This window comes from Phaethon aethereus (genome assembly GCF_964289735.1).
Source record: "Phaethon aethereus genome assembly, chromosome: 18".
In the NCBI taxonomy this organism is placed as follows: Eukaryota; Metazoa; Chordata; class Aves; order Phaethontiformes; family Phaethontidae; genus Phaethon; species Phaethon aethereus.
Window position 1 is genome coordinate 12,204,462 of NC_138594.1, and position 144,179 is coordinate 12,348,640.

Genomic DNA, 144,179 nt, shown 5'->3' on the forward strand with positions numbered 1-144,179 from the left:
CCAAGTAGTTCAGAGGAGCCAAAAGTTTCATCTCTCATCTGACTCTGAGACTGTCATGCAAAGCCAGCATGATTTCTAAATCTTTTACAAGCCCTACCACAGAATCGCAGAATCACAGAATCATTAAGGTTGGGAAGGACCTTTGAGATCATCAAGTCCAACCATTAACCCAACACCACCATGCCCACTAAACCATGTCCCACCCCTAAGTATAAGATTTTCTACTCTACAGATTTCACCAGAAACCTGTTTCAAGGCTTCTCTGCTATTATTTTTATCAGCTCCTGGGGACATTATCAGAAGGGCTCAATCCAGCAGACATCTTTCCGTATGAGCATAGTAAACCAGAGCTTCAACTTGTGTAAGTCAAGATGGTTTCTGCTGAAGTCCCAATATCTGGCATATTAGCATTCTTCACATAAGTAGACAGCACAGGGGCTACTCACATGAAGAAAGTTACTCATGTATGTGTTTGCAGGACCTCATTCCTAATGATCTAAGACACCATATTATTAAAAAATAGTGCAAATTATGCTTTCAGTTACACTAGTGCCAATGTGATATAACTCCTTTGACAACTCATTGTATTTACTTTGGCTTTCCACTGGACCAAGCTGAGTGAAATCACTGGAGTTTCTCCAGATTTACAATGGCATAACAAAAATTGGGGCTCTGAATGTGGACAACCCATGGTCAGCTGAAGACATAATAGGTCTCAAGAACTGCTGTGCTCACCCTCCGTGAGAGGCTGCCGCAGGAAAGTTATATGCACAGCAATTTGAGTGCATGTATATTCTAATTGGAAATGAAAATGTTGTAGTGAAATGAAATAGTCTAGTGCAGACATTAAAGTTACAAGATCTTTCAGCCTTTGGCTGAATTCCAGGTGTTAAATTCCTCTGTCCCTTCTGATGGAAAAGCCAGAGGATCTTTCTTGATACAGTGAATTTAATTTCATTTTTTTACTGTGCGTGGAGAGGACTCAAGCTCTGTGTTTTGCTGTCCTCAAGGCCATTGTAAAGCAATTTTGAGTCATGTCCTCTTTCCTCCATGTAGTTCCTCTGACCCATCCTGTTGCCTTTTTCCTAAGCTTGGAGGCAGAAGGGTGTCCCAAGAGGAAGGCTATGAGCCTGGCTGGAGTGAGGGAGCTCTGTTGGCTCCTCTGTTGGCTCCTCTCTGGCCAGGTCATGCCACAGGGTGGGGGTATGGATCTGTAAACGAGGGAAAATACTTTCCTGAGAGACTCCCATACACCATGTCCTATAAGCAACCAGCAGCATGTCCAGCCTGTGGGACTCGGAAACCACAACCTAGGGAGTCACTGAAGAGCTCTTTTAAGAAAAATGGGAGGGACGTTGCTTTGAAATGTTGCACAGCAGTTTCCTACCTGAGGAAATGTGTGAAAAACTCAGCTCAGCTCCCACAAGGACTTAGCCCTGTTATCAAGTATATTTGGTTTCAGTCAACGTGCAAGAAAACAACATTTAAATTCCTTGCTTTATTTAGTGGCTTCTGCTCAACTCCAGCTCCACGCAGCTCAACAGAAAGGCTGAAGAGGCAGTTTGCTAGTTCTCCTCTTGAATTTCTCTTTCTCGGCAACGTTTGAGTGTGTATCTAATGAAATCTTCCAGAATCACATCTACTTGTTGCCGGCCAGGTACAAATTATACAATTCTACCCATGCTGCTCTGTATATTTGGGTCTGTAGGAACTCCATCTCCTATGCAGACTGTGTGTGTGTGAACTGCTTGCTGCATCCCAAGCTACACCTTTTGGACTGAAATTTTACGGAACTATAATGGAAACAGGAAGATTCCTCCTGTTCATACCCTTCTTTGTCTGTGACTTTCCTGATGCTCAGTTAGACGCAACCCTCATGAAGAAATTGGCTGAAATTGGGGCTCAGAAGAAAGGGAGGTTTTGTGCGTAGGTGTGGGTATGTGGAAGGAGGTAGAAAGGGTAGCCTACCTACATTCTTAATAGTTTCTTTATGAGTGTGATACAGGTATTTTCCTATAATAAAACAGTAATGTTCCCAACCAGCAAGTGCTGTTCTTGGCATCTCATTTTATTCCAATTTGCTTTTCTTGCAACTGTGGGCAAGATTCATGAAAGGACCATGCCTAACAGGTAGGTAAGAGAAGGCACTATTTTTTATACAAATAAATGTCGTTCCTAAATTATCTACTTGTAGAGTACACCATATGGTTCTGGCCTATCCATGCCTCTCTCCCACCTTCTAACTGGCAGCTGCCATGAAATACAGAAAGGTGATTAAATAGTGACTTGTTCCACTGAATCTGCAGCTAACCTATTGCCAAGATTGAAGACAAATGAGTGCTTGCAAATATAAATAAGTAGAACTGATTTAGAAGTTTCCTTCAAAATGAATTAAACCATAGGTTTAATTTTTAACAATAAACGATGAGTGGTAATGTTTCCCAACAGTTTCTCAATAAATGCCTGAAGATTTCCCATGTTTTTCAGGGAGTAAGCTCTCTTCTTGTTTCAGAAGTCTTTTTTGTTTTTGTTTTTCTTAGAGAAAACGGACCAGACAATCCATGGAATAAGAAAAGACCTATGAGTTGGAAGTCAGGGAATAGAAATCTGCTGTATTCTGCCGTTTACCTTCAGCTGACCGCAGTAATCTCATGTCATTTGCTGTGTGTATGTCTGTAAAAACCATGATCATCCTACTCACTTCCACAAACCATGTAGGAAAACATCTGTAAAGGAAATCCAGCTGGGTCTGTACAGAGCAATGCAATGTCCTGATTTGAGAGATACCCGAGTGAGCTCTGGGCTCCCTGTATGTATCTTGAGTTTTGTTACTTAACTAGAGTCCTTTATATTAATTAATTATATTCTCCACTTATCTCTTCTTGTCAGTTAGACCATTTCTGATGAGGCTTTTAATACTCCTACTGAGACCAGGACATGTAGCTCAAATACTAGTTTAGGCTCCAAAACTCATCCTTAATTAGAGTTTAATTCTGAATTGGTTATTGCTGTTAGCAATTGAGTTAGACCAGTTTTTACTAAGTTTCTAAATGAATGGTAACACTCAGAACTGAGTGTGAAGCAAGACTTCCCTCATCAAAATGATGTGTATGTTTTCTTATCAGAGTAATAAGTATGACAGTAATGAACAAAATTAAGTGAAATAGCAGAAATTACTCAAGAGTCACTGTCAAACTTCACCTCAAGAAGCTAAGAAGGAAGCATTCTTCCATTAAGACAGTTTCAGGGGAAAAAAGTATCATTTAGTGAAACTTGAGCTTTGAGGTTTCTTCAGCCTGTTTGCAGATAACTGCTGCTGAGCAAGCTTTTGCTGTTCTCCATAATCTCTGGGAGTTTTATTACCTGGGCAAAAATTTTCTTCTTTACCTGTTTGCAAGCACCTCATTTGAACCTTCCACTGCTCTATTCTGCCTTCGAAAGAAATGGGACTGTTCCTAGCTCCTCTGGTTCTAAACCTTTGGAAAAACTGTGTATCAGTGCTGGATAACACTTCAACCTTCTGTTTTTTCTGCCACAGGCTCAAAACCACTTTACAAATTAAAATCATATTGTGAAAGAAGGGATCAGCTCTCACATTTCAGAATGCAAGGAAAGGGCCTCTGGCTGGAAGTCAAAGGTTGAGGGACATCCCGGCTCCCCTTACTTTGGAGGAAGCTTGGTCCTCAAGGGACACTTTCTCAGGTGTGTGCTTTTTCTCCAGCGAATCTGTGGATTGGAATACCTGATCCAAAGCCATCTGTGCTTTGAATCTGATCTGCAAACCTCAGTGTTAATTCTGGAGATAATACTGAACACAGACCGTTTATTTGGCCACGCTGCCAAAGGTGCGCTTTTCTATGGGAGATTTCTCTGTTTTCTGAACCAAATGCAAACTTTACTAATATTCCTGAAAGCCCTCCTTAGACTGATGGTAACAGTAAACTTCCCACCTTGCAATTCCAGGAATAGAGCTGCTGAGGTTTTCCTGTCCCAGCTCCAGAGGGCCAAGACAAACCCTAGTGTTGGTGGTTCCTCCAAAACACTTCAGTAAGAATAGGATGTTTCCATCCACCACTGTATATTGACTCTTGCTATGCTTCTGACCTTAAATCATTTGATGACATCACATTGTTACTTTGAATCCATGTACAAATAAGCTGTATTTCCATTAGGGAACATAAAATGGTCCATTTTGACTCACTCTGCAAACTGTTTATGGGTTACTTGCAGCTTTCAGGATTTTTACAAGAGAACATCCACTGTTCATTTCCTGGCTCGGCTCCAACTGGACATGTTAACTTTGCCTAATTTCCAAGACATTTGGTGGGAAGGCTTCATAATAGAAGCATGTTTTTCCACCAGGGAACTTATACCACTTTTTTAAAGTCTATTTTTCCCAGACAAATTAAACCTACTTTTTATGAGCTTCTTCTAAAGGGCAGAACAGTAGCTCGCCTTGTTAGATATTAGGGCTTCTGTTCGGAAGGGTGATCGTGTAACTGCAGGGCCTCAGTATTTTACACTTTCTGGAGTTCATTAACCAGAGGCTTCTGTATTTGAACCTGTAACGTTTTAGCTGGATGAGACCCAGAAAGCGAAATCGATCCAGTCCCGTAGCACAGAACTAATTGTCATCATATCCAAATGTGCAAATATACAAGAAGTATATAGGAACAGAGGCAGGGGAAAATTGAGGGCTTTAGTTTTGAGGGTATTATGTTGCTGAAAAGTTTTTACATGCTTCCTCACTGACATAAAATACAAAATTGAAAATATGTTTCCTATATCAAAATATCGATAGCAAATTGAATGGGTTTATATACCTACATTCATCTAATCAAATGCTTTACGCTTAAATCATATATTTGACCGCATATTGGGCTGGGTAGGAGTTGGAGGAGATTTCTTGGTTTGTCAAAGCTTGGAATGTCACCAGATCATTCAAGAAGAGGAGAGGCACCTTTTCCCAGCACCTTTTTCCAGCGCAGGCTCGTGAGGAGAAGGCGGCACCGTGACCCAGCTCCTCCTCACTGCCTTGGAGAAATGAGAGACTCTCTACATATTAATATTAAACACCCCCCGATGAACTTATTAAGGAATATGGTAGTATCTGGCCAGAAGGGACATCTGCATGCGTTGGTGAGGTCCCTGAGCCCACTCGTGCTCCACCTCTCTGGTCCTGTGTCCCGAATGTGACTTTTTGGAAGGAGCTTTAATGCCTGAGGGGCTCCGAGGTCTCCTGCCTCCTGCTCGTGCCGCCTGCCCGAAGGCAAAGGGAAGCTCAAAGCCAGTGTCAGTACTGATTTGCAGAGCACTAGCTAGTATCTATCAGAACTTCTAAACTTCGTATAAAGTCTTCTGTAGTCTTTCAAACGACAGCGAAGAGTGGAATCTCCTTCCAGTGACAATACTATTATACCAATTAGCTGGCACGGTGGAGGAAAGCTCTCATCCTCTAATCAATGCCCTAATTTAACAGTCTTCACAAAAGCTGAGCTTAGCCAGAATGAAATACATTACTCAACTTTTAATTGAGCCCATTAATAGAAATGCAATCATTTGTGACTTTGTGACTTACGGCAGTAGCATATTGGCAGTTTAATTCTTGGAGCAGAAATGAGGGGTCTATGTCTCATCCGAACAGATCCTTTCTAAATAAATAATGACTATGTTTAATTCATATACATTTTGAAAACTCCAAGGATGCTTCCAGAGAAGGGCTTTTTTTTTTAAGGTGTTGCCATATGGTTTTAATTTCTCAGAAACATATAGACTAGCTTGTTCACTGAGAAAGCCGTGCCAAATACGGCATGTCAAGATAGCTGAAAATGTAATTTAACATCTAGTCTTTTCCTATAGTGACTCTTTACTAAGGCAGTGGTAATGCTTCCAACTGGAAAGTCAAATGAACAGTTAAAGGATGAAATCTAAAATATTTATTATTTACTCGACACGGAAAAGAAAATATTTTTAATTTCCTATATTCATTACACTCATCTGATATCTAATAATTTTGACAACCCTTTTAAAAATGGTGAATAGTATTTGCTACTGCAGTTAGAAATTTAGCAGAGTTAGAAAATAAACCACACAGATTTAAGGGCATGAAATATTCTCTGGAAAGATAAAAGCCTAAAACCCAAAATTACTACACTGGCAATGAAAAGCTATGGCCACACTGCCTTAGTTAAATTAATAAAATACATCATTTAGGTTTTCCAGTCAATGATTTTATGACCACCGACATTCATATCCTTCTCTCTATCTCTGTTATGTGTTTATTTTTTTGACTCAGATATGAGTGTATTGGGTAATTAAAAGTGAATCTTACATTAGGGACCACCACTTCAGCAAAACATTTTCTGTGTAACTATAAACTAAAAAGTTGATCCATATATTTGCCATCACTGCGGTTGGTCCATTTTCACACTATTATTATTTTGTCTCAGAACTCCTGTGTTTATAAAATAGGGACAGAAACACAGACTAAATATAAATCCAATCGGCTTTGCACCAGAGAAGCTAAAAAAAAGAAGCCTGAATTCAGAATATTCCCAAATATCCTGTAAGGTGCCTAAAGGTTTCTCAGACATAAACTTGAAATAGTTTTTGTCCTCGGAAGGGGCCGGGGAGAATTACATATGTTATATGTTTTATATATAAATATGTATATGTATGTGTGTCTATATATATACGTAAAAACATCCTTATGTTAAAAGCATGATAGAATTATTTATGGGTTAATCTGGTGGTTTATCCTTGTGGGATTCTTTAAAGGGGGCATCATCCTTCAGGGGTGGATGGAGGGAAATCTCACCGGTGCGCACGTCATGGGCCAGTACACCCAAGGGTGCCCTCACCAAACGATGCCATGCTCTTGCTGCTGTTTTCTGCTAAGCTTCCCAGGCTGTACCTGAATCTGTCTGCCAACTTACTGTGAAATTGAGAGAGGGATTTGAGCCCGTCATTTCTACTTCTCTATGTCATCTACCCCCGGCCAGTGGATTGTGGGTGACGTAGAACAACATAAAAAGAAATGCAGCGTGATAAAACCCATAAGAAGATACCAGCTTCTTCAAGCATCATAACCAATAATCGAACAAAAGAAGTGAGTCCTGTTTAAAAGGAAGAGAGGAAAGAAGGAAAGCCAAAAGGGGGAAATAATAAGTATAGGCACACCAGTGACAGCCTTCACAGTTTAAAGAAAATGGTTCACGGTATTTTGAAGGGCTGAAGAATGCAACAAGACAAATTTAAAGGGAAGATTGGGCATTTCACACTGTAAATTCTCACAGACATGAAGAAAACAAAACCATCCAGGATTTTTTCCTTATTGCCTAAATTAGATAGATATATTGGTGTGGATTAAGTTGTAGATTCAAACCCCAGCACCATTATAGTCATGATAAAACTCTGTCAGCTTTATTCATATGAGGGTCTGAGAGCACTGAGGTCTTGGATGGCTCTTCCTGTAACAGTAAAACAGATGATAACCTATTGTGAAAAAAATAGTAACAAGCTCTATTTTTTTTACATTTCCCTTCGCTCTCGGTATCTTGACCCATCCAAGCTTTTCCTGCTGAAGTCCTGGATTTTCGTAATGGTTCTAGAGTCTGGGCTGCCTATTGCAATTCACCACGGAGTCCAGAAGAGATGAATGGGGTTTTGAATGAATATTGTAAGACATGTCTAATCCATCACTTCAGTGATTTGTTCTTCCTCTAGACAGTCATTAAGAAAATAGCCCATTACAGCAAAACCTGTATCTGTAAAACACTTGGATATAGCAAATCTATTCTGAAACCTGCATTTCCTTTACATAAAGCAAGCGTACCAATTGCCTAGATCACTGTATATGCTAGATTATTAGCCGTTGGAATAAGATGCTATGAAGGAAAGTTTTGTTTTAAAATATGATTTTATTTATATAAAATTGAGACATTGTTAATTTCTACACATTTCCACTGAACAATTAACTTAGTGTTATATTTTAATATCGAAAATGCACTTATATTTAGAAAGCTAACCTATTTTCTCTCTGATACACCCACATAATGCCCAGGAGCTGAAGTTTTCCCTGCTGAGTGCCTCTTTACCCTTCCACTGAGTGCACTGGCATTGCTGTCTGTCTCTCAGGTGAGCAAAACGTCGTGTACATTTTCCACACTTTTTTACTTTAACTTTGTATTTCAGGCTGGGGGGCGTGTGGTGTATTTTGTGCAGTTTTGTTCGAAAAGGGGAGATGTGAGCACCCATCCTTGTGGCTAGCTAACACAAACCCCAGTAGCTTCTCACTGGACCCCGCAGCTTATTGCTCCGTCTCTGTGCTGGGCGGAACGAAGCCCATGGGAGCCAAAAACTACTTTCTGTTCCAGTGCAGCACATACTTTCCCAACTTCACTTTTTCTAGCATGAACACAGGACAGTATGTACATGACCTGCATGCAGCCCGTGTCCCTGAAGTGCAGAAAGCACAGGGCTGCACTCACGGTCCGCCCTGCCAAAAACGGGGGCAGGAAGAATGAACCTCCTATGAGTCGCATTCCTTAAGGTATTTCTAGACAATCCTCAGGCACGATCATAATGCAGAAGGTAAAGGAACTGGAATGAAATATTAACATTTTCTCTTAACGCTTTGCAAGAATTAGAAAGTCAGGCGATTTGCAAACCTATGGAATGAAAAGGTTTTGGAAAACTCTTTTCATAAACCTCTTTCTGTGTCAGGGTTATTATCTCATTATCGGTCTGTCCGTGTTGCACTGCCAATGTGAAAAAGGTACGGGATGTGTTAGTGCACAAACCTGGACGGAGTACTGCTGTCCGGGGGAAAAAAGTGACGCTGAGCAAACTATTTTCAATAGCCAAAGAGTCTGGAATGCAGACTTTTAAAAGCTTTAGCAGGATACATTAAAGATAAATAGCAAAATTTTAAATGTTTCTTTCTTTGTAATGGTTCATTAATAAGTGGGTACATACAAAGCATAAATTAAAATATATTTTCTGCTGTAAGTCTCCACATTCCACATGTCTTGCAATCTACCTGAAAATGCAGAGGGCAATCATTATGATCTGGAATAATTGCATTTGCAAGGATTGTTTGCTTCTAAGAGGTGTTTTGGAAAAAACGCTGCCTTGCAGAATGCAGTGCTGAAGAGGAGGGGAAAAAGGAAAAGGAAGGAGGAAAAATTTGCAAGGGCGTGGATGTGAGCGCCTGTGCGTGCACCTATGCACGTATAATGCCATTGCGGAGCTGCTTGGGCTGTTTTCCGTTTCACGTCTCAAGCATTGCTTGTTCCGCAGTGCTCCGGGGAGCAATGAGGAATACCGCTTGGGCTTAATGCTTATGGTTCCACCAAGCTGTCGGATACACGCCTGAAAAATACGTGGCATGCAAAGTTTGCCTCTGATATTTAGCCACACAACCAGTTTGCGAGGACAGGTTTAATGCTGCAAGGCCAAACTGGAACATGTCGGCAACTCGACCCCAGTTTTGGTTTGTTTGTTGGGTTATTGGGAAGAAAGGGCAAGTTTTGTTTAATGCAAAAAAATAAATAAATCTGAAGAGGTATTTTCACCACCCTTCTGTTGACTTCGAATCCTGCTGTTTAAAGTATAGTGTCAACAAATTAACTCTCCTGTCCGCTTTTGCGAAAACACCCATCTATTCTGGGACTGTGGGCACAATTTGAGTACAATAGCCTTCCCTTTTTGAAACTGGTTTCCTACCGACTATATATATGTACAAGACTTTTTGCACTTTCAGTCCTGTCAGCTCAGCCACCACAGGGTGGGTCACAGCCCGGGAGCCTGATTCGGACCGGGGAGAGGATTTCTGCGACCAGGACCAGGGCACGGCTTTGGGAGCGCAGCTTTGGCCTGGCTTTGTTCCGTATCTCATGAGGTATCTGCGGCGCAGTGTGCTATAAAGTAATAAAATCTAGCAAAGCATCAGCAAAACATTCATGTAATTACTGAGTCATTTGTTGGAGTAAACATGCAATTAATCACAAGCGAGTACTAATCATCCTTGCGTGTTTGCACAGTCCTATATATATTGTCTGTGATCTTGTTACGAGTGTAGGAAGAAGCAGCTGAAGAAAGTCGGCATTCATTGCCCGTCGCTGCCACTCGGTCTGCGCCTTCCCTGGGAGTTGGGGTACGTGGGACCGCCGAGGCCAGGGCGGCTGCTGGGGAACTATTTTTCTGAACGCTCTATATCGGATTAAAATTTATCTCACATCGAGGTTGGGATCTAATCCTCATTGTGGCTCTTTCTCTGGATGCCAATGGGCTTTCGTACCCTGTCCCGCATATTTTGTAACCCTGACCGATGTATTTTAGCCTCACGCTTTCTGATTCCTGTGGCTGCGCTGACGAACGCGCTCGGCCGGCGCGTGCGCGTTGAATAATGTGCTCATCATGTTCTGGAGGCCAACGGGAGGAAGACAGAATTTTTGCCGTCGACGTTACAGTCTTCGTCACGAAGCACATCGTGCCAAGCTTGCACCTTGTACTGAAACCCAGTTTTCTGTTCTTTCCGCCCGCCGTGGCTGCTGATGGCCAAACCCCCGTCGCTTCGCTTCCCAGCCTCCGAGGAAAGCAAAACCACGGCAGCAAACTGAGACAACGCTGTTTGCATCTGCCTGCAGCCTCCCACGGCGCCTGCAATTGGAGAGCGGCCGCGGAACATAAGGGTCTTTCTGCAAAGCAAAGCCAGCGGAAATCGCCACCGATGTTAATTCGAAACAGAATGGGACAGCCACAGCGCGGGGCCGTCGGAGCGCGCACAAAGGAGGCCTTTTCTTGTTCGCAGGGTGCTGACAGTGCGGGCGAGAGTCCATCCTGTGCGGCTGATGTGAGGAACAGCACATCCTTCAATCTCAACACCTGGGCACAACTCGGGAGACCTCGGGAGAAACTTAGAAGGAAGGTTTCTGCGAGTGACACCGGGGAGGTCCCGGGAGGCTTCTGCAGCTGGCTGGCTAAAGGGCTACTGAAAAAGGGGGTTTAAATGAACTTTGGGATGTCTAGAAGGGCTCGTTTATCAATGTAAACAAAGTTTAGCTGCTTAATAAATCTGTTTTCTTTCCTCCTTTTCATCAGGCGTTGCTCTTATGGCCGATGGCTTCCATAATGTGATCAGCTGCTATGTTAATAACCGCTGTGTGCAATCGGTCAGATAAAGATGAGGGAAGGGTTTTTTTGATTATTTCAATGAAATAGTAGCTCAGTTTGGCCTGTGTGTGCTTAGCATTCTTCTTTTTATTCCATTTCAGAGCCGCGTCTCTTCTAGGGATGGGTAAATTGCTATGGAAAAATAAGAACTGGCCAAACCAAACCTCAGCCCAAACACTGACATCAACCCAAACATTTTTGAAGGTCAGTGTTAGTTTGGATAAGTAACCCATCTACCCCGCCGTAAGTAGGGCTGGTTAGAAAATGCATTTTCCACCTTCTAAAAAATTTGGAGATTAGATCTCTGTTTGTAGTCACAGTTTTTGAAAAGTTAAAATTTTGATACTCTTTTCCAAAACTAAGACAAATCGATTTAAGTGGCAATGTTATTAGTATTGTATCACCTCTTTTTTTTTTTTTTTTTTGTAAATTTTAATACAGAGAAGAAAAAGTACTCACAAAATACAGGCAAGGCAGTGGTTGATTTAGTAAATCCACCTCCTCCAAGCCAGCTGATCTCTCCATATTTTGCACAATTGCTATAGCGTATAGAACTGCATCTCTTGTGGTTTTGGCCACAGACTGGGACAGGTAGGACCTTGCAGCCCCTCAGTCCTGTGCTTGCTTGGTTCAAGCGGTCTTGCCTCAATGCAGCGGCCAGGCTAGGAAGGGCTGACGGCATGGCCAAGCCCTGTGCTTGGTGTGACACCATTGCTCTGAGATCCAGGAGGTTAGCATGAGCTGGAGAAGAGGTGCATGAGGGAAGTGATGGCCAAGTGCTATCCCAACAAGCCAGGAGAGTCTGTTGTAACAGCTGATATGTAGAACCCCAAAAGTGGAGCCGTAAAAGAGAGAACAAGGATAGCAGACATGAGGCAATTTAAAAAAAAAAATAATGGAGGTATATTCCTATGTGCGGCCCAACTTCTGGGGCTTGTTCAGGCAGAACCTCCCAGCGCTCAGGTGGGCGCCTTCTCCCCAGTGGCATGGCCATGACTGGCAGGGTGACGGGGAGCTGCCAGGAGGCACAGCAGACAGAGACCGAAGGAAATCTCAAATATTTTCAGCTGGGATAAGCTTGACTGTGGGATTGGTTTCATTTCCATAGTGTGTTTGCTGTGAAAACTAGAGCCATTTGAGCAAAAAGTGATTCCACTGTGAAAAATTGTTATAATTTCATGTGTTTTTATGAGCGTGGTGGTTGTCATCCTAAAACACACGGCATGCTAGGGAAGGTTGACTTTGGGCAAAAGTGAATTGCAGAAAATTTGGTAAGAAAAATATTGGCATTTTTTTAGTATGTTTGAAATAATAATATGAAAGAATGTTCTTCAGGAGGTCTCTTTTTCACTCACAAATTGAATATGAGACCAAAATAATCATGAAAGCAGATTCAGACACTTCTCTGTCTTTTTCCAGAGTGTTAATTTTTTTTTTCATGAGCATTTAATTAGATACTGGGGGGAAAAATAAGGCAAACAAACGAGACCCCAGCAACTCAATACTGAGCTTTGTGTATAAAGGAAACTTCATGAAACGTGAATCAGGTTAAATAGTTCAATTATTGTCCATTGGTTACATGTTTGAGAAGGAGTGCAACTGTTTGAAATTGTTTAAGTAGTTAGTAAGGTGATCGTAACATTTACCAGCAAATGACATAAATCCAGAATTAATTATAATGGCTTAAATGGTTAAAAAGAAAGGGGATCATTGGTCCCATGGTTTATTGTGAACTGTCAGGATAATGGAATTTTAATCAGTCTGTTTATTTTAGGAAGGATTAATTGCATGGCGTGATGCAGAAAATACAGTGACTAACTTTGTAAACTGAGCCGACTGCATAATTTTATTAAAGCAGATCAGTTGTAGCATCTTAATTTCCTTAGACATGTTTATGGGGAGCCATTTGTTTTGTCAAGATTCTTTCCTGACTGTTGGAGTTGCTGAAAATGAATGTGTTTTCTGAGACCATCGCCTGGGCGTCAGTCCTGATCCCACCTTCCCTGGCCCTGGATGTGGGGTTCATATGGAAAAGTACGTCAGGCAGCTCCTCAGGGCTGGGATATGGACCCGTATAAAGATTATCTGGAGGCTTTCACTGGAAGAAAGGGGCAGACCCCAAAAGTCTCATGGTTTCCCAGGATCTTCCAGAGATTTCAAATGGTCTGTTCCTATAAACACATTGTGATTTGGCCTGAAGTTGCACAAGCTGTGACCTCCCTGACTGACTCACATGACAAAGGAGAGAATGTGAAAAATAGTTCAAGTATTGTTGAAGGAAAAAAACCAACAATTTGGGAGTGAGAAAACAACTTTTTTTCTCTGTAAAAGATGGAGATTAAGACACACAAGCAGATCCTTGAAACATCTTGCAACTCCGCTTTGGTTTTTGGCAAAATGTTTTGGTCAAGGGAAAAAAAAGCCAAGAAAGAAAATTATTTACCTCAAAAGTGAAAACATTTCAAGTTGGCATTATAAGATGAAACCCTAACAGTTTATGCTAGGGGGGAAATTTCACTGGAAATTCTCTGCAATTTTAATGCAAATACCTTTGAACACTAAGAAGTTCCAAACCAAAAAAGAAGTTTTGTTTCACCTGAACATATTATTTGCTAAGTAATCATTGCCATTCAGGTTCATTCTCTCTCTCTCCATCTTAGCGTTGGGTTTGGAAGAGGATTGGGGATGCAAGTTGTAGCTACAGCATGTATCATTTCTGATACTGCACTGGGACAAGGTCCAATAGCAATTGTACCCATTGTCCCCACTTGTCACCCAGATACCCCTGTATTGAGAGAAAACAGGGGAAATCAGCTCCAGAAGTCCCCCGGCGCATCCTTCACCCATCAGCCTTTCTTCAGCACTAGCTTAGAATAAATGCGTGGGTTTTAGGTGTTTTTTAGGTGGCTGCAGATGACCTTCCCTGTGCACGTCCAAGCCTCCTCTTTGGCATTGAAACTCAGAAGAGCTGTGAGATGGTTTTGATTTTGTAAAACTTTGGTCAGCTTATTTGCCTTATAAAACAAAAGCTCTGGGAGGCTACGCATGGAAATTTTGGCTAGTTGCTAAAGGTTGTGCTACACTTTCACTTTGTTTTCAGTTGCTTTCTTTTTATAATTAGAGGGAAAGGAGTTATTTTAAATTGTTTAATATCAAGACAGGCTGTCCTTTCTGAAGTTATTTGTTGTGAAGCTATTATTAGGCTGTATTCGTCAGCTGGTCTAAATTAAAAGTTGGTTATGTGGTGGAGTTTTGCTGGTGTGCTAAAATAAAGTGACACAAAACAAGCAAGATGGAAAGAAGGTTTACCGGTAGCATCACTTCTCCTTCCTTCTTCCTTTGAGGAGCACGGAAAGTGTGATGGTGTACCTGGCAAATGGGACTGCACCAATATTGTAAAACAAAAAATAGAGAAAAGCGGATGTTACTGTAGTGTCGAGCTACAGAGGGAAGATATTTCTACCAAAAGTGCATCGAGAGTGAGCTCAGACTGGGAGACGGCACTCGCCGGGCCACCCGTGCAGCCTCCAGCCCCCGCAGGGTGCTCGGGGTGGCCCTGGCGCATCAGTCAGCCTGCGTGGGTGGCTCCTCGTCCCTTCCAAACCTGCCTGATGGACGGGGCCGTTGCTTTAGTTCCTGCCCGACACCTTCACGGTCTTCCCAATTGCTAGAAATGCCTCCTAATTCTGCTTATAGAAGTTGAGAGAAAGGAAGTTTTGCTTGATTCTACTCTTAAGAATGTGTTTATCTATTTTTAGTTTGGTGCCCGTGCCACTTCTAGATGCACTTGCAGCTTAAATTCTCTTAAACCTACTCACAGCAGGTACATTGTCAATTCAAAGACTTTTAATTGAAAGATTTATATTCTCCAAAATGCACTTACAGAGAATCAAACCCCCCTATGCATTTCCATCTATAAATATTATTTTCAGATATGCAGTGAAAATTAATGCAGTTTCTGATCATTTACTAGAGCTTCAGAACTTGGAACTGTGTTTGGAGAACTTGGAACTGTTTGAAAGGGGGACAATTATTTTTCTAGAAATCGTATGTCATTTTCTGATATCAATTGTAGAAATCATCTCATCAGTTAAAATGTTCACCGTGCAAACAAGAACACACAACTGAAAATTTCTGGACAATCTGAAAAAGCAGAAGTCTCTTTTTTTAAGGATGAGGCTGGTTTGTCAGTTTTATTATCCATGCTTTATAGTTGAAGAAACTGAGAAACAAAGAGGACAAGATTAGGATAAAGGAGCAAAGAAGGATGCAGGATTAAAACTCCATGGCTTTTAGTTCTTCAATAAATCTCCCGATCCGTGCTGCATCATGTTGTACAGTGGTCCGCGACAGTGCTTGCTTGCGATTAATATGAATAGAGCTTTGTCCCACATTTTTGGAGTTTCCTTCTCGCCACAAATGTTTTGAAAAGCAATTAAACTATTTAAAAAGCAGCCAACATGCCTACCAGTTAACAGTAGTTAACATTTAAAGTGAATAACTATAACGTGTTATTTTTTGAAAGATCAGACCTTAATCAATGGATACTGATACTTGCATACCGTGAAACTGTGTTTTTATTTTAATATTGCTCTGGCATTTGAAAGGTCTCTACCCTGGCTCAAATTAGCTATTTGCCGTTTTTAAAAGCAAGAGAGAAAGAGTCAAAATTGAAATCCTATTGGAACTTGAAGATTAGCTTTATATACTTGTAATTTCACTGCGATAAAGTATGAACCGGTAAACCCAGAACTAATAATCAACTATCAGTGTAATTTTTGTTCTTCTGAGCAATGATTTCTTAACACATCCACATATATTATCACACGCATATGCATATACATGTATATTTAGCATCTGGGGACTTAAACTTGGCAGTATCTGTCTCTGACTTGGCAGGATCTGGACGATCTTGTTGCCCCGGTCTCCACACTGGCTTTCTCTCTGGCATCCTGTGCTTTCTCACGGACTGCTGGCCTCTGCCGCGACACGGTGCTGGAAGGTGGACGTTGTTCTGATCCAGTCTGGGGATTTCTATCACCCTCATCAGAATTAGTTCCAATTAAGTCACCTTTGCAATATAGTGAGTAGCAGCCTGTCTATCATGGTTCCCCAGAAAAAAGGCAGATTTAAATTAATATTCATGAGTTGCTGTTGTTTTTTTTTTTTTTTAATCACGTTATTTTTTTAAAATGTAGCTTTTTAGTAAGGGATGATCTATTGTTATTGCCAGAGAACAAACTCGGGCAGTTGCATGTACAGAACACATAACCACTGCCACATTTATCACAAAAGCCAGCGAAAACAGAGCTGTGGGCAGTTGGGGCGGTAGGCTGACATTTTCTTCTTCTCTCTCTCTCTCTCTTTTAAATAAAATTATTTGTTTAGTTTGAAAGACAATACCCGGCTGGGCTACAGGGAGTGCGCTCGGTGAGCTAATGCAGGCAGCTGGCATAACCACAATGAGCGGAGCTGCACCCTTCCAAGAGGAAAAAAGGCTCAGATGACAATATAAGTTACTCAAAACAAATAGCGATGAAATGGAGTGGAAGAGAGTTCTCCACTTGAGTTACTATAATGTTCCATTTATAGTTTCAGGCTTCTCATAGATTGTGATTATAAGATGTTGGCTGGCATCTACAAAAAGGAAAGAAAATATTCTCCTGGAGGTAAAGAATCTGGATTATCAAGTGGATTTTTATTTGATATCAATAATAAATCACTACTGGGCTAATTTCACTGCAGCCAGAATGTAAAATACACCCATTAGCAGGGTTGTAGGGTGTGCTAAACTTAGACGGCAAACCCCCTTCTCTGTACAGCACGTTACACCACCAGGTCCGTGCTTGCCATGATCTTTTGGGAGCCCTTCAGTCAATGGTAGTGTTTGGCATCGGTTCGGATTCAAAACAGAATGCTGCTTCAGACCAGAAAACAGGACCCTTTTTTTTGTATTAAGATGATGAAATGGGGCATTTTGACACTTTTGAAATACTGCTTCACCTCAGATGTAATTTGAATGAGGAACCTCGCCACAAACAAAACTCCTGCAAATAGGTTGGACTTCAGTGAAGCGGTATTTTCCCATTGAGGAACACTGACTTTTGACTGTCCTCGTTAGTTTTGATCTATTCTGCCTTGGAGGGAGCCTCAGTGAGCCCCCGCGCTGCCAAGCCCTGTCCTCTGGGCCACTGTACAGAATGGCGTAAGGAGGCACAGAGCTCCTGGGGTGATTATTTTTTCAACAAAAGAAAACACTCGAAAGGTAAATGTTTGAAAGCAGTAGTCATCTGAAGAGAAATGACAAAGTGGTTGCTTTGGTTAAAAACAAAACAAAACGCAACTGCCACATTTTTTATTTTTGTCAGAAATTATGTCCAAGGGGGAGAAGTCAATTGTGTGGAAGCAAAAGAAAATAGAAATCAAAGACAAGGAGAAAAAGAAGGATGAGAAATCATCTGAGGATAGATGATAATAAATGAGTAGGAAGGCCACTCTGTCATGAAGAGCTGCTTTAATGTGCTTTCTTCCTGCCTCTGTATATAAAAGCATTTTTGTCAGACATGCTTGACTAAAATCGCATGGAAATATCCTTAGCAACAAGTCACAGGACTACCACTGATTCCCATCATGCAAGAGCCTGACCCGGACGCCATGTGCTGGTTCATGGCACGACAGCCCCATCCCCACATGCCTGGGTGCATCGGTGCAGCCCTGGTCCCTCTGCTCCACCTGCAGCGCCCGGTCCCTGACTCGGCTCCTGTGAGCACTGGAAACGTGTGATGAAGCCTCTAAAACTCCATCAATCCCTTAGACTCCCTTACTATGGCCCAAGGCGAGGACCAGGAGGTGGTGAAGGCAGCCTTCCCTTCGCCTTTCACCCTATGGGAAGGGCTGACAATTTGTTACTGACCCCATCTACCATGTGTTTTACTATTCCTTGCCCAAAGAAGGGGACGCCCACCAGCGTACGTTCATCCATATGAATGTACGTAGCCTTTGTGCGGTGTTCACTGAGACTCAACAAAAATCCCTCCATTCATCTTGGCAGATTTGGGATCTGAGCCTTTGGATGGGATACAGGGAACGCGGGAGCCCACGCAGTGCAGCTTCACCCTTCTCCTGGATGGAGTGGGGAACAAGACAGGAGAGAAGGGAGAAAAATGCAAATTTGATAATGTTTACTTGAAGTCTGCAAACCAGTTAGACGGAGAGGACAATTTAATGCGACAGAAATATCCCCAGCTGCTCGCTGTGGATGCTGGGAGGGTTGTCCCCCAAGCTCGGTAGTACTTGGAAACGATGCATCCCCTTCCTGCAGCGTGATCAGCAGTTAATCTCTGTCAGATAAATAGTGTGGCTTCTCAGCTGGAAAATCCAACATTAAAGGGAGAGAAATACACGGATGATACATATGGAAGCTACGTGCAGTGGCTGGTGGCTGACGGGAGCCATCCCTTTCCCTGCGCCGAGGACGGGCTTGTTGGCGGTGCTGCCAGCCCCAAGGACCCCAGCAGTGCCCACGAGGGGCTGAGCTTTCCTCCCCACGTGCAATCTGTGGCTTTCTCTCCTTGGCCCCGTTCCCCACCATGCTTGCCGTTACCTGCGGAAACCGAAAAGCACCGCTCTAGGCAGGCGGCTGTCTCCATAGTCCCTGTGTAGACAAGCGGAGCCAGAGGGCTGATCCCCCGGCCCCAGCACACAGCCTTCCTTTCAGCACCTTCCCCTTACACAAAGACTAACTTATCCCACCTTTTTTTTTCCCCCCTCTCTCTCCCTCTGTCTCTGCTCCCCGTAGCCCTCGCAATGAAAAGCCCTCCACGCGCGGGCTAATAAAAAGTCCTGTGCCACCTCCTCTCCCCCTCCCTTCCCATCCAGCACAGTGCTGCCAAAAAGGAAAAAAAAAGGGGGGAAAAAAAAAAAAGGGAAGGCTGGGAAGGCTGGGGGGAGTTAAACCTGGAACTCATTTAGCAAAAGGGACTTTAGTTAACAAGAAAGTTACCCATCATGAACTGCCGGTAACACCTCGAGTGATCCTAAATCCATTACCCAGAGACTTAGCCCTGGCTGAGTTTGATTTTATGAACTGTGAGGCTGCTATGTTGAAAGTCTGCAAATTGGACATAAATTGGGCTGCAGAAGGCTGGGGAACTGAAAAGGGTTGGGTTTTTTCTGGCTGTGGTGACGTAACGGGCTTTGGCCGCAGACTCGCACGCTCCGGCGAAGAAGCTGTTGATGAGACTCTCCAAGACAGCGACTGGACAGTGCGTGAGCACTCAGGAGACCTCGAGCCTGTGATTTTGGGCTCTGCTGCTGCATCACCTGTATGAGGATGGGCGAGTTGCTGCACTTGCTGTGCCTCAAATCCTCCCCTCGTGTATCTTGTGAGCTTTCGCCCTCCTTACTAGTGTGCCGTCTTCATCACTCCGCTTAGCTTTGTTTTCATTACGGTCTAGGCTCCAAAATACTGCGATAGGGATCAAACTCTAATAAAAGAAACTAGATTGGGCAAAATACTAGAACCTGTTCCAGGTACTTCCAGAACTGGGTACGAAGACGCTGCTCCACTGTCAGAGCAGCAGGGCGGGTCGGTGCCTCGATGGGATGCTGCAGCTTTTGCTGCTCCACGCGGAACGAAGGGCGGCTCCGCGCGCGGCTTGGCTGCCGGCGCAGCCTTGGCGTATCGGATGTTGTCCGGTGTCGTCTGAGTCCCAGGTAACTCGTGCAACTTTCAAAATACAGAAGCCTCAAACTAAATCTTGGGTAACCTTATGTCCTCAGATACCTTACGCAGACCCAGAAGATGAGGTGGGGTACCACAGGGCACATCAGAGGCAGGTGAACTTTGGTGGGAAAGAGAGCAGGTTTCGGGCAGTTGGAGGCACAGGCAAGAGACAGGGCTGTCCTGATGTTACCATACTTTGCATCACCTTTGCTATTCCTGAAATTTAGAGTTTTGATAGTTTTTCAGTTCATTATTCTGGTTTTGTTATTGTAGAAAACTCTCGGGTTCATATGCATAAATTGTATTTGCTGGTGGTGTAATTTAGGTAGCCTAAGGAAAATAATGATGGCCTTAGAAGCAAAATTTGGATCTGACTTTGAGGCCTGTTCCCAAGCAGAGTTTCTGTTGCCATCACGTTCCAAAGGATGATGACTCGGCTGCGGCAGGAGGCAAATGGGGTTTGGTGCCTGCGCCGATAACTCGGGAAGCCAGTGGACAGCAAACATCCTCCTCTACCATTCCCGCCGGCCGGGCTGCTGCTGGCTTCGCATTTGCCTTCTGCTGGCTTTAGACCGAAAAGAATTTACCCTTAGGGAATAGATGCAACGATCATCAGCTTTCATTAACTGTGGCAGAAGAAATATTTTGTACACATAAAGTTGTATGAATATTTGATTTTTCAGCTCAATGGCTGAACTAATTTTTTTTTGCTATTATTATGGCTTGGGTTGAACTGAAGCCAATGCCTTTGGATTCCTTAATGAGATAGAAAATAGAAACAGGAGTCAGAAAAAAATCCTTTCTTTTTCTGTGATTGAACCTTTCATTTTGCTGTTGATGCTTTAAAATGTAGGCAGATTTTGAGACAGAGTTTTTTAACAATCAAAAATCAAGACACGTTCTTTTAAAAAATCATTATATTAAAGAAAGATCACTGCAAAACTGCATCTTTCAATCAAATAAACTATTTCTTGAACCCATTTCAGCATTAAAGCTTCAGGACAATTGAGTAAAGACCTGAGTTGGCAAAGCCATAAAATCATTAGGTTCTTTCTAACTTAGAACTACTTTTTATCTTTAAATTAAGCATGCATTTGGATGATTTTTCTGTATGGGGAAAGCATACCCACCACGTTTCGGCACAGACCTCTGAAAATTTGGTTTAAAAGATTAGTTAATAAAATTCTGCAAGATACCTTTCCCTCTCTTAAGTCATCAAGCGCCGGTCGGTACCAATTTTGGGTAGTCTTTTGACCCAACATAGTGTAGCACAGCACCTTCTCTGTTATTTGATAAGTAAAGGTAACGCTGTGAAACACGTGGCTAATTTTACCAGCAAGGTGGCAACAATTCAGTATGTGATATGTGAGGGCAAAGCACAGGCAGTTCATTTGGGTAATTTCTTAGCCTTCTGGCTTCTGCAATGTTTCTTTAGGGGGCACTGAATATGAGTGATTGAGTGAGAGAGAGTACGACAGAATTAGCACACACTGGATCTTTTGACCAAGGGGAAAAAAAACCCCAAAACAAAACAGTCTAATGTTGGTCTAGGGGCACGTTCCCTTAGGATTTGGGAAAGAAAAACACCAAACCACGTTAGTTTGGTGCACCTCAAGCAGAGCAGCTCGTTCAATTAAAATCCATTTCAACAAAATAAAAAGATACTTAATCTTGGATCAAAAATAACTACAAAATAGCAGGCAGCACCGCCCAGCCGAGCAGCGGTGGCATTTCCAAGGCAAATTCGACTTGCTGATACTGTACCGTGAAATGCGCTTCTAAGAAGCTGCTGGCAATTCCCTCGTTGAGTTTCCAGCGCTGCCTGCGAAAGGCACATCTCAGCGAAAGCACACGGGTGCCTCCTCAGAGTCACCCCAAGGTGCCACAGAGAACTTTCCAGTTAGCAAAGGGCGTGTTCATGTTTGCCGTATAACCTAAATGCAGGTAAAATTGCTCTGCTCTTTTACTGTTTTTCCCTTTTCTTTCCTTTTCCTTTTTTTCTTTTTTTTTTTTTTTAAATTAATTCTTGTTTCTGAATCAATGTGTTCCACTGTCTGTATGGAAAAGTCCACTTTTTTCTCTGACCTAATCAGTGCAAGGAGAAAGGATATCTAATTTTAACACCAATGTCTTGCAGAATCTTTGTCTTGCAAACCTTCATGTGCCTTAATACGATCTGATTGCTGTGCTGGGAAAATTAAAGCCCTGATTTTCAGCTCATCCTTTCTCTTTGCACATGCCCTTCTGTGAGCTCATCCAGTATTATCGAAGATATCCAGTGATATCTAATTACTAAGCTGTCCTTCAAGCAGTTACATTTCCAAGGCTATGGTTTCCATCCAGTGACAGCGGGCACATCCACATCGCCCCTGGAGCAGCTCGCTTGGGTCTCAGCAGTGGGAAGAGAAGTCGTGCGTAGAGCGCAGCTTCCCACCACATTCCCGGACAACGTGCTCTCCATGCCCTTGACTTGACGTGATCATGTTGCCCTGGTGTCCTTCATCCCCAGCAGGCCTGCACGGACCCCTGGGGTACCCGGCAGTTGGAGGAGCCTCTGGGCTTGTCAGATGTTAGGGTTAGTCAGACCCAAACACAGTACTTCTTGGGTTGCAACTCTGGATTTAGTCCACAGAGGTCCTCTCTGAGCTGCTAAACTCTTCACTGAATCCATCCCAAAATGTTTTCTTTGTTATGTGCAATACAGCCTGTGGGCTTTTACGGGCTTAACTTCCAGAAAGACCGAGCATCCATGGTTCCTGCTCACCTTAGATTGAAACCACACAAATCATCTGTAAATGTGGCCCTAGCACCAGCTCCACTGATCTCTGGAGCATGCGATGGAGCTCGGAGGAGCAGAATCACCGCAATGCAGCCTCACTGCTCAAAGCTGCATACTTTATTTTAACAAGGATGATCCACAGCCAGGGTCCTGCTCTCATGCAAGCTTGAGTTCCTGACTAGCTACCGGGAGGGCATAAAAAAGTATTTAAAGATAATTTATTCTTGCTGAGCAACAATAGCAATAGTTAATCGCTTACATTAAAACCTTTAATGACTTGGGGGACTTATGAAACCATCAGAGCCTGTTTAATGAGTGCCTGCTCTGGCCCACACTTTTCGAAGTTTAAATCTTTAATAGAGCAGAAAAGAAATTCACAACAATTTTGGGGGGGACTGTACTAAAATTTATGGAGCTGTTTGGTTTCCAGGACTCCTGTTCCTGCTGGGCAGTGCTCTGATGATGTATTACGGTAACATGTCATCGAGGCAATGGAGCTTCATGATACATTGCAGCAATAAGTCGTTTGTAATACATCATCGCAGCAGCTGCTGCCCCAGATTGGGAGTCTCAAACAAAGATTAGGCAAGCAATTCAACGTGCAGCAAAGATGCTTTCTTCCTTTCTCTCTTTCCTTCCCTTTCTCCGGGTCCTTCTCTCCTTGCTCCTGATCTCACCCTGCCAATAGCAATTTGCTGGTAATTTATTCATTCTGGCTCTCCCATGAAAATTCCTTTCTGGTGGAACCAATCGAGCACAATGCTCTGCACCCCAGGAACCTACTGCGAGGAAGATGAGGATGACTGTAATGAATTAGATTTGTAATCCCCTCAGACTGGTAGCCCGGGTCTGACAGCGTCTGGCACCAGATGTTTAAGGGGAGACAGCTCACGACGGCGAGTTGTAGGGTGTACGGCAATGTAGGTCCTATTTCGCTATTACTAATTAAGAGTTAATAGTTAAGCCCCCCTTTTGTTGCGCCCTGTTTTTAGTTCTCATTTTTGTTCTGGTAACAGTATTAAGGATTGACATTAATCAATGGAAATACCTAAAATAACTTAATAGTCTGGGGTAAGCTCTCAGCTAATGTAATGACTTATCTCAGGAGTCTTTAGCAAAAGGCTCCATCAGTTTTCTCACCTTTTCTTGAAAGCCGAACAGGTTGTGCTGCCAGAGCACAGGTTAGGAAATAAGTCACTGGAAGTGTCCAGGTAGCAGTGCCAGCCTGGTGGCATCCCAAGCCCCATAATCTTGCAGTTGCCTTTCCAAGCTTCTCCCATCTATTGTGCTTGACTTGGCCTTTTACACATGTGGCAAACAGACCTCTGGAAACTCATCAAATACACTGAAACCCTTTTTTTTTTTTTTTTCAGCCTTGAAAACTCATTTTGCTCCGTTCCTCTTCTGCTGTTTTCTTTAGAGAGGGGGCCCAGGTGAAATGTTTCAGACCTGACTCTCACTGTTTCCCAAGCTCGAAGGTACTGGGACTTGGCAGCGCAGCCAGGGTGGTGTTTCAGTAGATGACAGAGGGGAAGAACAATTGGGACCAGATGTAGCCCCTGATAGGGTGCCTGGGTATTGGAGCTAGGATTAGGACCTTGCTCTAGAGCTATCTGCTGTTCTCTTCAGTGGAGGTTAGCTCAGGAGATAATATAATGTTCAGTGGGGAACCACTGGATATACTGTCCATATGCACACACTGCAGAGTTTGTTGTGTTTCAAGGGATTGTTTTGATTTTTTTTTTTTTTTTTAGTACTCCTTTAGCATCTAATGCCCTGCACTTATTAAATCATGCAGCACAGCGGAAAGAAAGAGAGGAAAATCACATCCATGGGTTGTTACAATGCATGAGGCATAACCAAGTGCTTCAAATCCCTGAGGGGATTACTTCGAAATCACCAGGCCACCTGGAGTTTCATTATGGCTCTTACAAACAGGCTTTTAGCAAGAAGGATGAGGTGGGGGGAGAAGGGGTCTTCTATTTAAGCACTGAAAAGAGATAAAGTTCAGAGAGCTGAACAATGGCTTCCAATGGGCTCAGCCGAGTCAGCTGAGACCAGGGACTGGAAAGGATTAATCAGAGCGAAAAATGTCAGCTTACAACAAAATCTTTAGCAAAGTGTCCAAGCCACAGAGCTCAGCGGAGACCAGAGTTAGTCATTCTGTAATCACGTACTACTTTTTCCCTTGCTTAGTCTGTGAGTCAAGAGTTTGTGTTTGAATCCAAGTCATCTTTGCTATATCTGTGTCACAAGCTGTTCCTTGGCCCTTAAGTCTCATCGGTAGGAGACTCCCTGTCTTGCTCCCATGTATTTTCTGGCCCATTGGTTACCCCGTGCATTCTCCTCTGTCACATCTTGTGCTTGTGGTTAATTACATAGTACGTATGTCTATAGAAGCATATTGCACCGTTGGAGCAGTCTGCACTAGGAAGGAGGAGTGTGTTGCTTTAGTCTTTATGAAAATGTTCAAAAGCTCCACTGCAAACTCTAGGTGATAAATTATAACCAAGATGCAGTGTCGGGAAGCTGACCCTGCTCACTTGGAGGAAAGCCACTGTTCAGCACAGAGCGTTGCGGGACGCGAGCACTCCAGAGTTTTTGGGCTGATGCAGAGCAAATGTTCCATCACTTGAATCGATCATAGACAGAATTTACTTTAACATACTGTCCTGCTGCAATTTATTTTATTCCAGAAACAACTACAATCCATGCGATGAACAAGAACCTCATTCTTCTTTATGCTCTAAAATAGAGAAAGAAAACACAACAGTCTTTGTTACAAAAAAAGAAAATTTCATTCCAAATGCAAGACACGAGTTGAAGACAGTATGGCGAGGTGCAGGCAGGAGTGAGGCAGATTGCTAGCCATGGTCAGGCAGATAACAGCAGGTTCACTGCTCGTCTCCCTGTGGTCTTAGTACTTCGTATTTGCATTATGGTTTACGACATTTGTAAGACATCACTGCAGTAATATGCACGATATCCTTAATGCTGAGCCTATTCTTTATGTCCTGAAATTTGCTGTCACTCTGAGTTCGATAAAACACTTTTGTTTGAAAGCAGCTTTTTGCGTAGATCAAAACCTGTCCTCGTTCTAGGTCAAGTATTTCTTTTCATTAACAATGGGATGATCCTATTAATATCCAAGTGCTTTGTTCTGCCTTTACCTAGAGAAGACTTAAATTCCCTGTGTTTTCCTTAAAAGCTCAGTTATGAATGGGACACAAAAAGCCTGCTCAATAAACAGTGGAGAGGTCCTTTTCATAGCTCAGCTGTCCTGTGCAACAGGGAGCCAATGTTCCTGTAGTTGGTTAACGAGAAGCTTAGTGACTATAGAATGCTTTCTGCAGGATTGTTTTCTGTGATATACTGAACTATGAAAGGGGAGATTTGGAGTCCTTAATTCATTTATACTCCATTAGATACGTAAAGGACTCCATTAAATGCATAGGGGACTCCATTAAATATGTAGGAGTTTGGACAATCAAATATTGTCAGGTTTTGATTTTACACCTCGAGGCAACTATCACTATGATTGCCGTCTGGTGGATTTGTGCAACATCTGCAATTAGGCATGAAAACATAGCTGGTCACCTGCACACAATTGCCGGGATTGCCTGTGGAATTATAGTCATTAAGGAAGATATCTTAGCTTCTCTGAAGTTGGCAGGATTTCTGTGCTCCACTTATAGGGGCCCAGGATTTCAAGAATGCCATGGTGAAAGCTGTACTTTTTGTCTGTAAGAGGTCTTCCCAAAATCAAATTCCCTGAATTCACAACTGGGTATCAGTTCTTTTAGCCTGAGACTACAAAAGTGCAGCAGTTGCTCAAGTGATGTAAATCCATGCAACGTACACTTTTTTTAAGAGACATCCTCTGTACTTCTCCAGATAGATGCATATAGAGGTTTTTTTATTTCTTAAAGTGTGTGTGGAGGTATTTCTTGAAGTTAGGGGAGTGAGTAGAGCTGAGGCTGTTAAGAGTACCGGGGGTGAACAGAGCTGTTAGAAGTACTGGCACCCAGGTGCCTAGATGACAAAAGTTGAGGGTTGATTAGATCTGAATGACAACCAGCAGTTTTGACTGGATCTTCTGCCCCTTTGAAACAGTTTTGTCACCTTTGTAAATTTATTTTATTCGTGCTCCAAAAATTTCTAACATATATCTTCAGAGGAAAAAATGAATGTATTAAACCTCTTCACCCTTGAACTCCTCCAGTACCTCTCCACTCATTACTCTTTCACATAAAGACATAATGGTAGGACTCTTGGAAGAACATAAGGTACTTTTCTGTAATATTTTGCAAAATTGCCATAAGGAAACGGCAGGTAAAATCTTCTGGCCTACATTAAGAAAACAAATAACTGGCTACGAGGATTGTCTTGAACGTCACTTTCGATTAGAGTTAATCCTAAGTGGTGAAAGAATGGATGACGCATCTGTAAGATATGCTGGCACTGTTCTCAGGCTTTGCGAGAATAATTCAGGGCTTCCAGCTTAGGAGTATCTCTGTAGGGATCTATTATATATTAGCCTTATAAATATGACTTATAAATATATACAGTGCCTCTTATGTACTCTTTTAAATAACCTGTCACTTTTATAAAAAGTTTGCTTGCAGACCTAGACAAGAAATCCTAAAAGGATAAAAGGCATTGCATGTCATATCTTCAGCTAGCATATGACAGCATGATTGTGCAGGTGAAAATATGTACAGAAGCTGAGGATCTAGAGCTGGAGAGTGCATTTCTTCTCTCTCTGGATTGTTCCTTCATAACCATTGAGGATTTTTATTCCTCTGTACTTTTAGTAGCGTTGGTTGAAGTGGGGATTGTCGAACACTGCCCTGGGAATGCTGGAGTCCTGTTATGCCTTTAATCTGCAGCATTTCACCTCCTTGGAAATGAGCGTCAGAAGTGTGAAACAGCACATACTAGTCCGTGCTGACTAATTACACAGATGGAGGAGTGAGGCCAGGCAGGAGTTTAGGAATTCAAATTCAGGGAACCCTAAGGTGACTAGAGTATCGGTTTTTTCTCCGTTTCAACCTTTATCATGTTATCGAGGATAAAAAATATGTCATCAAATGCCTTTACTATGGGTACTGGAGTTAAAATCCCTTGTCACAAGCTTTCAACTGGATGCCAATTTGAAACTGTTAGAAAAAAACCTAACCTAAAAATCTACTTACGCATATGTTCTGTCACTCTGTTAAAAAAGAACAGCTGAACAAATTATCAACATTTTGTGAGGATTAGGAAAATTGATACAGGCTGACTCACTGCATGCCCGTATAACCCAAAGTAATGTTAAAACCCAGGAAATGAGACTGGGACTGGAAAGGTTGAGAGAATTATTGTATTATTGTAGCATCCTATAATGCCAGATTATTGGACTCGGTTTTCCACTGCCTACTTACGCCCTTGTAAATGTTGGAACATTCTTGCTCCAACCCGATCACCATTTATTCTTGCGATGCATTGATGTTTCCCTCCAAGAGCTTTGTTAGTCTGTGAAAGCACAACTTTCATGAAATAACGAATTCCATTTAATCTGCATATGCTAAATATCAGAAACGCATTATAAAATTAAACCATCATTATACACTGAGTGGTACTAAACTATATTTAATACAAAGCAATGGATAATAAGATCTTTCAGCCTTGTCAGGAAGAGCTGGAGCTAGTAAATGTGATCTTTACATTGGAGAACTTCAAGAAGGGAGAAAAAAATTACAAAATATGTGCAAAAAAATTTATTTAACACTAAGAAGAGAGCAGGTATTTTCCATATATTTGCATCTGAAGGAAAGAAAATGTGTGCAGTTCCCAACCCTCAGTGTTAACTTCCAGTGTTCGAAGGGATGGTATTTATATTTGTATCTTGTTCAAAGTAGGAACTTCTGGCCCAGAATTTTCTTTTGCCTTTGTTTCCACTACCCTGTATACGTTCCTATATTTGAAGGAATACCGCAGCCTTCAGCAAGCTTCTTCCCGGTAAGAGGGTAACATGGGATTCAGCACAACCCAAGCTGCTGGAAAAGTCTCGCCTCAATGCCAGTCTTTAATATCAGAGACATTATTATAATTAGAGAGGAATCTGACCTGCAGAGGTCACTTTGGAGGCTGTGAATTCTGCCAGCTGTTTTTACATCTGGGATGTTTGCCCCAGCTCACTAAAATCCCAGCCTGCCTTCGCCGCCTCAGAGGAAGGACCAGACTCCGCACCCCTCCCGCCCTGTTCCCGGAGGCCAGCACTTTCATTTCAGCGCCAGTGCGGGGTGAATAATCAATAAAACCGTGCTACATCTCGCTGGGAGAGAGGAAGGACGGTGCAGCCAGTCTGCGATCAGCCGTTTCCCCGGCTTTGATCCTCCGCCGGGACCGCCGGCGGCCGCAGACCCTGCAGCCGGTGGCTCCACCGAGCCCTTTGTGGGCATCGTGCCTGGGGAAGGGATCACCTGTCAGAACGGACGGCTGCAGCCTTCCCCGACCGTGGGAGGCCTTTTGATGCAGCGGGTGTTGATAATTAGGGCCTAATTGAGTGATTAACAGCCCCGGCAGCTCAGTCTTTAAGGGTATGTGGGGAGGGTGGGCAGTGTTTCCCCCTGGTCCCCGCCTCTGAGGATGCGTTCTTCCAGCCCCGTCTTCCCCAGCCGGATCGCCGGCCGTGGCTCCGGGTTGGGCTCCTCCTCACGTCGGGCTGCGCACAATCTTCATCAGAAACGTGCGGAGCCAGCAAAATCACAGAAGGTGATTACATTTTCTCACGAGTGCTGTAATCGCTTTCTCTGAAGCTCTATTGATAATAACTGTTGCAGGAATAGGCTCCCGTTTGCCAAGACACACGGTCTCCGCAGGCACTGAAAATCTGTCTGGGTATACTGAACTTAATTAACTGAGTTTGAAGAGCCTATTAAGGCAATATTAAAAGAAGCCTATCTCAGCAGGCCCTCACAGTGGGGAGACGCAGCAGAGCTTTCAATTTAAGACTTATTGCAAAGATATCCTGCTGCCCAGCTCCGTGGTCTGCCTGGGAGCTGTTTAATAGATGGCTTGGGAGCAGGGTAAAGGACTTACAAAGAGAGCTGGGTAAGTGGGGAAATCAAAGGAAATCAACCTGTGAGATATTAAATGCTCACTTTGTGGATAGGGGGAAGAAGGTGTGTAAATGGGGAGGTTATTCAGCACTGAATGAAACGAATGACAGTGTGGACATGTGGAAAAATTTTAAAATAGGACTTGGGGAATCGAAAGAGAAGCTTTTCCTGAATAGCTTTGGCATACCGCAGTGCAGTAGTAGTAAGTAGCTTCTTGGTAAAAAGTGCAAACTGCTCACATAAAATCAAAGAAATGCCTCCTGCATCTCCTACTTTCCTCCACTCTTCCTCCCTCATACGTAAGTTAGTGACTAGTTTTGGATACCTCTTTACTTCTCAAGAAAAATAAGTGTTGTCACCAAGCTGGACGTCGTTAGTGGATTATGGTCCTGACTCTAGGATAATAAAGCAAAGGTGAAAATTTGTCTATAGCCTGACTGATGAGTAAGGAACTCTGTCCTGCAAACAGAGGTTCCCTCAAGCCACTATTTACTATAAGCTGCTGAATTGCAAAACTACAGTAAAAATAACAACAACAACAAAAAAAACCCACATAAAAATATGTTCATTTCCCCCTAGTTCAATCTGCAAAGGGAATGGTATGAAAGTTTAATAACATTGCTAGCAATAATTCCTATTTCGTATAGAGCTTTTTCTCAATTTAGAGGGCTGCCCAACCAGTACATGCAGCACTGTGAAACCAGTATTTGCATTAAATTGAATGGTATGGAGTTGAGGTCAATGTGAGCTAAAACATTTAGACCCAGGGGAATGCTGCTGACCAGCGCAAGGCCCAGCTCTTGACATCAATGGACTATATTCAAGTGTTTATTGAGATGGGAAGCTTGGTCTTGGTTCCGATGGTGGTAGAAAGAAGCTTGAAAATATGACCTGAGTTGACTTAATAAGGGGGTGAGTGGGAGGGGAAACTCCATATTGTTCTGATATAAAATCCCAGGGGTTTTAACTGAAACAAATGGTCTGTTTCGGTGGTTTGGTGTGGTAATGGAAGATTTCTATCTCCACCTGGGGCTGAATAGTCCTACACGTCCACTGGTAGGTAGGTGGATGCTTAAAGTTTGAACTGATGTTCACTAGAGCATCTGCCATGAGACTGCTCAGGACATGTGCTGAGCCTAAAAGACATGGCTCATTTCATGCTCGCATGACTATGGGGACCCTGTAAGAAAGGTCTGAGAAGTGCTATTCTCTTTAGAAACTTGTAAACCTAATTCTTCTAGTTCACTGAAGTCATCTTGTGATGGTAGTGATGAGTGGTAACTTCTGCTTCAGGCCCATCAGCCACTACAGCTCTGCAGTTTTTGCTGGAGCAGCAGCTGCCTGGGCAGAAGGGAATAAGTGCCCCCATTTGCCCTGCAAATAAGAGGGAAGAAATTCAGCTTCCCAGATTAGATTGCTTAGGCTGACAAATTATTTTTTTATTCTGCATAAGAGGGAAATAAAAAGGCAGTCTTCTCCATGTGCCAAACTCTACCACCTTTGCCTACGACGCATTTAGGAACACCAAGTGCACGGGGCTTTCTCGGGGGAAGCTGTGGTGTGAGCAACACCAGCAAAAGCTGCACAGGCTGGACTGGTGGAGAGCCAGGGCTTCCAGAGTGCCCTAATGCTTATATTCCCAATTAGAGCAAAACCAAAAATTGTTATTTGCATGAATAATGTACCATGCATGTGTTTACACTGCAGTTGTTCCTAATGTTTTATTTTTATACAAAATAACAAGGGGCTGTAAAGCCCAGAATCCTTAGCCAGTTTATTGCAGTAGCTGAATTAAAAATAGAAGATCCTACTGAAGAATGTCTATTCAGTGCAGCCGAAGTATAATTGTGTGTGGCTTCAGTTTGTTTGGCATAGGAAAACCCGGTGTAACTTGAGAATTCATTACGAGAAAAGTACAGGACTCCTGCCATCGTCTAATGGCCTTCTTACAGCTTTAAATGCAAAATTTACAAGGAAAGTCTTAAAGAAATGACAGGAAACTCTGAGAAGATAACAGAACTGGACAGGGAAATTAATAGAAGCCTTGGGGTCTCTAATCCATAGTGATTAATATCTTTTAGTTCCATGATCCTTGGTTTCCACTGGAATTGATAAACTACCAAATGCGCCTTCTCTGCTTTCAATCAATACAGAAAAATCTTAGTTGGCCTAGCTGTCGTCTTGTTTCTAGCTGAAGGTTAGACATAATACTTATTAGCTGCAACAGTAAGATAGACTATTTTTTCCAGTTGCATTTGAATTTCTGTTTTATTTTCATTCTGTTATGCCCAGAAGAAGATGGTGTGAGCGGCATTTGAGATGCTAATCATTTTCAGCACGTTGCCAAAATCAAGAGGTTTAATGACATCTTGCCAAACTTTTAAGAATATCCACCCCTTAAGTATCAGTTGTCTTTAAGGTATCTTGGGTCCGGCACCACAAATTAGTTACTGCTTTAGAAACTCTTGGCCATCTGCTGGAGTTCAGGCAGTTCGTATAAGCCACGCAGGCGTGTGGAGAGGGATGCACGTTGCTGGGTTCATTCCCTGCAGATGTGGAAACCGAACCACGGAGAAGGGGAACCCCCTCTTCAGCGGGGGACGGACCTCTTCCAGGCACAAGTGTGCTGATGAAGATGCTCCTGGGCGCTGCCTCCAGGCTGGCCCTCATCGTCCCCAGCACAACGGCTTGCGTGAGCGCTCCCCAGCCTCTCCCAGCAAAAATCCCCCTGAGGATACCAGTGAAAGAAGGGCATATTTCTATGAGCCGCTTCTGTGACGGAACATGGTAACTGTTGGCAGGGGAAGGAGGAGGTAGCTGGGAGACGTAATCCGTTCCCCTGGCACATGGGGATCCGGAAGATGCCTCTCTTGGTAAAAGAAGGGGAGAGGCTTAGAGGATGCAGGAGCTAGAGGCTGTTTGATTGCGACACCATGCTGCATTTTGGCTGGGTCTAAGTTGTATTTTATCAGCGTGGCCTTCTCTAGGAAGAAAAATAACTGCTCTGCTGGCTGATTTAGACGTTGAGGCAGGGCTTACTAGAGCTGTGTAGCCATTTAGAACAGACTAGAATCATTTAGGTTGGAAAAGACCTTTAAGGTCATCAAGTCCAACCGTTAACCTAGCGCTGCCAAGTCCACCCCTAAACCGCGTCCCTAAGCACCACGTCTACACGTAAAAGGGGGCACCTGGCAGGGACTTGATAAAGCTGGAAAATGACGGGAAGAGGATAGTCCTGCCCTTTGGGTGGGCGTATTCCGCTCTGAGTCAGGACACAACTCCATCCTGAAATCGGGTCGGGGTCGTCGGCTGCACGGTCCTTGGGGCAAAGCCTTTCGCTGCTTACGTTCACACAAAACCTCAGAGCTGACCCTTCTAATCTGTGTGGTTTCTTGGTGTCTTATCTTTTTTTTGGGCGGGGGGGTTTGGTGACCGGAGAACCTAGTCTGAGATTAGCAGGGCCCAAAGCATTCCCAGGATTAGATTATTTGGGAAGTCCTCTCCTTTTAGAGGAGATGGCTTGTTTATGTTCTCAGAGCAGAGAATTAGTTGGGGCTTTCTTTGCAGTGTTATCCTTTTCTTTTGACTCTGACATCTGCAGCACTGGATTATAAATATTATTGCTTCCCTAATGCTAAATAGCAATGCACAGGCTCTGAACTTTACTAGAAGTCCATCACTTTTTTAATTAAAAAAAAAAAGTTAAAAAACTTGTGGGAAAATCAAATAGGGAAACGGAAATTACGTTGCATTGCTGCTTAGCTGTACAACAGCAACAAAATAGTATAGGCGTGAAACAATTTAAATGTGTTGCACTGCAAACATAATTCTGTGATCTTTCAGAATTCTAATTTGCTGCACAAATTATTATTGATGAGTTGTCTTTAAATGCAGTTTGTAGGATAGAGGTATTTCCAGACCTGAAATACAAATACCCTGACATTTCTTTTGCTGTATTATTTACCGTAATGCACCCTTACCTTGCTTCAACCGTCAGTGCTAGATGCGTGCAACTATAACGTAGTATGAAATGTGGTGGGCTTGCAGGGCTGCTTTTAAGTAGAATCTCTGAGCAGTCGTCGTTGCAAGCTGAGTTTCTCTTTCAATTCGTCTTTTAAATGTGCCGCCTCCTTCTTTGGGGAAAGGAAAAAAAACCTGACTGTGCCTTCCTGTGTTTTCGCTCCGTGCTCCTGTCCTCCATTTAGCTGCAGTCTATTTTCCTTCACACTTACTTGACATCATGGAAATTCAATTGATGCCAATAATTTATTATGGTATACGTGGGAGACGTAGGTGTTTCTGTCGTTAGAGCATTAGATCGCTTTCCCAGCTCCGCACTCGGAAGCAGCACTGCGGCAGACCCGGCGTGTCTGCCAGCTCCTTTGCCGTCCACGCTCGCTGCGGAGCAAGACTTACAAAGCCACCCTCAAACTCGCGTCTCGCATAGCTGGCATGGCTTAACGCTGTTATCGCTTCTTGAAGGGCTGACACTCATTAATATTTAGATCTCTGTTCCGTAGTAATTATTCCTCCCGAATCCCTTCACAGGAGGAGGACTTTCTAGTTTGGAGAATGAACGTGTCATGATGAGCTACCCTTGTGTAAATATATCTTTTTTTGTATGAAATAAGCCCATAATTCAGACATGCGTTGTGTTTATTTTTGAACATGGGTTTTTGTCAGGCAAATGTGCAGCTCAACCTTATGCTCAACAGGAAAATGTTTATCCAAAGAGTTAATGCAGATGAGTAATGCGGGACGCTCCTGCCAGTTCTCGGGTGGTGGGATTCCCGTAAACAGCTAGACACTTTGAACTTATGGGTTTTACTTTATGTCATACTCCAACCACTAAAACAACACGCCACCATGGAGTTCTTCCCTGTTAAACCAAAACACAGATTAAGCCATGGAAACTTAGGCTGAGAATATCATTTTGGAGGACCTTCTGTTCATCATCACGTCCTCTTTAATTCACTCTGTCTCAAGATAGACAGTGAAGTGTCATTTTTGTAATATGGTGGTTTATTACACCACTAGTAAAGCTGTTCTGGGTCTATGTAATACATGTAGACATGGAGATGTAGAAGGCATAATTGAAGACGTGAAAAAAGAGGGGGAATTGATCTTGGGGCTAACATTTGGGTGCATAAATTTCCTCCTGGTTCCTTTTGCTGGAAATTTAATCTTGAGCTGGTTATTCCTTATCATCTCCCTGCTTTCAGTTGCCACCCTCCCTCTGAAATGCCTGCTCTGAGGCACCAGGTACTGGGCTGGTGGGATCACTGCTCTGACTCTAGACAGTCATTTCAACGTCCACACAGATCAGCCTTCACCATCTTTTATCTGTTCGTATCAATTATCTGTACTGCCAGAAAATCTCTCTTAAAACTTGATTTAATGAAAACATGTTCATTCGTTGCAGGATATATTTACATTTGCAATAAATGCTTTCTCTTATATCTCATTTTCGAGGTGGTCCTAAAAGCTCAGTTCTGCCCAGTTGTTAGTGCTAATCATGGACACGGACTTGATATGGGAACTGTATCAATAAGACTCTTGCAGATTTTCTGTGGATGTTACGCAGCTCAAATACTCTTGGATCATTGCTCAATATTAATACCATGCGGATTTATTAGACTGAAGTATCCAAGAAATAATCAGAATAATATGCATCACATGTTAAGGACATTACATAATCATACTATTACACTGGCATGAGTCACTGTTAAAGTGCCCCGTATATCTTTCAGGGTGGATTAAGGATACAAGCCACTGGATATCATGAAGGCTGCTACAATGCTCCATTAACATCTCTGAAATGTGCAACGTCTTTTGAAAACAACTATGAAAAATAGCCATTTGTCAGATGCAGTAAATAACTTGGTCACTGGGGAGGACAACAGCTAAAGGCTCACATCCAGGTCATGGATTAATGACTTGCAAAATACCAGTTTAAAAATAGGCTCTTCGTCCACTTAAAGACATGCTATAATGAAGCATCTCCTACCATTCCTTAGCCAAGTTTCAGACAGAAAAATGGGGTTTACACTGGATGCACAGAGCTGAGTTAAGCAGTGATATAATGAACACTATGTAAATCAAGGGCTAGTGGCACTACACCCTGTTTCTTATGTTGTCAGGATGTGGCACGCAGGACCAGAAACATCCAGGAGTCGTTCTTTATGTCAGAAACGATTGTGAGTGAAAAGGTTAAGATGTGCGTGCTTGTTCATGATGTCTTTACGTTGGTCCAACATTTGATGACAAGTCGTAAATGTCCCTACAGTGGACAAATTTCCATTGCAGAAAGGGAATATTTATTATGAGATTAAAAGGTATAGAATGGTGAAAGGGAAGGCAGAAAACCAACCTGTCCTGCACTGGGAGGATCGATGAGGTGACTTAGTCCTTCATGCTTTGTGTTGTAATGTCCTTGTATGTACGCCCACAACTAATGGACTGGGCAGGGCTGCTTAGAGTAATTTTTCAGAGAATTTGGTGTCTTCAAGTTTGCCAAGATGGTTTTGCAATATGTTAGGAGGCCCTGAATTAAAAAAAAACAAAACAAAAAACCCAAAACAAAAAACAACCAAACCTGTTCTAGTTCTGCTTCTTTTGCATGTCTTTTTAATGAGGCTAGAAGCCATGATCAAAGGGACTATTTCATGCCACAAATAGGTAAAAGGGGAGGTAAACTGAGCAAAGCTCTAAAGAGATCTCCTTTAATACAAAGTGACTAAAGGATGAAGCATATTCTGCCTTACATGGCCCTGCAGAAATATTTCTACAACCTAATTGGGCTGATAGCTCTGGGAATCTTAATACAACAAAACATGGCTCAAGACCCTTCAGTAGCTGTGAGCTGGTATCAGATATTTTGATCTCATTATCATCTGTAGAAACAAGAGTTCCTGTGTGTTGACTATCCAGAATCACAGCATTTTCTTCAAATGGAGCAATGGAGCTTGTCCTTCAACAAGGTTGCTTTCTCCTTCTTTTTGCCTTGTGTTCCTGTTTCCTTCAAACCAAGCAAAAAAAAAATTAAGATGGGGAACTAACTGTCTAGCAGACCAAGCTCAGCTACTTTCTTATCCCGCATAGTACAGGACAGACGCTCCGAGTTTCAGTCTGCAAAGAACAAAGCTTCCTCCTGGCTTCTTTATTTTAAACAGGAGAGGCCACCCACAGCTCCAAACATGCCTACCGGGAGGAAAAATAAATGGCTAACTCCTCGCCAGACACGTATGCACAGAGCGTATCTGTGAGGAGGAACTGTTTGGAAAGAAACATTCCCATCCCACCCAGGTGCTGCCATCGGATGGGTCTGGGGGCATCAGCACCTACCAGCAGCAGAGGATGGCACGGAGGGTGTGCTAGGTTGGTAGGTAACCATAAATCACCCCTGCCCAAGCAGGGCCGAGGGAGCAGTCAGCAAGCCAGAGCTGTACAGATGCTAAAGAAGGTAATTTGGGCAGCTTTCAACATGGGGATGCCAGCTGCCTTGCTTCACAGGAAGGCAAAAGTAAGCAGGGCTTTACTGACTGGCCACAATACCCAGAAAAGGTCCCACCACCATCCCGAACCAGCAGGAGATTTTTCTTCTAAACAGCAGCAGAAAAGGCTGGTTGGACCTTTTGCAGGGATCAGAAAGTTTGGCTTGTAGTGGTGACCACCTTCAGGGTGCATGTGGGTGGGTACGGGGTTGGCACAGGCGTCGTGGGGAGGTGTACGAAGCGTTGTCCCAGCATCGCTCCGGCACGGGAGGTGTCTCCTCTCCCAGACCCGTGGAAACCACCCGTCCATGAAACAGAAGAAGGAATGAAAATGGAGTGAGGAGCCAAATGTTTATTATTTCCACTCAGTTAGCTCTTTTTTGAATGTCCCCTTCTCAGCTAGAGCAGCGGTAATCCACGAGCTCTGCGTGTCTGTAATGCAGTTTGTCATTTTGAGGCTAATTGCCACTATGAGTGGTTTGGGTTTTTTATTTTACATAATCGTTTTAAAACATGTAGAATACATGAGGTGGATGTTGGATTTGGAGGTTTCCCATGCCTGTTCGTGGAAAGTGCCTTCCTAATACAGCAAGGAACAAGAATCAGAGCAGGCTCCCTCTGAGGATGGCGTTGGCTTCGCAAGTCAGCTGAAATTTGAGAATCATGTTCAAAATTGTGAAACACTCTCATTTTTTAAAAACTGTGTTTTCATGCCTTGCTTCTCTATACAGAGTAAAAAATTGTTTTTCCTTTTAATGGAAAGTTGACAGCCAGCTACAAAATGTCATTAAACTTGGGATGAAGTCAATAGAGCTGTCAGCACAGACAACCTATCGCTGCCTCTACCATCACATTTTTTAATTTCAGTAAATGTTCAACCGTGAGTAAAGTTGGTATCTGAGATTTGAGAGCAAAATTGCAACACATATATATTAGCCTAACTGCAGGGAGGAATTACTTAACCTCAGGTTTTTTACTTATTAGATGTGCGTATCACACTCTGTGTGATATTTGTAGTGATTTTAATCTACCTGTTGTTTAAGGCTTCCTCTAAAACCAAGGCACTAGGTTAAACCGGTGTCGATCTGAGGAGGGCGGCGGAGCAATGTCAGGGCAGGTCAGCTGCAGACAGACCCAGGAACGCTGCAGATGTGTACATTTTGCATTGAAGCAGGGTACATTTTGCATTGAACCAAACAGGTTAACAGCAATGGGCAAAGGAAGAAAATGAGAGCACAATCTCCTTAATTAACCTGGCAAATAATGTGCACAAAACTAAGTCTTGGAGAAGGGGCTGAGCGAGTTCCCAGCGGAGCGAGTGGGTCTGGGGAGCGGGTGCGCAGGCGCGGGGGATGACCGGCAGGCACAGAAACGGCAGCTCGTCGCGTTGGGCTCTGCCGCCGCTGCCAACACCCCTGTCCCCAGACTGTTTGTTTTTCCTTTCATTCCTCTCTCTGTATATCCCAGGAGAAGTGCGTGCTGTATTTCAGTGTTTCATCCCTATCACGAGCTACCGTGTAGTTAACTGGCAGCCTGATAGCAGCTCGGTGCCAGAGATCAATAGGTTGCTCCCCGTTTTCAAAAAGCTCCTTTTGTTTTACCATCACGGGTAATGACTAATATGAACGCAGCTAATGTTGTCCATTACAGTTCAGAAATAAAAAAAAAAAAATTAAATTCTTGATTAAGGATCGTGCCTCAATAGGTTTAATAAGTTATAATTAAAGCCACATGAAAGTGTGGGAGAGTGAAGCTAAATGAAATGTGGCACTCGGAGGTCCGTGAACGAGCTCTGTATTTATTCATACTCGCATGAGGCTGTAAGCCAGTGTTCAGCTGCGCATTTCAAGTTCAAACTAATGAAAACCTTAATGCAAACCTTGAGCTGAAGTGGCTTAGTTTCATCAAAACCATATTTTGTGTGCATGTTTTCCACCGTAAGTTAGACAAAATTCACATGAAGCCTTGTCCAGCCTGGTTTGAATGTGAACCCCAGTGAGTCTTTTCTAAGTCAAGCTAGGGACGTTGTGCATTAGGAAAAAAACAACTCATCGTTGCAATAGAAATAGGAAAAAAAGAGCTCATGTGCATGGAAGTTGTTACATGCATTTCTGTATCAGCATTTCACCGAGTCTGTAGTGGAGAAGAAAAAAAATCCATTTGGATCATTTGGATTTTGGGTATGTTTCTGCAAGTTCCTGTTTACAGAATGTTTTCTAAAATCCCGCTCCCTTTAGCATGGAAAATATTCATATAGGAAATAATTTTATTTGTTTTCATTTTATTTGCTTGTTTATGTTCCACTAACCACATATGTTCAAACTCTTTGAGATACTTGAAAAAAACAGGATGTTTCTTTCTCCAGAGTTGCCCCTGCTAATACATTTTCTTTCTCAGGTGATGTCAGAATCTCTGTTTATGGCGTAAGGGAGATCGCTACAGCCAACTGGTAAACATGAAAATGTAGGTTTAAATCTTGTCCAAATTTTTCTCAGCTAATATTACTTCAAAGGAATTGGATGCAAGTCTCCTCAGAAATACTTCTCTTCTTTTTTTTGTCTTGGAGGTGGTCGTGACAGCCCTGCTCGAGGCTGTCCCAGTGAGAGTCTCCCTCATGGAGCTACGTTTAAGTTTTTTCTTGACTTTTTTTTAAATTTTTAATAGAACGTGAATATGCGAGAAGGTTTGCAGAATGAGACTACTGGATTTCTGGAGGTAAAAGGACTAAGGAAAAAGTTCATTTAAAAAAAAAGAAGTTGCGAAATATATAGGCTGCAAAGTAAAAACAAGAAAGAGGTTGATAAACTTAGCAAAAATCAGCATATGGAAATGCTGTTTTATTTTTGGAACCTACATACAGCTTCATTTCATTTGAGAGTTATTCACAGATCCTGTTCCTGAAACCGCTCTGGCTTTGAAAAATGCGAAGCCGAGGCGGCATCAGAGTGACCTCTCTCTCAGGGCACGTTGGACACATCGCGCTCTGTGGGTGAGCGCGCCAGGGACGGCACCGGCCCCGCGCCGCGGGAAGGCTGCGCCTCTGCGACCGGAGAGGAGCGACGGGAGACCGCCGGGCTCGCGTAAACCCCAGATAAAAATACGTCGATTTGCACTTGAATGCGCTTATTACAACTTTTCGAGTAATGTAATTTTAGAAGCGCCTTGGGTCCAAAAATACGACAATGCTTTAGGCGCAAAATCAAACTGTGGAGGTTCATTTTATTTCCATTAAATTCCACCGTGAATATTGCAGAAGTTTTGGTTTTATTATTCCTAATTCCAAGTACAATAAATAGACTTCAGGATCTAGCCTGATTTATTATCATTTTAAAGAGTATGATATTTGCAGCTTTTCATAAATTTATGAAATAATATGTCCAATTTCAGCCTTTCTTTTCATTTGACTGGAGAGACACCATCGGTATTCAAATCAGGTATTAAAAATATAATAATTACTTTCCCTGCATCATTAGATATATCTTAATTTACTCAAACTGAGGGAATGTGAGAAAGATTTGGTTTTTCTCGTCACCTTGTCAATCTGAAGATCTTTTCCAAAGGCAGTTAAAAATCATTGAACTGAAGCATTGAGTTTTATTCAGGTTTCAGAACCCTTTCCCTTTTTATTGTTTGCACTGTTTTGTAAGTTCAGATAATGAAACTAGGTGTTTTTTTCAAGATCACTTGCACTTTTTGTTTGTAGTTTGTACATATCTACCACATTTTCTTCCTGTTAATAATAATCGATAAGTTGGCAAATTAGAAATGGTATCAACATCTAACTGAACCAAATGTAACCTTTTTTAATCTGTCTTTATGCTATCAATCATATCAAAACTAAATGGTCATTTTAGATTTTATGCCAACTTCTTCGACTGATGTGAGGCCATTTTCTATGCAAATACATCCCCGTCTTAAATGCTGCATAAAGGACTCCTCCTTTTTTGGGGGGTAGAAAAACATATGTTGATATTTAACAAAGGCGTGTTCACCCAAAGGCTACTAAAGAAGAGAAATTCCCACAAGTCTATTTAGAAAATGTGTGGCTTTTCTTTTAATCAAGCTAGTCATAATGATGTGAAATCTGAACTTAATGGCTTGGCCCAGAAAATCCCCAACACGGCTCACAAAATTCAGGCTAACACCCAGACAAGTTTTGATAGCAGGTTACTGAAAGACTGTTTGCTATTTCACACTAATCGGTTCAGTCCGAAAAACAAACAAAGGGTTGGTCACTCAGAGCGGTCCCCAAACCTCTGACCCTCCGGTCTGGAGAAACGCACCCAGTGAACCGGTGCTCGACCCCTTAGCTCAGGTCTTGGGGTTGACGTCGCTGCACTTGCAGAAGGGGCTCGGCTGCTCGTGCTCCCGCACGCTGACCTCAGCATCTGTGGCACAGGCTTTTGTTGTTGTTAATAGGAATATTTTCGTCACGTAGCTCGTATACGACCTGATCCCCACACCGTTCATCCGCTCTGAAACGCGGTAAGGACTGAGCCTCAGCGTTCCGGGAGGAGCCTGACAGCCCGAGGAATTAATGGAGCAAAACGAGATAATACAGTAACCTGCGGCTTTTAGTTCCTACGTGATCCAAGGGGCCAGCTGGAGTTTAAATACAGGATAAAACATTAAATCTTCAGGGGCTATTAACTGTGTCATTTACTGAGAGACTCGTCTGATCGCCGCTTGCGTTGGTTTCTATTCCTGCATATTTGTCTTTGACTTGATTTCATGGCCTTTGTGACTTGCCTGTTGCGTGGAAGTTGTGTATGGAGATACCGAGGGTGGCATGGCTGCGCCGGGCCGCGCTCCTGGCGAGCAGCGCAGCTGGGTTTCTCCAGAATTATGGGACTGTCTCCTATATACTCCAAACTTTCAGCATACCCTGAATTTTACCAGTCATAGGGGGCTTGGATGAGCTGGGGCAGGAATTAAATCTTCCTCTCAGTAACGACTATTAAAAACTGAATATAAATCTCTCAGAGGGCAGCGACAGGAGAGCAATGCGGGCATTTCCCTTCAGTGTTAAAAGCACTTAGCATTAGATTACAGTCCTGCCCTAAATAATTTTTACCCCTGATTTATTCCTTGTAGTGATTACGGCCTATGGGAAAACAATCCTCCTGCAAATTCCCGTGTCCATCTCTCTTCAGCTTACTTTGGAAATGAAGATCTGAATTGTCTTCTCTCTTCCAGTTCAACAACTCATGGAGGTTTTACTTAACTTCTGTATATTGATTTCAAACCCTTCCTTTATCAGAGCTTATTTGTCCAGAGTGGTTGGATAGATGATTTACTTTGGTGCTAGGCCAACATGGAATTTTGAAAGTTGCTATGTTAATATATAAAATGAAATTATTCTCCCATTACTGAAAGTAGAGAGATAGGTTTCTCTTCCTTATTGTCACACTGGAGGGCATCATGCCTTTTATATTTTATTTTCGTTGGAGAGCTGCAGCAGTTCATAAGATGAGTCTTTATGACGTTGGCTGCTTAGCTATTTTTTTTTTATGAGAGTCTTTCAAGATTTTACTATTAGTAGTTAAAGCTTCCTAGAGAGCCATTTGCCTCTTGAAAATTTAGCAACATACCACACTGAGGTAAGTGGCAGTGCCTCAGTCAAAGGAGGGATCAGACCTATGAAGAAACACAAGAAGAATCATGCACGTACAATTAAACACACAGAAATGTATATAAGGACGTAAGTTTTTAACACCAGATATAAGGATAGGATATTCTTCAGGACATTAAATGTGACTGATTACGTAGGCATGAGCCTGGTTTGTCACCTACGCACGTGTCTGCAGAAAACCTTCCCACTCGCATGTACAACATTGACGCAGGGGTTTGAAATCCTTCTTTGCAGTATGTTTTGTTGAACCTCCTTTCTGTCAAGAATGCTGGTATAATCCTCTTAGACAGTAGTTTTGCTCTTTATTTGCTAACTTTTATTCTGACCCTTTAATTTCATTTATTTTAATGTTTAAATTAAATTGTCTCCCACTGGATTGAATCCTGGTGCTGCGCTTTGCATCCCAAGGACTACCCGAAGGCCCGCGGTACAAAATGGTGTACAGACACTCCAGGAGTTTGGCCTACATCTCTTTGGTCAAGGAGTCATTGATCATAATGTCTACTTGAATCAGAGCAAGTGCCTTCAGGAAGGCAAGGAGGGATGATCAAACTTAAGGGTAATGCTCCGACTTGGCACCAAATTCTGACCAAACTAAGACTTAAAAACAGGAGAAGGTGAAATAAATACCTTCTGAGAAATCTGTCCTCTAAACTGGCCTCATAATACTGGTTATGGATCAGCACCTCTGTGGGGCAGAGTACAGGTGGGGTGTTTTAAACTTACATCTCTGTCTCCCAACGCATTTTGAATCTTTGCAGGCTCGCGCTGATTCCGAGTCTCCTCTCTGCGTGTAATGTTTTTACCGTCCAGTTACCGGTTTGGGTTCTCCGTTTTTTTGCGGTGCTCTGCGGGGAGCCCCGTGGACGTGCTCAGCTGCCGTGACCGCCCGCCAGCACCGACGTCCCCCGGACCTCGGGATGCCCGGGCGCTCGCGGGCGCGCGCAGAGGTGGGAGGCGAGGTAGGATTTGGCTTTTAGAGGGTCTGAGCTGTCGTTTGCGTTTGTGAAACACAATTTCTGCTGGGCTCCACCCCTTCTCCCTCCAAACCAGATGAAATATTTATTGGGTTGCAGTGTGAGGGCTCAGTGTTTCGTCTGCAGAGGAACAGGGGAGTCCTGGTTCTGACCAGAAATTTCTAAGACTTCTTTGTGGCTACTAAACGTTGGAGGAAAAACCACAAATTACCATTGCAGTGGGGCTGGGCCCTGTGTCCTGGCTCCAGCGCTTCCCTGTTCCCTTCCCCCCCTCCTGGTTTAAAGTGCGCTGCATCTGTGTCAATAAGTACCCCGTGTACACGGCAAGGTAATATTTAATGTGCACACAGTGTGTGCAAAATTAACCGCTGACAGGGTGGGGGAGCGAGGGAAGAGCAGAGTTGTAATTACACACAAAATTAAGCTATTACTGTGATTAAGATATTTCTTTAACACGAAGCTGAGGAACCTCCTCTCCCCCAAACTAGTCACAATTCATCCCCTGTATGTAATTTTCTGGCTGCTCCTTTTTTTTTTTTCCTTCCCTTGCCACACCTAATCCCTCTGTTACCTGGGGTAGTCCCACCTCGCTCTGCCCATGGGTGAGGTGCTTCTGCCCCAGGATGGCTGTGGCCCAGCTGGAGAGCCACCTCCCCGCATGGCCCCGGGGGACACCAGCGCATTCCCCATCGCTTTGACCAGGTTTCTGGGGTCTTGGAAACACCGAGCTCTTCCTAGGCTATCCATCCCCATGTGTCTCGGGGTCGGTAGGTCTCGTGCTGTCTTCTTAGCCTTCCCATGAGATTCATTTGGAGGTAGTTTTATGAATGTAATTAGTCCCTCGGTGGAGTTCAACATCCATAAGATAACAGAAAAAAGATGGAAACAGGGAAATTTTGGCATATTCAATGCCATTCTGTGTTGGAAATGGGAAAGTGAGGAAAACAGATGCGATTCATTATTTTGGTGGGATGGGAAAGAGGAGTCCATCCACCCAACATCTCCAAGAGGGAGGGTAGCAAGGAGGGCAGAGCAGGAGTGCACAGATGCCCATTCGAAATAAAGCTTTGCTGAGCAGCCTTCCGCTGCTCGTCAGCACATACTTGAGTCGCAATACTGTGGATTTTGGGGATGATTATTAAAACCACTCAAAACTTTAAAACATGAACTATTGTACTCCTGCAAGCAACATTACTTGTATTTCTTTGTATTACAGGCGGCCCTGTTGTACACTTCTTTCCAACATATTCTGTAAAGTAAAAATGCTATATACGTGATTAGCTGACAAAGATTTGGTAATATTTCCAGGAAAATTTTCAACAAACTTTGCTTAAAAAAAGTCAATTGTTTATAGAAAAAGGAGTATTTCAACAATATATCATCATGTTCAGAAAAATTATTTTCAGGAAAATGTCTTTTTTTAATGAAAATATTTTTCTTAGAAATAACATTGGTCAGCTCTATTAATGATATTGGGAGGGTTTGAGGTGACAATGAGCAAACCATGAAAAATGGGCAGAAAACAAACACAGAAACACTCCAGTTCTGGACTGCTTTTTAATTATATTGGAGACTTTCCAGGGCTTCCATTTTTCCACCAGTGTTTAATGGGCTCTGTGTTTGCCTTTATGTTTTCCTGATCTTTCAGTCTGCAGAAATGGCTGCTTCTGGCAGGACTCTCTTAGCATCAGTCCCTTCATCCCCTGTTTTGAGCGTGTGTGCGCCTCTTTTTTTCCTGAAGCGATAGGAAGGAAACAGCCCGATATGAATGTGTAAAGTGTAAATATGAAAAAAGTTTGGAAATCAGGGGTTTCAGAGACTGTATGAGACTCCATTGGTGGATTTAGCTTGTACACGCACTCCCTGGAAAAAGTCCCTGCCCCAGAGGGTTTATGCCAATTAAAATTTTAAAAATGACATCAGTGAAATTAACCTAAATTTTGCTTGACCTGGATTTTAGGTCAGTTTAGATCATCGTCTTACCAGGGCTGTCTAAGATTCAAAGCCATGCGGAGAGCTATAGAAACAGAAAAGTGCTTCAAAGCAGGGGTGGTTCCTGCAAAGCCAGCACAGAGGCAGCTACAGGGCTGTATGTGGGATGGTCACCAGTACTCCTCTTGCTACCCATGCACATGCCGATACGAGAAGCTGCCCAAAGCACGGCTAAAGAGTGCACAGTCAGTACCCGAGGGCACCAGCGACAGAATGGCGGCTCAGCCAATGGACATGGTGTATCTTGTTCCAGGATCGCAGGACCCCAGACGGGCAGTGTTGGTCTGAGTGCGTCTGGGGGAGGGCAAAGCCCCATTAGGTCGGCACAACACAAACACGACTCCTTGGCACCATACCCCAATGCTTGGTGGGAACTTTTGGTGGCTCCTAAGCCTGCTGAAGTTTGCTGTCTCTGACCTCGTCTAGTATCTGAAAAGGTAAAGGACGGTACGTTCACTGTGTACTGATCTGCTTTGAATTCATTGACAAAGCTCCCACAGGCTTCGCACGCTCGGTGCTCTTGTACCACCTTGAACAGGCTTTAAGTGCCAAGAGGGCTTTTTCCAGGTACGTAGGCACATTGTGCCTACCTCTAGGCATGCTTTACTGGGAATGCAATGGCCTCCCTTACTCCAGCTGCACTGTTTCCTGAGAGGACGATGTTTCCATAGCTTGCTCATTGGATGGTTCCAGCATTGAAAACAATAAAAAGATAAAAGAAAAGGGACCGTTGGCTGCCCACTCCTTTCAACGTTTTCCACCTTGCAGTACAGCCTCTGTAGTATTCTGGTTGCCGTTCTTGTAGCAGTTTGTGCTGTGTTTGTCCTTGTGCATAACTCTTGGCAATCATCGGAATAGAAAAAAAGCTCGTTAAAATAATGGAGGCGTCTGGTCAGCACGTGCATGTTGGGTGTCGTGTACATGGGATATTTTAGGGACTGCATTTGCAGTCTGGCCATATTTGCTAATTCTTCCTTCCTTGAGCTCCCAGGATGGACACAGGTCCAGGTTTATAGTCACAGTGGATTTAACCAGTAGCATAACGCTTCTTTCTTCATAGAGTACTGCAGGCTTGCATACAATTGTTTTCCACATCCCTGATGAAGGCAAATGGCCCTTGCAAGCGAGCTCACTACTTTGTCCTGCAAAGCTTGTTCTGATCAAATGGTGGCAGTAGGTTGCTTTGTTAGAATAATTCCTCCATGGATTTACATGCCCCACCCTCATGTAAATAGAGTTGGGATTTAGAAGGTGTGAGCTGGCATGGCAATGAAGTCTGCAAAATGTAAGCTGCAGTAGCCCTTTTTCCGAAGTCTTGACAGTAAGCAGAGTTAAATAGGAGACTGGGATCTCATTCAGTATCTGTGAGTGGGAGAAGTGTTGGGGAAAATAGAGTCATGCACTGCTCTAATCCATTCCTCCCTTCAAGCTCGCTGTGGTTTTAGTTGTTTTTGTTTGTTTTAATGTGAGGGGTTTTTTTGTGCTGTTGGACGTGTTCCACAGGCATAGCTGTGAATTATCATGGTATCAGCGTAAGGGTGTGGGTGGCAGAGACTGAAAGCTATCTCGGCATGCGTTTCCTAAAGTTGGAGTGATGCGAGGTAACCTTTTCAGAGCATCTGTGTGCTGACCAGAGATGAGGGCTTCCAAGGACTTAAGTCACTAATGGTCCAGAATACGCAGCACCACACTTGGAAATGTTACAGACTAATGTAGCTATATGTTCTTGTTCTTCAGGACTCAGTCCAAACTCCGACTCGATGAACATTGAAAGAAATCTCTCTTAGCGTTAGGTTATCCCATATCTGGCTGCTGTACGGTGTCTGCTGCAGCAGCTGGTACCAGTCATTGCTGGCGTACCGGGAGCACTGCAGGCAGTTTTGTAGTTCCTGCTGTCTGCTGAAAGCACTCGGCTCCGCAGCCCTCACGGTGAGCTATGACCATGTAGCTTGGCAAAGAAGCAAGGAGAGAAGTTCTGATTGCCTATTTGTGTAATAGACTGAATGACGATGCTTTTTGTTTCTCAATGTCCGTCTTCCCTTCATGAAGCGGAAATCTTGGGTGCTCCTTTCGCCCAGGAAATGCCTAGCACAACATATCTGCCATTGTCACGTTACAGCTATAACACCATGAATAATACAAATTAAATTTGTTCAGTAACTTTAGATAGTGATAAGGACACTGCCCCACCCTTCTGCTTTAATAGGGGGACAAATCTGCCCGGATTATGCCATTCCTTGGCAAGCACCGGAGATCTGTATGTGCAGCTGCCTGGTATTAAGAGATTAATTATTAATTTCTATAGACCCTCCCGTTAGGTGACTTTTCTTATTGTGTTTGACGGCTACCCCGTAGCTCTTTCCCAAGTGGCATCTTTTTTTGCGGTACTTTAAAGTGATGTGCTGACATCTTTCCAAGAAAATAAAAGCCCATGTGAATTGTTCCCAGGCTTTGCATATTTCCTGAGCTCGGTTCAAAGCATTGATTGCCCCAGGGCAAAGAAAGGACAAGGACCATGAGCACTGCCAAACTGGCGCTGTGTTCAAAAGAGGACTTCTTTGCATCTGAGTGAGGTTTGGATCAAACTCTTGCAGAAGAAAAACTACGGCACTGAAAGGTACTCAGTCTGGGACGGTTTCCTACCTGCGCTGCAGGATGTTACACAACAGTGGGCAAATGGGTGAGATGGGGTTCATCTAACCTCACCCTAGTCATCCAAGTTACGCAGACTCCCTTGATAATCAACAGGCGGATGAATCATCCCTCTGTTAGACAGCTGTCCAAGATGAGTGGGCTGAAGTATTTTCTGGATATGTCTGTCTCCTCCATTAATTACAGAGAGTTTAGGTAACTAGTTTGGACTAGATGCCTAATTTCTAGATGGCCAAAGTGCAGGAAAACAAGTCCACCCTAAATCTCTCTCTGCCTCAGCCGTCCACCTGTAAAATGCAGACCATTTGCGTGCTTGAATTTTGATGGTGAACTCTTCGTGGTACGGTCTGTCTGCAGCTAATGCTAGGTGCACTGTTCACTAAAAAAGGGGATTTCAGTTGGTTCCTATATTCCTCACAGTAATGGATATCACAAAATCACAGAATCACAGAATCACTAGGTTGGAAAGGACCTTCAAGATCATCAAGTCCAACCATTAATCCAGCGCCACCATGTCCCCTAAACCATGTCCTGAAGCGCCACATCCACACGTTTTTTGAACACTTCCGGAGATGGCGACTCCACCACCTCCCTGGGCAGCCTGTTCCAATGCCTGACCACTCTCTCAGTGAAGAAATTTTTCCTAATATCCAATCTAAACCTCCCCTGGCACAGCTTGAGGCCATTTCCTCTCATCCTATCGCTGGTTACTTGGGAGAAGAGACCAACCCCCACCTCACCACAACCCCCTTTCAGGCAGTTGTAGAGAGCGATGAGGGCTCCCCTCAGCCTCCTCTTCTCCAGACTGAACAACCCCAGATCCCTCAGCCACTCCTCATAAGACTTGTGCTCCAGACCCCTCACCAGCTTCGTTGCCCTTCTCTGGACACGCTCCAGCACCTCAACGTCCTTCTTGTAGTGAGGGGCCCAAAACTGAACACAGTATTCAAGGTGCAGCCTCACCAGTGCCGAGTACAGGGGCACAATCACTTCCCTACTCCTGCTGGCCACACTATTGCTGACACAGGCCAGGACGCTGTTGGCCTTCTTGACCTGGGCACACTGCCGGCTCATGTTCAGCCGGCTGTCAACCAGCACCCCCAGGTCCCTTTCCGCCGGGCAGCTCTCCAGCCACTCCTCCCCAAGCCTGTAGCGTTGTATGGGGTTGTTGTGGCCGAAGTGCAGGACCCTGCACTTGGCCTTATTAAACCTCATACAGTTGGCCTCTGCCCATCGATCCAGCCTGTCCAGATCTCTCTGCAGAGCCCTCCTACCCTCCAGCAGATCAACACTCCCACCCAGCTTGGTGTCATAATGAGTAAAAATGAGTAATATGAAAAAATTAGTAAAAACGAGAAAAAAAAAAGAGTAAAAATGAGTAATATGAGTACCCATATGAGTAAAAAGCTTGGGAGCTGCAGGTGATAGATCTATTGAACTTCAGATTGTGCATGTGTGGTGGTTTATTGTTTTCATGGGAATAAAGGGGAAGGCAGTTTCTTGTGAGGAAATAACATTACAGCTGAGATAACCGTATTTCACATATTCTGTTGTCCTTGAAAGCTTGTTCCTCAGCCTCTGGAAGTTCTGGAGGGCAAGTATTGTACTGATATATTGCATTAAAGGATCAGCAAAATTTACCTGAGGATGCTAGCTTTAAAGTTTTCAGATCAAAAATCATGACTGGAGAAGCAGGCTTCCAAATTTATTATTTGGTTTAGTTGAAAAACTTGTTTTCAAGTACCAAGGCAACATGGAAACCCACATTCATTTAAGACTTTACCCATTTTTCTTCTTTAAAATGTAAGCAGTAATTATCAAGAGTTACAAGAAGAAGCCTTATTTACTTGCTTTGGTTTCCACATGTGGCCTTCTTAAATTTGTTACACAAACCAGTAGTTTATTTTTGTTGTGAGTAATCTCTCAAAAAATTTACAAATACGCACAATGTTATTCAGACATCAGTAGGAGGCGTGGGGAAGTCGCCAGTCCAGTTTGGCTTCCAAACACAAAGACAACTAATACGGAAACCCTCTTGCCCCACAGCTTTTTAAGAGGAACAAAGCTTTGGTTCAGGACAGTCAAAGTCCTCCTTTGGAAACAAATGCTGTTTAGGTGTTATCACCTAGATCTGAGCCCTGTACCATTCACGCTAGGAATTTCCATTTCCAGTTTCCATTTCCCCTCCTGCCGATACTCACAGGAGTCCTGATAATCTCCACAACAGCAATACCATGCTTTTTTCTTCAGAAAAAAACAAATGCCGTCACTGGTGGGTCGAGCCACCGAGAGGTTCTGGTCCTCAAAGAAAACCTGGCAATGACCTCGCACTCCATCTAACCTCACCTCCATTCCGTGGGCAGAGGCTCCCCTCGGCTCCGTGTAAGATACAATCACGTTTTGTTTGTTCATTTGCCAGGGTCTTGCTGGTTTAAAGACATGACTCCATTAGGCTACTCTGGGTCTAGCACGGCGTCTCCCAGCTTGGGCGGCTGCCTGGGCTTAGGTGATGGATTGGAGCTTTGATCGTGAGAGTCACTGCAAGTCTGCAAAGGGTAGCCGTGTTCTGCAGTCTCTCCATGTCGAGCCTGACTGTATGATTTGTGTGAGTATATGTTGCCATATACTTCTAGATTAATGTGCTGCGCTCCCATGTGAAATAACCCCACTTCCTGCTGAATGAGAAGACTTGCAGGTATCTTTACACAGTTACCTAGCATGTTTAGTGGGAAAGACTGAAACAAGCAGTTACCCAAATTCTTTGAGAGAAGGATAGCAGATACAATAATGTATTTTTCTCTTTTAACTTGTAAGACAACATGAAAAACACAGTTCGCAGGTCAAATTGGCAACTCGCAGGAACTCCTCATTCTTCAGCCAGCTTCACCTATGGTTGGAAGCAAAAAAACACTGTTTCTAAAATATGTCTGTTCCTAAAAAAAGCCCCTGTTCTTCCCACCTCTTTTTCCCCAGATCAACAAGTCTGAACAACAGAAAATGAAGGCATCACAGCCACAAGAATGTCCTTATTGTTTTGTACGCATCACTGCGTTTCCATATATACCAGCCCAACTGCTGTTGAAATAATCTTCAGGTTCCTGAGTCTATTCTATTCTGCTCATGGGTCCATATTAAATGGGTTGTTTTCATAAGGCCGAAATACGTCTTTCCAATGAACTGAATTTAGCATTCAGCAAATGCTGCTCAGCCATCCCTCAGACCATTACGTTTGTAAGTTATTTTGGGGGTTTGGCAAAGCCATTAGCATCAGCCTCAGAACAGCCCTTCAAAATGTGTGCTCAGCTAAATTCACTTAATATAAAAAAATATTTAGAAGTCCAACCAAGTCGCCCACCTTCCTTTTTGCTTCCCATTCTATGGGATTGTTTTCAACTAAAATACCATGTAGGCGTATATATTCTACTGCCTCATCCAAATGGATGTGGATATGGATTATTATGATTAATTTGCATGCATTTACATTCTCCTGAAGAACGTTTTGGGAAAGGGAATGCGTACCTTACATTTCACATAGAAACCTTTATATGTTTAAAAAATCCAAAGTATCCTCTGCTTTTTAGGAATCTAGGGTTATTGGATTGGAGGGCATCAGCTGAGTCAGCAAGTTTGTAATCCCCTGCAGTCTGAAACGGTCACATAATCCATAGTTAGTCCAGTAAGATCCAAGGAAACATCCAGTCCAGGAACAACTACATACCGCAAGTTTTAAAACACCTATTAAAAAACCCAAGTAACTACTTACTGTCCTGTATGAAGTTGAAAGACAATCAGTAGAAATACCTGAAGTGGCTGGTGTTTTTAAAATACCTCAAGAAGTGTTGCTCTTCTGTCTTTAGAAACCCCAGAAAGTTGCCCAAATTACCGCAAGATATGGCATTTAAAAAATTATCTGTGATTTGACCTTCATGTGGTGACCTTTTCAGATGTATGGACTTGCAGTAGGGAGTATGATGTTTCTACAACTTGATAATACAATTTTATTGTAATTTTTAATGTTTTATCCTAAAGTCAGAAGTGTTTATCCTAAAGTCAGAAGTGTCTAGTTGATTCATAAGATTAGGGCTTAAGGCTGATTTCAGTTGTAATTTCCGTACCTATTTCCTGTTTGCAGTTCAGGAAGGAATACCAAATATCCTTATACTTAAAACATGATAGCAGAAAAGCTCTGAACTTGGGATCAACAAAAAGATTTCACTGAATCATAAATAACTTGCATCTAGGCATAGGATTTGATTCAGACTCAAAGGAGCACTTCTGGAAATAGAAACAAAATTCTGAGAGCTTTATTTGGGTTTTTATTTACACTTCCATTCCCCACCCCTCTTCCTCTCCTTCCTTCATCTTTAAGTTTCATCGTGATGTTTTCCTGGTATTTCCTTCTCAAACAAAACACTTCCCATGTTTCCTATGGCTGTTAGTCCCCTTTTAGGCAAAAACTTCAGGCAGCATATGATTTTGTCTTATCTGCCCTGTGCAAGATTGGGGACGGGATTGTGGGAGCTTTGCTGGAGCTGGGGCTGGATGTCTCGGCGCAGTTGGTACGAGCATCCAGCAGCCCGGTGCTCACCTTGCAAGCGTTCTCATCCCACGCAAGCTGGTGCCTCCTGCTTTGAAGAACGCAGGAGAGGGAGCCGAGAGACTCAGCAGACTCCAAGTGTCTACTTCATTTCATAATCGAAGTTCCTCTCAGTTTCTGTGTTATGTGGAATCAGTCTTTAACTTCTGTGTTCCCATCCCGGAGATGATGATGATGATGTTTCTCCCGCCAGCTCGTTCACGTTTGCTGACGTACCCTCTGTGTGATGTCCAAGGCTAATCGAGTCACTGCGAAACACTGCCGCAGGGTGAGAATTGTTGGCACCTGCCAACAACAGCAAAATCAGATTTTCAAATTTATGTTCCCAACTCTGTGCACAAGACTGACATTTCTTCAGCCGACGCTCTCTTCCCGGTCTCCACGCGTACCCGAGGTGCCTGTAGAAGAGGCCCAGTATTTGAGCTGTAAAATCCAGGGGTTGTTATCTTGTTCTACAGAGACTGGCTTCTTTGTGTCACCACTGTGTTCCTGGCCAGGAAAGCCGTGTGCTGAAACTGCCCTCATGATACCTAAATAGTGGATAAACAGAAACTTTTAATTTTCACTGCGAGTATCATTCTCCAGGCTCTCTAAACAAGAACTGCTCACCAAATATCATGAACTCTTGATGGATGGATGAACGCTGCCTAATCGAAAGTGCAGAAAGAGGGTTTTGTTGGGATTTTTTTCTCTCTCTCTTTCAGTTATTAAGTAGATTAAATAAATAAAAATAATTCCTTTTCACTTGTGGTCCAGTGTAAGCAACTTTATGACGTTTGTTGCCTTGGGATTTGTACATTAGAATATCTTTTGGTTCCAACATTTTCTAAAGATTTGCCAGCAACCATTGCTCTCTAATTTGTCTTAATCTGCACATCATGGAGGATGGGAATGTGAAAGACCAGGAATGCTTCTGCATTGCTCGTAGTAGTCTACCTTACTCATTTAAAATCAAGCTGGGATTAATGTAAGCCAGGACTGAATTTGCAGTTAAAACCAGTGTATTTTCATCTAACATCACCTGAGAGGTTTCCTTGGTAGACGAACTTCTGGCGAATTCCTCCTGTACCCCTGTTCGCATCTTCGCTGTGGCGATGTACAAGGAAATTGAGCTGCCAGGTTTGGCTGATGGTTTAAGTCTTCCCCAGACATCTGGCAGATTCAGTGTTGGATCAAACATTTTTAAAGAAACTTTTCAAGTAGATATGATCTGAGCCACAAGTTTCAGATCATCAGATGAACTTTGGGGGTGTTCAGGATCTGTGGTTTGGACCTATCTTATTTTTTAATGTCATGGTTGACAAGTCCTCCTTGTTCCAACGTGCAGATTGGCTCTGAAAAAAATAAACAGTGGAAAAAAACTTTTCATATGGACAAAACATAAAACCATTCCCATATTCTGTCTGAATTTTTCCAGGGGAATTGGAACCTTCTGAATAGCCCCGTGAAAGACCCCAAAGACTGAAGTTTTACTTTGACCATTTACCCCAGATTTCCAGGAGAGATTCACTGCCGGGGTAAGCAGATGGGATTCTCCTGACTATAATGGCTGTCTTGAAGGTAAGCTTGCAAATCTATTGGTTCTATTTTCAGTGAAACATTTTTTTTCACACTGTCCAGAGCAATCTCTTATGTCTGTAGCTGGCAGAAACAAGAGCATAATCTTGTCACTCATTGCCTTTGTTCTTTTCCCTTTCTGCTTTTAGTTTATTGCTCTTGCCTTTCGGGAATGTTTTCTTTTTTTGGATTCTAAGTAAATCAAGACAAGAGTAATGTGTCATCAATCTTTCTCTTCCAAAAGTTGCATTATATGCTTTTCTGCTTGGCGTGTGGGTGGAAGTGCAAGCTGGAGTTTTTTCATGGATAATCTCTATGCCAACAAGCAAACACTGTATTATGTATAATAACAAATAATGATTCACTGAGATGGTGTTAGCAAGGTCCGGAAGTGCTAATGAAACTCATACAAGTTCACATCTCATACAACTGCTTCTGAATCTCCACTCTCCAGTTCTCTGGAGGGAACAAAATAACACAAAACACAGAGACAAACTATGCGTTGAGGAGGAGAGGGGAATATTTAAATTCCCTGGAGGTCATCATCAAAAAACATGATGCCTGAGATCAATATAATGTAAGCATGGTGTAGAAACATAAGATAAAGAGCAATAAAACTCCTTTTAAACTTAAAACAGGTATAAATATTTCTATTAATTTTTCATCAGCAATGTTGCCTTGATAGAGGTCTTGTTATATATTCAGATACGTATCACTTAATTTTAGAGCATCTAGGCTTTCTGTCTGGTAAATGGAGCGATCTGTGTATCTTCAGATGGTGATTCAACCCACCTGTCTTAGCTTAGGATGGGATAATTTATCGTTTGGTAGAACACTCTCTCTTCTTTGATTCCAGCTGGATAGGAGTCCTATCTTTGATTACAAATTTAAATATTTGATCGATAGATTTGGATGAAATATATCTAGAATATTTAATTCTAGAAAATGGAAAGTAGGGGTCTTTTGTTTGTTTTGCACGTCTTTTCTTTTTTTCAGTTGGGTTGTTGTTTGTTTTTGGTTTTTTTGTAGTTTATAACAACTTTGTTCCAGATCTAGCAAGACATATCCATTGTTTCACTTGGGGAAAAAAAAAAAGAAACTTTCCTAAATCCAAAACCCTCATCTGGATCTATGTCCTCCAGCATATTTATCAGTCATGATGAAGTGGTATTCTCCTGAAGCCTTTGAGTGGATAAGTTAGCGTGAATCCCAGAGTGACAAACAAAAATAAACAAAATCAGAATCAAATAATCATTTCAGTTGTGTATTAGAAACTTTCTGGGCATTCTACTAAATTCTCCACAAGGTGCACAGGTAGTTTCATGCTGGTGGAAGTGAAGTGAAATTCTGTAGTTGATTTTCTTTGTGGTGAATTTATACTTAATAATGATAGACTAATGCTGATTTCCACACGGTTGTTTTCAACATAAGCCAACAGAGCTGTCTTACAAATCCCTGCCTTTCTGATGATAGGACAGCGAGATGGCAAGGCCATAGGTATAAATTACACTTAGTTTACTTAAGAAATAAACCTGCATCATCAACATAGGAAAGACATCTAGCATCACTTCTACCATGAGTCTGCAGTCCAAGGAAAGCAAATAACTAGCAACAAAAATCTCAGAAGGAGCCTTCCTAGGGCATTCACAGGTCCTCTTGGAAGGATAAAAATGATCCATGATCCATCATTCATAAGTTCACTGATTATATCAGGCTGTTTATAAGAAAACTTGGTTTCATGTGGTGCCAGACAAAGATGTAAACACTGGCTGGTGCCAGCAAGGAACATCACAACCCATATTGTGCTGTGTTGCACTCAGACAGAATAAGTGGGAATGAGAAGGTTTTTTTATTTTGGGAATAAATAATAGTCTAAATCACTGAAAATCATTGTTTCGATACAATATTGGGAGAGGCACGCTACACAGGCTGGGCTGATTTTTCAGTAATTGCTTCTGCAAGTCTGTAGCTGACTAAAACTGTCAGCAATAAAAAAGCATGTGTTTGGAAATGGACCTGCAATTTCCAAGGATTTCCAGCTCCTGGGACTGCTGCCCTAGGTGAGGGGAAACAACTGCTGTCTTAAAGGCAGGAAAAACACAGCCAACGGCCATCAAATTGTTTATAGTAGAAACTATTGATACCCTCATACTGTGCACAAGGTACAGAAAAGCAACTTGGAATGGGGTAAAAGGGACAAATTCGTACTAACATTAATAAATGCTTCCACCAACAATAGCGTGTAGGCACCAGGGATTAATAACGGTATTAACCTTACCCATGTTTTCTTAAACTTAATATTTGATAAAACTGATAGTCTGTATTTCTAAATCATTTAATAGCTAAAAGATATGTCCATCACTGTTTGATAAGACTGCAGGGTTTTAAAAGCTTTCCCCATGTCGCGATGGTTCATGTGTAGCCCCTGAGCCCAGTGTAATACGGCAGTCATGTCTGGCTCTACTATTCACACCAAACTGTTAGATTCGTAGAGCCATGTCTTTCGCTGAAATAAGTTGTGAGTCCGCAGTGACTATAGCCTGAGCTAAACATAGGAGTTAGCCTGCCCTGAGCATTGGTTTGTCCAGCTGGCTTTGCGCAGTAGTGACTTTCGACAATACCAAAATGAAACAACTAAAGCAACTGCCCGCTCGATTCCCAGGGGACAAACCCAGCTTTGCCTCCTCCTCCCTGCCCAGGTAACGGAGCTCGATGTCAAGTCACTCTGCAGCGTTTCAAGGCAAATACTTCATACAGCTGACCCGTAACAAGAGGTCCAGATAGCTGAATTCTGGTCAATAAATCATGGTGTGGGAGAACATTAATTTTTTTCCCCACTCTCTGAGAAAGCCATGACAGTGCCTGGTCAGTTAAATGTCTATGGGTTTATCTCTCTCTGCCTGTGTGCGCCTGGAATCAAATAAAAAATTAAAAATTTAATTCTCTATTTTAGTTAGGTGGCAACGCGCTGCTCCCCTTTATAATAGCACACACTTTTTAATCAGCAGGATTTTTTCAGTAAGCACATTGCCATTTATTTACTCTAAGAGCGAGTTTACGGCAAGGTTGGTTGGTTGTTTTTTTCCTAAGCAACACTAAAGTTTGTTATAGGCACTTTAATCTCAGCCCCAGCTTTGTCAATATTTGGTCTTATCTTAAAGAACTCCAAAGCGGGGTCGAAAGAAAGCAAACTCTCCCTCCAGAAAGCAAATACCAATTATTTCACTACCTCAGCCATAAAGCACTCTTTGGACAAGTTCAGAATAGGAACGGCAAGAAAGCCGCGTTCTCCAGACAGACCGGTGTTGTGGTTTAAACCCCCAGCGGCCGTTGACACGGAACAAACGTGCCTTTCGGGCACGTGGCTGCGCCGCGAGCTCACCAGGCAGCGCGGACGGTGGCAGAGCATCACCCGCCGGGCAGTCCCTGGAGGGGAAATCGTGGCCGTATTAAAACCTATGTTTCCTTTACTATTGGGTACAACAAGAACAAATTGTCAGCTCTACCTTTCAGAGTCTGAAAGCATGATTCAAACGGGCCTTATTAATGACTCTTTGCTGGAAGTACATTAGGACTAAATTGCGGAGTGGGAGGCAAGCTATTAGAACTGAAGGGTGGTTTTAGAACAAGAACTACTGGGTGTAAATTGACAGTGAATGTATCTTGGCTCAGAAATGAGCATTTCTGACCATCAAAACAAAGAGGTTCTAGAACAATGTTTGAGCATGAGCAGCGGCTGACAATCTATTTTTTTTTTAAATTAAAAAAAAAACAGAATGGGTTGCATTTTAAGACAACTTCTCATTTATTGTGCTAGTTTCGTGGTGATAGAGTACCTATTAAAGGTGCAATATTCATTTGTTTCCATTGCACACTTCTGCTATGTATCACATGGATATTCATTATCATGCATGTGCAAATTGAACTTCAGTCTGTTAAACTCTCCCATAACTTTGAATAGGCAGTTTAGTGGCAAGGGGAGATACAGAAATAACTAGCACAGGCACGACACATCAAATGCACATTTATACTTGCCTTACAAAAATGCTTGTATGGAATTATCCCATTATAGATGAAAAATCAGAAGGTTCGTGAGCACGTCATGTCACTGGGGACTTCTCATACAACGCAGTTTCCCTCTTGTTAACCCACTCTTCTCTTTAAAGCAAATTACTGGGCTGTGCAGGGAACACCAGAACGCTTTGTGTGTGAAAGCAGATACTATTCACATGCCTCTTACTAGATCCTTTAAAAAAAAAGAATCAGTCAGAAATTCATTTAGTTTAATACACTGTACCAGTGGTAATTTTAGTTCTTGCAAAACACTTCCAACTGCATTTTAGAAGTGGAGGCTCAGAGCATCAGTGTCAACCTGGTTTTCCAGAATGCATCCTTAGAAGCAAATTTACCAAGCAGCTGCAGATAAATTCCCTGTAATTTCTGTAATTTCTTTACAATACAATGATGGCCATCGCTAGAGCCAGGCTCTCCCAGATGACTTCCACAAAAGAAAGAATAGGAATGGGAAAAGAGAGTAAATGATACTCTAATGTGACTGTAGGAACTATGCAAGGTTGAACCCTAAATTTCAATCATGATGATAAGAATGAATCTAGTAGAAACTAGTGGCTAATTCACACATACAAATACCATGATAAATTTTAAAATAGGTCCCTGAAGCAGAAGGCTATAAAGGGTTTATAAACTCCTTTGTGTAGTAGGAGCACTAAAGAATCACATTGAGTTAAAGGAGCCTATGTGTGAATACCTCACACGTTTATAATCCCCCTTCCCACCTTTTTTATATCAATAGTCTGCAGAATGTTCAATTTGTGAATATTCCCTGTCTGAGCTTTCTGTCTTGGCATTACATTGCTTACCACGTAGTAGCATTTAAACGCTCTGATTAGAAGACACATTCAATTACCTGCTGGTAAGGCTTTACAGATATTAGGACGCTATGAAATTACCCGAAGTTTACAGAATTTAAGAGAGCAGATCATTTTAATATGCCCTCTCAGCAATGCTGTATAGCAGAATTAGTCTTTTGAGAATGGTTTCACTTAATTAAATGGAATTTACATTTTTTAGGAATAACCTCTGTAGTATCTGAAAAAGTTTCCACAGAGCACTGTTGGATTTATCAGTCTTAAACCGCGAAGGGCTCAGCTCCCATTGACTCTCATGGAAGAACTGGGTTGCAAAGTTTATGCGTTGCAGAGCTCTAAGACACTGGTTTTGCACTGGCGTTCAAGGAGCAACGCTTGGCGATGTGTTTGCTTGCTCGGTGGTATCTCTTTCCAGTGAAGTCTGAGGCAAGGCGAGAAGATGAAGGGTCAGAAGGCATGAGTCAGGAAATGTTTTCCTTTTACTATAGTCCCCCCAGAGTGGGAACTTTGGAGGAATCCCTTCTCTAAGATAATATTGGTTGTAATTTATTACGTACTATGTTTCAACTAGCTAAAAAGAAAAGAATACATCCAGTGTTCAGCCATGGAGATCTGCCTGGTAAAAAAAAAAAAAAAAAAAAAAAGATGCTTACACACACGAGGTGTGTAAAAGTAGGGAGTGAATCACTGGCAATGGGAACTCTGTCAGAATTAGGAAATTAAGTTCATTAAAGGTGTGGTAACTTAATTTTCTATGCAAGCATGTAATGATGATGGTTGGGCAGAAAAAAATGTTCAGACATCCAATTTAACACAAACCCACCCAAACTTGGCAAGGTGGAGTGTCCTCAGCTCAGCCCAGCCTCCTGGCTCCCTATTTAGATTACATTTGCTCTAAATAGTCCGAATTAGTCCTGGACTGCGTACCCTCCTTGTCTCCTTCATCATCGCCCCGTTGTGTCAGCAGCATGAGACCAGATGGGCGCTGTGGGCTGCCGCCAGCGTTCGTGTGGGGCAACTCCCCAGAGCCCCCCCGGAGGAGCCCCCCATACAGCTCTCACGTCTGAAAGCGGGGGGAAGATGCATCCCAGATGGAGACGTGGCCCCACCTTCCCTCCGCATGAGGCATCTCCCAAGGTGCAGCCCCCTTCTCCCCTCGGGCTGCTGCTCAGGAGGGAAGACAGGCTCCTCTTTCCATGTCTTTTACTCATTTGTGTTTCTGAGTAGTCGTGTTTGTGGCATCGGTCGTTCTCCGACCCTTCTCCATCATCCGCAGGACCATGACGATCGCTTTTCTCCAGCTGGGTTCAGGCTCTTTGCCTGCTAACTTCCTTAAATATCTTCTGTACACTAATAACACAAATCTCTGGAATCATATAATCCTCTTATTAAGCAGCAGCGTTCCCTGCTCTTGTTTCTATAAGGCATACTGATGCATGTGTGTGGTAGATGAACAAGTCTTCCCCCTGCTTATTGAGAGAAAATCCAGAGATAAAACCTCTTTTTTACTCAGATTGACTCCTTATATTCGCTACTTCTTGATTCAAAACACAGGCGTAAATCCAAAACAACATCTGCTTCGACCTCATCATATTGTCCTTCTTACAACAAACTTTACAATTGGCTTCAAAATCACTCTCACTGCCTCACTTATCCTTAAAATGCTTAAAATCAAATGAAACAAATTTTGTTTCCCAAATAAATCCCAAGATTTGTCTTTTCTAGTCTTATTGAGGGTCATGTCGTTGCCTAGCCCGAATTGAGATCCTGGATTAATGTACCAAAGCCAATGAAATCACATACCTGTATACCTAAAATGGGAATCCTCTCCACATTCTTTAATTCTCTATGCTAGGTTTATTACTATAGCCAAAATTTCTGGTGGCCTATTAGCATTATATAAAACTGTAAAGATTTCCTGTTTCAGCAAGCAGCAGGTTTTATAGAAAATCTGAACTGGATTATTTTGGGGAAAGTCAGTCAAAAGTCTGACTTTCAGTGACCTTCAGTGAGAGGCACCACTGAGATGCCCCCAAAGGTTCCTGCTGCCCACGTGGAGGGTCCTCTCCCTCCACTCCCACCCCAGCCATCCACGGCATGGTCCTCCCTTCCTTCTTGTACTTGGGAATACCAGGTTTTAAGAAAGCACCTCCTGAGGTGAACAGTTATTTCGTAGATGGTGCAGCCACACGTCAGCTGAGATCCTGGGGGATATATAACGTGGAGCTGCAGTGCTTTACATTGATAAGAACAATGAACAGGGACTGAGATTTCACCATCCCATAGAATCATGGAATCATGGAATCACGGAATCACAGAATCATAGAATGGTGTGGGTTGGAAGGGACCTTAAAGACCATCTAGTTCCTCCTGCCATGGGCAGGGACACCTTCCACTAGACCAGGAAAGACACCTTCTTTCCGACCGCCGATCGTGCCTCTCCATTTGGATTCATAACAGGCTCTTACTAATGCTGGCCTGACTGCCCGTGCCCAAATGCAGTGATTAATCTAGTTCCAATTAACATTCGTTTCCACACCACCTAAATCAAATCCTGAGCTATGGCCTCCTAAGTAGGAGACGAGCCCTGAGCGACCCGCCAGAAACCGCGGCTCCATCCTCATCATCGTCAGCCGATGGAGCTGCCGGGGGGGCACAAGGGAGTGCCCGCCGCCGCAGCGAGCAGCGAGGCAGGTGACTTGTTATAACACGGATTTTCGACACCGCACATTTCACTGCGGATTTGCTGTGTTTTTATTCCGCCTTCTGAAAGCTGTGAGAGTGAACATTATTAAAATTTAAAAAAAAAAAAAAAAGGCCAAAAAGAAAACAGTGAAAAGCAACAAGGAAGGTTTCTGTCCAAAAAAAAGTCCGAAACTGTCTCCAATTGGACCTCAGTACGGAAATGCTGGAACCTGTACCCTCCAGTGGCAAAATAAAACAGGCTACCATTATTAGAAATTTTCTACAGCTAAAGATGTAACATCATAGCTAAATTCAGTCAGAGACAGGTCGAGCAACAAAAACCAGGAGCCAAGGCAGTCTAGTCTGGTCTGAAACTTGATTCAGGCACCAGATTATGAATAGATTTAACTAGTTTGCCAAACGAAAATGTAGATTTTGGCAGTGTTTAGACTTTTTTTTTTTTTTTTTTTTTGGTGTTCTATATGTGGAGTCCTATTGCACACTGTGGGGATACGAGAAAAGAGCCTTTTTATATTATATAACTACTTGACGCGCATGTGTGTGTATATATAATATAAAAAACACAATTAACCCCATAAATGCTAAAAAACCTGAAGGGCCACCGCCTGATGTCCCTTAGTAAGGAACACACTTTGCCATGGAGGTCATATGCAGCATCATCTAAAACACCCCTGAAAGAGATAAAGGGTATTTCAAAGTAAAAAAAAAAAAAAAAAGGTTTAAAATACCCACAATGCTGCAGCCCACATATGTACAGCAAGAAAAACAAACAGGCGGTCTCTGGAGGTATATTTTGATGACAGATGCCAGTTCTTCTGTGGTCAGATTTCGCTCTGATTCCACTCAGGTATGTGATCTAGGAAGTCGTAAAAAAGGCAGAGGTTTAAAAAAGAAAATACAATCAAGGTGGGGAGGAGGAGATTGTCGAAGGAGAAAGGAGCAGATGCCTTTCTGTGACTGCTCTTTGGCTGTGGGCATTTTTGGAGTGTTTCATGAAGAAGGAAAGTACACATCAGCCTGAGCATGTGTGTATTTGCCAGATGTCAGAGCTGAGTCTTAGCATAAATATCTCTATTACCCTTAGAGCTCCAGAACTACTGCCACCAAGACAAAGGACACCAACTCTCATTTGTACAGCACAAGGCGTCAGCGGCTCATTGCGTCACAGAGCACTTAAGTCAACAGTTGGAACTGAAGTGTCCGTGCATTAATTATTTGTAGTAGAGTTGTCATGCAACAGTGAATGGGGTTTTGAGATTTATATAAATACATATACACGAGAGAGAACATGACTGTCAAGCTGAGATTCTTAGGAGAACCCAAATTTTTGTCCCTCTTATATGTAGTGTGTTGCACAGCCGCTTATTTTGTAAGTTGTAATGCTAAGGATTTAATATGAAATTGTATTATACGTTTGGAATAACTTGGAATTAACCTCTTCAACCACTGCATGCATCCCTAAGTTCACTTACTGATTGTAACCTTTTATTTTATGAAGTCACTCTGCACACACTAAATCACTGGAAATAGCACTGGTATGGCAGTATACGATGTTTTACCCTTCTTTACTGTGGAAGTGTTGATTAACTAGGTCCTATGCCTGCTGGTGTTTGTGCCAGCTCCAGGATCAGCTTCGTCACCACGGTGTTGTGCCTCTATCAGAACAGGTTTTGCCACCCACGCTACTAACATCGCATGGTATTGTTTTCTCCTTGGGGAAGAACCAGCTCAGGTCAACGCAAGGTTGGGTGTCATTGCACCTCTGCTGCTATCGGCATATTCAAATGGTTCCGGCTGCTTAAAACAGTTTCATTTGCAGTGAACCCAAATTATTCCCCCCAAAAGTGCATCCAGGACATAAAGTGTTACTACATGCCCCAAGATACCACGGTGCTCCTCCGTACTTACCATCATCACTCCTAATTCAAGTGCTTGTCCCATTGCTTGTTGGTGGGTTTGCAGTAGGGCCCCTTTCCATAAAGCTGTCCTCAGGGATGCGGACCTGGTAGAGGTCAGACTAAACTTAAAGGAGACATTTCTCACCTCAACACCTATTTCTAGACCTCAGTGTTTTCTCTTAGGTATTGTATTAAAAAAAAAAAAAGAGACCTGAAAAGATACTGTGGTTAGAAACCACCTTTCTCAGTGATCCCCACATCTGCAAAGGAGACACTCCGCAACGCAAACAGCAGAGACAGCTCTTGCGGAGGCAGATTTCACACTGGGCTGAAGCATCACAGAGGAGAATCCACATGCGGGTTTTGATATTCATTAATCATCCAGCTAATTTGTTTTTACACAGGAGCGCTGACAGCAAACGAATGTTATTATAGCAACAGCGCGCTGCATAATCCAGACTATTATGGTATTAGCATCGATGAAAACGGCTGCTCTGTGTTCGCTTATGCTCAATTCTGTATCCAACTGCAATTGTAAATATATCTATTTTTATTCACATCTGCTGAAAGAAATAGGCCTACCATATGTGGCCAGAAGGATAAAAGGATTGCTGCTGTCTCTTTCTTCCTCCTCCCTCTGGTCCTTATCTCAGGAACACGAGTTGAAATCTGGCCCAGAATTTACTGACTGTTCAGAGACGTTTTATGAGGCAACGCTTTCTCAGGCTGATATTGAGAATATATATATTTATATATATGTACACACATGCACACATGTATTATTGTGCCTAAGGTTATTTCGCCAGTAAATCTCTTTCATATTTGTATACAGTATGCATAGGCAGTATTCACACAAGAGAGAAAAAATAATCCAGTGGTAAAGGTTAACTTGGGATTTGAGAGACCTGTTTTTAATTCTTCCCTCTGCCACAGGCCTCCTTTTTAATACATATATATATATATACACACATATACATGCACTATGGAAAAGGCACGTAGAGCATTGTCTATGCTGTCCTTCAGATGCAGACCTGAACCCCCTCTGATCTGCAGGATCAGTCTAAATCTGCACTGCTTTTGCACTTTCAGGTTTCGGTGAGCTTTGACCCACACGGGACAGGGACAGACTTGGGCCACATCCTTCAGGACAAGAAGAAACCCACTCAGCGATCCCTTTCTGTCCAGATGCACAAAAAGCTGTAAGATCTAGATCTTGACCCTGCCCTCCGCTCTATCCCGCAGGGAGATCACAGGGCTAGAGAGTGCAAAGGAAAAAGGTGAACCCATATGATGATCAACCCTGTCAGAGGACCCTTAGGAAAAGCCAATTAATTAGTTTTTCCCTTCTCATTCTGTTGTTCTCCTGGATCCTTTATAGAGCCAATGCTCAGGTCACCTTTTGTGTCAAACTGCTTTGCCACCACAGCAAAGTGGAGGGCAGGGAGCAAAACTGGGTATACCTGTCAAAAGCTCAGTGTGTTATGGAGGGCTTCTCCTCCTCTTGGGGTTAGAGGATGGAGGAGGAACCTCTCATGGCTGCGGACGAGGAGGCACAGGAATTGTGTGGATTATCCAGGAGGACTGTGTCAGCACAGTTGCTCATATGTTATCACACGGAATAATGGATTTGCTTATATTCAACACCACATGATTTTAAAGCATTTAAAGCTTGACTATAGCTATACGAGTTATTTTGAAACAGACGGGCTCCTGGTCTTTCACAACATGGGAACTTCCTGCACTCCCTTATTTTAAGCAATACACTCATAAAAAACAAGGGTGCCAATAAAGAGAGGAGAAGAGGGTATTCAGTTGTTTAGTGGCTGCAAAATTATTAATACCAGTTTCAAATACGTGATTGTGTTGTGTTATTAGATAGTACAGTATAAAAAAATTCACAACAATATAAAAAAATTGAAAGCTGTTTGTTGCAATAGTTTCAGGAGTCGTGCACATGGCCTTTATTATACTGAGATTTTAAGCATTTGGGTTGCTACAAATTTATAAAGGAGTCCTGCTTTACGTGGCTGCAGAACGATTTACAAGAGTTCGCTTTCGCCCCCCATCAAACGCAGGCTAAGTCCTCTACAAAATGGACCGAAACCCCAAATCCAGCTTCAGTCTGCTTTAAGGAAGACCTGAAGAGATATGAGACCGAATCATAAATACATTGACACCCAGTTCTACCTGGAAAACTTAATGGGCATGGAAAATTAATTGCTCCTTCTCGCATCTGTTTGTCTTCCATTATTTGTGGTCTCTCACACAGTAGGAAAGTTGTGGTTCCCCTGATTTGCTCACTCATTCTGTTATTAGAGGAGATCTTGCCCTGCACCACGGGGACCCATTTTTCTGTCCTCACTCTTTAGCCAGCGCGGGGATCCCCGTTCATCAAAACCGTTTGTCAGAAAGTTAAAACACGTCTCTGCTTCTTCCTTCCCATTTTCTGTTGTTCAAATACTGACAGCCAAAAATGTGTTCATAAGCTTTATGCATGAGGAAAGGTGACTATTGATGCTAGCAAATGTGTGGTCATTTTTTTTCTTGTCAAAAATCAGTCTCTGGAATCACTGATGCCTTGTGAAATTACAGTCTAATGTAACCAACTGGAGTATAATGTAACCAATTTCTTTACTTTTTAAGAAAATTGTTCTCCTGGAGGTTGAAACACAAAACCAAGAAATATATGAAGTTATTTTTGTCCCCAGTCAGGGGAAATTAATGAAATAGCACCTCCCATTCTGTTGACATTGGCCAAGATTGCCAAAGTCCTTAGTAATATTGGGGTTCCCATTATGGGGAATACTCGTAATCACAGAAGGGATTCGGAATATTATACTGGTGGGAATGTCCATGTAAGCACCAACGCAGCCGAGTACTTAAGCTCATGCTTAACTTTAAGCAAATAATCAGCTGGACTCGATAGTTACAGAGCTGTGATAAAAGATCAAATGGTATAATGAGAAATATGTGCACTGAAAGTCTGACTTGAAACATCAAGAAACCATCAGTAAACATTGTCTGAAAAAAGATTTACTCAATATATATTCAGGAGTATGTATCCATATTTAAAATGCAACATTTTTCTGAATTTTTCTGTAATTGGCTTAATTATTTCTAATAAACATGACATTTTCAATCCAGTTTTCCAATTTGCAGTATTTTGGTGTCTAAGCCAAATAAACAGGAGCCATTCTTCCCTTCCAGCTCCAGCGTGAAAATTTTGCTCAGGATCTTTGAACAATTTATCCGTGCTTTCAACTTCTTGACACTAGAGTCATTCCTTTATCAGATATTGTATTGCCACCTCTATGTGATAAATTGGTGAGGGAAATGTCACAGGGAGGCCAAATACGCACAGTGAAATAAGGAACCCCAGTAAGAGGAAAACATATTGTTCTTGGCTAAACAAGCCATTAGTCAGCATCTATTTTGATAACAATCTTTGAAAATACAGGTTTTTCTTTGCATGGATATGTCAGTTTACTGCAGCTCTCCCTGGAGTTCAGCATTCTCCAGTACTTTTAAACTGCTCGTTTTGCACTACATCAAAAACTCTATCTCAAATACATTAAATAATAGTAGTTGCACATATTAATAAAATTTACTTGAAAAGTTAAATATATGAACCGGATATTTTTTTAACTAAATACATTTTTGGAAGCTGTAATTGACATTTAATCTCATTTGTGCTAAAAAAAGTATTTAATTACTATGTAAGTGTATAATTAGATGCCTTGATATAATTGGTTTGAAGACATTATTCTCTTTTCATATAAAGAAGAGGTTTTGTATGAAGTTTTATTTGGGCTCCAAAGACACGGTTTCCTCACAGTAATTCCAGTATCATTTTTTTTTCTTTCAATCTCTGTTTATAGAAAGCATACATAATGAAGAGCTAACGAATATAGCATAATAATGAAATACCTAATGAATAGTTATCAGATGAGGACTAATTCCAGTCCAGTTTCCACCAGTTTACCATGGAATAAATCCCATCCGTTACAGTGGAGTGGCTGCTGACGGATGCCGCTGTGTGCGTGAGGATGAGGATGGGCGGACGAGGTAGCTGGCGGCAGCCCAGCCGCCTCCCCCACCTCAGCACTTGCAGTGCCACAGAGCTGGTGGAGACCCTGTGCAGGAGGAGGAGGGGGTGTCGCAGCAATCCCCCTCTCCCTCCCCATGTTTGCGTCTTCTTTGGTTTCCCTTCCCTCGTTGGATCCTCTTTGCGAGGAGAGCGGCGGTACCCAAACAGTGATGCTGGACCTGAGCCTCACCGTGCTCCGCAAGTCCCAAAACCAACGCCCAGGGCTTAATGGGGTGTAGAGAACCCCAACAGCATGGCAGGATCAGGCCCGGTGACAAGGGGAACCTGTACTCGAAACTAGAAGAGAAAGAAATCCACGGAAGTTGTTACGGCATCAGGTAGCTCCTTCTCCTCTTCAGAGAAAGACCCCCATCAACATTCCCCTTCTAACCCTCCCCATACCAAGCGTAGCGAATTGTCAGCAGAGGTAGGAAACACGAAACCCGGTCCATGAGCGTTCAGTTAGGAGCAGACCTTGGCCAAGGACCCCCCCGCCTCATACCCTCTCCTGGTGTGCCCTCCCCCTCTCCCCCACCCCCTCCCTTCCACCCATTGTATGGCTTCCAAGATTTCTCATGGAAATAACCCCATGGCTTGTTTTCCATTGCAGGTTAATACCGGATTTAAGGCTGTTATTTTCTTTTTCCTGACATGTCTCCCATCACATTACGATTATTAGAGTTTTCTTTTGAAGAGTTACCTGAGGTGAAGTCTAATTGGACCCGAGGCTGCCGAGGAAGGACGCCAGGGCTCGGGCGCGCTGCCAGCCGCTGGTGTGGCTCCCGCACAGGCAGCAGTCACGGCAACGAGCTCGGTTTCATGCCATGATTTAAGATACAGTCCGTAAGGGTGTACCGATGACACAGCCTCAGCGCGTGCCAGAGAGCCGAAAGCAGGAACAGTGCCGCTTCGATGCAGAGACCGATCAGCATCTAATATAGTATTTAATGGCAAAAGAGCTGTGTATCAAATGACAGAAAGCAACAAAGGAGAGGTTTAATGGCTGCTAGCCCCAACCCTCTGAGAGTTTCCAGGCTCGCTCGCTAGCTTTGGGAATCCAGTAGTGGCTAACAGATACTGCAAAGCCTATCTACTAATGGCTTAAATAAATTGTCTCGCATATCCTGCCTTATTCTGCAAGGCTGGGTTCTGCCCCCCGAAATTGCACGAGATCTGCCTCAGGGACTGTGGTACTAATCCGCCTTTGCATTAGTGCTGGCGTTGACTTCAGCAGCATTGCTCACGCAAGGGAGGGCTGCGCAGCGCATACACCCGTGAGAATCGCTTGGAAGGGCTTGAAAGTCTGGCTTATCATTTTCTGTCAGTGTATTTAGTAATAATTGAATGAAAATTAGCAGCAGGACACTGAGCATCTCTGGTCACACTCTGTTGGTTTCACTCCTTCAATTCATAGATGTTTTCCCTTCAGTTTATACCTGCTTTCATCCGTTTCTAGCTAAGACCTGGCTGTGTTGATAATAAATAAAATGTCAGGTTCAGAGATGTGGCTCTTCCTGGTAGATTCAATCGACTTTAGATGCTGCTGGAGAAACCACCTCATTTTCTTTCTTGTCTACCAATGTACCTACTATGTTTTTTTAACTAATAACATAAAAACACAAGGGAGGGAAAAGGACTCAAATGCCATCACAACTCACTTTCTGGACCTCAAGGACTCCGCCAAGCAGTCATTAACGGAGGTATTAGCAACAAGCGTTTTGTCTGTCTTGGCATTTTGGAGCACAAACTCCAGCTAAACGACCCAGTCAGTTTATTTTCTTGAGGTGTTTTAAATAGAACCATTTTCTCAGCAGCTGAATGGGAGGACAGTGGGGCAAGTAGATGGTGGGGGAAAAAAAAAATGAAAAAAAGAAATTGAAACGTAGCAGAGAAGGAAGAGAAGTAAACTGTTGAAACAAGTTTGATTTTTCTCTCTCACGGCTTCTTTTCTTTTTGCTTTAAATAAGCTCTAGAAAACATTTTGATGTGGTCTATGGGATTGTTCCCTCAGAGATGATTAAAAAAAAATCCCATCAGCCGTTGGGCCCTTCTGACACGATCATGTTTTTCCATCTAGTTTTATCAGCCCAAATGACAACTTCAGTGGGAACAAGCGCCAGTTGACCAAATCTCCCAAAGCATTTTCCTAAGCAAAGGTGGCAAAGGATCCCTTAATGAATTCTGAATTTGCATTTATAAAAATGTCCAGCAAGCATGGGCATGCATGCACATACACAAGCACACACAGGAGGGAGAAACTAAAACCTCTATTTACTATTTCTGTACAATCAGATGTTTTAGATATTAGTAGAAAAGGAGAAGGGGGAGAGGAGGAGGGTAAAGTCACATGGGAGGGAAGAAAAAAAGAAAGCCACATTTTCTATCTCTTCCTACTTTTTTTGTTGGGTTGTTGGGTTTTTTTCAGTTTCCAGCCCCATGTTGTGACTTTGACAAATGATGATGCGTAGAGAAAATTTATGCCAGGTCTCGGAGCATTAGCACATTATCACGAGCAAAACAGAGCCCTTGGTCAACATCATTGGGGACCCATTGAAAAATTTTTTGAAAGTGATATATGGGCCAAGGCCCATCTCAGAAAGAGCTGTGGTGCTGTCCTGCTGGATGAAGTCTGAGTAAATGCCCAGAGAGCGCCAGGTGAAGACACTGAGCATTAGATGAGGAATGGTTAGTAAAAACCCATTTTGGAAAGGAAAGAGGAACCTCTCTGCTCTCGAGGGGCCAGCGTGTTGAATGATTTAATGGCTACCTTTAGGAAATGCCTTTTGCTTTATTGCTCTCTTTCTGCTGCTTTTTTTTTTTTTTTAAGGAAAAGAAATACAATGCAGGCTCTTCCCCTCATTTTCACCTCAGTGTCCCAACCCAGCACTCCTGCAAGGCCGCAGCTTGAGACCAGTCGTCTTTGCAGATGACTCCCAAACTGCCTGCAGAGGGTCTTACCGATCAGGACATTCTGAATTGACTAGTTGTGGAAGCAAACAACCGAAAAAAGCTATACCTATCTGCTACAAATGCAAACGGATTACGGAATTCACTACAGACGGTTCTCCCTTCTCTTAACTTCATTCTAAAGTCCTTTCCAACACAGCTCAAGAGCAGGGTTGTAGCTCCCAGGATTAAGCTACGCAGACTTCCACAGAGTCAGAAATTGCATGGAAAACTGGTGGGATTTTCAGAGCTACTTGAGGCATTGGCCCAATCGTCTTTATCTGCTTCACCGCCAAAACTTCTTTAAAATTCTTGCTATTCCCCCCCACAAGAAACTGCGCAAAACTTAATTTGCATGTAAGTTGAGTTGCTGACAACATTTATTGTGCTTCTAATACCAAATGTTGGATTTTTAGTGTTTCTCTAGAATTAAAATTTTCTTAAATTTGGGGAATGAACATTAGAATTTCAATTATAAGGTCTTATTCTCAAATTTGCTTTGAGACTCAAGAAAATCACACAGAGTTTGGAAGTCTGTATTTTAGGTCTTTTTCATCTGTGACTCAAGATGCTGTTTCATTTTCCAGATTTTTATTATCTTGGGCCTGAAATTTCAAGGAAGGATTATGATCTCAGAACTGTTTAGCTTCAAACAACCAAGGTAGAGACACTTTACAATTCAGAGGAATTTTGACTGTTATTTTATGAACTTGTGTTTGCTTGCTAGAACTGCATAAGCTTTAGAAGCCACAATAAACTTACAGAAGTTATTGAGAAACTTTGGGGTACAGTATGCCTATGAGATTAATGTACATAAAATTTTTTACAGGGACAAGACAGTGTAGAAATCGTACATGTGGTCCCTTACAATTGGATTGGTTTAATTTGTCTCACTAAAATCTCCGTTTTTCCAGAGATGGCTAAATATTAGTAATATATGTGTCATAGTTGAAGAATTCAGCCATTTATTTCTTATCTACAGTACTCTGAACGATCTGTGCCTCTTAGAATGCCACAGTTTAGCTAGACATCTAAAATAAATAAATAAACAAACAAACAAAAGACTGGAATTAGCAGAAAATATTTAAAGATTAAAGGAGTAAAGTTAACACAAGTAGGTTCTTTATCACTCAGAAACATGCTGCACATCTATGTTTTGAATAAAAGTGCCACTGAGTGAAGAAAGACTCAGTCATTCTCGTTTCATATACAAACTACAAAAGTTAAACACATCTTGTAAGCAATGAATAGGGAGCGCAAAGATTTCAGTGCTCTTATGGAAGATTTTAAGGGTGCACACAGATAAACAAAACATTTTTGAGTAAATGCCTTGTATCTTTTCAGCACCGTTTCAAGTACAGCGTGTCAAGATGATTGATGATATAAGCCCATAGCAGCTCCATGACAAATTAGTGATTTTGACATATGTTTGATGCTCTAAGCATTTTTCACTTGAAAGTCAGTCGACTTGCTTTTCAGGTGCTGCCTTTGCTCAGAAGTTTGCAATTGAGTCTGGGAATTCAGTTATCTGGAGGACAGCAGTATTTCTGGAAACATCATCAGAGCACCCAACAATCAGTGTTTTCCCAGTGCTACTGTCTTATTATGTCTGAAGAGATACAACCTAAAATCAGGGGGAATGTCAGTACAAAAATAAGGGAATTAGATATTAGGTTCAGAAAGGATGACGGGATGACTATAATAATATAGTTTCACTTCTCCAGGCAAATGTCTGTCTTTCAGGAGACAGAGTCTTTTATTTCCTTTTTCATTTATTTTTGCAAATTGTTCGGTCCTGCCGTTTGATGGCTCTGTAGATTCGTGTATTAGTAGCATTCTACAGGCGATCAGAATTGCATCATCAGGCCAGGTCAGTCGTCTTCAAACATAAGAGAAACAGAAAATATGGGTCTTTGGTTAAAAAACAAAACCATGTTACAAACCTCATCTCCAGGAAACATTAATAATCCAAATTTCACCAGCTGCCTTGGTTTAGGTGCGATCTCACCATCACAGGAGCAGGCGAGAGAACTGAACAAGACTTGCAAAGTCTTGATCCCTTCCTTTCTTTAGCTTGGTATTGAGATAACCTTTGCTGATGAGTTACTGGCTTTGCATAAGCACACATGGCAGAATCGGATCCAATATTTTATCATGGATAGGAAAAAAGAGGGAAGAAAAGGGCATTTTCCACAAATAATGCTGCTCAGTGTTGCCGCCAGCCCTACACCGAGATATCAGACCATGCTTGCGCTCTTTCCTCCTTGGACAAAAACAAACCAGTGTTTTGAGAGAGTACCGTTGTAATTGTGGGCAGTTATATGGAGGGGAAAAATAATGTGGTTTGTCATCAATCTCTCGGTGTGGCACACAAGGGCTGACTTGTTGAAATTTTGTAGGCTGTATTTACAGAGAAAACATAGACCTGGTGCTGTGCAGGGCCCTATCAGTCCCAAGGTCTGGAAGAATCATATCGGAGAAAAAGGGAAGGCTTGAATCATAACCTTTCACGATAATCCAATCCATAAGGGAATGAAAATTACTCTGCTCTTGTGAGCAAGATCAAAACCTGAAGAATTTAATTATTAGGGACTTATTTGTGAATATATACACAGACGGGTTCAAGGCAAGAGCTAACAAACAGCAACAATTACTCCTATTGCTGATTTACGCAGCCACAGACAATGGGGAAAATGAAGGATGGATGCTTCCAGCCTTGAAAAAGGCTACACTGGAGTAAAATGAGATGGTGTGTTACTGTAGAGAGGGAGGCAATGTTAGCAAAAGGCAACGTTAGCAGAGCTCTATCCTAAGAGACACCATTCAGAGAATGTGCTGGAATTCAGACTAAGGCACATTTTGCTAAATTAACTTGTATATAGCTTTCATCAGGGTAGTGTCCTTTACTTCCACTTGCCTCTTAAAATTACCTGCTAGACCTGGTAAAATGATGAATTTTTTAATTCACAGGATGAACTGAAAAAGTGGAGAGCCCAGCTGGTAGAATTTGAGGTTTTTTTCCCAGAAACTATTCACTGTATTTGGACCAAATTTGTGAATACTATTGGTGGCCTTCCTTCCTCTCCTCCCTCACTATTTTTTTTTTTTAGTATTATCTTTTAGAATGGTGTTATTATACGGAAGAAAATGCCTCCAGCATGTGGAAGACCTTATAGCACAAAGCCTTTGTAAAAATCCTATAGCAAGCCAGAGCCCCTGCTCTAGCTGTTCAAGACAGAACTATCACATCTACCTCTATGCTGACGGAGACAAACAGCAGGAACACATGAGACAGGCTGCTTCTGACTCCATTTTTTCCCTGTAAAAGTTAGGCAACTCCTCTATAGCTGCAGGATCCATCTAGAGTCAATGGAGAAAGGAGCCAGGCAGCTCAAGAGGAAGAGTCATGCCTTAGAGCACGATATGGTATTATCACCCTGAAACAAGACGTGTCTTAGACTGAAGAGTTCGTAGTCCAAGCATGAACTGCACCTACAGCTCTGTAACAAGAATATCCCCAGCCTGCCCTTCCCTTGGACAAGTTCTGCTTGCAACTCATACCATGTATTTTCTTTTTTTTTTTTTTTAATCTTGTTATTCTGCAAAATTAGAAACACCATATGAAAGGTAAAACCCTCCCGATGTAGTAAACGGCCTCATTCTGCAATTTGACTATTTTTCTCTTTGACTTAAATAATTTTGGAGGAGATTTCAAAATAAAACTGAATCTACTTCTTATTAATATTGCCAAATGAGTCACCCACATGCATAGCTCTAATACATAAAAGAAGCATTTTCTTTTAGTTCATAAAAATATCCAGAGGGCAGTGGCAGTGAGAGTAAATTGAGAAGACCAAAGTTAAACAAAACCAGTCTCATGCGCTTTCTGCAACTTCATTGTCTGCTTTGCGTCTTGCAGGAAAAAAATGTGTAGGTTTGCACTGTACAAGTTCTCTAGTTAAAGAAATTATCATAAAAACCCAATGGCTATTTTAACTAGCTCACTACTTACGCATTCATATATAGATTTAATTTTCACATTCTGTCTTGTTAAGACCACAGTAAGTAGCTGGTGGGTAATCGCTTGTAATGTTACCCCAAATGATTTGAAATTTGCCAACTTTCAGGTTTTGCTGTAAGTCCAAATCTAGGACAGATTTATGGAGTTTTATTACTGAAATTGATAGGTTCATATATCCTGAGCTGACTTGCCTGGAGTCCACAAAATTCCAGAGAATAATTGACTGACCAATCAGTCCACTGTCTATAAATGTATAAGTTGAATATAGGTGCTCTCCAAGTCTGAACCTTCCTTCAGTATGCTTCCTTCAGTGCTAATTCTTGGAGCACCGTCTCAGTTAAACCAGTGGCAAACCTTCTACAGAGCCCCGAGAGTTTAGGATCTGGCCTGCAGAGCCTTGCTCACAAGAAGGGAAACTGAAATTTTTTGCATGCCTTACTTGCCAACTGTTGTAGTTTTCAGTCAACCCAAGCTGTTTGCAAATCTTGCATTCCACCGTAGTTTTAACCATTACAAATAAGAAAAAAATTAAGACTATCAACTTGGGTCATTGCAATGTTTTTGACTCTTTCTTTCCAGAGAGTTCTATATTCAACTGGAAAAAAAAAAAAAAAGGTTAAAGAGCATTTTCAAAACAAAACTGGAATTGTTGTTGGCATTTTAAAGTTAACTGGAGGCAAATATTTTGCTCAATATGATCTTGGATCAACCAACTAACCAGAAAACCTCTTGCTTTCAAAGCTCAGGGAACCGATAACTCTTTGGCTGCTTGCATTAATGTACATAAATGTACATAAATGTATGTGAGATACGTAATGTATGTAAAAATCCTAATTCTTCTTACACAGCCTTGTGTACAGGAACAGCATTAGGATAACTCAGTAATGATGATGTTATTGTTTCACAATTGCACAGTGGAATTTAGTCCCAAATGAAAGATTTCCGAAGCTCTTTACATCTATAATATCTAGTGGCGTATAACTCCCCCCTGGCCAGGTCAGGAACCCAGGTTTTGCACATCAGCTGTTAGCTGAAGGGAGGTGGGAATGCTGACCACATTCTGGGGTAAAACCCTAGTCTTCCTTAAAACACCTCCCAAAATCATAGACTGCAATGCCAACTTCACACAACTCTTTGTGTGGCTTCTTTGGAGGAAACCTCTAATACCAGACGTTGGTTTGCTCTACTCTGAGTTTTCGTTTGTTCTGCTCTAGCACCTGTAGCTCGCGTGCGCACACCCGCCCCAAGAGAGAATGGCTCAAAAGGAGTTTTTTTGGTCTCCGCAAGGGGAAAATACTGTTCACCTGCATCCCCCACGTATTTGCTGAACCTGGCTCCCGAGCAGCGCAAAGCACATTATTTGTCTGTTGCCTCTGTCCCAGAGACGGTGGCATCTTAGCGGCGCATTAATTAATGGATAAAGTTTCTGCTCCTGTAATTGTGAATCACGCATGAGGATTTTAGCAATTAGAAAAATACCGGTGGTGCAGAGAATTAGGGCAATAATTCTATGTATATACAAAATGAGATGGGATTCGGATTTGGGGGTTATGAAGTTCATGATGTTCTTCAGTTATGGTGAATGTGGGAGTTTTCCAGAAGGGCAGAGCAAACAAAAGGGAGAAAAGAGGGAGAAAGGCAGAAAACTGGTATAAGCAGCAGTAAAATGACTTCTAAAATACCCAGTATGACACAGTAATTGACAAAAATATTTTAACGGCATCATAAAATATTCACTATAAATAACAGTTGTTTTTAAGAGGACTATGACTAGCTGGAGATATCTAATATTAATTGCTATTCTTTTCAATTAGCCCATTTTCCTGTGGATGTAATTTTGAAAAACATTTGGATATAGACAGAGACAGTAATTAGCTCTTGCCTGCCTTTTTATCTCGATCAGAATGAACAGACGTGTAGGAATCTGCAGGCACAAGACAACTGAATATGCAGAGTTTTGTCCCACAGACTTTAACACAAAACAATATCTGCTATACAGGTTTTAAAATGATCACCTGGGATTTCGTAATGAATTGTTTCCCATTTTTAGTCTCGTGGAAATCTTCTTAACTGTTTAATGCAAAGCCCACCGGAATCAATGGAGATCTTTTCAGTAATAACACGGGATTTTGAGTAGGACCCCAGTAGCCACGAAATAAATGTAGCTTTATAAAAATGAAACATAAATACGCACAGAAATAATTTTTTAAAGGTTCAAAATTTCATGGAGAATATTTTTTTTTTCCTACAGGATTTTTAAATCATCTTACGGACTTCATAGGCAGAAACATGATTTCCCATCAGATGTCAGAACCTGGCTTGAAATGTGTGCACAAAAGATCTCATTTTCTATTATTTTCTGTGAGGCAGAATATCCATATTTCTAGAGAGAAGATAACAATTCTGCAGGGGTTAATTCTGAATTTGCTCCTTGCTACAAAACCACCTCAAGTGATCATGTTTTTTCAAAATGTGGTAAAAATACATGACAACTAGTAGTTTTAAACACATCTTCAGAAGTTCCTGACTCGACGTTTTAAAGAGGTTTTAGGGGATTTTACAGCCCTTTGTTCAAAAGCAGGACGCATAACAGTGCCACTGCAAAGATTCCTCCTGTCGGAAGGCTCAGCTATTTTCCACCCGATTTAGCACGTTTCCACTCATCTTCTCTCTTCCCCTCTCTTCCTCACATATATGTGTGTATATGCCCAGCTACGTCTGCGTGTGCGTGTTCTCCTCTTGTAATGCTGAGAGACATTGCCCTTTATTTTCAGACCAGTGGAAAAGCAGCCCCTCTTCATTAACGCCAGCAACAGCGTCTTTTGGGCTAGACTTCAGTATTAATCCCCAAAAGACTTGTTCCTTCACTGAAGTAAATTATTGTATTATGATTTCTTCTTCTGTATTTGAGAAGGTGATGAGATCATTTATTGTTTTTAAGGGTTAATAGAGCCTGTCAGGGTCTTTTTCCCTCGGCTGGTTTCGCTGCTGCTAGAGGATCAGTAACAGCTCCAAGCTACATGATGCTAAATCAGACCACACTTCCCTGAAGAAAAGAAAAGAAAAGAAAAAAAGAAAACTTACCACCAAGCGAAGAAGCAGTTCAGTCTGGTTTAAAGGAAGGGGAGGGAGGGAGGCAGGGGGAACAGGGACTAACTTTGGAGAGAAAATAACAAACTTTAAGTCCTGAGGTCTTTCCTCTATATTGAAAAGGCAGTTTGGAAAGGAAATTAGTAAAAACAAACAGAAGGTGCCAAGGTTTCTTTATCATACCTGGAGTAGGATATGCTAAATTCCACAAGCCCTCGCACTGGCGCCTGGTGCTGCGTTGGAAAAAATGGTACCCATGGCCCTATAAAATGATCTATTGGGACTTCAAAGTCGTGGCAGCCCCGTGTGGCACAGGATGTGCTCAATTAATTATGTGAATTTTAAATGACAGGGGTTGGGAAAAGTAAAAATAATAAAAAGGGAAGGAAAAAAAAAAAGAACATGATGAAGAAGAAAAAGGTTTTTAAAGAAAATAATATTTTTTAAAAAATTGGAGAAGTAAACTGAAAGGCCTTGTTGTCTGTCTGCCAAACAGCAGCAGCAGATAAGGTCCGTAGTTGCCGTGGAAACTCAGGCCCGTAGGAGACAGAATCCAATTTCAGAAACCACAAAATCAACATAAACGTGTGCAAAAATAAAAAGGTTTGTTTGGCAAGTAATAAGTAGAAGGCTACCAATGTATAAAACAGATGAACCGGGGTGACCTTAGCCAACTTTAAGCCATAATAATGACGATGTCCCATGTAGCTTTGGCACCTCCGAAATGAGCAGTAACGACGCCGTCCGTGCTGCCGACTGTTATCATCTAATTGCCACCCTTTTTCTGTAATATTCAACCCCCCGCCTCCCTCCCCGTTCACCCCCTCTCCTTTAAAAAAAATGGAGGAAGGAGAAATATTCATTAAAGCAATGCTAGTAATCTCACTTTAAACTTCAAAAGGCTGAGGGATTCAGAACTGATGCCTTTAATTCCGTTTTCACCTATATATTGTCTACTAATACTGTCCAAAGTTGTTATATATAAAAGAGTATTTTTCCCTTCTTGTTCTCTATCATACGTGGCCCGAGAAAGCCAGACCTTAAACAATTTTCGAGTCTGTGAAGACTATACAGCTACAATCTTTGCAGTTTTCCTGGGAAAAAAAAATGTTATAGTACATTTATAGTGACTATCACCATAGTTAAACAGACATCAATGAACAGAGACCAGAATATCCCTCCTTCTAATGGCAGCTCCAGGGATTCCTTTAGTGAACGTGGCTTTGGGATACTTAGACGACTTTTAAACCAGACTGTATTGGCCTTGGGTGAAGTGGGATGGCAAATACTTTCCCCTTCTTATATTTTTGGGGAATTTTTTAGCATGTTCTGCCATTCTATGAGACACCCCTAAAAAAAAGAAAAAACAACCTCAAAAACCTTAAGCCAGACAGGATTTCCCCCAGCCTGGTCTTGGTGCCTGCAAGTGGGATGGAGGCAGTGAGGCTTTAAGGGTCTGCCATGGTTAGAAACTCCCTGAATTCTGCTCTGCTCCTCCGAACAACATTTTTAACTAAATCCAACCAAACAGCAGAAATATCTCAGAAGCAATTTTAAACAGTATCACCAGCAAGCTGGGAAAGCAGCAGGGGGAGACAAACAATTGTACTTGTAGGGTAAAAACTCAATTTTGTATTTTATTACAACCTGTCTGCTGGGAGCCCCTGACAGTAAGAAGGGATGCATTCACTTTATTTTAAGGGTCCATTTCCAAAAGAAACAACAGAACGGATCATGCCTTCGTTCAGTGCTGAATGCCTGTTTCTGGTTTTGAAAATAAGACTTTGTCTTCTCTATCTGACGATTACTCTGTGCTTCCTTTTCCCACGTGCCACGAAGAAGGAGCTGTGCGTTAGCCCTACGCCACTGCGGGCTGCCCGGAGCGCTGCGGGCTGCCGGGCTGCACAGAGCAGCAGGGAGTCCCGAGCGGGACTCCCATAACACTGCTCCTCATCTTCAGGATGAAGATCTCTTGCTCAGCTGGTGCCACTAGTGGCATGACAGCAGCATTGCTTTAGCATTCCCTGAGAATACCCAATGTAAAGCACCGTACTGGTGCTGACTGGGATGCTATTTGGCAATCAGCTGGGGTTATTCGCTAAGGACAGCAAAGTTCAAAGGCCGTTAATCTCAACAGGGTCCTTACTTCTGTATCACTATGTCCTATAATTTCTTCTTTCAGCAAATGCCTTACTTCGGTGTTAATCATCCTTATTCAGGCAAAACGCAATTGGCTTCAATGTTGGTCAGGTAACTCCACCGGGGGTTTTGCCTGGATGAGCAGGGAGGGAGGCGTTCCTGTACAACGCACTGCAAAGAGTATTCATGGGCAGGAGAGATTTTACGAGGCTTTGCAAGGTAAAGGCCTGGTAGTCCTCTGCACTTCACACAGAGCGCTGCGTTTTGCTTCACGCTAATGTTTTCTTGCTTCCAACAATGGGCGAAACAGCCGACAGCTTCTTCAAACACTGTCATTCGTCACTTTTTTAAGAGCGCAGTTATACAACCGCATGGAGTTTAAGTTACTCTAACCAGAAAAGGGCAGAAGATCGAGGTGGAAGGTGTGGGACTACCGTTTTCACAATTTGCACGTCTCATTCTCTTGCTTTATTAGTGCTTTCGTCCAACAGCGTAGCAAGCTTCTCCTCCTCTAGCCCTTGCTTTGGGAGCTTCAGTTCACGTTTTACCCCCACGTTGATCAATTTTCTGCTATTTTGCAAACTTCTGGGCCACATGACTGAGAGCTCGGGCACTGCAGACATCTAGGGACTCTCTGCCATCCTCTCTAAGGTTGTCTTTGTTAGGAAAAAGCCTCTCGATGGAAGCAGAGAGGAGTTGGGAGGAGAGAGATGGGAGGAAAACCTAAGCCGAGAAATATAAGAACATCCCTCATTGTTACAGAAGTAATTTGCACTTTCAGCTAAATTCACTACAGCTTTTCAGCGGGTTTAAGAGAAAAGCGTTTCTGTGTCACTGAGCAAGCTTAATAAGAAGTCGTGACAGCATGGGGTTTTCATGTCTCGCTGCATGGGGACTCCCTGCGCACAATGCGCTTTGACCCTGCGCGCTGCGGGGCCAGCGCTGGGCTTGGCAGGTTTTTCTCTCCTTTGCTTTCACAAGACTTGCTCTGTCAGCGAAATCCAGAGCTGAGGTGGCCGACTTGCCATGCACAGGCCGGGTTTGTCACCTAGCCTCCCGGGTCCCCAGCAAACGGAGGGATGCCAAGTTCCCACACTCCGGTCACGCGCAGCCCTCCCGAGCGAATATCGGGCGGGTTTGGTTTTTTCTTGTCACTTGGGTGCTGCAGGGTTTTCCAAGAGCTGTTCCTCTTTCCGGGATTTTGCTTTCGGCCGCGTGAGCCCAAGCAGCCTGCGACGCAGGACAAAAGCAAGCGGTGCACCCTCGCGGGCTCCGGCCAGCTCGTACGAGCCGAGGGATGACGGTGTAGCAGGCGCAAGGGGCTGGGAATAAAGAGGTCTGTGTTCCCCTCCCGAGGCTGCCAGCAGCTTGCTGCGTGACGGCGAGCGAGTTATTTTGGCCTCTCATTTCCAAAGTGCCCACAAGCTTGGATGCATGGGTTTTTGCGTGGTCAATTCGGCTGACTTGCATTATGGAGGACCGGGTTCTCAGAAGCAATTACGGCCCGCAGATGTAACTCGCTTCCCTACGGGCTGCAAAAAGTAGACGCTCGTTACCCGCAGGCAGACACCAAAAATTAGTGACAACTCCTCTGCCTAGGTACATAGCTCGGGAAAAGATAATTACTCCTTCTCTCCTGCACATCTGCACCAGGCCAAATATAATGAAGCCCTATATTTTAATGGGCAGTAATGTTTAATATTTGACATTAGGTAAATATACTTTCCTCGCCGCTAGAATAATTTCATACAGATTTAGGGTGGAGCTTTGAAAAGCTGCTGGGTAATGGAGTACAAATTCAACAGCGCTCAAGGCTTATACTGTTTTGAAAGTCCCACCCTTCATCTCTGATCATTATAAACTCTTACCAGCCAGTAAATCTCGACCGCTGTGTTTTCAATAATGGTCATACCAAAAAACCCAACACCTGAGGTCAAATCTTCTGAGGCTCGGCGGTGGTGTTTCTGAGGACAAGCGGTGATGTCACACGCAGCCCCGCGGGCTCCGCGGCAGGGCTCCGGCGGGGGAGCCGACAGGGAAAATTTCTATTTATGCAAAAGCCTTGGCAATGCGGAGGAATGGAAAAGGACATAAAGAGCAAAAGTATATAGCTGAAATGTAAATAGCAGTTTTTATGAAATATGTCTCCAAGTCAGTCCATGCCCGACAAAAGTTCTTGAAACATATCTGGATATATTGTAATGTCTTTTTGTTTTTTTTTAAGTACTTTAGCAGTCTATCTATGGCAGCTCAGTGGATGTCAGCAGCAGCGCTCTGTTTAAAATGATAGATATTTTAGAACAAAACTATAAATCTTTACAGACTTACAATCTACTTCCTTTTAAAAAATGTGGGTAATGGCAAATGGAAATTTGCAATAGCAAGGGAGCGAGCGGCGGCGGTGTTCGGTCCTGATGCAGCAAACACGCATCTGCTTTCTTTAAGGGAGTGATTCTCCTCATTGGCTTGAAGTCAGCAAAGGCATCAGTCAGGAATGACCCACGAAATGTGCTTATGGAAAGGATATACAACTGATCTAGCTGATCTCGCCCAGGAAAAGCGCCTTAAAATACCGCTTAGTGTACAGGAATGCTTATAATTGATCGAAGTGAAACAATAAAGAGTTTATTAAATCGGGTAGACTTTGATAAAATGGAGACGTTGGGGGATCTTCGAGCATCAACGTGACTTTTCCGAAGGGGTGCCTGGACTGCAGCAGCCCTAAGGGTCTGGGTTTGGTGGGGCTCGGCGTGGCTATAAAACAGCTCTGCCGTCAGCTCGCATGCACAGAGGTGCCGATGTTCCCCCTCCTCTGCTGATGCTCGCCGGGGCTCCCTCCTGTGCCTCCGCACGCTGCCGCGCGCCGGCGCAGGAAGACACGGCGGAGTCAACCCGGGGCTTAACTCTGCCAGCCCGTCCTTGGGATGGCAGAGGGGGGAGGAAGGGAAGATGGCCTAGAAGCCACCGCACTAGTCCCGAACCAAAGCCTGGGTAAACGCGACGGGCGCGGCGTCGCGCGCCGCTGAGCCAGAAGCTGCGTCTGGCTTGCGCGAGGGAAGTGGCGAAATGCGGGTTTAATAGGGCAGTGAAACCGGCCTCTGAGCTTCACCCACCCTCACGTGGCTCAGAAATAGCGTCCGAAGGCTTTTGTGACATGGTATCAGGCAGTGAAGATGGTTTCTGATATAAGATATATGTATTCAATAAGATAGTGACCTTATTACAAGGTACACCAGCGTTTTGTGAGATGTCTCTTCCACTATTTTTCTGTGTGAGATAATAACAACGTAATAAATTCTCCTGAAATAGAATAACAGAGCCTCCTTAAACCATAACACTGAGAACCTGAATTGTTTTTCAAAAGAAAATTAAGTAGCCCATTGTATGATTTATTCTCATTTGCTACACATGTGAGGCATAGCTTATTTTTCCATTAAAATTTAGCTGGTCTCCAGGCACAAGAAAGAAAAATGCTTGCAAACACCACATTTTTTAGGACAGGTTGAGTTGGAATAAACTTCAAGTATCACCTTTTCGTGTTTAATACATATACCAATGTATATTTGAGGTCTTTTTCAGGACCGTAACACCAAACAAAGGTGCTTCAGCTTTCCTTGCAAGGAACTGACTCAGCCCCGTGATCCGAGTTTGGTCAATGTAGGATTTGTGCGGGTGGGTACATTTTCTGCCCGGTGTATCACACAATAGCAGTGCTAAGCTTAAAAACAGCCAGTGAAATAGGCTCTGGTTTTTGCGGGGCTGATTAAGCAAGACAAAATCAATTAGTGTCTGAGACCTCACAGGTTTCTGTAGGCAAATTGTTCCAATTACCAGCACCCGAGAGCAAATTAGGAGGCAATTAAAAGGAGCAGCTGCGATTTCACTAAGTTACTCTTGTCGCTGTCATATACATTCCGTTTTAGGCTCATTAAAAAGGTATTTTGTCATTACAATTTTTCTTTAACAGTGGCATTTTTCTTTTAAAAAAACTTGAAACACACACTTACTGCATTTGGAAATATTTCCTAAAATTGAGATAGGTGAGGTTATGTGCATTAGTGTATTTATATTGAATGTGGTTCAGGTAGGTGCCTCTGGAGGGGCTGTTGCTGCTACTTATTCCAAGAGCTGACCCGCATGCACAGAAGTCTCAGGAAAAAACAGACCCCTGTGCACAACATACGCTTTCTAGCAAAGTATCTATCAGAAAGAAAAACAAGAAGAGAAAAAAATCCATTCTCTATCCATCTTCTTGCCTGAAACAAAACAATAAAGTCCTGTTTTATTGGCATACATTCACACAAGTCATGTACAAACCATACTCAAGAGTCTACTGGTATGAAGTCTTTAGTCAAGGATCTCGGGTCACATCGCAAATGTGAATTAATTATGCTTCACTCTAGTTCTGCCTCACAGCCAGACGAAGTGGGGAATTAAGATTTAAATTGCTCAGCATCACCAAGGAAATAGGAATCCTAACCTATAATATTTCCCAAGCAAATTCACCATCCTTAACTCATTCCGATTGAAAGCAAAATTCGTGCTGTACAGCCTTGTACCATCAAGTCCGACTTTACTCATCTGACTTTTTTCCCTGAACACCATCTGCTGTTACCAGCCATTCTGCCCCGGGGCTCTGCCTTTTCCCATTCACATTCCTAAACCTTTTGGAGATTCTCCATCTCCTGTACCGTCAGTTTGAGGGCGCTGGCTAATCCCAACGTGTTTAATGCTTTGGGTGCTGGCTGGTTTCCTCCGGCTTGGAGCTGTTCAGTGGTGAAAGCTCCATGCCAAGGAGGGAACGTTTCTGGTCAGCGGGAGGCAGGATCAGCCTCAAGCGTGGGGAGGAACAGAGCTGCTTTCTTGGATTATACCGGCCGGTGGATCCCCTCGTCCCTTCGCCCAGCCCGTATTTTAGCTGGAGGGGTCCCCACTCTGCTGAATCCAACCCCCTTGTAAGAGCGGCGGCGAATCACACCAGGAGCAGAGCCGAGCACAAGCGTCGGGGCGAGATTCTGCTGCGTTCACACTCGGGCTGACGCCTGCGCAAACCCGCCTGGTCCGGGGGCGAGGGAGGGGAGCGGGGGGGGCACGGCGCTTGGCACTGCAAAGGGCGAGCGGAGGGAGACGGAGCTCCTCTGCGGCACTTGAGGAGATGCCTGTTCCTGTGCAAAGGAAAGCGGGAGGTGGCAGAGACCCCCCACCCTCTGGGAAGGGGCGATAAGGCGCAGTTCAGAGCGGCGGCAGGAGAAGGATGGGGAGATCCGGAAACATACGCTTCGAGGAGTTGGGATGCCGCTTGCATTTGTTCTTGAGCATTTAAAAGGTTAACAGTTTTCTCAGTTAAACACCGTGTGTTCGTCTGAGAGGTACCAGCCAAGGAAGGAAAAAGAAAAAGGCAAATTAAAAAATAAGCCTTACACCCACCAGTCTGCAATCAAATCTGCTCCGTCATGCTGAGGGACTGGTGGCGGGGAGGGGAGGAGAGGAAAGCAGCTCGCTCCAGCCCTAATAATTCTGATGATTCATCGCTCCGAATTAACACAGGCCTTTGGGGACAGAAGCAACAGGATCACACTGCTTCTTTAGGGATAATAAACACTCCTGGTAAACATGCCTTCCCCGTCCCCTAAATACTCACCTCACGCAAATAACGTGAGTCATAGATCCCACCCAACGGCAGGTCAGACCTTCCTTCAGCACAGCGCTTATACCGCCCGGCATCGCTGCTCCCCGGGCAAAGGCTGCTGGAAAGCACACGGGGTTTATTTATTTGGACGGAGATGCACATGCACGCACGCACACTCGCACACCCGCACATATATCTGTATAAGAAAGACTTTTTTTTTTTTTTTAAGGGAGCATGGAAAGGCGTCTTGCCAAATAAACGACACTAAGCGGCGCGTTCCATTTTAGGTGTTGACAGTGTATAATAAATCCCGGCCCTACCTAACATTTACAGGAACATTATAAAATAAGTGAAACGGCGTGAGCTGGTTCCCAGGGCAACCAGACAAACACAATAAACAGGCCGCAGAGGCAAGAGTAAGTTACACCATACTCCTGGGTCTCAAATATATCACTTTACATTAGCCTTCTGCTGTTGCTGCTCCTGAAAGCTCTTTGTTTTATTATTATTTGAAAAGAAAAAAAAAAAAAGACTGGTATTTTTTTAGTGCAGATCAGCGTGAAATCGATGAGTTCCTTTGGTTGCTTGTCTTTATAGGTCTTTTACTGCACATTAAAGCTTCTGTGAAAATAATAATGACAATTAATAAATCTTTATAAAGAACTGCATCCCCCTCCTGCAGAAGAATATTATTGATAAGGTATCTAGCAACCCAGGGCTTTTGCTGGCCCACTAAAAACTAGTTTTGAGGGGTATTTTTCCACAACACAGATAAAGACTAACTGTAAAATATATGGGATGGCTAAGCCAGCTTTCTCTTGATTCAACAGCCTTCCTCCAACTTTTCATGTAACCAAACTACACTGGATCCGGCTGCCACTAATTTGAGAGAACCGGACCCAACCAGATCATTGCAGCTTGGGCTTATCAAGTCCCATGACGAGCTGTACGAAACAATGACATTTAGTCCTCCTGTTAACCAGCCAATAGATTTCTCTTCACCTACTTACTGGGGGACTGTGCATATATTACATCCATATTTTCAGACGCATTCCCTAAATACATGATCTTCAGAACACAGACTGCCCAAGAACAGCAACGAGGATCTTCATTTGAGATGGGAGAAGGGAGATGAGATTTTGAGAGAGGCACAGAAGTTGAGATAGGCTTGGGAATGACGTGGTAGTCTTGGAAAGATGACCTTAGAAGTTCCTCAGCTTTTAAGACCATTCACAACTGATTTATCCACTGATTCATCATCAGTGCCAAATGAACTGATTTTTGCAATTTTTCTCCAGTCCTCCCATCCACTACCGCAAACCATGTTGTGCTTAAAGCTCTCTCATATACACTTATTGACCCACCTTTTTGTTTTGTTTTGTTTTGTTTCCATAACTGTTTTGGCTTGTCTGGGCAAAATATGAGGAGGCTTTGTCTCAGAGAAGTGTCCTGATGATTCCACCTGGATATAAACCGGCTGAGTCAAAAGCAGTATATGGAACATGTGAATCTGGAAATCTGAAATGAAGCAGCAGGAGTCATTTGGTCCACCTACCTCTGCTTCTCCTGACCTGTCCTTGAGTGAGAAGCAAGTAATAGTGACCAAAGGGAAATTGCTTGGAAACAAAGGGGTACCAGTTAATAGCCCCAAAATTTTAAAGGCGCTTCAGCAATGACTGGAACCCTTCTTTGTGTGTTACCCAAGGTTTTCGGCACAGCAATGACATTTGGAAGCGTGGCTACCGGGCTGACTGACAAGCGAAGGGTGGGGTCATCACATGCTCCTGGTTTCTTTGCAATATTTAGCTCCATCCTTTCCAGACTGGCGCAGCTTACGGGCTTCGGTTGAGCGGCGCTGCCAAGGAACAGGCTGCTGGCCCGCAGGCACCAGGGTGGATGGCTGCTGAGTGAGAACACATCCACCCGCGCCAGCCGGAGAGCGGAGCAGACAGCTCTGCGTCTAACAACTGTGCGTAGAGGCAGGGCTAGGAGAGTGGAGGTGGCTTTTTTTTTTTTTATGACCAAATCACCGCCCTATTGATGACTAATTAGAATGAGTGAGGTCCAGATGGCCAGCTTCTTTAATGAGGCCAATTAAGGATCCAAATGTTTTCATACAGTGTCCTTTTTCCTAGAAAGACTAAGCAGCAACGGAGGTCCCACCTTCTGCTCTGGACACAGGCCAGCAATATGATCCTAGAGTGCTTAAAAAATAAAAGGTATATGTGATAAGGAAAAAAACAGCGTAGGTTTTCAGCAGGGAGGCTTTGTGTCATGCCTCAGTCTCCAGGATTTATGCCGACATCCACCCCCGAACACCTTCTCAAAACTAAAAGCCTTTTCTTGGTAGGGTTTCCCAGCTTCACTTTCTCTTATTTTATTATTTTTTTCCTGCTGCAAACTCTGCAGTCCTGAGTCATGGTCATGAGGAGAAAAGCCATAACACTGTGAAGCAGAGTTTCCGATTTCTAACCTGAACAGACACGGCGAGTAGCTCACGAGGTTTCCACCCTTGTTTTGCAGGTCTTCAACCGGGTGTCTAAGCAACTGGCCTTGGAGTGTTTATTTGAGCTGAAGGAGCTTCCTGAGGCTCTGTTGTCGCAAGAGCTCTGTCTGGCCACCTGAGGTTTACAGGACAGCCATTCCTACACTACAACACTCAAGGACCTCTTCAGTTTTTAGCCTGTTTCTCTTCACAAGACTCCCATGAAAACACTTGCATTTTACAGGACGAGGCATCTGGGAGAAGAAGGACTATTTGTATTGCACAGAATGCAGAAAATGAAACAGAGGAATGAACCCAAATTTCCAAACTCCAGGCTAGTATTCAGCTCCCAAATCAATCTTCTTGCTACTGCACTTCATGGGCGTTAAGAAAGAAACCAGACTCCAATTCTATCATGGGTCAGACATCTGCAACCTTTACTCTGATTAAGAAACGTGTATGTACAAAGGCAACCACACTAATGTGCGTTCAGTAGAGATGCTCAGATGAAAAACTCCCAGACCTGCAGCCACTTCTACTTTCCAGTGACTTTAGGGATGCAAACTTTGTCTCAGTCCTGAATTGGTCTGCAAGCATGAAACTTACTTAAACATTGGGGTTTTTTTGATAAATGAAACAATCAATTTTTTAATCCTTCTGTTCACACAACACTTAATTTTTACAAAACCGGTTTTTAACAATCCAAAGGGATGGATAAATGTTCCATTTTAACATTTTCAACGGCTAGAGTAATTCCACCCGATTGTCAGCTTGGTTTCTGGGTAGCTGAGGGCCTGGCTGCGACGTTTCAGGGCCACAGGCTCCTCAGGTGAGCAAGCTCCCCCTCCTGGGAGGTGGCAGCGGAGGAAAGCTGGGCATTCCAAAATGTCTAAGGGCTACTTGGAAACGTGCATGTCTGAGCACACTGGACTGGAGCAACCACAGACCTTATGAGGTTTGCGGTGTGTCTGAGTGTAGCAATAGCAACCCAAGCCTATACGAGATTTCCCGGACGTGCAAGGCTAATATAGATTACATATGTTCCATGAAATACAGTGTGAACTCCAGGAAAGCTGAACTGGAGTTGTAGCACAGATAGCTCCTCAGATGTGTAGGAAATAATATGAGTGTTGCCAGGATTCATGACTCTGTGGTGTTACATACGTTTAACTATTACCAGAAACATAGAGTTTAGGAGACTTTACAGTTCACGTGGTCGCCCAGTCACCCCTGCTCCAGGAGGCTGGCTCCCAGCCCTGGTAAGGACCATATAGTGGCCAAGCTGTCTCACACAGAAGACAGGGAACCCAGTGTTTCTTGTGATAAGAGATCTGGGTTGTTTGTTCCATCAAAGCTGGCAGGGATAACAGGCTTTAGAAAAGCCGGTGCTCTAAAAAGTTGGAGGTAGAGAGAACTTCAGAAGCCCCTGGCAGCTAAAATTGTCAATGCGTTTGAGAAACGAGTGGTCAAGGAGCTACTGGAAGCATCGCTGTGGTTTTCAAGATGTTATTGGGCGAGTGGCAGGAAATATCTGCGACAATGAACCTTTTCCCCAAATTCCTTAACGAACAAAATGAATAGAAAGAAATATATGCCTGGAGAAAAACCCTCGGGTTGGGCAGTGAAGGGGAGTCCAAATGCTCACCTGATACGAATATAGAGGCACTGCTTTCATTTAGATTAGAAAAATATGAATGAAGTTGCAAATTTCTTTGCTGAGTTGATAAATTCATGCAAAACACGTGCCTAGCAAATGGGCAAACTGGAGCTCCTAAAGGAAATGTCTGAATAGTTTGTATTTCTGGCAAGACAGAGGCTAATGGGTAGTTACAGGGAGTCTGACAGAGAGCAAAGAAACGTGCTGCCCACTGGCCCTGTGGGTGCGTGAGCAGACGGAGGCTTGAAGGAAGCACAAGGCCATTTAAGGGCAGAGACGTCTCCTGGGAATTTCTGACGTATTTTGGGGATAAGCCGAGGCAAACAGAAAAAGGACTTAAAACACGAACAGTGGGCAGAGTAGAGACAGCCTAAAAACCCAGAGGTTGAGCTCCCTTTGTAGTTATTTGTGGTGCTGGGTAGGATTTCACTCGTGGTTTCTATTCTTTCCCTCACCCTTAAAAAATGTGATGAATTCAGTCAGCTTTCTGACTGGCAACCAGGTCCAGCACTGCAAAAGCAGCCGACCCTCCCCATTCACACAGTCCCTGCTCCAAACCGCGCGTTCACGCTGGGCGTCCGGAGCGCGGCAGGGTTATCCGGCTGGTCTTCAAAGGCTGCGTCACGGCACACAGCGCACCAGACTTGTCATCGTTCCGCAGCAATCGTCCCAGGGTTTGCAGGGCGTCCGAAGAAAACGTTTCTTTCCGCCATTCGTACCGGCTGTCAGCCGTGGGAGTCCGCAGGCGCCGGGTGGAAATCTAACAGACCTGATGTCCCGATTCATTTCGTTCTTCCCCAAAATCTTTGCCCGGGTGTTATCTACTCCAACTGCCTTTGCCCCAAAGCACAGGCCTCCCGCTTAGCCCCCGCCAGGCCCCGTAATGAGACTTAACCTCCGATCGCTCGTGCTGCCCTGTCTTTCCTGCGCTCAGCCGTGCCGGCGCTGGCCGGGCTGCCGGCTCACCGCGCTGCACCTCTGCAGCCAGCACGGGCTTCCCGCGTTCCCGGGCTGGCCAAGGAAGGGTGGGAATGTGCTACAAGCCATACATCAGATGATCATTTGTAGCTATATTCAGCAGCAAGGAAGGTATTTGTAGAGCTTTGGGGAAAGTTTCCGGCCTTCAGTCTAAACACTTCATTTACCCTGTTTCAGGTTTGGGAAACAGCTTGATTTCCTTTAGAAGTCGGCTATCGGTCCTAGCCTAGATATCCCACCCTGCCCGCAGGACACGGACACGACGGCACAGAGGAGACCACTGCCTTTGCTGCCCTGCTCCCAGGTGCCATCACCCTGGGCAGGTACCACCGACACCTGCTCGGGGGTGGAGGATTTGACCCCATGGTTTTGGATTCATCATGGGTCACCCCAAATGCACTTCCACTATAGCTACATCACCTACTAAGTAGTGATGAAAGCGATACCAAATCCCAGTGCAAATGCCTGGGCGGTTTTCCCCACGTTAACGCAGAAAGGATGACTTAACGCACTAGATAGAAAAGGTCATTTTCTGTCCACCCGTGTTAGTGGATCAAGTGAAGACCAAAACCTTCTTCCAGACACATCTTTCTACCCATAATTTAGTAAAACACATCTGAGACTCAGAGCTACCCATAAGCCATTTGCAGAGTGCTATTTACTGACAGTACCAAGCCACTACCCCACCCAGGTGGCCTCCCAGCTCTTGCTCCGTGTGTGTGGGCAGGTTATCAACATCTATTCAGTCCATGTTTCAGGAGCCCCGTCCAGCACCAAGCCAGCTAGCTGGGCCATTTCCCTCCACACACTCCTGGCAGCTTTATCGTACTGCTCTGAGAGCTCCTTGGCCAGGCTGATTTTTTGGATGTTCTCTCTCAGGTTACCTTCGAGCCGTACCTGGTCCAGATACTCCAGGTTTGTGGTTTTGATCCTCTCTTCCAGCTGAGTCTGGCTCTGAAGCACCGAGCAGATCGTTTCCCGGAGTCTAGTTTTTCTAGCAAGGACACGCTTTGTGGAACGACTCAGCTCCCCCACCTGCTGCTGGACCTGCTTCAGTTTCTCAGGCACTTTCTTCTCCTTTATCATGAGCGAAAAGCTATAGCCCTCCACGTGCACCTGCGCTTCGTAGGCACCTGAAAAGACAAAACAACATCTACCTTGTGACCTACCTCCGGTTGGAGCCCAACAAAGGGACGTCTAAACACTTTTCTTTCTGCAAAACTAAACACACGATGCAATAGCTTTCCGGTGACTGACTCTGAAAAGCACCCATAAAATAAGCTTGTTTCCAGTTTCCTTATCGCTGTCGCTGCTCTGTGTGCGTGCGCTGTGTCATAGAGGCATTTGCCAGTAACAAGCCGATAGACTCATATATAACTTCCTTAAGGACTTCCTTAAGCACACGGGGCCAAAATCATCCCTGATACAGCTGCTCTGCCTTCCCTCCGGTGAAATCAATAGTCTTTCCACCTGGCTAAATTTGAACTAACTTTTCTGTTTGTTCATTTAGTGAAAAGCATGGGGTATTGGGTGTTTTCTGAGAAGCAGAACTGCAAATCCTTTCTAATCTTCCACTAGACACCTCATTGTTCTCCTGATCAGGTCCCCCCGAGTTTCGGGGGTGGTTCTGCGGTATCGCAAAGGCAGACGTCACAGGGCAGGGCTGGAGTTCGTGGCACTAGAAAAGCCAAATCTCATGACGTGTTTTCAAGGTCAGTCAGCCCGCCCAGTCAGAAATGTTATATTGTACCGTAGAGTAGAAACAAGCTACAAAAACGGCCAGAATTCCCATGAAATCTGAAATCTATCTACGCTGTGTCACACAGCACGTGAAGTAGCAATGATGGGGGCTCTGAGCAGGCTCCAGACACAGGTACCGTGACACGGCAGCACCTCTGAGAATGCCGTGAATTCACATGGTCCCAATTACGGGCCAATTTAACGTTGGCTTCAGTTCGTTCTGAGCTTTCTCCTGCTTACCATGCTCCTGCTGCACAGTGCCTAGTGAGGCTGTAAGACTAGCAGTGGGAGCGCAGCCAGAAACCTCTTTCAGCTTTTGGGCAGCCTTCATCATGGCAGAGTGGTCACCATGCCGCTCGTTGAAAGTGTTGGCGGCATCGGAGAACGGGGCGTCAACGGCACGTACATTTACCAGCTTCATCATGAGGGTGCCCTCCTTACTGAAGACCCCTGGAGAAATTAAAAACCCAAAGGAATTTCAGAGTTAGCAACAGAATAAATCAAGCAGGGACTTGGGGAAGGTGTGAAGGACAGAGAAAACTTCTTTGAAATGAGCATGGGGCCCTGACTTAGATGCTGTGATCAGCTGCAGACCCTTTGTTTGGCTTTGGGAGCTCTTTTGTTACCTGAAATCAAAACTTTACAAAAGGAAGGATAGATTCTGAGCAATTTCTAGGCAAGCCGTTTGGAGCATGGAGGGGATGGGCACTGAAACGGTTTAAACAGCCCATATTAATAATTTCCAAAATATAAGAAAAATTGCAGCGCCTTTTTAGTTTGAAACGTAAATTCAATCATTCATCTCGCTGCCAGCGAGATTCTGGAAATGCCCTGTAGACAAAGCACTCTCCATAGTTAACAGAAACACATAATCTGCTCTCAAGTCTGAGAATAGCCCTCGGTGAAAACCTCTCCAAAACGTAAACTGTGACATCGCCACGCCAGATGCTTCAGAGGGAAGGCAAAGAGGCCCTTGGTATGGTGGCGCAGATTCTGTGGCCTCCACAAGGCTCTTCCTTTGCCAGGAAAAAAACCAACCGTGGCTCTTACACTTTGTGGCTAAAAATCATCTTGGTTCCACCAAAACTGGGTAAAATATGCTGATGTACAGCAGCAGAGGATCTCGTTCGGTAATTTTTTGTACCTCCAGTAGATTAAAGTTCTTCTCCACTAAGCAAATCCTTCCTTCATATACAAAGGGACTATATAAGCCAAAAGTTTCAAATCCTCTTAGAGCATGCTCAGTTCACAGAAATTTTAATCAGAATTTGACATTCAAATCCCTTAGGCAGCTTTAGAAATTGCAAAGCAGTTGCACCACTGGAGCCCGAGCTAAAAGCTCAGTTATCCAACTGGAAATCAGACCACTAGTTCCATGACAGCACTTCTAGGCCATAGTTTGTTTTACAAACCTGCAGAAATCTAATTGCATCTCCTGCGCAATGGAATACATGATCCATTTGCGAGCAATATTTCCAACAAATGTCAGAGAGGTTTGTTTTTTTATAGAAGGAAAACTTCAGTCTCAGTTTTAAACAATAAAATCTGTTTTATTAAGTTTCTCTGTTGCCAAATTAATGCTGAGTGTGCTTTGCTTTGCTTCTCTGTTTTGCTTTTATGTGTCTAAGTTTCCCCTAAAAAATATTGGGGAGGCAGGGTGGAGGAGCAGAGAGAGAACATGGGGTTTTTTCCAATAAAATGATGGACCCTAGTGATAAATAGAAACGAAGAATCTGTTCTCTGGGGTGCCACAGAAGATCAAGCTGTTCCCTGAGATTTACAATAGTATAAGAGAAGGAAAAACTAGTTTCTATCAAAGTCCATCTAGTTCCATAAAAATTATTTGAAGTAGAAGCAACGAATAAATAAATACTCCATTCAACCGCCCTGAAGTTTATTATGTAGAATTAATTTAAGGAAAATTCAGAGCAAAATCTGAGCTAATTATTGATCCTATAGCTTGCCCTCTTCAGCAATAGTCCTTGGCTGCCTTCCCACTAAATGACATAAACATGGGTTTTTTTTAAGAAAATTAAAATATTTTCTTTTCTTGTTTTCTGGAGAAAATCAGACTTTTATTTAAAAAAATATATCCCAGAAAACATTAAAGGTTTTTGTCTTTACTGAAAGCTAAAACATGTCATCAAAAGCCTAAAGGAGTCCTGTTCAGAAAGATCATGTCAAAGTTTCTTGGAAGGTTATTTCAGCCGTCTCATTTTTAGTTTGTGAGTGGCTGTCCTGGGCACTTGTCCCCTCCTGCGACGTCCCATTTCCCTCCAGTGAGATGGGAGGCCGGGGCTCATTGGGAGGGACATAGTGAGATAAGGTTAGTTGGCCCATGTAGGAAAACTGTGCTTTAATTCATGCGAACTGCAGCTCCCACAAACTGAAAAATGCTAGCTTTCATTTTTTTTTTTTTCCAAGAAGTTCAAATTTCTTCAGTTTTATTTCAGCCAATTAAATACGGTTCCTTTTCTTTCCCCTTCTGTGACCCACACCAAAATTTCAGTTATTCAGAGCCTTGGGAACATTTTACATGAGTGAATGGCACAGAGCTGGACTTGTGTTGTGTCTTGTGTTGGAGAATTTATGACTAAATTAGCATTACAAATGGAAATGAACCTTGAATTGACATGCAGTATAGTAAAGTCAGCACATCCAACTCGTTGGGCTGGAAAAAGAAGTCCTAATTTCTTATATACTTTTTGCTCATACAATGTTATTTTGATCTTCGCTGCAGTTTCTATGTCATACAAGTAATCCGCTGCACATTCTGCAGCTTCAACGCTTTTTTAGTCTGTGCTTCTTGTAAACAAGCTGTTTTGGAGAATCCTTGCATTTTCCTTCATTTCCACTGAATTTAGTATTTTTCACCTCCTGTCCTAAATTGTCCCAAAGGGGCTACCCATTAGCAGCCCTGCGGTGACTTCTAGAAACGCCTGGCAATTTGCAAAGCAGTTAGGTTTCTTCTGGATGAAAAGCACTGCATAAATGTGAGGTCATTGCCATTTAACATACTCTTTTATAACTGCACGTTTACTGTCTCTGGCAGGGGGTCTACACCGTTATTTTTTGTTTCTACCAATGTCAGAAGTGGGGTGCTGACAATCTGTGTACATGTGTTTCTTGTGTATCTGTGTACAGTTTCAGCACTGGAGCATTTTTGGATGAGTACCAGAATTTAGTAATTATCACTTTAACCACTATCCACAAAGAAGGGGGCACGGGGTGAAACGTCCAAAGAAAACAGTTAAAATCTTATTACCAATGTTTCGACATTGTGTTCGCCTTGCATTTACAGGAAGGGGTTCCCGCTGTGAAAGAGAAAGTAAGTTATGATGACTTTTTCAAACAGAGGAGGAATCACCTTTCTTTCCACAACAGTTTTCTCTCTATATATTCTCCAGTGGGAAACGCTGCTCTCCGGAGGAAAGGGACCCTTGAGCAGGGCAGGAAAGCAGGAGGGTTTGGACAGATCGGACCCAAGCTGCCATGCGGCTGGACCCGACCACCTCATGCCCTGCATGAAGCCATAACTCACTGGACCACACGTTCAGAAAGCGTATGAGCCATGCGACCCAAAGAAAGGAAAACTTTACATCAAAACGCCAGCTAAGACTCAGATTTGGAAAGTTCTGAGTAGGGCACGATGCCGGTTTCTCTCACCTCTCCCACCAGAGTCTGTACAACTTTCCCTACGTCTTTTGCAGCTCCACCAGCAGAACCCTTGTCATCTCCCCATCCGTCTGCTCCTGAGCCAGCGTCCAAGTGCTTTTCTAACACTTGGCTGCCTTAGAGAAAAGGCAGTGCCTGAGCGCTGCGAAGCCATCAGAGGTAATCTATCAGGTGATGCCTGACGGTGTGCTGGCACCAAACTCTCTCGCTGATCTTCGGTTAAACGGAGAAGGTCTTTTCTGGTCGTAGCCTCCATTACATGCCCTGGTATTACCACCAGAAGTTGTTACCTGCCTATCGTCACTACGCCGCACACTTCATAACTCCCTGTACCAAATCCTACCTCCCGCTTCCCAGCCTGTCCCAGGACAAAACGCTGGAAAAAGCATTTGCTAGTCAGCTCAGGAAGTCTTTAAAAATCAAAAAAGAAAAGCTCAAGAAATTACGACTTTTTCTACCCTCTCGGTGCCTACCTTTCTGGCTTGGGGTTTTGGGGAGTTTTTCATTGGAATCTGAGGACACTAACTCTTACATATCTGGCAGTGAGACCTGTTCAACTCAGATACTGACCAGTATCTGATTCTGAGAACTACAGATCCAATCCTGCAGAAAAATTTCAAATGCTCACTTGACAACTGTGAAGTTTCAGGGGTTTATACACAAAATGCAAAATATCTAAAATAGTAGCTATATTCAGATTAAAAAGCTGGATTGTGACAGTGCATTAATAGGCAAGCATGACAGCAACTTCAAAATAGCGGTGTTGGCTTTACCCCTTGATTGGAAAATCAGTGAATAATCAGCAATGATATTTGTCTTAGGAATGCTATATGTGTTAATATATCAGAGGAGTAAGTCACTGTTAAAAATGATACAGTTTGCCACGTGCTTTCCCTTTAAAAATGAATGTAAAAATTGCCTTTTTCAATATGAAGAAAGGAGAGCAGAGAAAACTCGTTAATCATCTCATGGCAACAGTAATTCATAAATTAATTTTATGCTGTGATAAGCTGTGACACGGTTCCTGCCCCACAGGATTTACCAAGCCTGTTACTCTCTGAAATCCCTCTGGAAAATAAATATAATTATTGCCCAAAATTATAACCAATTTACTGTAAGCCCTAAAGAGGCGTAACAGTTTTGGGGGCCAGGCTGGCACACAGCATCTGCCCATGCATGTAGGTTCCCTGTCTCACCCGCACGGGTGGGAGAAGCAGCCACCACAGCCCACATCACCTTCACCACGCTGACCCCGAGCCGAGATGGCAGGAGAGCGAGGGACCATTTCCTACCTCCCTGCTCCTTGCGCAGATCCACAGAGCAGGGTCGGACCCCTCCGCGTAAGAGCGGTGGCCAGCTCGCCTTGCGAGGCGCGGTACAAAACCCTTCTAGAAGACCTGCAGGAAGCTGGGGCTGATGGAGCTGGAGGTTGTAGGTGGGATGTGAAAGAAACCCACCGGTGGGATGAACCAGGGCTCGCCAGCACACGGGGCACAGCCCGATTCCTCCCGCAGAGGGGTACTCAACGGTCCAGGCGCCTTTGGGTCGCTGCCCTGAGGCGGGAGACGCGTAAGCCCCTCTCGGTCCCCATCAGCCGAGCCACACGTGGAGAAGGGACAGCCCTCAAGGGCGAGGGGTCTTGTTACGCACCATGATACGGTCAAAAAGTCCTTCCCCTCCCCTTCTGCTCTACGTCCTTCCTGCGTCGTTGATGCAAACAGGGGAAGCTGCTTGCTTACCTCTTCTGAAGTAGCTGAGAGACAGAGACAGCAAAGGACAGGCATGTTAATCTGAACAAAAAAACCTGGAAAAGGGGGACGTAAGAGTAAAGGGACCTTTAAGGAGCCTTCTTGCACCACAGGAAAACAGCAGCAACCCAATTGCAAAACAACTGCAGTCCAAATATACATAAAGGCAGGACTTTATGTCATGGCATGTTGAGAGCAAAAATGCTCCCTTGCCCAGATACTCAGTGACAGCATTTCTTCTTAAGTCTGCATTTCCCTGCGGGCAATGTAATGGCATCTGACAAGTTGACTTCTCTCCCTCTGTAAATAAACTTGGGATTATCAAACGCATTCTTTGCTCTGGATTTCCTCCCAGCACTCCCTCCCGGTCCTTCCGGGACGGGGAGAGGCCGAGGGTCGTCCAGACTACTGCCGACAGCAGGAGGAGCGAGGCCAGCCCTGCGGACAGCTGGGTACGAAAAGCATTTCCCCGCACGCTGAGCAAGCGTCATCATGACAACATGGGGCTGCTCCTACAACGGGATAGTTTATTGTGCCAACAAACCTGCTGGATTAGGACTGGAGGTTGATATTTTAAGCGACGTTCACCTTTGATTCTCATGATGGCTTCCATACTGAGTTTGGCTGCTTTTCTTGAATGACCTGTCACGGTAGGAAGATGATCCCGAACAACCTACCTGATGCTGCGTTTCAACACATGTTGTCGCTCATCTCCATGGGCTCAGGTTTTGTGAGCATTTCTGATTCCACCCTGCACAGGCTGATTGGGCAATTTGTTACGAATTCTATTAAAGGGGACAAAATTCAGCCTTCCCACGACAGACGAAGAGTAGACGGGCGTTTACTCTAACAGAGCCACTTAGGGAGCTGCAGCACACCTGAACGGCTAATTCTGACAGTGTGGGTAGTGGCCTGCAGCCGCAGTGTTAGACCCAGACCCAACTTGAGGCCAAACAAAAGCAAGAGATTGGCGTCTCTCTCATGGTTCTCAAAGAAGCCTTTGATTTCGGAGGGCTCCTGTAATACAGTTAGACAACCAGTCTCCAGCCAATAAAAGGCAGAGACACAGATACATAAAAACTTTCTGCATCTCAGAAAACGTAAAATGCAATTGCTAAATTAGAAAATCAGATCTTCCACGTTCTTGGCTGAATGGAAATGGAGACTCCAAATCACTTATTATTAACCACAATGTGCTGGGCTGGTTTTGGTTTTTTCCCCCAACCCCCTTCCCACTGGTGCTATGACACCTTTTCTCTTTTTCATACCGGTCTTTCAACCAGGAATCCCAAGTCATAGTCAGGTTTGTATTTCAGTCTCAGGTCTCCTGCCCATTCTCTTACTCATATAAAATAGTGCAATTAATTTATTGCAGTCTCACCACAGTTGTTTTATTCATCATCACTGTAAAGCTCCTGTGGAGTACACCCAAGAGAGGTAATATCATTTTAACAAAACTGTCCTGATGAAAGAAAGCTGAGAACCCAAAGGAGAAACAGCAAGCTTATATACCTAGAGTGTATTTCTGAGATAGTGTTTCTTCCAATAAAACATTATTTCATACAAAAATGAGTATACAGCCTGTTCAGTGAAGAAGCCACACAGTAAACAGACGTGGAAGAAGTCAGAAAGAAAAAACACCATTGGCAGACACCTGAATTAAGCTAAGAAAGATATGGAAAATTCACTGAGAGATCCACTGTTACCTCACATAGGGGTCTGGGATGAAAATGGAACTGTCTCGGAAGTGTGTACATACCTAACAAGGAAATGATCGCAGCTATTCATGGGTGCTAAAATGCAGCTGTGGTGGATGTTAGAGAGCAGTGACCCTATCCAAAGAGACAGCGAGAGCTCGGGGATAGCCTGAGGGTTTTGGATCCCCTTTTTGGAAGAGGATTGCCTGTCCACAGGAAAAAGGCAGATCTGGGCCCTGGGGTTCTCCAAGGCTGATTTCGTAATGTCTTTTGATCAACTAGGGCAACTTGATGGGTACAGGGGAAAAAAGATAGATCAACCCTATGAATCAGTGGAGTGAGCAAGCTGCCATGAGGTTAGTTAGCCTTTTTCATTAATCCGAGATACGTTTTACTTTGATTAAGATTGCCAGTAGAAACCTTGACACATGTAATTGGGTTTTATGGGCTGTAGGCATACACCTAATTTGACTCTTACTATCTAAAATGGTATGTGTGAGTCTAAACCATGGTCTACAACTTCTCAGTCAATGATTTCTTAATGCTAAGTTGAAGTGCTGAAATGAGCTCTCCTTTTTTTTTTTTTCCTAAATTTTTTCAGGCAATACCTGAAATCCTCTGAAGTTCCATTAGCGTGGACCATTGACAAATAGCTGTCATTCTGCCTGCAGAATGCTTCCATCTCTGTAGCCCAACACTTTTTATTATAGTTCTTTATAATGGCTGTGTAGAACGTTAAAAGGGTCTGCATATTAAAAAAAAAAAAAAAATAAAAACAACAAGCTGAGATACAAAACTGGACTGTCTCACTATGACATAGTGCCATGAGGTTCCCAGACTGCTATTAAGAAAATATAGCTCATACGCATAGTGCCACTGCCCAGCTACGCTTCATCTGCCAGACGATGTTGAAATTGTGCCTTCCTGGCGCTGCCTGTATTTACCACAGTGGCATTGACTTCATGCGCTGCAGCCCTTTCCATTTGGGTTGCCTCAGCCAAGGTCATCATTGCGTAAAGCATGAGCCCGCAAATAGCAATTTCTTGCTATTTCTGAGGAGAATTACTAGTTCTGTTTGCATCAAGGACTGTGAGGAATCCCTGCTACACTTGGGACGTGGCAGAGCTGACTTAGTCAGACTTTCTTGGATTAAGCAGTAAGAAAAAAAAAGAGCTAGAAAGATGAGTCACTGCAAGTGAAAATGTACTCTGTAGCTTCTCATGGAAGTAAAGCTTTCTTAAAAATCATATGATGTGCCTCTAGGTATACTTTTCCATACATTGATATAGATATGAGAATATATGGATACATATAAACACACAGACAAGGATTCAAGTACACACGCACCCAGAAATGTATGTCTATAAACATATAACACTGAATTCAGAATGAAGGTGAGCATATATGCCTAGGACATAAAACATAAATCTACTGAAGGAATTATACAGCGTACCACACATGCCTCTTTTGGGCCTGCTTTGCAAAAAAACTAATGCTTTAGGAAAATAAAGGATCATGAAGAAATGATCCTCTGTGTAAGAGCTGAGGCACATCAGATCCAGACTTTAAAGTTATTTCCATGCCCAGCTCTTGATGAAATCACAAACCAGATGTTCTGCTCATCTTCCGTCACATGCCCAGGGCAATGCAGAAACTCTCAGACATTTCGGAAGTTTGAACTTCTGACTGCAAGGTAATGCATCTTTTCTTCATGGTTTTACTTCGAATTCCACCTTTCCAGGCAGTCAGGTAATAGATTACAGAGGGAAAAAGGAAATGTCGTATGGATGAAAAATACTAATTCAAGATTTTGACTAGTAGGAGTATTTCTGTATTCTGCAAAATAGCATTGTATGAACTCCTGGCAGCTGATGAGGTTGCATTTACACATTAGTATAACTTTCACAATTTTGACACCATCAAAATTACCTACAGGTAAGCCTACAGGTTGGAGGAACACTGATGAAAAGGGTAAGGCAGTCTGTCTTTTTTCACTTTCCCAATACCTGATTCACCATCTCATAATTTCTGGAGCATATCCATCAATGAAACGGTGATATTACAGCCAATCTTTAAAGTGTTCACAAAAGCCATCCAATATATCTAAGAAAACATCTCACTTCTTGAGGTACTCTCTGAATTGCCCTTCTCCTGTACCGGGCATTTACCACACGGACATGCACAAGAGCACTGGCTACTGAAAGTTTGTCTTTCTTCCCGGGCTAACTTAGGAACCGCAACGTCTGTCTCCAGGCATCCTACCTGGAAAATACCCCGCATCCACGCTGCATAAGGGAGCAGCATGGCCACTGATGAAGACAGCTAAATAACATTGATCCTGTAACTAATTACCATCTATATGTTGCATCTATAACAGGAAATAAACATTGATGTTCTTTTTTCTAATGCAGCTAAATCTGTTCAATAATTAATTCCAGCTGAAGCGGTTGGCCATTACTTATTTCTTATGGTTGTTCTATGGTTGACTCTGTTTTGAGTCAGAGGGCACAAGGTGACTGGATAAGGAGCACAAAAACGATCACAGAAGGAGAGTATCGTACCTCCAGCGTGAGTTGATTTCTCCTGCTTCGCTATGTCTAATTAAGGTTTTACAAGACGCTGCAAGCCCTGGTCTCTCTCCACCCCCTGAGAACTCCCTCCTGCATGGTCACCACATGACAAAGAGACACCCCCATATAAAACACAGCTGCAAACTATACAGACAATTTACAGGTCTCAGAGATCATATTTACGCAGAGGTCCTACAGCAGCGAGATTCTGAATGTCGGACCCTGTTGGTGGAATGTCATTAATCAGAGGATAATGGACAGGAAGGTGGGTGGCTGCTGATAGTTTTGGCTCATTTAAGATGGTTTTGGAAGGCTGCCAGATTGTGTGGAGAATTTTTGAAATGTTTTAAACAATACCGTCTTTACAATGTTATAAAATACTAGGGTGGCTCGAGTGGGTTTCAAACTGGCTCCCGGCCAGTAAAACCTCAGGATTCCAGTCAGCTGTAATCTGGACTCAAATGTGTGTCTGGGGTGGCTGAGGTCACCGGCACCCCTTGGACCTTCTCTCATCTTTGTGCACTACTATAAAGTAGACAATGTCCACGGAGCTCGAGCTTGCGTGAAACCTTAAAGCCTCCAGCTTGTCTCTTCAAGGCTTTGCTACTGCAACTATTTCCCCTTTCTAATTCATGGAGATCCCCTTCCCCTCAAGCAAAGATGTCATGTTGTGTCGTACTGAAATGAAATAGTGCATCGATGACCAGGTAGGGCTGAACCTTCCATCATGTTTCAGGTTGGAGTCCAAAATCTGTCTTGCCACAAAGGGAAACAGTGTGTCATGAAAAACAGACAGATGCCTGCAAAGACATAAAGAGTATAATAATAGAATTATAGATTAGTTTGGGTTGGAAGCAACCTTTAAAGCTCATCTAGTCCAACCCCCGGCACAACGCTCCAGTAACGTGCAAAAAGGAGCCTTAACCTGGATGAGAAGCAGGTCTGCAGTCATCTTGGGTAAAAAATTATTAACGACTTTGGGTTCATGCTTTGTTTGCTTCATATTTACTTTCCAGTGCCTTGCACCCATCAGCTTCTTAGACATCTGACCTAGTTCAACAGGAAGAATGGCACAGGGCTAGGCAGGAGCACCTCGCCCCCAGCCCCCTCCTCTCACAGCAGCCCGGCCAAGCGAGTCCCACACACAAGTCCCACACCAACTCCCATCTTCTACAGCTCTTTACTTTCGTGCCTTCTGGACACAACTCACATGCCCTGGTGTAAGTAACTGCACCACATGCACGACAAGCAAGGCCACAACCAGAATCATACGTCATTTGTAAAGAATTACTGGGCTTGTTTCGGTTGGGTACCACTTGATCGTACAAAGAAGTGAACTACTTGTGTTCATATGAACAACCGTTGCGAGTTGCAGACCAGGCTCTCTATTCTTATCCACAGGAGGCAGTCGCACTTCCGTTAAAATTAGGGAAACTTTTCTGCGCTCTCTTGAGAGCTGTAACACTGAAGTCTTTCAACTTTTTAAGAGTAAAAGTTTCCCATGCTGGTAAAAGTGATATTATTTCATTTTATTAATTTAATATTTTTTGTTTTAATCTTATTTTAGTAAAATATCATCCTGATTTTTTATTATTTTTGTTAACAGAAGATGATGCCATTTCCAAATGAGACACAGTTCAGAAGGCTTTATTTATAGGAAAGTAAAACCTAAACCTGAAGCTATCTTTTCCTCCCTTCTATGTTTCCATAAACATGATTTCTCCCAATAGAAAAAACAGTAGAAGTAACTTGTCATAATAGCATTCATCAAAAGGAGTCTGATAATCCCAGACATCTGAAGCCACGTTTGCAAGCAAAACACACTAAATGGAAACAGAACGCTCTAAGAATTAACCAGTTTGCATTTCTTATCCTTCATACATTTTGAAAAAAATTACTGACATGTTGTAAGGCTCTTGGTATGTTATGAAGCCTTCTCTGTACTGTAAATCTAGAGAAAAACAATTAACTATGGAAGCGCAACGCTGTCATTCCAGCCTCACCTATGTGACACTACATAAGGGAAATTCCACATCTGGAGAAGGAGTTTCGCTTTTCTTCAAGACAGAACCGGCCTCCTGAACAAGCCCATCTTCTTGCCAAGGCCCTCCTTCTTTCTTCATGTGACTGTGTAGTGGATTATTTATTGCTTGAGCACATGGCATATGTCAGGGACACACTTTCCCTTTTCAGCAGATTTTGATCGATCCATGAAATAAAACCCGCTGTAACCAAAGAAACGAAAAGCCGTCAGCAGTCACAACGGTGAGGACTAACAAGCACCCACTAGTGTCCAAATAAAATAAACAGATATAAAAGCAAATGAGGCAACACGGTATTCTAAAGGCTACTGTCCAATTGCTTGCTCGGAGTCAGATGTATGCTTTCGTAATTTAAGGGTTCAGTCTTCCTAGATGGCTTTCCGTGTTCTTGCCACTGTGTGTGGACTCCTTCCACTGTGCACAGACTCCCCAGCCACTAGCACAAGTGCTCACACACACACACACACACACACACACACAATCTAGCGCATGCCAACGTAGGAATGGTATTCACCCTACTCCGAGCACTACGATTTAATCTTGATAATTTTGTAGGGCTCAACTACTTGGAGCATTTCCTCTTTCCAACTACTCGTTGTGCCATTTCAAGAAGGTTGATTTGCACACTTGCTTTTACTACACAAACCCCAGGAGCAAAGCACCATTATTTTAGGCCTCTCTTTCACAAAAGATGATCATACGAGTAAAGGGTTGAAAACCTTCTGGAGGTCTGAAGTAACAGGAGGGAAGCAGAAAAGAAGGGGGCTCACTAAGCGTGTGTCTCTGGTGAATAGCTCAGTATGGCTCCACTCCTGTTGCCCAGCCAAATGGCTTAAACAACAGACGTTAACATTAAACCTGCATTTCTATTCAGCTTTAAAATTGCCAAGGCAGTTTTCATGATATATCTATAGTGTATCTCAGCCCTTAAAGCCTCACGCTCACTTCATTAGCTTTGCAATGACTGCTGCACGTCTCTGAACTTATGAAGTTTTTTTGTTAATAAAAATTATACTGTGATTATATAGTAGCTTAAAAAGCAGTAACGTTAGACGTCTTTTCAATATTCCCATAATACTAAAATAAAATATATGTTATTTTGAATTCCCAGAAATATAATCTTTTCTTGGAAGTAAACTCCTGGTACATAATCACATGCTCCTCCCTGCCGGTGAGTGCGCTCCCACCTCTGATTCACATTTATGTTGTGAGTGGCTTTTAATGACAGGACAGGGGAATATATTGTGGTTTCACACATACACAGATTTTACGGTCACTTATTCCTAACTAGGAGATAGAGAGACATAGCAGAGAAATATTCGTTCTTTCTTCCAAGGTACTTCACCTCTGAGTACGGTGGGTGGTTCCCTGTATTGTAATGTAATATCTTGGAACCAGTTTTATATCAAGAAGGAGAAAGATAAAACAAATAATCCCGCGGGCTAGATGAGGGGAAATTGTTTTAGGGTCATTCATTTCAGCCCTCATACCTGTGATCTGGGGTAATTGAACACTTGGTTTATTGCCTCACCACAATAATTCATTGAATTACTTCTCTTTCACTTCTCTGGTGTTGATCTTTTAAGTGAGCCTGAGTGCTGTGATGTTACCTCATTTTAGTGCGTGTACGAGTGTAGAATCAACAGGCTGGTTTATTTGAGCATGTTAGCCTGCGTGTTCCTCGGAGCAGGAAAGGGGAGCTCCCCGGCACACTGTGCTGGGCAAATCCTTCTGCCCTGGGACAGACACCACCAGAGAGCAATGCAGCACAACAGCTAGCTCTCTAAGAGTATTTGGAGATGGAGACAGATGTGTGCAAGTCTAGCTTAATTAGCTATATCATAGATAGCTTAAATTTCAAGGAAGCGAATATTATCTTCGTTCACCTTCCCTTTTCACTACTTGGTGGTAGTTGGAACCTTCAACTACCTCTTGTAGGCTCTACCACTTCCTTGTATTGCAAGACAATACGATAGTCTTGTATTTCAAGACTATTTCCGACTTGAAATACATATGTCTTTATTCTGTTTTTCTCTATACTCATGTATGAGAGTTGGTGACTTAAATGGATGATCTACTTCCTATCAGGCTGCAAGGGCTGCTCTTTTGCAGAGTTTTTGCACTTTTAATTCCTTGTTGTGGCAAGTCCTGCTTTCCGTATTAGCATCAGCTCGTTTCAGCCAAGAGTGGTTGATGGCAAGCTATTAGAAGTACAGAGAGATAATCAATGAGCAGACAAGAAACCTGGACTATATAAATAAATATAAATACTAATATAAAGACATATAAATACTAATCCCACTTGATGCCCACTCCCCTTAGCAAGTCTTTTCAGCGGCTCTCTACGATTTAGGTAATGACGCTTTCACTTGGTTTGTAAAGGAGTTGAAGTAAATTCAGCACTGTGCAAAGGTGGCTGGGACTTGTGGATACCACATGGAGACTATCCTGTAGCTGTGCAAAGCGTCGACTTGGACGTTCCTTCCTCTGTATTTTAATTTTCCAACTTGACACAGAGGTGTTCAACCTTTCTGCAGTTCATTGGAAGCGATAAAGCCCTTGAGATTATGGCTTTCTATGGACAGTGGACTTAAACTGAATGACTAGTGTTAGGTGCATGTGTGAAAGCTCAGTGACTACACTTTAGCCTTATTATGTGCCTCCCTTTACATAGCCAAATTTGAAAAGATTGGTCTAAATATATTTTCAAGTCACTTAAGTCTCTTCTTTCCATGCCCTCTTTGACATTACTATTTTGCTGGAATTTGCCTTAAAAAAGGCAATAAAAACGTATTTTCGAAGTAAACACTACCTAATTTGGCGCCGCTTTTGATTGGCATTTCAGATTTTCTTTTCTTTTTTATTTTTTTAATTTTTTTTTTTTTAACCAGGATATTAGTAGCTCCTTTACAAGCTGCAAAAATAAACAAGACAAAGTAAATGCAAGCCTTTGTTTGGGAATTTTTTCCTTTTTTTCTTTGCGTTTCCATCTGAATGTATTCGGCCGTCTGGGGTGAATCAAGGCTGATCCTGGTGCAAAACTATTCTCCAACAGATAGCCAAGCTGCTTGAACAAATGGTTCGTGTTAGCTGGAGAAAGACACTGAATCTAAACCATGTGCTTCTGGGTCTTGTGGTTTCAAATTGAACCACAAACACTCAGGCAAGCTGTCAGTCTCTATTCACAATTTCAACCAACCTTGCAGAGAAAAGGGGGGGTGCTTTGCCCACCAATCATGTTTTTAACCCTTATGTGATTAGTGGGGTGGCTTTAATGCTCTGCATTAGAGAGGCATGCTGTTTCTTAGAAGAAGAAGTAAGTAGACTGATGGCCTGGGAAAGAAATGAAGACAAACATTTGACGCAACGGGGATGAAAATAAAGAAAGATGTTTACAATCCTACAAGGTAGGGCTTGAAGGGATCTCAAGAAATCATCCCATCCAAAACCTTTCCAAGAGGCAAGATTATACAAAACTAAGCCATCCCTGGCAGGTGTCTAACTCATTCCTTGGGAGCCTCAGCAGAGCAGCTTTGAACAGCTTTTTTACAGAAGAGCTAGTTTATAAAATGCTAGATTTTTGCCATTCTCAGCAAGCAGCTGTGAAAGTGCTGTTGTAGTAGAAAGTCACCTGTGAGAGCAAGCCTGGGACATTCTGCATCAGAGGAATGTGCTGCTACCACCTGAGCGAAAGAAATAACCGTTTGGACTTGGGTTGAGTTACTGCTCTGCACCAGAACACTAATGTATGGGGTTTTGAGGCAAATGTCCTCTTTGCTCCCACTTATCATTTGTTGATTTAGACCACGCAACAGTGAGCTTAGAGGGTGCCATAGCTCTTACTCCTTCCATTCACATTGCTTTGTCAAAAAAAGTCAGAGTACCACGTAACAGAGTACACACAATCCCAGCCTTTGAGACTGCTAAACCGAGAAATCCAAGAGAGACATCTAAGAGAAGATGCCTGTGTATGCTGGAGGACGTTATGTGAGGCAGCTACTTGCAGGTTCCTTCTGGTTTTTTTCCAGCGTGTAGGTGACTTATGAGCAAGGAAAGAACTGCTTGTTCAGGAACTGAAGCCGCTGGGTAAAACACATGGGGACAAGCTGCATTTACGTTCCAGGAATCACGCTGGGTAAAACCCTGCTGCAGAGAGTTCAGACACACCTGGTTGCAAGCCCAAAATGGAAATGTGCAAGGGTTGAATATTTTGTGAGGACATGTTCTATAACAGCATTGTTTGGGAGGCTGGAAAAAAATGCCTGCTGTAAGGTCTTCGTAAATCTATATCTCCCACCTCAGCACTCTTGAAATACCATAGGAATGTTTGTCTCTTAAAGCCATATTTGGGACTGCTTAGAGGACTGAGGGCTAAAGAAGGGAAAAAGAGGTAAGGGTTAGAATTTGTAGCTTTGAACCTCGTTAGTGGTTTACATGTTAAAATGAGTTGCAATCTCCTTCCTCCGCACTCTTTCTTTCCCTACCTACACAAAGAGATATCATGATTGAGATCTTCTCAGGAAGCCTAATAACGTTGTTATGAATCAGTTTATACAGAACATATCCTCATGCTTTCCTTTTCATTTAGAATTAAAAAGCAATTTTTTATTCGGCAAGAAGTTCCAATACAAATTTTATACAATTTCACTACAGTGCAACAGGATGGATCACAGCAGCTGAGGATTTACCCTAGCATTGAATGGAAGAAATAATGTCAGTGTAAACTGATCGTTTTAAGTATTAAAGAAGGACTTGGTGAAGACGTGAGACTAATTCCTATATTGTAAGAAACTTACGCAATTGTGCCTATTGAGGGTGAACAGAATTGGGTATATTGGGCAGTTAAGCATGTTTGGAAGAAACTAAGATTGCCGGCTTGCCAATCAGTCTGCTCACTGGACAATGTCGCCCTTGTTGAAGAGGTTACTCCCATTATTACTTTTTCACTAGAAGACACCATTAATGTCAATCTTAAGGAATTGCTCCTTATTATATTGATTTCTTACAGCACAGCCGTTACGCAGTCACAAGGCAGCGTGTGCCTGGGACAAGTCCGTAGCAGACCCCACTATGCACCCTCCGAGGAACTCCTGGTGCATCCACCTCCTTTTAGGTATGGAAATGGGAAGAGTGGCTCATGGGGACAAAGTGGGGCAAATTCCATCCTTTCTGATACCACCTCAAAGTTTTTCACCAACAGTGACGAAAGATCCTCTACATCTTAGTACCAGTCAGAAGGGAGGAGAATGGGAACTGCTTTTGTGTGTAAGACATTAGAAGAACATTGTTCGCCTTCTCACAGCATATTGTACACCTCCCTTACGGATATTAGTGATGTCCCACTGTTAATTGATTTCAGGGTTGTCTGGTCAGGGCTTCAACCCAGTTGGTTTGGCTCATGTTCCTCCCTTCATTTCCACTGATTCCACTTCTAATTTGGAGAACTTCAGTGAACCCAAATGCAACTTTGTGCGACCAAATATTGTTCTGGATTAACACTGCTGCAGTCCAGAGCTACCTCAGACTGACACTGCTGCAAATGAATGCTATAACTCTTTAAAAAAGAACTCTTTCCAACATTGCATGAAGGTTACATGATCCCCTACTTAATATGCACATGAACTGGGATGCCACAAACTTCCCTGGGGTTTCCTGAGGGCTGAAGTAAAACTTAATTATACCAATTGGTTAGACAGACTGTTAAAACTTTTGTTTCACATATACTTTTTATTCCCTCTTCTCCATCTTTTCCCATTTGCCAAAACCTCCTGAAGAGAAAATAGAGATTATTTTACTTTTTACCTTAAAGGGCTCCTTGTGTGCATTTGACTTATTAAATAACTGCCAGAATATCTAATATTCCATGGACAGCACTGATGAAAATGAAGCATAACATTGGTCAAACGAGCAAGTTTCACGTATAGCATTGTCCCTAATTTGGTGTCCAGCCAATGAAAATTCTGTACCATGCATCTGTTGGCTATAGATGAGTCTTCACATCTAAAAGGATCTTAGAAAAGACAGGCTTTTCTCTTTTTTTTTTTTTTTCCACTACCGTTTTGAGCATAATCATAACCCATTCATTTATGCCTCACCTAGCATTGTCAGCCAAACTTCCATCATCTTTCATCTGTCCCCGCATAGGGCTGAGTCTTCTTTCTCTAGTTGATGCTGTTATTTTTGCCAGTCATGCACAGAGAAAGTAGCACATATTGGGTACAGAAACAGATATTGTTACTGATCACAACAGCCTCTAACCTTTACCAGTTCAGAAATGGTAAAGAGAAATGTAGTTTTTACTACCTACAGTAAGTCTAGTAAGTACAAGGAGGAAATATGGAGCTTCAGCATCCTCAAAGTAGCCAGTCAAATATCCAAAATGCCTGTGTGCATCTGGCTGAAATGCACTCTGCAGACTGATGCATCATTAAGTTCTCCTTTAATGATTTAGAGGGGAAAAGGCCTTTTGCTGGATTTCCACAGAAGGTTAATTTTCCCTTTTCTGGCAGATCTGCAAGGCCCTTAATGGCAGACGGAAGGAAACGGTGCTACCTTTCTACACAGACTTTTCTGTAGTTAGACCACTAATGTGAGGACCACCAAATTCTTATGTTTTACCTATAAGAAATTAAACACCAGCCATTAATATGTTACCTACTGATGGCAGCTCAATTCCTTTCCTGTAGGTTTGCCAGTTGTTAACTAGGAGGTTCCATTCCCTGACTTCAGACAGGGATTTCTTCCTCCATGGTAAAACATCACCTACCTGAGGCACCAGGATCTTGTTCAGCATTTCAGTCCAGAAACAGCAAATACAATCTAGCTGTGGCAAGCAGGGGGAAAACTGGAATGCCAAGGGCAGGCTGGGAATCCAAACCACGATCCGCTGGAAATAAGGCCGGTTCCTGGAGAAGCCAAGAATTTCCACCCTGTTTGTTTGAAAAGAGGTCACTTGTCTGTGCATATGGACAGGCTTTAATATACAGCTCCAGTCCTCCTAAGAGCCTCACTGCAAATCATGTTAAACTTCATACTGCATATGGATGATGAGTTTAAAATAGTTTTTCTCCAAGTCCATCACTGTTAGTACAGTGAGCTGGATTGCTTTCAGGCGTTAGGAAATCATTTCTGGTAATTAGGTTTGTAATTCCATTCAGGGATGAGGATACTAAAAAGCTTCTAGGAGCTGGAACAATGGTAATGCTATACTAGATGAGAAGACATCTCCAAACCTTTTCAAGTCCTCTGCATTCCGAAATGTTTTAATTTACTGTCATTTGTCTTTGCCTCATTCTGCAGTTCCTTTACACAGCTAGAAACCTTGGGTCTCAGACAAGTGAACCATCTCTCCTTTTTTCTATTTCTTTTCCCCTTCATTTTCTAAATGAATCCAAACCATTTTGCAGAACTTATATCACACTTGCTGCCATCTAGTAGATGTGAGATTTAAACCAGGACTCTAGTTTTGTAGAGCAGTGGTGGAATGAACAACCCATTCAGAAGAAAATGACCCATTAAAAGAAAATTGGACACGCGACTGGGAATAATCCATCTATACGCATTTGTCAGCATTGCACATTAATACTCAGATCAGCACGCTGAGTGGGGCTGGAGAATCATACTTAAATTAAAATACGAGAGTAACAGTGGGTGTTCAATAAAGTAAACAGGATTGAGGATTTGAACCAAACATTTCAGAAAACTCTTCAAGGCTAGATTAATCAAGAATATACTTTGAGATGCATAACTGAAATTTGGTATTAATTTGAAAAGTTTTAATTAGTCAAAACAATAAGGACATGGTTTAGTGGGTGTGGTGGTGTTGGGTTGATGGTTGGACTTGATGATCTTTTAGGTCTTTTCCAAACTTAATGATTCCGTAATAGCAATTATAACTATATTTATCTAGTAATTCATATAGCAATCATGAGCTTTATTCCTGTAAAAATAATTGATACAACATTTCTATCAATCAGACTTAAATAGGATATTTTAGGCTTAAATGAGCAGAGATGGGAAAATGTGTTTTAATGAATTTTGATCTTGCATTAAATTTATATATTAAAAAATTTGCTTACAGAACCAAACTGTTTCAGAAAGATCGGAAATATGAATGTAACAGCTTTTTACTGAACTCTGAGTAATTTCCCATGGAAATAAATGAGGGTTTGTTTGATTTTAAAAAAATGTATTTTGTTATCCTTGATTGCTGGGAAAAAAGTTGGCTATTGGACTGGTACAGAACCACACTGCCTAGCTGAAGAGTATAATGGGGAATTTTGAAAATGGATCAGGGCTTTATTTCTAGAACATGGCTTACTGGAATAATGTGAATTTTAGCAAGCTGTAGAACAACAAAAGCAAGAGAGACACCAAATAGGATTGAATATGTTGCTGGAATCAAGAAGTCTGCTTTGAGTGTCTCTTACCTCAAGGGCCATGGGTTCCCTGTGAGTTTCTTTCTGTAGCACAGTCCTTCCCTTAAGTAACTTTTTAAATGACAGTATGAAACTGAAAGCCATCTCCAGGACAGCAAAATATCTTGCTATTATCCGGGTCGCAGTTTCAAGTGGACAGAATTCAAATCGCATACACACAGATAAAAACAATTCACCATATTTTTAAAAAGAGCCAAACAAAAAAGGAGACAAAAATAAGATTTAAAAAGTTTCTGATATGGGAGCTATTATAGGAAAAAAAAGACCTTTTACCAAAGGTTAGGTAGGTAGAGAGAATTGTTCAGGGCCAGGTGTAAAAATGTCACTTTTCATTGTGAAATGAAAGCCTACCTCCTCCCTCCTGATGCTAATATTCCTCAGCAATTGTTACAAAGAGCTAGCGGTGGGCTTACCCAAAATTCAGGGTATCAACTCCTCTGAGCATTCAGAGGGCAAAGAGAAGTTAGACTCCATTCAATTTTAAGCTCATAAATAGTCCCTTTCCTATAGGATTTCCACCAAACCAGGCAGCACAAGTACAATACGAAACTCTATTTCCAGCTCTACTTAGAATTAGTTATCTTCTTTCTTTGCATAGCCTCCTCTCTCTTGGCTAATGGTGTATTTTGATTATAAATTATTTTGGACTGACATCCTCTCTATATGTATACATACTTATATACAAATCTATATATATATGTGCTTATATTTTTATGTGCACTGCCAGCAGTCCTTCAGTTTTGATTAAGCTTGTAAATGCAACCCTATTCTGCTAAAAATTAAATCCTGAATATAAATAATCTCCAGGCTGAACCTAAATCTTCTCCAGATTCAACATGGAGATGACAAAAGTGGTAAATAACAGAATACATTCACAGCTTTGCAGATTGGCTTTCCAGGTGATGTGCTGGGGATCTCAGGATTTAAAATAGGGGTAGCTCTGATACAGTATTCCCCCACAGATGGCAATGGGAGAATTAACCCCTTTGATCTGGCTGAGAAATGAAAATCCAAACCAAGAATGATTCTAGGTGGATTTTAGAAATCAAAAATGAAAGTGACTGTGCAGTGTGAAAAAATGACATTTATATACTCTACCTAGAGATTTTTTTTTCCACTATGGAACTCTTTAAGTTTACTTTTTTTTTTTTTAACTGCAGCCATGGGAAGCATTTTAGGACGTTTTGTACACCTGCTAGCTCCATTTCATTTGTTTAAACTTATTTTATAACTGCAGTTTATATATTTTTCCAAGAAAATAAAAATGCTAAAAATATAATGTGGTGTTTGGGAGAATGTAGGTGGGGGATTGGAAGGAATAAGAGGGCCTCATCTTGGCATATGTTCCACTTTATGCCAACTGCAGCACATTCATCATTAACATACTGGATGGGGATTACCTCTATACACTCATTCTCACTCACACACACGTTTCCCCTTTGCACCAAAGAGCAAAATCATATATGGGACACAATAGACCTATTGGGCATGGGTGCTGCTTTATTGCTAATTACAGTGTTTGCTTCGCCAAGGTGTTACTGCTATTAGCCTTGAAGCAATTTTCTGCTCCATTGGTAGGATATGCCTCAGCCCTTTTGGTGTAGTCATTGTTTTGGAGCGTAGCCAGCAAGTAAGGATTTCTATACATTAAACATTGCAGTATTCACCCCATGGAAAAGTCTTTACAGGGAGACCCAACTGGAGCTCAGAGGAGATCTTGAGATTATTTTTTAACAAAGGGCCTGTGATATTCTTGCCCCTTAAATGTTTTCATTTTCACTAGCCTTACTGCCACCGTGTTTATCAGCTTCTGTGTTTGAAGCAGTGTTTCGTTCCTCAGGTACAATACAGTAACGATGTGGTTACTTATCACAAGCAAATGTGAAAAAAGATGCTTCAGTCCTGGGCCTTCTCCCCTTCTTGAGAAACAAAGAGTTCGGAAAAAGATTTTTCAGAAGTGGTGGCACCTCCTAGCCACTAAGGTGATGTGTTTATCCAAAGCCTTTTATCTGATTATAGAAACACAGAAGAACAAAGGAGCTTTGGGTCTTTTATCAAGTCCCCTGTTGTCACAAGGAGCACGTTATCTTTCATGAATTTCATTTCAGCAATGCAATGCTTATGATTTGGCTCCAGACTTATTATCTCCATTTTACAAAGGGAAGAACACTAAGCATCATCACCTAAATACTTTATTTAAGGTCTTGAAATGAGCTATTATAAGTCTTGGGATAGACACCCGGCCCCCCAACCTACATCTGCTGGTGTAAGCAGCACCCACGCTAGACTGGCAATAAATAATGAACCTCATTCTGTTCTAAGCTTTAGCAAGGGGAATGGCTGGAGTTACTTGAAGTTTCATGGACCATTGTGGACCTACCTATCTTTCAATACGAAAAAGCTTCCTGACCACTGCATCTGTGACTTAAACAATTACATCATCTCACCACAGAACATGTTCCCTGGCACAAAGAGATCTTTTTCCTTCTGAGGGAGTCGGTGTTCTTCGATTCAAGCTCTTGACTAAGCTAGCCAGCATGATTCAGATCTGCCAAATGACACATTAGCATAATGCATAAAGAGAGGGAGTCTCCATTCCCAACTAACACTGATTTAGCTTGGCATTAAGTATTCCCTCCCTTAAGCTCCCTTCCCCCAATAAAAGAAATTCATGACCTTTGATTTTCTTTTCAGTTTTCACCCTCCAGAATACATGTGCTCTTCTCATACTGACCCTTCTCTTTTTATGAATGATGGGACAGGTCTCTCACCTCCTAAGCTAGTCACATCTCAGTCTTCTCCTCCTGATGCTACTAAGGTGAGAGATAACGAAATAAATAAAAAGGAACCCAAACCAAACAAGAGCATGTTTTGCCTTCTATATTTGAAGAGGAAAGAGAATAGCCTCAAGACAAGAAGACTCCCTTACGGCCAAGACGACTGACAAATTCTTGTGGTTTTCTCCAAAAGTCAAACCAAAATCCAAGCGCCAGCCAAGCTGAGTTCTGGCAATCTTGCATTGCCTGGAAATGAGCGCAATCGTATCCTAATAGCTATTTGGATAATTGTCCATACGAGTGATCTGCCAACCGATGTTGGAAACAAGTCTTTATTACAAATATAGCATGAAGTCTAATCTGGAATACATTAAAATGTTATTTCTGTAGCTGCCTTTTCCCGAACTTTAAATAATGGCTAAACCATTTATCAGCTTTTGAGGAGAAAGGTTGTATATACTGTACTTTTAGAGCAGAGATGAAAAAAAAAAGTCTTCAGTAAAAAATATTCTCTACACAAACTCTGTAATTTCTGGTCCCCTGTACATTGCTAAAAATTATTACAAAACCATTTTAGATTTGCTGAAAGGGGCATGGTATGAACATAATATAATAACCAAACTGTCTTTCTAGGCACCTGCTACAGGCCCCTACTGATATGACTAGAAGCTGCAAGTGGTCAAAGCAGCGTGACCCACTCAAGTTTTGTAGAATATGTGTAAATAATTCACAACACTGATATTCACTAATGCCTGAATAACCCACAATGCACAGCCTATCAGCAACATGACATGACTGCTCACTAAGGTGACGGGCATCGTATAAGGAGTATCACTATTGCTCTGTTATCTACTTGACTTTATGAGACCATATATACATGCATTTCCTACTTGCACACAGTTCAGGAAGTTTTTTATCCTTATGTTTCGTTTGATATCTACATGAGTTCTCCATCTTGGAGAACACGGTTGGACTAGATCATCTTTAAAGGCCCCTTCCAACCCAAACCATTCTATGATTCCATGATTCTATGATCTTTTTCACCACCCTCTGAACATAATATATCTCAGATGGGGCCGAGTCACTCCCTAGAAATACTTGTCTTTCCCTAGGCACTACTGAGATGGTCCAGGTGGCCATAGTTTTGACAGTTGAAGGTAGCTGGGATGAATCCCACATGCACACAGCACTGAGTCAGACGAGGTAACTCGAAGCTTTGTAAGCTTAAAGTGATGTGCTAGTAGTTAAGGCACGCAGAACATTCCCTAGCACTGTAATTTCACAGAATCACAGAATCACAGAATCACTAGGTTGGAAAGGACCTTTAAGATCATCAAGTCCAACCATTAATTTGGAGAAAATCTCAAAATATGTTTTGTTATATATAAATCTGGATGGCATCTCAGGCATCAGAACCACTTATAACACCGTAATAGGTCTAATTTTTTTTTAATTGTTGTGTTCTCCTGTACCTCAAGAAGAGTATTCTGTGTTTGATGGATGTGCTGGGAATGCCATATTTCAGTCCCTCCATTTCTCTGCCTTCTATTTTTTTCTTCTTGTTATATCTATTAAAGTGATTTACGACTTTTTCATTGTTCTGCCTGGAGCTTGGCCAGCTCTTGAGATCAAATCCAAAAAATTGTCCTCAACAAAACATTTGGGTGACCAGAATGAAACAGGACCCGTGGAAAAGATTTGAATTGTGGGAAAGGAAATAACCCCATCTCCATGGAAACACATTCACGTTTTCCAGTTGCTCCTGAATAAATGAAGTTTGTGTTCTCCAATTCCTAGACTTCAATTTCAAGCACACCTAGCCTTAAAGTACCTGAGAATACTGTTAAAAGCATCAAGGTTTCTCTGAGCCGCATTGCAGTTTCACAGCAATGCTTTTTCTTTTTCTTTTCTTTTTTTTTTTCAGGAAACCACCATCCCAGTTCTTCACAAAATGTCTGCAAAACACACGCAATCCACAAGGTCCTTATAAGAATTATCTATAGTGGCTAAGTTTCTACTCCAGACTTGCAAGCCCTCCTAGTTCCTTAAGAACCGCTGTAGTAGTCAGTAATACTTAACAAGCCCCACGTGTGTGACATTGTTAAAAAAATACTTAAAGCTTTCAAGCTTGGATTTACATAATATGAGCATCCAGCCAAGTATTTCACTTAATTTCTCCTTCACGAGACTTCCCTGTCCCTCCTCAGCAGTCGCAGCGCCGGAAGACACCATGCTGTTGGCTTTTTGCATATACAGCCGCAGCAAACTCAGCATCTGCCCTGGGCTCTTGTAGACTTGCGGCTGTCTTCAGGCCACGTAACGCTGCTGCAAGAGAGGGAGGCAGAATGCCCTCTATCCCAGACCGCTGCACACACAGGCACGGCTGTAGGCATTTGGAGGCTCCGTGGCATTCCCAGTATTCCCAGCTAGCTAAACTCCAGGCTGGCAGCAGAGTGAACTTGCAGGTTTCATCTGATAGAATTATTCCTGACTTTCAGCAGGCCATGGGAATAAATATAATCAAACGTCAGAGGATCTATGGTGGAGGTTAGTTATTTCTGTACGTCGTCTCAGAACCGGGATCAATTCTTACTGGGTTCAGGCTGAAAATTATCATTATTAGCTGTATGTATTAATTTTAATTGCTTATGTCTTTAAAGACATGGGTGCTGCTTTCTTGTATTGTTTTGTTCCTTTAGCATAAACTAAGAAATCTCATTTTAATATTTTCAGTCTCCCACGTAAGGCTTCCCTTTGTCCAACTAGTCCACATTCCCCACTCCTCAGTTGGCACCTTTCTTCCCCAAAGCTGTCACCCTTCCCAAGACTCGTTTACAAGAGGAAGAGAAAAACTGAGTTTCAGAACCTTTGAGGGGAGGTAGCTCTTTATTATTTCCTCACAGAGATGAACTGGTACCTGCAAATCCACTGATATGCAGGGAAGTTCCTGGAAGCTTGAGCCCACATGCCCAGCTTTCCCCCCGCCTCACGCAGACGTGCAGCCCTCACCCCGAGCCACCTCCCAGCCCGACACCACGGAGCCGCCGCAGGGACCAGCAGCAGCACGGCACAGCACGGCTCGTCTCTAACCCGCGTGGCTCAGGCTGCAGAGACATCTGCCCGAAACTCACGAGAAGAGTTTGACAGCTCCGCTGGCAGTTTTCGGTCCTTCCTACTCTCACGCTGTCTGGCCCTCACCCTATAAGCAAACCACCAGAGACCTCACATATAGGGCATATTAGGCCACTGAAGTGAATAATCTTTCCACTTTCATGTCTTTGGTCAGGGTGCAGAAGGTTTTGCCCCGAGTCCCCTTCTCTCTCTGCACTCCCCTCAAAGAGAATGAATTTATAAACAGAGGAAAGATGTTTCATAAAGCAGCCTAGAGTCCCTCTTGCTGACCACAAGCTGGAAGGTTTTGTATCCCTTTTCCATTCCCCAGCACCTTTGTTCCCAAGTCTGTTGATTTTAATGTTCCTGTATAAAATCAATGCTTGCAAAAAATAAGGGATTACTAGAACTACCTGCTGGAGCCCGGATTGGTGGAAGTAGACTCTGTACAGGATTTTTTTCTTAAGTGGCTTTGCCTGCATGCCTAGGTTTTCAGTTGCTGTGCTCTCTGTATTTGAATTTGGCATTCACCCCATTGCAAAAAAACCCCAGATTTACCAATGTAATTTTCATTGCTGACCTGCAGCAACCTTTGTTACTCGGCATTCTTTCCCGAGCATAGAAAGGCTGTTACCCGCCTGTGGCCATGTCCAAATTCCATATACATTTTTAGTGACATTTAACTGGGATAAAGATTAGACTCTCTGAATTAATTTTAACTTAACATCTAAACAGATCTGTGAACCTTTGTCCTCAAGAGTTGCTCGTAGCACCAGGATCCCCCATCTCCAAGCTTCTTTTTGATTTATGGCAAAGGGAGTTTTATTTTTAGCGCAGAATTAGGAACTACCTTTTATTCTGTGCCCTCAACTATTAGCCATTCCCATGTTTATGAAAAGAAAGAACATCATCCTTAAATCCTGTGAAAATAATGGTTCTGTTACGCCACAGAACTAGCCTCTGAGCTTCACTAAGGTACTTTTAGCTTTTCATGTCCTAGTATCAATCTATAAGTCACGAAGCAAAAGAATGGTCTACTTTCCTGATGAGACTGTGAGTTCCCTACTCTGTAGCTGGGATCCCACAGTTGGATTTACAGACAAGCATGTATAATAATCTAAAATGCAAAACCTCCTCTGCTTAGTAGATATGATAGGATGACATGGTCAAAACCCTACTGTGGGCCACATTCTGGCCTGCGGACAAGGCCTTTCAAAATCATGGTCTAGTGTATTACAGGAAAAGAGAGTCTGTAAACAACGTCATTTTGCTAGGAAGATTTTCAGGGATGCTTAGCATGTGCCTTCCCTGTAGATCAACAGACACTAAGGTTGTGTAGCACTGCCAGCTGAGTTATTTGGGGGCCACCTTACAGAGGTGCTTAACATTAGACATCTAACCTTGAAAGCCTGGCTGAGTCCTACTGGGATTTTTCACTGTCATGGGCCTATCAAATATGTTTGTTTTGCATTGCTATGAATGGTGTAGCTGACACACTCATTCTTGCAATGCTTTTTTGGCAGCTTCTGCAAAAGCTTTAAAATGGATTCAACAGAGATGAATTGTCCCTGGCTGCACAGGCACACAGGTAGAAGGTGTTTGGTCTTCTTTCACTGTTACACTAGGCTCGCAAAGACCCAATAGCGTGTGGATCAATAACCCCTGTGTTTTCAGTCCCTGCTTATTAAAGGTGGTGCATGGAAAAAAAATAAGAAAATTTCTCTATTTATATCTGGAACTTAATGAAGTGAAATTATCACAGCCGACAGGCGCTAGCGTTGTAATTCAGAGACATGGCTTGGCTTAGAGGGATCTGCAGGCTGTTTTTATTCCAAATAATAAAAAAAAGAGTGAAACCTAATCCTCTAATCAGTTCCAATTTACATATTCACGGGTCTTATTTCCAGCCTGCTGGAAGAAAAAAAAGATAGTGTTGGAGTCACGAAGCGATTATTTGATTAAGTAATTATTAATCCCAGAGTGCTCTGGTTAATTCCGAGCAAGTTAAACAAACGTATTGGAGCTGGGCTGGTCACCTTCACGCCATTGTAACACGTAGGAGCAAAACTCGTGTAGATATATTTTTACCTGCTCTACACTGAGGAGTTTTGTTCTCTGAAGGTCTCCCATTCACTTCCCAAGGGGTTAATACTCTGCTAAATGAAGTGTTACAAATTTGAATTTTATCTGTGGCTAACTGCAATACCAAATGCTGATCTTTATTTTCAGACTGGAAACTCCATCCTGGATCTGTGTGCAATTCATTTTTTACATGTTTAAATAAATTTTTTAAAAAAGGAAAAAGAAATACTCTGTATATATTTTTAGGGAATTTTTTACCGACTGCCCTGAATCTATCATTTAGATAATGTTGTATCTGAGAGTGCCTCAAAGTAGAGTATATCCACTGATTCCAAGAGAGCCAAGATGCAAACTTCAAAATATTATTTTTCTTCTAAAAAAAAAAAAAGAAGAGAACACAGGGAGAAAACAAGCCTGGAACTAAGGTTTGCCAATTGTGTTGCTGTTTATTTTATTCTAACAACATGCTAAAATCTCTTATAGTCGGTTGCTGTATTTCTTCAAACATACACACAAAAGCCCCTACAAATTCACTGTGCTGTTTACTTCACCTTAAAAGGTGCCCTTCAAACCAGGCTTTTCCCAGTCTCTCCATTTTCCTTCTCTTATCTAGAAAAAAGCTTAGAAGAACAGAAAGATTATGCATATTGAGCTCATAATAATAAATCTGAAGCACACTGTATCAAAAGAAAAGGTGAGAAGCACAGGTATGGCACACTTTACCAAAACCAGCTTGTGAACATCTTGTTGCTATGACTAAAGTCAATTTATGTCACGGGGACATATGGTACTAAAAAGCAAAGTCAGTCAAATGTCTCAGATGTTCTGAAAATGCTGATAAAAGCACTAAGTTACTGACTAGGGACAGAAGAAAGCAATTAGACTTCAACATGGTGGTTTTTTGTCAGATTAATAGATTATGGAAGTGCATTCATTGTCATATGTGCATATGGAAGTGTTATTAATTGTCCATTATTTTACTGCTTAACTGTACCTTCTCATCTGATCCTAGGTCCAGATCCATCTGGTTAACCACATTACACAAGTGATGACTATTTGGAATCAAGAGTTTTCAAGCAATCTGGAGACTGAGACTGGCTTCAGAACAATTTGTTAATGAAACACAATATTCATAACAAACAATTCTTCCTGTGGGCATTCTTAACAGCCCAAGTCTTTCCATCAGCATGGTCCAGAAATAATTCCCAGTAACAAATCTCAAATCTCCTGATTAAAATGAGTTTTAAAATTCCCTTTATAATTCTGAAGTCAGAAAAATGTAAATTATCTCCACTCAAGATGGTTTTGATTTTGTTGTTGTTGTTGTTGTTATTGTTATTGCTTGCAGATTACAATAGAGAGCTCCCAAAGTTTGAATATTAATCATTGCTTTTGAGGAAATCATGCAGTCTGCACATTGCTGCAGTGTGAGTAAATGCTTGGTCCCAGGCAATTCTCATGGCTAAAACTTCCTTAAATGAGTTCAGAAATACTGACCAAAGACCATTTCCTTTGATACAGGCTACTGTATTTCAGAGGAGCACATGGAGGGATGAAAATATGTCAGACGCCCCATCTGCTGGGGAATCCAGCATGGATGAACCAACAGAGGATGAGAGGAGTCACCCAAGGCTACAATTGAAATAGCTCCTCATGAGCAATAATGAGCAGAGTAATTACGGTAAACGACACTATGCAATGAGCAATGCACATGGATCCAGCTCTTCCCTATCTCTTATGGTGGGATGTGAGGTTTAAACAGCTCAGCTTTTGAGGGAAGAAAGTATTCAGAGGTTTCATTTTAGAAAGATGAAAGGTTTTGTTTTGAGTGAAATGGAAAGTTTTGCTTCTCCTCTGTTCTAGTGACGTCTTTTCCTCAGTCATCTGTGTACTATTTTAGCATCTTATAGCACAGCATTAACCAAGGGCAACCAAAATCTGCTTCCAGAGGCAAAATAATTAATTCAGATTTATTAATCAAAAAATAGTCTGAAGTGCCTGAGGAATGACAATAAACACACAAAATCAACCTTTTTCCTGGAAAATGTTGATTTTGATTTCTCTTCAGAAAATATTTCCTTCAAAATCCTTTGAGCAGCTCTCTGCGTGACTGCTGCTTCCCACTTGAGACTTCACGAGAACACAGGGAACCACACGCTGATGAAGGAAATCCTTGGATTCAGGAAGGTTGCAGAGGATGTAATTTAGGGCAGACTAGCCATGACTGTAATGTACTACAAAATCTGTCTGCAACACTATGGAGAATGTATGAGGAGGGCTGTAAGAATGTAACCAACAACCTCACTCTCTTTCAAAACTTTCCAAGTTTAAAGGAAACTACTGGTCAATGCAGAGATCTCCAAAAAGAAAATAAGTACTTAAAATGTGGCTTTATTTTTTTGTTCTGAGATCACGAAATCTTTCTGCTTCTTTGACTTGCTGTCACACTCATGAGGCACCATCAAATCCAGTGAAGAAATCTCACTGGCCTCTGGGCTGATATTTCATCCTGAAAATGAAAGGGAAAACAGTAGACAGTTCAAATACTTCTGAAAGAAGATCTAGATACTGCCTGCCTGCTCCAAGCTGAGCCTGGCTCAGCTCCAGAACTGAGGCACCACATGTCTTCATGTGATCCCTGTCATACATGTCCCGTGCTGGCTGGGATCCATCATTTTTGGTAGATCTCCAAATGCAAAACTTCTTTTCTTTAAGGTTTGAATGAATATTTTTGAAGTTATGATCTGGCAATAGCCCCCTTGACTAGCATGAACATCTCTGTGTTTGATAAGTGAAGGTGGCCAAGTAACACCGGTATTGATCTGTAAATATTCTCCTGAAGAAGAACATGGAGCACCATGTGTTTTGTTAACCAGTGGGTCAGATAATTGACTTTTCAGGAACATTTGAAAGCCCCTTGAGTTCTTATGAAAACTCTAGAACTGAGATAAACCTTGAAAAAGGCAGGTAGAACAGCCACTAACCACTTAAATGAATGTAAGAGTTGAAAAATTCAGTAAAACATGGACATATGCTACCCTAAAGTCTCACATAAGAACGCTATGGCATCTGAAACATGTGCAAAGGCGGCCTTGGAAGAGACAATGTGAACCATATCAGCTTGACCACAGGCACCCCACAACAAGTAGCAGTGTACCACCTCATCTGACAAGATCATGGCACATAGACACTTTGAGAAATCAGATGAAAAAAGATTTATATTTGTCTGGTGCTCCATAATGACCAGAACTGGGAGGTTTCTTTCAGCCCAGTCCCAAAGCAATGTGTATGCTTCTTTAACCTTTTAAGTTTAAAATCACCTCATACCTAATGGACCAAAAAAGAACAACTAATAATCTGAGAGGGCGGAATAGAAAATCTGTCAGCCTGAGTCAGACTATTGGACCATCAAGCCCAGTATCCTGTCTCTGAAATGCTGTCAGTATCTGACACTTCAGGCTTAGCTGGGATAATAAAACATTTTCCTCAACCTTATGTAACATCTCGGCCTGGCAAAGAGAAGATTTAAACATTGATTGCTTTCCACTCCCCTCTGTCCCATGAAAGTGAATCTGACTCTTTTCCAAAATGAACAACTCTGAAGAGCTGGAATTGGTTTCTGGGCAGGATGGGAAAAGCTCCTCTCTCGTTACTCATTCCTGGATAGATCTGCTAAAACCTTTGCCTCCTAAAATGGGGACTTGAATTACGATACATAAAACTTCATCCGCAAAATTCTGGGTGCCCAAGGACACCTTTTCATGGAAGGTGGAAATGCATGTCGTAAGACTTCATGTCTAGTCACTTTATTTTTCCCCCATCATGTCTACTTCCTTTATTTTTTTATTTGTTTAAGCTCTCCATTAGTTTATTAGCTTGACAGCAGCCCAGTTAATTAGACCGTCCTCCCTCCCCCAGCATAAGTGGTATATTAGGCTCCCCAAATGCACACAAAATTTAGTGCTGCTGCTGGGGCACTTCTCAAAACAAATAAAAGATTTGCAAACCAGCCACCAAGCATCCAACGTAATTAAACTGCATTTGTTACTTTTTCGGCACTCGCACACAATCGAGGCCTTGTACGAAGCAAGCACTCCCCAATCAGGCTGTTTTTCTTTCGGAGGGAAGAGTGCCAGGAGTCTTACCACCCCAGGTAACATAAGATCTCAACGAGCAGCAAATGGACAGTTGCAGCCAGAGTGAATGGACTGTGGGGAGATCTATATGAATGTGAATATCTAAAGAGAGAGCTATAGATATATGCAAACATGCACATACAGGGGAGTATAGTTCTTTGGGGGCGGGGGGGAGAAGCAGTGGAAAGCCTCCTAGAAATTACTGCTCCGTGCACAGGTATGTAAATGACTCTGGAGTCTTGCTGTCCACCACCTCAATCAATTACAAGGTTATTCAAGATAAAACAAACATCATTTCAATTAACTGCATATACAGCAGTGGTTAGAGGCACAGGCAGGGAAGAGGAAGTGGGAGGAATTTTTGGAAAATGGAACTTTTTTTTCTTCTTCTGTAGATATGCACAAATAGAGGTTGCCTTGAGGTGCTGTGAGTACAGCCATGAATGGTCTTAAAATGCAACCTAAAGCCGTCATGCTCTAAACTAAAAAGAAAAGGGGGGGGTTGGAGGGGGAAGAAAAGAAAAAAAAGAAGAGTGAACGAACCTTGAAACATCTGTTTAATTTGTGCTGGCTCAAATCAACTACTTGAGAGAGCCAGTGGGAGTAGAAATCAGGACAGATATTTGAGTATCACTGATTCTGTTGGAGACAGGACCTAGCTAACACATCCCTCAGCAATTCTACGCTGCAGTTCTGTGCAAGTGTAGCTTTCTTAACTGTATGCATGGGAATGCTTGAAGCCTTGCAGTATTAGGACACACCTGGATGACAGAATCTGAAAACAATCTGCACATTTAGCAGTGCTTTGAGAAGACAGAGTAGTGATGAAGACGTGGCGACTGGACCTATAACATCAGGGGTCATTTTCCATCTGTGCCACATACTTCTTGCCTAACACTGAGCAAACCATTTTACCTCTTGTCACTTTTCACCCCTCTGTGCAACAGGCAACTCTCTCAACCTTTACCTGTCTGATACATTTACAAGATGATCTTTTCAGTCCACCAGCAGTGTTCCACTCAACAGAGGCTTCATTCTCACTTGGGTACGTGTGTGCCATTGGACTATAAATCAGGTACTCTGATCATAATACATCATGTTCTACATGACCAGAGGCATCCGGTCTCCAAGGACATGGCTATTTGTAAATAGGGCACATAATGTCTGGCACATTATTGATCAAATGAACGTTCATTCTCTATCTTCCTGGGAATTGGCCATTATTATATTTTTAATGTTATTTGTCAACTGAAATTATGGAATAAGAATTTCTGGTCAAAAGGTCTGTCTTACAGACTGTTCACCTGCAATCAGTATGACATTCAACATGAGATTTACACAATTTTGCTACTTCTTTGGCTGATGTACTAAACCAGTTATGATCAACTGGCTTTTTGAAAAAAATCATTCTTTATTAATCAAATATTGCTTTCTAGTTGAAATACACCCAGGCCAGGAGATAGGAATAAAATTTATATCCACAACACCATAAATCACCATCCAGTCTCTTGCAGCTACGCTCGTGATCATAAGCATAAATTTATTGCAGTTGCACAGTTTTCATCGGTGACTTCAGACACAGTAACTGATTGTAAGCCTGCTCCTAGCCCAGTGCAACAACAAGGTAAAGCAGGTATATTTGAAACACCTTCACATTAGTTTTGTTCACCCATATTTGGAGGGTATTGGAAGTCTGTTACACTTCCATGCTTCCTTTCACATCCTTTTCACTTTAATTTATTTTGTGACAGACCAGAAACACCTACTTTCTCTCTTACTGTGGTCCCATTTAATGGGCAGTAACTTCTTGGGAGCAAACTCCACACTTAGGCCATGTCAACATTCTCTTTGCTGACTACAAGAAGAGAATAAAATCCTGAATTTGGGGAGGAACTGAATCAAATCCAGAGCTGCTAACTGGAACTTCTGTAAAGATTCAAACCTCAAACCCCTGAAATATAAAGAGGTAGTTGCATGGTAGACATATTTAGGAGGACGAGGTCATAATCCTGGCCTTGATTTCAATGCCTAATTAAATTCAGAAGAATCAACTCTTCCTGATCCCCCTTCCCTTTGAAAAATGTTTTTTCCTCTTCTCCAGTAGACTCACTGCCAAGAGCCACCCTAAACATCAAGTCAGAGATCCCCACTGGAGCACAGACACAGCTTTGGTTTTTCTATATATTTCCCAGGACTATTAACAGAGTAATATAATGAGAAATGAACTGAGGTTAAAGAATTCAGTACCTCGTGTATTTTCACTAAAAACACTGACTGCGTCAGGGGACCTGCCAAGAGGAGAGTTTAATATCGCATGAAAAGGAAGAATTTTCATAATGATACTTGGCAGTGACTGCCTCCCCCCCATGAATAAAGCTGTTGGTGCTTTCTCTCCTCCTTTCTCCTATTCTCTCTCTCCCCTCAGCCCAATGGCAAGACGAGTTATTTTCATTTTGAAGTAACTGGGAACCCCGAGAGCTAAGCTTGTTTCCAGCACTGGAAACAGCCTTGGGCAACCCTTCAAAGGGGTGGGGAGACTCACACTGCCTACATTTAAGCACCTCAGTTAGGAAGGTACTTTGGGAAAGCAGCTTTTCAGGCTAGGTAGTTTCTGTGTAGTCAAAGGAGATAAAGTGGATCCAGAAGGCTCCTTGGAGCACCTAAAATTTTTAGTCTGTTTGAACATCTCTCCTTGGTTTCCAGATCTAGACAGTGGATCAAAACAATTACTTGCTTTGTAAACAGATTTGAGACTTTTTAATGAAAAATACAGAGGCAGGAAGATCACCTGAGCCATCAAGACCCCTGCAGCTCCAAACAAACCATCTATTAGTGCTCAATCCAGAAGGATAGAGCAAATCATATGCATTTTGCCTTCTATTCTATCACTCACATGCCATATATATCCCAATACCTGGTAACAAACATAAGATCTTTGGTATAAAAGGCCAAAGGTCTTCAAGATAATAATGTGTTGAATGAAGACGTTCAGGAAAGATGAAAGCAATCACTAACGTTTTGAACTTCTGTAAAAACAGGGAGTTTGTAATAGGAAAAGGTTTACATCATCTTCAGAAATGAATCACTTCCTACACCTCAGAGGAAGGCCAAAAGGCCCTCAGCAAAACAATACCCAGCCCTGAAGGCAGCTTCTCAAACCAACCAGGTGAAAAAAATTATTCCTGGCCTCAAACCTGTCTGTTATTAAGCACATAAGGAAGGTGCACCAAGAGGGCACCTAGACTATCCGTAAGCTCTGGTGATCCCTTGGACTTCCTGCTCAGATCCTGCTGAGAAGGATCTCTTTCCCAGAGCTCTGCTAGGGGAGAAGTGCCTCACATAACCACAGCGAGGACTCAATGGGAAAGGTGCTCATGAGATTAGACATCGGGAACGTTGTGTTTGGCTGCAGAATTTCAGGGATGTGCCCTGGACAAACAGAACTGCCAAAATACTTCCTGTGAAGGACAAACACGTTCCTATGACCATTATGTTTCTGATATTTTGTGTTAAAGCAACCAATGGTCAAACTGCGTAAAATGCAGGCCAGGTTGTCTTCTTTTCAATTTAGCTATTAATGCTTCAAAAGAAGCTATGCTTGGCTGGATCTAACCATCGATGGGTAACACTGTATCCTACAGTGCCCGTAAAGACAGAAACCTGGGTATTATTTTAATTATGTTATGCTCTATGCTAGATAGAAATGTCTGAAGTGCAGTCTCCTGATTTCCAGATTAAGAGATAACCCCAAAAAACCAAAGCTGTGACTGTAATGTCATGTCCTACATATTGTCTTTCATCTTACTTGGTTACAACAGAAAAAAAAAAAGTTTCAGCCATTCTGACTTAAGGCATCTCCACTTTTGCTGCTTGTTTAAGCCCCTCTGCATATCATTGGGTTAACTTTGATCAAACTGGATGGCAAAATATTCCAAGTGAGTCAGGGGTCAAAGTCTTAATTCTTGATTTCTGTTGGATAGGAAATCTCTCAGGAATACTTTCTGGAAAAGTATTGAGAACTGAAGAAAAATCTTTCTTTCTCTTTCTTTCTTTTTTTAATTAGTATTTTCAACTTCCAGTTTCTGATTAGGAATAACTGATTCTTTGATATCTAACTCCTCCTGAATTGCCCGATTCTGATTATATTCAGCAATGCACTCCCATAGTGGTCTGTGTTACATATTCTCTTACAGTGCTCCTTGTCCCCCTATTTCTCACTCCCATCTATTCTGAAACTTCATGCCATGAAAAAAGAGCAAATAAAATAGAAATTAATGCTTTGAAAAGGGTTAATAATGTCTTTTCTATAACATAGATCAAACGTTCTTGATCTATTGTGTTTTACTGTGCAGTCAGCATTAGTTCTCAATGAAAAAGTACAGGCTGCAGCAGGCCCACTCCCTGACCATGGACTGATCTCAAACAGTCTTATCATTTTTATTCACTGTGAAATGGAAGTTTTGTCTGACTCAAAACAAGCTAAAAACTGACAGGCTGCCTCAGCATAGCTTTTAGGTCGAACAAATCATAAAACAAGATCCTTGTATGAAAAAGGCCCAGCGTCAGTACAACAATTCCCTGTGGCGAGGTGGAAGAGCAGGGGTCAAGCCCTGCTCCCTTCAGATGACATGCGCAAATTGAAAGGATCCCCTCGAGATTTCTGGGGCTTAACAGCCACCCTCAGGGAGTCACTCAAACCTGCAGCAATAAAACCGAGCACAATTAGTTCATTTTCACTGAGACTCCTAGTATAAAGTAAGCAGAAAAGTACCCTGGAATAAGGATTACAGAATGCAACTCTTCCTTCGGAGACGACGGTAGGGCCCTCATTTGCAAGTGATGAATGTCAGTGCTCTTCCATCTGCAACCTTTTTAAACGGTTCTGAGGGACGACGCCAGCGCGTGTAATGAGGCTACACAGCCCGCAGTGACTTGGAGAGATGGGGCAGGGAGACAGAGGAGCGATCTGAGCTTTATTGAGTGTGTCATGGGGGAGTTGTCCTTCTACTTTTCCTTTTTTTTTTTTTTAAACAAAATGAGGTGCCCCAGGGGAAAGTTAGCAGTTAGAAGCAGCCCCACCTGAGTGTGTCTTGGGAGGAAGCCTACTGCCTCATATTTTTTAAAAGGAAAAAAAATTATAATAATAGAGCTGAGCCAAAAATATCAAGCAGTTCATAGCTGTTAAAAAGCCAGGGAAAGCTGAGTCGCACCCGTTCAGTGTTGTTCTTCCAAACAAGCTGACCACCCTCCCTTCGTAACATTTTATTTATTAAAGTACAAGTTGCCCCACTGGAATAAAATTATGCTATAGTCATATGCATATATGTATGTATGCATACATACACATATACTTGTTTATGACTGACTGTCTATACAGCATTCAGCCAGACGGTCCCCTTAGATTTTCTGGTGTGTGAACTACTGAATTCGTTAAAGAGAGAGAAATTTAAATGCTGTGGGAGAGAATGCGTTACAATTCGGGCAAGGCCCCAGGGCTCTCCCCAACAGTGACTGGGGGGCGGCACTCGCACACCCAGGCCGCAGCAGGCCCCGCCGTTGCCACAGCAACAGGGTGCCTTTCTCCCATTGGTCCGTGCTGCAGGAGGGTGCGAGGTAACGCATCACCCAATCAGCTTCCGGGGTTTCACTTCCCCCCGGAGAAGGGCGGCCGTGGGTAATGGCGGTCCCTGGGGCTCGGGGGCGGGGGAGGGAAGTTCTGAGGAAGAAGCCGGCAGAGAACGGGGCCGCCGAGAGGAGAACGGGGCCGTCGAGAGGAGAACCAGCCCTGCGGCTTTGTGTGGGCATTACAGCGGCTGCCGCCTCAGTCCGTAGCTGCGAGCTGCCTAGTTCGGTGGCTGTTTTTATGGAGCTGTTTCCGTAACTTCGTCCTTAACCAGTCCTTCAAAGCAACCTGCTCTTTCTCACAGGGAACAAAACCATGCCATGCCTTTAAATATCAGGTCAGCAGAAGCAGCATCTTGGGTGTTTTCCTCTGCCTTTTTTTTTTTTTAATTTTATTATTTCCTCCTGTGTATTCATTCCCATTTTAAAGTACCCTGTATTTACCTGCAGCACAAGTCTAGACAGCTAATGAAATAGTAAGAGCCCAGTGGATTTTTACAAGAATGTAAACAAAAAGAACGTCAGAAATAGTTATATATTTGAATAAGGATTGGAAGGTTGGTGTCTGAGTACTGAGTGTGCCATAGGCAAGGGTATTCCTCTATCACTGGGTGCACTACTGTCATTTGTAAAAATCCCCAAAGGAATCACCCCGTTGTTCTAAGGACTGTACAGGAACAGGAGGTCCCATATATAAAATGTGCTTAAAGATGCAGGTAAGATCCCAAAGGGATTTTTCCACACAGTTCATAAAACCAGGTTGTGAGTCACCAGTGGAAGCTTATGGGAGTAAGGCCTGGAATTTATCTAGATGCTTTTAATAAATCCTACTCTTTCCATATCGACGTGATTAAATGCATAATATGCTTTTTTAAAATCCAACCCAGTGTTTATACAGTGCCAAGAGCACTAAAATACTCCATAATTCTGGAGAATAGTGCCTACTCTGGAGAATCTGAAATACATAATGAGCAGGGTAGTGTGCAGTCAGACTCTGATCCAGAGGAAGGAAGCTTCTTCCTCAGTGTCTTACAGCAGGCTTTTAGTCTTTTATTTTATGTTGATGCTTATGTTTAGACCCAATATTTCAGAAGTTGCCTCTGAACTGCCAAGGCCAGATTTGCATTTCTTATGTTCACTGAAGCTAATTTCTTATCAAGTGTGCTGACAAAAATGGCAGGCATTGCTGTGCGCCTCTCACCCTTGCCACACAAGGTATGAGAAACTGACTGAGGGATCCTCTGGAAAACCCAGTTCTCCATTCCATTTTCTCACAGAGGGGAGAGATACAGCGAATAAATTTGCCCACTGCCATTACCTGTTTCTTGCCCATTGCCGACGCTCATCAGTCACCTTGTTACCCATCACTTTTTCCAGACCCACACAGGGTGTTGTCGTGTGGTCCTTCCTCCGGTGTTACTGCTGCATGTTGTTTCTGGAGAGCACAGTACTACTGCTTGGCATGGGTTCTGGCGAGTGACTCGGAGGTGGTGGCAGGCAAAAGTGAAACATGCCCAGCACTTTCCCATGAAGGCCTGGCTTCCTCACAGAGGAAAATAAGCTAAGCTTAGTGAAGCATGTCTTCCAGTCTATCGGGAAGAAAATAAAAAGTGATTCAGCTTATTTTTGTTTCATCCAGCTGTCTTACAACTAACATCCCCAGTAAAGTGGAGCTGTTGTTGTTTTTATTTGAAACATGTTCTTCACTTACAGCAGTGATTTTTTTTTTAATGTTAATTGTTTATTTATAATTCCTTTCTACATATATGGCTGAATAAAAAACCCTTTGATTTTGAAGTATCCTGTTAGCTGCATGAGGAACAGGGGAAGCTCGGTAACTCTGGTGGACTGCTAAAGTCTGCAATAAAATCGCAGAAGTTTGGAGCCAGAAGGAAACTAAATAGATTGTGCAGTTGGACTTCCCGCACTGAGTCAGGATGATCTACAGCTGGACTTGTGTGTTTGCCTTACCTGTTCTTAAAGGTTTTTAACATCTCCAGGTAGCTTCCACAACATTGTTAGATGGATCCTCTTAATGTTTCACCTCTATGACAGCTAGAGGCTGTTGACTAACTTGGCAAAATTAAGCATGGAGGAAACTTAAATTGCTCTGAAGTACCTTCCTTTAAATAGCTTAGAACTTGAAGGGCGTTGTAAGAAACAGGAAGAAATTTGGGATGATGTCTTTTTCTGAGATGTTTTCTGTTTTTATTTGGGAACTTTAAACTGAGAACCTTAATGGTGGAACATGAAAAAAGAGAACTCCGTAAGCTAATAGGTTTCCCTAATTTTCCTCGTCTTATCCTGCTTTATTGGAAATGGACTCATTTATTCCTTATGGCCTCAAAACCACAATTAGTAGTATACTGACTCTTCTATGAGCTTGGCTTTTGTGTCACTCCACAATATCAGACAAGGAACAGCCACTGCCCACCCCTTTTCATACTAGGCCTACAGGTGGTGGTATGAGGTGCGTTCACATCTTGGAAGCAAAGAGCAACCCAACAAACTGATGGCTCTTTCATATTAATGCAGGAGAAGAAGTCTTGCACAGAACAGAAATATGGGATACTTGTAATCAGAATGGGAAATTCTGAGAAAGCAAAGCAGGGAAATACACTAGTCGGACTTCAGGGCTATTGCAGACAGTAGCTTGCTTTCCTTATTTCAGACAAGCCATTCAAGGTTGTTGAATGCATAGGAAGGAGGCATTAGGATCTGCTGTTCTACAGGAATTGGTAAAGCCCTTGTTGAGGTTAATATTGAAACTTCTGATATTCAACATATATCCCAATAATCTGTGTCACATGATTATGCCTGTTGGGCAGATATGAAATGTTAGGATTATACCTACTCATTGAAACATTTTGCATATTTTTGCACACATGTACACAAATGTACTCCAAATATTTTTGTCCCAAGCAAAGTAACAGTTGCATATCAAAAATATTTTTAGAATGTTCTTCACATTTTTTCGCACCTGCCTGGGAAAGTCTTGTATCTTTGCATAATAATAGTTGATGTATTAGAAATCAATGATAAATAGGTTTCTAACAAAAACTATTAGATGTTACCATAAAGGAGATTAGACTGATATCTTATGCCACATGCCTTACACCTGTTTGTTTCTAGGATGATTCCATATCTGTTGTTACACCTGACTTTATATTTGGTGGAGGTTTTTCAGCAACTACTAACACTGACTTTGCATTGAAATAGTACAGTGAAGGTTTTCTCAATATTTAGTAAAATTGCTCTATAAATTCCACATTTTTTGGTGTGGCTTTCCAAATGAGCCAATTTTTTGTAAGAACCAATTATTCAATTTTTCTGTTTCATCCAAATTGCTAAGAGCTTTGTGGCAAAATGTGAAAAGCAATAGTTTTTGGTGATTAATTCCTGTAAAACTTCCATACCTTTTTTAATTCTCTTATCAAATGCAGTAAGTGAAAACGTGTCAAGAAAAGGAAAAATAGGGCTTTTTTTGTCATATTTGGGGGGAGAATAACAACCAGTTTTACCTGGGATGATTTTGAAGCTTCTTTTTTAATGTATTGGCCAGTAACCAGTGTATTGATTCTATACTACATTTCTGGAGGATAGCTGAGGATCAGGAAGGACATGAATACATCATGAAAACAGTTGAGCAATAGCATGTGATCGAATCCTGGATGAAAAGGTTATTTCTTACACATTTCAGAAGCTAGATATAGGGGAAGAATTCAGGCCAAAAATCAAGTCTCTCTTACCTGAGCTGAACATTTTTCACTATCAGATGAAAGTTACTGCATCAAATTTGATTGAGATTCAGTCGATATGCCATAAGTGGCTAGAAGAGGAAATCCCAGTTTATATGACTCACCATTTTTGTGCAAATATTAACTTTGGCTGATACACATTTCTCCTTGTATCTCTTTTCCAGATCTGAGTGGAATTATACAATGTCTCAGAGTAAGCTAGCTTGGTTATATTCAGCTGTAGCCTTTGGTTATTTGAGTAGCTTCCATTTTTAACTGTTTGATCTATTTATTGTTTCTGAAAGGTAAAAAAAATACATTTTTTTCCCTATGATTCTGCTTCCCGTGATGCAGTATTAAATTCTGCACCATTGAAAAACAGATTTAATGATGGCAAAAAGCACAATGCTGAGGGTTTGCCTTGCTGTGCTAAAACTAGTGGAAAATCCTAGAAGCTGGCAATCTCTGCTTCTGAGGATCTGCCTGCACTTTTACCCCCCAGACTCTCACTGGTGTATTTTTTCAGTAGGGCTCCTTGGAACAAGAAACATTGCTGGACACTGGAGCTAACTTTTCATTTTGACAAATGTTCATATCATCTATCAAAACGCTCTTCAAGGTTGCTACCACCAAGCAGGTTGTTGTTTCTGTTCAAAATTAATGATGGGTGATGAGGAGAGAGCAAATTAATTAACAGATGTCCAATATATTGCTTGTGCTTGGATTCCTGATCATACAAACCAGAGGGTCAACACCTGCAATAGAAGAATACAGGGATGCAGAGTTTGAATCTAGACCCCCAGGTCTCCATGGGAAATATCTAACTTTGGGCATTATGGGGAAAAAAACAGTACTGAGGTTAGTGAGCCATGGCTGTTAACCATGGTTAATGCATCTAGGCTTCCTGAAAACTGTCTGGAATTGAAATCAGTCACTTTTTAAATTTTTTTAGGTATCATTTTCAGTCTGTGGGTGTTAAAGTGCTGATGCAAGACAATAAAGGGAACTATCTTCCCAGGACTTACCAGCCATGGGGACACCATTCCACTGGCATTCCATGTGCCACCGTTGGACCTGCATCACTGCGCAGTTCCACACATAAAAGCAAAATTAAGTTTTCCAGTTGAAACTGCAAGCAGTATTTTAGGGAGGCTGAATATAAATAGCCAAGATTGGATTTGGACAGTATACCAGGGCTAACACCCATACTCTTGCAAAATGTGCCCTGGGATCTTGAATGACCACAAGTGGTCAGAAGCTTGGTTTTGGCATCCTACATGGACATATTTTCATCATGACATCAACAGTCATCTCCCCTGTGGTCCTATCTTCCACTCTCCGTGGCAATAGCAGCATTGCAGACTGAGAGCTGTGACTTGGGGAGGCTCTAAATAGCCAACATTTTTTTCACCTATTCCGTAATTCTTTTACAAAATGGATAAAATAAACTGCCAACCAGATAAGGAACAATTGCTCCAAGCCAGTATGGAAAGGAACTGGGAAAGGTTCCATGAGCAGAATTAACTGAGCAATGCAGAATTTCCAGGGCATCATCTGGTAGCTCTGTCTTGTTTTGCTAGTTTGCTTAACATTGTCAAGTTTTGTTTTGTTTAATTTTGGGTCCTTATATCATCTTCATTTTTTACTTCCAGACTGCTGCAACCTTCATAGTTACCAAGTCCCTTTGTACTTATCTTATCTAGGTTTCCTAATTTCCACTATTAGGTGATGTCTGACACCTTCTTTGTTCAAATCTGGCAGTCTGGGCACACAGTGAGTCACCTGCTCTGCCCCCACATCTTCCTACCTCCCCTCACCCCCACAGTGAGGGTGTGACTGTTTGCAGTGTGAGATATGCAAAAAGCAATGAAGAGAATTTCAGGAGATGGGTGACATTAGTTCTTCACTGTTAACACTATGGGCAGCAAATGCCACTGAGAGGATAGTCTAATAAAAATGTCCCTAGATTTTGAACTGAATTCTAAAATTCAGTTCATAAGCACTCAGAGCCATAATCATGTACAGGAGGACAGTTTTCACTTGTAACTAAAATCTGTAGTAGTCAATCCAACCAACAGTGAAAAAATTAAATGATAATTTACGAACATCTACGATGTTTTCTCCAGATTCTTTATTGATATCTCTGACCAATCCCAGCCGCTGGCTTGAGATGAACGTCATAATGACAGTGAATTCCTAAGGCTACTGAAAACTTTCATCAAGTTATATTAGTCCATTGAAATGAAGGGTACAGCCACATATAGGTGAGTGGTTAAGATAAAACTCTCACTGATAAAAGGTATTCTGTCTGTAATTTTTAGCTTGGACATAGGAAATATGCAGTAGATGTTTTCAAATTGTTGGAAGACTGATTCTGCATTGGAAGGGTGGGTTTGTATCAAAAACATGCACTCTAGAATGCATGTCACCGTCTCCAGAACAAGAGGATAACTGCAAATAATCAATAGGCAAAAAGCTGTGACAAGAGGGAGGACAGAAGTCCTGTGAATTCATCCTTATTTATCTGCTCAGATATGATTTCTGCTGATTGTATTCTCAGCCCTGAGGCCCTGGACACACTGCCATACTCAACTTCCTCTTCACTTTCTGGTCTCCAACATCACAAAAAAGCTAAGTGATCTGCACTGAGCCGCTGCTTGGTCCAAGGTGCCAGAGTAATGCCTTGTATTGCTCAACAGTAGCTTTGATATACGATGAGCTGATCCCATCCCCAGCCTTGGTTTTGTAATTGCATTCCAACGGGTATCTCTAATCCCCCCTGAGTAGAGAGAACAATCCACTGAAGTCGGTTGCTGCTTCCTTTGCATTGTAACTACTGGCTAATGACCAGTGTTTACTAACTTCCAGCGAGTCATTTGCAAGTGTGATGTTTGGCTAAAAAAATTGTTTCCGAGAACGTTATCATCATTAATCATTAATTCATGCATTGGTATTCTACTGCAAGATGTGATTACACACAGTTTGAATTGAGATGGTAATAAGGCACGTACCTCACACTGGACTAGAATAGCATCTGGCAGATAGAAGATCTAGGCTGCCCCCATTCACATCTGACAAGGGATCCAAGTCATTCAACAATGGCGGAATTTGGCATGTTTCCCTGCCCCAAGGAGTTTGCAATTTGAAGAAGTGCTGCTTTATTCATACTGCTTTTATAGCTGTTCCCATGTCAGTCAGTGGGATGAATTCACATCTTTTATTGAAATGTAAATGAAGTTTGTCAGGACTTTACCTAACCTGCATGAGTAAAGTTTCATTTAATAGAACATGCCAGGTCACTGAGATGTGTTCAAGGCTCTGTTCTTCCATCTTTCATTCTAGAAGAAAGCTGAAATTATAGTTTGGGGTTTGAGTGGGGAAGAAAAGAGGAATATGAGGGAGGCTGACAAATGCCAACCCTAAGATCATAAGGCACAATACCAGAGTAGGGACCAGTGCTGGACCACTGGGTGGAAGAAGCCAATTTGAAGCGGCAGCTGTGGCTGACAGGCAGTGTTGATAGCACGGTTGGCTGCAGGGTAGGATTAAAATTATAGCTGCATATATGACTGAGAAAAAGTATTCCTCACACACCAGCTGCTGTGAGTACTTGCTGGAGGATTTATGTTGGATTTGAAGAAGCACTTAGTGTGTGAATAACTACTACAAGGTTCCTCAATGAAACTTGCAAAGTGGACAATTAAATTATGATTGGTTTATAGCAGGGAAGACAGTTACAGGGAGTGAACTGATGGATGGCTTGCTGCTTCATTTGAGTGCCCCAGAGACTTCGTGATCTGAAGTCCCTCTTAACTCTTCCCACTTAGCTGTTAGACTAGAAGTAAAAATTTTTAATGCATTAAAATGCACTTGGCCTCAGTGTATTTTCCCAATTTCCATCTTATTTATTAAGCAAAAAAAGTAATACTGTCAATATTCATAATTTCAGCCTTTTACAACATTTTTACTCTGATATCAAGGATGATAAAAACATCTTCCAGAGCAAGAGAAAGAGCAAGTGAGGGATGGAAGTCTTTAGTTCCCATAAATTTAGTTCCTATAAAGTCTGGACACCCTGGGCGGATGCCTTGGCTCAAAAATGACCTCCTGGCTCCTCCTTTTCGTCTTGGTTTTTAATTGGAGCCAGCAGAAGGATCCCGGCATTTGCCAGGTGAATGCAAGCTGTACCCTGGCAGGATGCCTGCAGACCCATTACTGTTTTGTAGATTAAAATAAGGACAGCGAAAGGGGTGGAGGAGAGCTAGGGGGAGGGAAAGAGAAGAGCAAAAGAGAATAGCAAAACACTTTGTTCTAATTCAGGTGAAAAGTGACAGACACTCTGCCACGTACAGGGTGGAGGAGGGAACAAGGTCTTTTTATATATGTGTTGTATTCTCTAATTATCCCTGTGTGCCAGCCTCTAGGAACAATTGAAAATTGCTGCCAAAGTCTATGCCTGCTCAGACATCATTCTCATGGGGAAACTCTGGGAACGGCTTGGCTGCCACGTGATCAGCCAACCACTTCCAGCTCGGACTCATCGGAGCAGCTGCTCCTACCCACAGAGTGTGGTCTTGTGGTTAGAGGGGAGGGCGGAGGGCCGGGTGGCAGGATTTGTGGGTTCTGTTCGTGATGTTGTGACTGAACCACTGCAGCTTTGGCCCTGACACTTGATCTCTGGCTCAGTTTCCTTAGCCTTACAATGGCGAGGATACCGATAAGAATATTTACTCAGTTACAAGGAGCTTATAAATTGAGTGATTTTGGGTCCTGGGTTACAAAACAGTAACAAACAGATGCTATTAGCCTATTTTTTACTGTGTGGTCCATCCTCATTTTGAATGAACCACTTTTTTTGCAGAGTTTTAAATCTAGTGGACTTCACAGTGAGGGCCAAACTTCCTCTTATATTAGGCAATGTGTTTCTGTTACTAAGCCTCTGAATTTGGGTTTACTTGGGTATGATGGGGAAGACTGCTTGTTCACTCTAATGGCAAAAGCAGTCTTACAAGTCTACCTGAAAGACTATAACTGCTTATTTAATGTTACCACACGCACTGAATAAGTCTACTGGGCAGTTTTCCATCAGAATAATTTTCTGATAGAAAATGGCTCTTTGAAAAATCAAAATTTTTCCTGAGAATACTACAGTTTTGCCAAAAAATTTCAATTCACCAGTGGGGAAATCAAAATGACAGCTTCCTGGCTGCCCACCTTGAAGCCTCATAATACTTTTTTTTACTCTTTATTGAAGACAAAAACTGAAATCAAATAAATCTTTAAAATTTCAAACAAGAATTATTTAACAGGGCTTGGAAATCCCTCCATACAAATTAATTTGTTATGTTTGTTGTTGTCATTTTACTGTTCATTTTTTGTCCCTGTCAGAATAATTTCCATCATTATTTTATAATGAAGGTGGCTTTTTTCTGGAAAGGGAATTCCATTTTCAGCCAGTTTTTTGTACTGAAGAATTGAAACTAACTAATGGGGAAGACAAGATAAGAAACAGAGAGAGTGGGGTACGAGTTAGGGGATATGCTTGTCCTGAGTAAAATTAGTTTACCTGTATGACAAAAATTATCTTTTGGCTAAGACAGAACCATTTTCCCATGAAACTGAATTGGTTTCTAATTGATTACATGCTGAGGCAACTCAAATGTCTGCAAATCAATGCTTGTACATTTTTATACTTTATCTTATTGAAAAGTTCCCAATTTCAAACTAAAAATTTTTAAGCTGCTGTGTTTCCCATAATCATGCTTATCAATTACCTTGAATTCTATTCTGGTATGAATATCTGAGTTCAGAACCTCAGAAAAATTTAGGTGCTTAATAACCATTAGAAAATAGCAGTTACATCTCCTGAAGTGGCTTAGACAGTTAAAGCCCCCTGCGAGGGGGACTGTGCATATTATCCTTCTTTTGGTTCCACCATTATTTCAGTTCTATGACATAGTCCTAAAATACAGCAAATTTCACTTTAGTGACCAATATATTCTATAATTTTATGAATGGCTGTATCCAGTGTCTTGGATTATGCTGTCATAAAATCCATGCAAAGATACCTAACAGATTTATCTGTATTCTGATATTTATGAAGCTTATAGGAGAAACACTAAGTCAGGGCTGCCTTGTATTTATTTGACATTGTTTATGCTGAGCAAACTCCTTGGAGACAAGGAGCAAATTCCTCAGAGATCTTGTGGTCGGATCAATTTGTAGAGCTGTTTCTATGTTTTCTGATGCAATCAAGTGTAACAATGTTGTATCCCAGTAAACATGGAAATGGAGCAAGGAAAACATTTCTCAATCGACTTCCTAAAAATACCACTTTGGATGGGGAGGGGCTCAAGTTTTATTCCAGGAGCTCATTCAAGCCCTCATCAGTTTCCACAATGTCTTAGATTTTACTTCGTCTTATATTTCATGTACTTATAGACTGGGAAACAGAGTGCTACCTGGGCCAAATGCCCATGAGCGTGACATGCAATAACCATTATGCATTCAAATGTACTTATTCATGGGTGGAGTGTTGCCAAGCATGGCTGGAAGCGAATTCAATATTTGGCAAAGTGGGCAGATCATCAAGGGTGATCCTGGGAGGAGCTATCTTGAAGTGCCTTTTCTGACTTTGTATTTGAATATTCTAATGCTTTGTTCTGTAGGAGGGGGGGAAAAAAAAGTGATGTCTTTATTGTGTTAGTTTGGTATTCTGTGATTTGTCTTGTCTGGGTTTTTGCTTTGTTTTAATTATCTTCCTTCCCTTCCTTGCCTGGTGACTAGCATTGAGCTTTCAGATGGAACCTGATGAAAACATGAGTTCTTACAGAGTTCCTGGAGAGGAGGGAGAGAATAAGACAGGGTACCAAATTCACTGGTGTCCGGAGGAGGAGCAGCAGTTAAATGAGGGTTATAAAACTCACTTGCACTGTTCTTAGGCCTGTATTGACCATATCAGTAAGACATTATATTTAATGACTTACCCTGTTTAGGACATGATTTTTCAAAAAGTTTTTCATACAGTGACATTCAGACAGGCATATATATTCCCCATTACTCATACTGTTATCACAATAGCAGAGTGCACTTGTGGATTAGCCATGTGCACAGGGGCCTGACAGTTTTTTTTGGGCAAAAATACCTGCTCTGAGTGAGCATCTGTAAGAACTGTTTATGCACAGGAGGCAGACAAGGCATGGAACAATTGTGTATGTGTGCATTTGTGCATGCTTTTTACACCCACAGCTTCCAGAAGTCAGCTCCTGCATATTTGGTATGCCTTTATCTTTCCTCTCCACTATCCAAATATGAAAGAGGTAGTATTAAAATGCACTGAAATGACTGCTTATAATCATTGGTGCTGTGTTCCTTTTATGTCTGTATTGAATTTTGTCTTTTGTGCATATACCCCATGTGGCTTCAGGGACTATTTTGTTCTAGAAACCGTTGCAGTGGGACATGGTGAAGAATTGTCCATGCTAGTGGAAACTAGGTCCGTTAGCTGTGTAGCGGCAAGGTGTATAGCCATGTTAGGTGGAAGGTTTATAGAGCTATGTCTCCAGTGGAGTTATGCCTTAGCTTGCCCTTCAGCAGACACCTCGCCATGTAAAAGTGGATCCAAGCACCACACAGAACCTTCCACCCTGTTCAGAGCTTAGTTCAGGGTCTCAGCCAACAGCTCTTGGCCTTCTCAGGTTTCAACATAGCATTTACATCTATCTTCTGATTCCACTGCTTTTGTTCCTGTTTTCAGGAACGCTTGAAAGAGAGCATCTCCCAATGGCAAAGATAAGAGCCCACGACCTGCATCCTGTGGCTGCGCATTCTCAGCCACAAGAGTCACTGCAGCCCCTTTCCGGAGGGAGGCAATTCGGACAATGACATCTCAGACTGATGCAGCTAATCCAGCTTTACCCCGGGTAATTATGTGAAGTGACATTCAAATCTGAGTGTTTTTTCTAGACACAGAGATTATTACATTATGAAGAAAGTACACCAGCTCCTTTCCTCTGCACATGTCCCTAGTGCAGACTAAAAATAGCCCTAAGCATTTGAAAATGTGCCTTAATCTTTTGACAGGGAAGTGGATGAGGTCACAAGACTGGGAAAGGACTTGTTTGCTGTCGGGAGGATGGTGAACTTGACACATCAAATAGATCTCAGTGCTGCTGTGGGTGAAGAAAGGTAGGGAAACAGGGCCCAGCATACCCTTTTTTTAAGTACTTTTTGTATATGTCGTTTTGATATATAGAGGGCAGGATGTGGTGGGATCAGCTGTTCTATTTCCAGTATAGTAAGCTGTAAAGAGCCTATAAAGAAAAAGACAAAACTGTATATTCAAGCACAAAATCCAAGGTAGGCACATCCGGGGTACAGCTCTGCTCTATTCTGTGACAGCTCACTGTCTGCATTATGAAAATTGGGATTTCTCCTGCCACAAGGTGAGCCTGCTCCAGATCAAGTTGATTCTCTTTGTTTTGGAAAATGTGTTTTCTTTATTGGCATTTGACAGTTTCTCAGATCTTGGCCCTCCCTTGTAACTGGAGGAATGCTAAGGGTATATAGCCAGGCTAGTAAGCTTAGGATTACAGGAAATTTAAATGTTAAGAAGTCCTGCTTCATGAAAGCAGGCTACATCTAGGCTCTAGGTTCTCATAAGAGTTAATGAAAAAGGTATTAAGTATCCTTCTACCACCCCAACAGAGATTGTATGGGATAAATATTCTCTGAATTCTCATTTCCTGCTCCTATAAACTGGACCCAGGCTATCACAGTCATTCATGCATGAAACACTTTTCTACACATTTGCAGCCCAATAGGAGCAATTCTATTATATGTCTGTTATTTGCATAATTGGGTGCTAACAAAAATAAAGCTAACAAATTGCTGATAATTGCAAAATGTCAACTGTATTGGGATAGGTCAGAGGTGAAATGTAAGGGTGAAGCCTCCAGGTGTGTTGAGGTCAAAAGCAACTTGTTATTGAGGGGAAACTTGTTAGGGGTAATAGCTATCAGAAGAAACCCAACTGAATAATGTTAAAGCCAACCAAATCTTAAGTAACATGTTGCTGCAATACTCCAGAAGAAAGGGACCGTTGACAACATGAGTAATTGGTTAGTTCTTCACATGTTACTTGGGACAGGGGGCTGAAAAGGGGCACTGAAGAGAACTATGAATGCTCTTGTTGTTTAGCAAGTGGTACAAGACAACTGCATAGGAGGACTTTACCCAGAAGATGTTAGAAAACAGAATGGAGGTCCCAAAATCATTTTAATACCTGAACAAAATTAAAGTTGTTTCCCAGAAAAATCCACATGGCACTCCAGATGGCTGGGAAGAGAAATCTCAGTTGGCTGTGGTAAGTCTTGGGAACCTGAGGGTCAAAAGGGAATGAACTTGCACTGATGCTTTGTAGTGATTTGAAGCCAATTGTGTTTAACTAACTGACTTCTTCCTACAAAAGTTGTGAAGTTCCTTGGTATTTTGGGGGAAATTAAAAACTATGGACAGCCTGAGGAAATGGAGTTCTTTTTAAAATGGCCTTGGTTTTAACTACCATACTGTATTGCTTCAAAATCCTCTCAAGAACTT